Genomic DNA, 121,896 nt, shown 5'->3' with positions numbered 1-121,896 from the left:
GAGGACTTATACAAACGGGTCGGTCACCCCATAATAGTTGAAAGCGGTGTCAGCTTTTGAAGGAGGATTTACTTGCGTTCGTTTGGGAAACCGGTGGAGCGCGACCGTTGGCATTTTAACGACCGCGATTTCTCTACGAGAATTCCCGAACCAGAGAGAAGCTGAAGTTCGGTCAAGGGGTCAAACCTTTTATGTCAAACATAGGAAGAGGTCGCCAGTCGTTCTGTCTGTGACAGCGGCGCTGTTCAAAGTTACTGGGCGAAGTTTCAGTTCGTAACACGTCTGAACCGGGCGACTCGGCGGATGGGATGCGTCAATGGGTAAGCGACCAGACTCCGCGTGTTTACAGAGGGAAGGAATTGTGGCGGCGCGGAGCACGAACAGACGTGCACGGTGGTGACAATACTTTAAGAGGCGCCGCCCCAGAGCCGATTCCCGGCGTTAGGTCTGCTTTTAGTTGGTTGGTTTTGATTTCTGGTATATTTCTATTTTAGGGAATATCTTTGAGTTTCTGTATGAGAATGAGACATGTGGGTCACCTCACTATTTCGAACCCACCTAGATTTGTTTGTCACAGTGGCCAATCAGGGGCCTAGTGTGGGCCATCCTCGTTCAAGTTGTGAAGTCCCTTTTGTGGGCGAGTTTTTGTTGGGAAAGCCGAGGACTTTGATAGTTTGCAGGATTGAGACAGATTGGAAGAGGAGAGAGACACAGGAGGTGGAGAGCGGCGAGCCCCGTTCGACGCGGGCCTTGCCCGAACTCTTGTTTGTGATTACGAGCCTCGAAAGGTTTGAATACATAGTGTGAATAAAGTGTACATATTTTGCATTTTGAGTTGACTTAGAGTAGACCATCAGTGGCTATGTGCCGTCAGCCAACGAGCCAGCGAGTCGTCGTCTCATCAGATCGTCGCTTCAATCATCGACTTCGGTGACCAATCCACTTTGAATTCAACTGCGTCCATCAGAAAGCGGCTGCGCCGCGGCGGGGAATCGAACCCGCGACACTTGACATCTGGCAAGTCTTGATCGAAAAGCTTGAATTTCGTCTGCATAATCGGGAACGCCGAATAATTCGAAAAAATCAGATGCCCCTGTTAAATCTCCACTGGCTATGCGCCAGTCATTATCATGATCGTCGTGAAAGTACCGTGCGAGAAAAGTGATGATCCCCGTAACGGGCAGCCATGGCTTCAGTCTCGCTTCGGTCGTTCCTCCGTTAACATTTTGGTGCCGTTAAGCCCGGAAGAATAAACACGTGTGGCGAAGGAGGCCACCGACGTCCCCATCGGCTTGAGGTTCGTAGAACGCCGTGATTTGACTGCCGTTGACAGTTGTTGACCCGCCCTCATGCGGAGGTCACCGAATCTGGCCCTGACAGTCCACATATGACCGACCGGAACCTTCAACGGGACGCAGATACGCACCGTCCCGTCCAGGTTACCACGCTTGGGATCAACTGTACGTCCCCCGAGTTCCAAGCAGGTCATGACCTGGACTCCCTGCGTTTGTGAAGGGAGGTTCTGCGCGCGGTTGTTACGAGGCTGCTAAAGGCAGTGACCGAGTTACGGCAAGCTCCCTCACAGTCTGCGTCGAACTTGCAGTTGGCTATCAATGAGCTCGAACAGCAGGACGCCGAACTCAACAAGCTGAACGATATGGTAGGTGAGCTGCTGGAAGGAGACGAGTTCGAACACGATTTCTACGACATTTTGCACTACCAGGAAAGGATATGCGGGGCCCTCAGTCGACGGCGATCGACTTTGAACGATCTGCGGGCAGCTGGCATTATGTTTACCGGAAAGGAAACTTCACCCCGTCTACACAACCCCTCCCACGTCAGCTTGCACACGTCGACGTCGCCAGTCATCCTGCTGATACTTCAGGTTTCCCCTTCGAATGGTGAACCACGAGGACGCAAGGGGTTCCGGTGCCGTGTCAAGACGACGGACAACAGCCACGTTCCAGTTATTGACGACGTGGGAGCCAGCACCAAGGTAGCGTTGAGCGTTCCAGCGGAAAACAACTGTGAAAAACGTGAGGCTACGCCAGCCCTACACAAGGAGAACTCAGCTACTTCCTCCCAAGTAGACGACGGAACGCGCGAAGTGAAGGACGCGACCGAAAGAATCAAGCTGCCACCATGTGAATTTGAGTTCGAGTAGATCTTTGTTCCCGACTTCATAAAGGGTGAAACGTCGCCGGACCTTCGTGAAATCCGGATAGCACACATTGCAGACGTAGTCCGTGAAGTAGCACACAAACGCAAGTTTGTGTCCTTCCGTGTGCCTATAGCCAGAAAGGCTGAACCGTCTTTGCAGACTATTTTTCGTCATTCCGCGGAGACAGGCGGGCCTGGTGGGGAAACAGGAGAACCATATTCTGAGCTGACACCTACGAATAAAATGCGCTCGTCAGGAACGGGACTTACAGAAAAGAAAAGTCAAGGGAGGAGCAAAACTGATCTAAGAACACCGCTCCACACCAAGACATTCCAGGTTGCCCGTCATTATATTGAGGGCAATCTCAGCAATACTGAAGGACAGGAGGTCTTTCGGGAAGCAGGGCACAGAGTTGGTTATCGCCCACGGCACCGTGTAGGCGCTTGGCTGTCCTCAAAGCGGCAAGACGGCGCAAGCACCGCTGGAGACGAAAAGGGACAGCGTTTGCCGGCAGCTGTACAAGGAAGGAGCTTGTGGACCGAAAATTAGGATTGTGGACCTGTTGTTTACTCACCATGAACTATCTCGCTGGACTGGGAGGATGGTAAAATCCGAGCCGGGTGTTCGCCGTGCCGCAGTGCACAGTTTCAGAGTTGTGAAGCTCGAAAGAACCAGATTCGCTTGTTCAAACTGCGTCGGAGTACGGAGATGTTCAAGAAGTGTCAAAGCGAGGCATCAGCGCGTAGTGACCAAAGTCCACATGACGCTCAAGCTTTCCAATTAGCTGTGAGAATCTGCGTGTATATCATCCAAAAATACAGGGCTATGTTGTAATTTGGCCGATACGCCGTCGTGGTTCCAGCTCGAGAAGCTGTCCACTGGCCAGCAAGTACGGCGTGCTGTAGCGCACTTCTACAGCGGAAGGCACGAACATTGCACGCGCGTGAGGATGTTAAATCTCCCACTGGCTATGCGGCAGTCATGATCATCATCGTGGATTTACAGTGCGAGTAAAGTGATGATCCCCGTAAAGGGCAGCCATGGCTTCGGTCTCGCTTCGGTCGTTCTTCCGTTAACAACCTCCATTTGTATCGAAGCGAACAACGAACAGAGAGATATTCGATCGAATACTCGACCACACTGAACATTCGCCTATTCCCAGTATTTTCGGATACTCCTGGAGGTTATATTTTAAACTGGCGTCGTCCAAACATCCATTTGTGTGACTCAAGAGCACGTGAGTCCTTTCTGACATCCACATTGCTGTTTGCGGACGAGTACGTTGAGCATGGCTAGTGGACCTTTTTCATGACTACACTCTGAGGAGAGAGATAGAGAGAGAGAGAGAGAGAGAGAGAGAGAGAGAGAGAGAAGGCTCTTTAACAAAAGAAACAGATAGGTTTGCCGGCATTTACTGTCGCCTACATGCTTCTCTGCTGTTGGTTGCGGATGCGTGAAGTAAACGTTCAATTAACAGCTAGGCAGGAAAGACAATAAAAACAACTGTCGTGGACTTGGCGTGATAACGCACTTACATGAATTTGATTTTTAGTCTGAGCTCGGGCTACAACATTTACAATTTTTAAATTGCGCCAATGTCATACAATTAAGAGAGCAAACTCCGTGGACCTCGGCGCTGCTTCGAAGGACCAATCTATGGTACTAAAATAATTCTGAGAGTCCCTGTTCTAGACATTCAATGTTTTCAATATAAGTGAGATCTCGGTTCCATGTAGGCCGCTCATTCTAATGAAATGTGTTGAAATGTTTCGACACAAGCACAATTACCACAGTGCGGAGTTGGCGCCGCTCCAATGCGAAATAGGTACCTATTTCTTTATGCACCGTTCAGCCGTAGACAATGGTATAAGATATTCCTGGTTACGAGGGAGCTCTCTCGGGAGTCTCGACTTTAATACTGGGTTAATATTATGCAAAAAGCAGGGGGTATTTTGCAAGTTACTTCTTATACGGTTTTTGTCGGTCACCGCCAAGCGGTGACCCATGGCAGAAGCTTCTGTTTTCGTGAAATACACCTTGCGCTGTTTCCGGTGCACAAGGCCTTTACGGGCCGCTTCATCAGCTTTTTGGTTCCCTTTGATGCCGCTGTGTCCAGGTATCCACTAAAATTTAATGTTGTGCCCAGCAGAGCAGGCAAGGTGGTGAAGGTAGGAGATATCACAGGCTAAAATTTGGGTTCGGGGGGGAATATACGTCTCCTAGATAGAATCCATGGTTGAGCCCGGCTTCCTTCAATATGACCCATTCGCCGATATTTCTTAAGTTAATTCTTCCGCCGAGTTCGAAATTCCTGCCCGATAACATGGTTCCTGATTGATCTGAAAGCTCCAGAATATCACAAAGGTTTCACTTCAAGCGCTTTTCATCATTGCTGCTAAAATGTGTTGCCAATAAAAAGCAATCCTTCGTGGTTTTATTCAAAGGTTATTTTATTAACTCCCAATTGCAGTTAAAAACAAGTTGAAGATTATTTCGGCGCCTAAATTTTTTTCCCCAGATGCTACCCCAACCACGGCCCCCACAAACCGCCGTTATTTTCTGGAAAACCTTTGGGATCAAACGTGCGATCAATTGGCCGCACCGCGGTCTCGTTGTACGTCTTCAGTCTTCCCAGCATGAAAGAAAGAAGCTGAAAGAAGAAACGGCCAACAATTACGGAGCGCTAAAATAGTTACGCTGAGTAGCAAAAACAGTTCAGTCGGTGCCTTTGTGTCCTGTCTAACCTTTTGGTCTCTCGTAGTTCACGCCTATTTTTATTATTACCAGTTACATGGTTCGCAGTATATAAAAAATACTGGGACCTGTTTGACACCAATTATGTACGCGCCTTTTTTGCACAAATTCAGCAAAAGTGCCATGCCCACTTTGCCGATAGAGTTTCCTTCGTGTCTATCCCGTCGCACGGAATGCATTTGCAGTTGTTATATAAAAAAAGGCAAGTAAGTGCTTGATAATATGAAAATTGCCCTGTATCTGTGCATTTTTGTTTTGGGTTTTATGATATATAGCCCTTCTAAGTCCCGACGGCACGGGCTTAACGATTAAGATGGGTTTGGAGGAGCAATTTTTAAGACCAACCTCGCTCATGTCCATGTGAAAGCAGTGTTGCTTCTGAAGTAAAAGGCTGTCACCGGTGTCGGTTTACCCCCAGAGGATCTCTACATTCCCCGTGGCTTGCTGCCAGTTTGTTTTTGTGAAGAAGGTTTTACGAAAGCTTCGTATTTGACGACAAGAAAACTGCAGCGCCACAAACACATTTACGCGGAACGAAATACTGAGTGCTTTCTTGTACAAAAAGGTATGCGGTTTGGTTATCAAAAGCCCACGTTTTACGGGCAGGTACATGAACCCCACTTTTGTTAAAGCAGTAAATGCTTGGGAAGCAAATTTTACTCATTACTAAACAAAGAGGCTTCGCGAGAATAAAAATTAACAATTAATTTTAACCTGTAGACGGTATCGTTAAACGTCGCTTAAATAGTTGACTTATACCCACCCACTACTTTACAATGTATTACTTACATCTGGTCTTTTATGGGCGAGGTTTGTCAGCTCGCAAGGGTCTCTAGCTATGTCGAATAAATAGTGTTCTTCCCCAGTGACGAAGTTCGTTTCTTGGCTACGCCCGCAGTTTACTGCTGCGTTTCCGCTCCAGAAACCCCTGCGACAACGAAACGCTGACTTTTTGCGGTAGAAACGTCTCAGCACGGACGCCGCTCGCGATTGCTGTAGTAGATGGTGAAGATCTTCGTGTGGTCGACTGCCGCCAGGAATCTCGTGTCGGCCGTCCAACCCCTCTCCGAAGATTCCCGTGACCAGCTTGTATTCGGCGTAGCGCAAACCAGCTGTCCCGCGTTCGCTGTCGATGTTGAGCAGTATTTCGGACCGAGGTGAGCGAGTGCCGCGAGAAAGTGCGCGCCACAGGTCTAGGCCATCCAGTTCACCGAGATGTTGTGGGTGGCCTCCTGCATGGCACAGAACGAGAAAACCGACCCATGTTTCCCGGCAAGTAGCCTAGTTTTTGAATAACTATGTTACTAGTATAGTGAAATGTGGCGGTAAGTACACAAATGGTTCAATAAGCACCAAGACTAACCAACCTGTCGCCTCCACTTCAGCGCAAATATTCCATAAATTCACAGGCAATAAGCTATAACGCACGACCTACGTATATGTAGAGACGTCGTGAGAGAAACTGTAGGAACAGGCGGGAACTATGTTCACAACAGCGGACACAATTAGGTAACCCGAAATATTCCGGAGCGCTGCTGCTTGCGTCGCCATCTAGGAAATATTTCCCGACGCTTTATCCGGCACTAAAAGAGAAAATTGGTCATAACTATTGGTAGTAATCGAAATTAAGGCAAGTTGATCCGGCCATGCCTTCTGTAACAAAGTTTTGCTGCTTGCCCCTACCGTAAATTAGTTTTGTTTAGGGGTGCGAAGAAGCCACTAGCCGAGTCACGCGTATGTGCTGCTCAATTGGGCCTGTAGAGTGGCTATATCCTGAAACAGCGGTCCCGCACTGCACTCAAGGGCCACACACTATATGGTTCTTGGATAAAACCAGCGCGAACTCAGACAAAGACGAAGAAAGTGCAACACAAGGGCAGCCACTGTATGGTGACACTATATGGTGACTGCCAAACACGCTACAAGACCTCGCACTATGAAATAAAACGTGGTTTAGCGCTAAAACGTTTTAATATATCGTACATTCTCCGAACAAACCGAGGACATCAAGACAATCTCTGAATCTTGAAAGAAATGGACCAGCACGGTTGAGCAAATTATTGGCACGTCATTATCTTAGAATGTCAATCCGATAAACCTAAGCCGGTAGGTACAAAACGTGCCCTTATTTAAAGCATTTCTCAAAAAAGGCTCATCCTCTGTACCACCATTTTTGTACAGTTAAAACACACCCCTTTTCCCCTCATCCTGCAACTACACATTGCCAAAATAGTACCAGCAACTTCTTTCTTCTCCGGAGTTTGACAAATCCAGCTATACGATCGCCTGCGCCAGTTCCTATCGGCGTCACACTGTAATGACTGAGAATTGTCATTTTCCGCCGCACAAAGCACCCATATTCTTCGCTAGTCGATACCACTTAAGTGAGCATCCCCATTGCGTTCCTTCAAAGCTGAAGCTTTCAATCAACGGCACCCATTCAAGAGACATGTTTGCAGCGCTAAACTTCGTAAAAATGTCGCTCCTACTCTCGACAACTGCGCATGCGGGCGGGCAGTGTACACACCTGCGGCTGAGTAGAGCGTCGGTAACCAGTCGGTGATGTGCATTAGCTGCTGTGAAACAGTTCCGCTTCTCTGCAGCCGGGGACTCCAGATGAAAGCTGGTGCTCGAACACCGCCTTCCCAAACGGTTCCCTTGATGCCACGCAGGGGCCAGTTGGAGCCGAAGTTGGCGTGGTAGCCTTCAGGGGCGGCTCCATTGTCGGTACTGAAAATGATGATACTCTCCTCTAACATGGACGCCTCTTCCAATGCTTCCAGCAGCGATCCTATGGACTCGTCCAGGGAATCAACCATGCCTGCACATCAAGCGATAAAACAGTTGCTCGGTCGACGAAATTCGCGTGAAACTAGATATAATTAGTGGATCTTTCTCAGTTTTCAAACGGGCCTAGATGATTTAGGAGTTCGGTTTGATAACGTTGTAGCGATTTCTTCGACACTAGGTTAAAGCACATGTATTTCCGCGTCCGTGTTTGGTTTTATGATTGGGTGCACGATCCGCAAAGGTGTCACACACGTGCCTTGTATTCAGAAACGTGATACGCCAATATTCCAACTGATACTCGGTTTGCGTTTGTACTGAGCTGTTTAAAATAGGAAATAAATGGTTGAACTGGAGTTCCAAGGGCTACGAAAAGTACGAGTCATTGGACTCTGTGAAGGTTAATTGTGGACGAGTTGGTTTAACAGGACTTGGTTTACAGCGCAGAAAAATTCACACAAGGACGAAAACGGAATATGCGGAGCGCTGTCTTGCAAAGGAATATTTAAAAACACGTGAACTTTTTCTACATGAAGATATCTTAACAAGAAAGAAAAACACATCAACAACGCTAATAAAATTCACCACACTCACTCCGTCCGTCTTTGAAGTTGTGTGTCAAAAGACACCGATCAGACGCAGAATTTTGAGCAGAAGAACTTCGAAAACAATAACACAGGAATTCTCTAACGTTTGGAACTTTACTGCAATATAGCTCAGTAAGTCGGCCAAATAAATCTGGGGGAAAGAGTGCAGAGAGTGCAGAGTGCAGAGAAACTGGTAACACAAGACCTCAAGCTGCTTTCTCTATCCATAGTCCTTGCGTAGCTGCCAATGTACTGATAGTGGACGGCAATTTGGTAACATTTTCAACTTTACTGTCAGCTATAGTACCTAAATAAAGTTGTAATCTCATGTAATGAAGGCTGGGAAATTTTCTATGGAACAACGGTTACAGCCCATTTCTCTAACCATTACCTTTTTGTAGATGCTCGTGCATTGACAGCACACGGGAATTCTCTAACTTTTTCGACTCCACCCTAAAATAACCAGTTTCACATGTAAACAAAACTCGTAGTAATTTCAGCGTCGTCCATAGTGGACGATTCATTGCTATTGTTTTTCCGTCCGTCTTTTTCCGTCCGTCGCAACAAAAAACCCCAATGCCGTAAGAAAAAATTACGGTTAGGGAAATCTCGGTAATCGAACTCTGGAACATAACGCCTTTGAAAAGGGTAACCCAGCCACTGAGCCACTCCAAAACCTAAACATGATAATACTTTTCTATGAAAGCGTTGAACGTTTTCACCACAAGGGGACGAAGGATTTCGCATAGTATTAACTCTAAGGAGGAATGTCGAAAGACGGCAGCTGCAGCCAGATGTTTCCTGTGGCAGTAAGTGCTACCGATGCACGGTCTTTTCCCGTTTCGACGGCAAATTTATGCGCATGACAATCACTATGTATCAAGAACCTTTTTTACGTACTTTGGCATCAACGCACTTGCCGCATGCTGAGACAAGCTTTTCATTGGAATTCCTCTGGTACTTTCCGATAGAAACCCTGCATGAGCGGTCATGATTTTTGCTTCGTAACTACATCTTCGCTTCATGTCAAGTCTACGAATGTTAATCTAGTACATGCATGCTCTAAAAACCAATAAAATTTTAGACATTTTGTGCCGAGCGCTTGAGTACTTTCGTTCGTCTACTCGGCAGCTACCAACCTCGCAGACGATCGTTTATTTCTCTTTGTGATGGAGACGGCGGAGATACAACACCTCACGGAGCACTGCGACAGCGTTATCGTTTCTTCGTTACCGACCGGTAACGAAGAAACCGGTAGCGAAGAAACCGGTAGCTAAGAAACGAAAGTTGCATATCACTTGGTTCATGACACTGAGCCCGTGCTACCGCCGTCAAAGTTAGACTCACAGCTCGTCACACAGCCACCACCTAATCCAATGCCTAAGTCGCCGAGCGCTCAGCATCGAAAACGCAGCATACACTTCATCATAACTTCGAAACCATATCATACATCAAAACCGCGTCCTCGAAACCTCATCATACACTTGTACACTGCATGCTTCGCACGTACCCAGGTTTCGCGTTAGTGGAGATCGCCCAGATTTTTTAAGCAAATATTAACGAACCTCGTCTATCGGATTCGCCGTCGCGGATGATTTCACCTTCTTTTGACCGCAGTTGCATTGCACCTGACTGGCCGGGCTGAGGGCCACCGTCTGTCGAGTCGCCAGACGTGAGTACCTGCCGCCATTGCAGGATGGGCAAATGAAGTCTACATGGGCGCTTCGCCGCCCGGCCACGCATGCGAGTGTTACGTGCTTGGCCATGGATGAGAGCGGTCCCGGGCCGCCATCTCTTCTGTGAGCCTTGCGTGGGAGCTCGAGGGCCTGAGACATCGGCGGAAACTGGCGTCTGACCACCCCTCGGATATCGCCTGGCGAGCTGCTTCACTGGAGGAACGCCAAGCGCGCGAAGCTAGCGTCCGAGACTGAGGGAGAGACAGCCGTTGGGCTCGGAAAACACCGTAAGCGGGACCACAACCGTAGGCAAACGCAGGCTTTGAACGAATAATACAATATTTACAGCCAATTCAAAGGTTAAACAAGTACAACCAAGACTTACCCACGATAAGTCGAGCTTTCGCTTTGCAAATCCATGGTTAGCTCGGTCAGCTAAGCTGCAGCCATTTTTAAAGCAATGGTTTCTAGCTCTATCAGCCAACGGTTGTTTCTTGGCGTGCGGAACAAAAATCTCTTAACGCGTCGCAGGCGGCCGCGGGGGGGGGGGGGGGGCAGGGTGAGGGCGGAAGTTTTCACTCACGGAGCACACTAGAGATCGCACCGCGTATTTACCCAGCATTCCTGGCATGGGCGTGCCTGCTCGACGGCTCCGGCGGCGGCGGCGGCGGCAATACCATTTTGTCGTCTGCTTAAGCGGCGGTTGTTTTGGGCCTGTTTTGGTGCATCTTCGCGTCCATTGCGCGGTGCCTTCGCACGGCTTGATTAACTTGTTCGACAGAACCTTCGGGGTCACCCACACCCGACGGAAGTAAGTGGTCGTAAGGCAAAGATACGTTGAGGATTAGCTTGCAGGGCGGGAGAACCAAATGTACAAACTCCATAGTGACATCTGGGCGCTAGAGAAACGCTTCCTTTTTCGCACAGCTTGCCACGAATGGGACTCCGTTTTCTAAATTGGTGACTACGAATTCCGTTGTGTTTTAAGAGGTATTACAAAAGGCGAAAGAAGCAACTCGTTCTGATGAATAGCGATTATAAAAGTTCCGTCAGCTTTCTCGCATTTCTCAAACCGAATAAAGTAACTAGTTTAAATCGTTATAAGAGGGAATAACTAAGCTCACATGCCGAATTGTTTCGGAGCCTGCGCTTGTGTCGCGCGGTGGTGTAGCCCCAAGCTAGCACATCAGGATGGCTAGGTTCCACTGTCCCACCCTTCGAAAGACGCGCCTCTCCGTTTTCTCTCTCCAGACTTACGACCGCGCTACCGCGGTGGCGTCCGCCGCTCTAGCCCATCCGTTGCCGGCGCTGCTGCTGTGTTCGGGACGTCGCCCCCAGCGAATTTCAGAATTTCAGGTAATGACTGCTAAAATTTCTTGTTGCACTCTTTTTAGAGCCACATGTGTGAATTCAAGTGACGTCGCAAGGGCAATTGTTGTGGGTGTCGTTTCAAGCTTTGCTTTCTAACCACCTTCGCAGACTGGATTGAAGCCATTTTTTTAATGCCCCACGCATCTCCCGCTACGGCTGTTTTGGCCACACGTCGTAACGTGGAACCCAAGCTGCACCGGGATCACCCGAATGTAATTGAATTCGAGAGCGGCTTGTTCCTGGTTGCAGTGGCAACCAATGTTGGAGAGTTCCAAAATAGTGGCGTTCTGGCCTGCGACAGACAACTCAGCGTCGCCGCAAAGCACTTTTACCTCCGTTGCCTCTTGTCGCGTGACTAAAGCACTGGAAAGGTTACAAATTCTGGGAGGCTGGCAGGACTAGAACGAAAGAGCTTGGTTGGCCGCTCGGGAATGATGTGTTTGACATCGAAAAAATAAAGGAGGCGATGTCCAAGCAATTTGTGACCCTGGGGTAAAGTCTATTTGTCGTAAAGCCTATTGTCCCAGTGATCTCCTCCCGCAAGAATTATGAAAATTCGTTCAATATCACCGAAATATACCTTGCGATGAGAAATCGTGCATAATTGTTCCCTCTGAACTCGACCGCGGACAACACGACGGCAGCTGTAAGCTTTCTGCCGGTTAAGGGGGCAGCTCGTGGCGTTCTAATGGCGGGCTTCGATATATCATGGGCCCGAACCTTGTCTCATTTTCTCCGCAATGTGGAGTTGTATTTTGGGTCTGGTGTAACAAAAACGTAGGCATCGCTGCCTGCTCGCAAGCGCGTGCTCGAGCTGGTAGGGCGTTTTTGAAGCAATAAACGTTTGTTGTCGAGTGGTGTGGTTTAAAGGCAAGTATTCAATTCGTCAGTCAAACTCCGCGCGAACTCAAAAGAATCGCCAAAACTGTTGGAACGTTTTCAGGCATAGAAAAGGTTGGTGCAGAGCGCCGACGGAAGTGGATCGTCGCAAGAACTGCGAGGAGCCATGAAGCCACTAGGGCAGCCACCGCGCGCATGACGTCATTTGCGCGGTGCCAGTGGTGAATAATGAGGGAAATTGAACGGAGCGTCGATGGATTTTCCGCGGTTTTTATAGCGATTTGCGTTTGTAATCTACACGTCGCGTACGTTTATTGTCACTGCTCTTTCCTTCGAGTCTGGAACCACTGCGAAAGCTATAGATATCGCCAGTACGGAGCGGCAGTTCGTTGTTTGCTCGTCGCACCAGATACGCCTTCCATTTCTGCTTTGTGTTTTTTTTTAGAGTTGCTATCGAAAAGCGTTCATTTCTACAACTGAAGGAAACAGACCGGGAAACAGAAAACAATCTTTTGAGCGAGTTAACAAGTTATCTGATGGGTATAGAGCAGTAATTTTTGCCTGAGTTACTTTGCGACCTCCTAATTAAAATACTGGGTGTGTTGGGTTCCTAGGTTCTGTAAGTATTTGAGATTTCAAAAAAAAAAAAAACGACGAAAGACGGATTGCAGGGTCCCTTTAAGCTTGCGGCATGTGTCGCGGGAGAAGACACTGCATGGCCTCCGCGATCACGATTTCACTGCCGAGCCCGGGAATGAATTGTGGCTGTTGTCATTTTTCATTCCCGAGCCGCTACCCTCATCTTCGCGTCGCAGCTGCGATGATTTGTAGTACGCGTTCGTTTTTATTGTGGCATTATTTGGTTTCTCGCCTCCACTTTCCGCAAAGAGCAGTCTCGCCGTTTATTTATATTCTTCTTATGGGAGCAGCATTGCCTACAGTAGACGGAAGACAAGGCTCGACCTACAAGTTTGGGTCGCTGTTTACGATAGTTTTTGTTTGTTTTGCTACGAACCTATATATGAAGCCGCTAATCTCCACAAGCCTAATAACGGCGAGGATTTCGTGGCAAAGATGACAGTGGGCAGTGTTTGAAGTCTTGCTATATACCACCTTAAAGGGACACTGAAGTGAATTTATCAAGCTCCCGTTTTTGCTTGCACTGCGTAGACTGGCTCAAATTAGCACACTTTTCATCGTTTATCCGGTTGACAAATCGGTAATTATTTTACAAAGCGCGAAAGAAGAAAAACTACCATGCGCGGTTTGCGGCGGCCGCACCAACTAAGGCTGTGACCTTAGGAGGAGGGGCGCCGTGATTGGACGATGCCCAAGGTTAGCAATCAAACAAGTTTCGGTTTCGGTTTCGGTTCTGTAAAACATAACCAATGGCGTTGTTGGATGGGAATTCTCAATATCTCAGTAATCATCGTACCGCGCTTCTGCCATGTTGTCGGCTGTAAAATGCACAAGATAAGCCTCCCAGGACGGCTTGTAGTCGTAGCATTCACTAGCCGAGACCTACGCAGTGCATGAACGCCCTCCGCGTACCCGCAGACGCCCAAATGTCATGCGCTTTTCCCCCATATTTGGAGCTTGCCTCCCTCATGCCTGTATTGTAAAAAGCGTGTTCGCACCAGGCCAAGGTTCTGTTCATTCTGGCCTGTGCCCACTGCCTGCAAGCAGTCGGTGCTTATGGCAACAGCACGCCAACGAGAACTCGCTAGCGCGCCAGTGCCAGCCTGCGCGCGTTTTGTGAACTAGTTCGAGTAGCCATGAACGTTGCGGCCCAAAAAAAGGTGAACTCAATATAGAAAACATCGGCGCAAAACAAAAAAGTTGAGTTACAAAAAAAAGCACGTACCCGCGGGGATTCGAACTCGCGACTCGCAAAACATTTCCGGTGACATACCTAGCACACCAGACCACTGAGCCACGAAGCGGGATCCGAAGGCCTTGCTAATATAGGGTATATATTGTACAACCGGTTTACACTTTCATTTAGTTTTGGCATTTCAAGCAGCTTAGGTGACTATTTGTTGTACTGCGCTCATGCAGTAAGCGTCGTCCGAGTTTCCACAGTAGCTCACGTCTAGCAATTGCATTTCGTAGACGAAAAAGCGTTCGCAGATGCGTAGTCGTGCTCCTGACCGCTGTGCTCGTTCGCCCAGCGCAAAAAAGTGCTTCCCGCGCCCTAGTTTTACGCTGTACGGTAAAAATATCAGTTGATTTTATTTCCTTAGTACCTATATTGACTTCGCTGACTCTTTTCCCGCCTTCAAGAGGCCTTTATTTTCCTACTGGCGTACCAGTCAGCGAAGCGTCGCATGTGCGCTTGTGCAACGCGCGCTTGTGTGAAGCGACCTTGACTTGGAGCTAGATACAGGGTACAAACTAACCAAGTAACGAACGGCACATTCTTCCATTCACAAACGTGTCCTGGCTTCGTTTCAACTGAGGGAACGAATTGTGACGACCCATCGGCGGCCGGCGGACGAAACGCTGGGCCGACTGACTCTGTCTGAAGGCCGGCGAGCCGTGCAGTAACGCAGACAATTGCCAGCTCATCCCCTCCTGACGTCACACGAAACGCCACGAAAAATGGGCGATCGTAAAGAGAGGAGGACAGCATTTTCGAATTAGTTTTTATACTAAATAAAATCGCGTAAACGCGCCTAGAGTGGTCGAAACATGGCCTGGGGACTCCGGACTACAATTTGCGCTAGTAATCCCGCAATGTTTACATGTCACTTCAGTGTCCCTTTAATAGTTGCACATATATATTGTCATGGGACACATATTGGTGGGCAATGTGCCATACTGCCTGGGCTCGGACAATAGACAATGAAGAGAAAAAAGTGGCTGTGTCGTCGGCCGCGCTATCTTATGACCACCATGTACATTCTGTAAATAGGTCCATCGCATCTATTTGTAAACTGACACATCCCACCAATGATGGATCACCTCATCCCTTCTGCCGCCACGTTATAATATTGTGACTGAATGGACATTCCCTGTGGGAAAGGTTTGATTTGAGTGTGAGGGGCGAGAGCATGCCCTCCCACCAAATTATCAAGCGGAGATAGAGTACTGCGTTCCACTTACAATTTTCTTAATTAGAAGGCGCATCGCGATATATCTTTTCGGTTCCTGGGGCCAAACCACCCAAATGAATGGCTGGTCCAGAAGCCCGCCTAATCCCTGCTGATAATATGTGAGCCTGGCAATCACCAGTACAGCTTTTTTGTGCTGCGGCATTTACGATGAAGATAGGGAGGGCGTAACTCTCGCTTAAATGTGAGTTTGCTTTCCCCATAACCGTCGTCTGGGTAGCCACGTAACGGTAATCGGAAGTTCGAAGTCCCTACCTGAGAGCAAACTTTTTTTAATAAAATAATAAATAGATGCAATCGGTAGGTGGGATCGTCTGTACGGTATTTTGATAATACACGATCCGTCTCGTGCTTCATTTCGAGGACGTCACTTACGGCGCAGAGCCGGTAGTGGCTTATAATAGAGTTAAACATTGGTAATTGCAGCAAAGACTAAAGGTATTTGTTTTTGCCGCCTCTACTACAGATCCTGGTAGGTGCGTTTAAGAGGTTTTCATAGAGATCTGAGCACGCACTTCAATCTGCAGTTGTCCATCGGTAATGAATGAATGACCATATTGCAGAGAGGAGGCTACAGAGCACTGTGGGTAGGGAATGGAAAGGAAGATTTGGAAAGACGTCACTAATTAGTAGTTGCGCATAGTAACGTTCAAGTTTCCTAATCAATGTAGCTGTCTCTCGAGGTGCCATTCGAGCAACACACACACACTGGCCTTCCCGTGAGGGACGAAGTGTTCGGCATAGTTATTGATGGCACATTACGGCTGGTGTGGCAACATGAAGCGCATTGGTGTTCGTTTTTGACTGGTCTACTTTAAAAGGTAGTCGGTCAGCCATTAATCCATTTTATGGAGACCATTTTTAGGGCAAATTCCGTGATTTTCTCTAACATTTCGGGGTTGTCCCTAACATATTCGGTATGCTATAACGACAACGTTGTAACCTTGCGCGGGCGAGCAACTGCGCAAGGCCGTCTGAGACGGCTGCAAATGGCCAAGTAAGGTGGAACAAGTTGGCTGTCTTGTTGCTGCCACCATGGGAGCCCCTGAGTAAGGATGGACGCCTTAGGTTTATACACTTCGAAATCACATGGGGGTATTGGCCGAGTTGGCGTAAACTTTGTTGGCGAATACGTCACTTCTTTTATGAAAGATCTTCAGTGGGGCGAGAAAACCAGGGGGTGAGGCCTCCGCTAGCCGGTGCCTTATAAGGGCTCTAGCTTGACAAACTTTCTGTTGCAAATGTTGTTCAGGTGTGCTCGGTCGGTCAGATTGTACTGAAGCGGTGCCGAGAACCGTGGGAGGATTTAGTAGGCACTCCCGGGCCGAGCTGTGTGCTGTTCGGTTGCCATCCGCTTCAGACGTGTGCGCAAGTGTCCAGACAATTCGTATCGTGATTTCTTCAGGAGACAGGTCCCGCATTAGGTAGAGGATGCTGATCGCCGTGGAGTTAGGCGTGAAGGTCTTATTCAGTTCCCGGAACGCAACGTGCGAGTCAGTGAGGATGCTGAACTTCTTTGTGTGGATAGTTGAACATAGGGTCTGGGTGCTTTGAACTGCGCCGAGAATTCCGAAGGGTTCCACTTCATCTGAGAGGCCGTAGGTGTTCGTAACGTTGCGAAAACCACCGAGCTGTGGAACCTCGGTGCAAGTCCAAGCAACAGCGGCTCTTGTGTCATAGATAGCGGCATGGATGAATACATCACCTTCATCGTATGCGTTATCGTTGGCCGCGGTGCGTACGTACTGTTCCCTAGCTGCTGGTTTACGTCGGGGAATGGGTCGTCACCGGAAAGGGTCGATTGCAGGTCTCTCCTAAGGTGGGATCGAATCAGGAAAGATTGCAGGGTCAAAATGTCTGTTCAAGGTGTCCCATTTCAAAATAGAACGTCCCTGCGGCATGTATTCGAGGTGCTTCTGGAATCACAGCTTGACTTCTTCGACTGGAGTGGTGATCGGAGGAAGTGTCACTCCTTGTTCCAGCACGTCCGTCCTAGTGCGGCGTGGTAGGCCGGTTATGGTACGAATCACGTGTCTGTTTAACATGGTTAGTTCACTGAGATGCCGGGAACAGAATTCATATACGGGAAATCCATAAGGCAGTCGGCGGTGCGCAACGAGTGCGCAAGCCTGAGACAGGCGTCTTGGCTTGAGCCGCCGTATATATTCGGTAGACGGGTAATGAGGTGCAAGGTGGGCGTGCCAGGTTGTCCGAGTATGACGGATCCATGTAGTGGGGCTATTGCTGCTGCTAATCTGGATGCCAAGCAATTTGATTGTATCATTTCTTAATTCAAGGATTGTATTTGCGATGTCGAGGTGGAGGATTTTTCAGGGTTGGTCGAACGCTTGCCATCGACGCTGAGAAATTCGGTCTTGTTCGGCAATAATTGCAGCTGGAGTCGGGAGAGGGTGCGCTCCGAGCTAAAATGGCCGGATTGAAGTGTAAACGTCCGAGAATTGAATCTTGCGGAACTCCTCGGTTCACCTCTGAGGCGTCTGAGTGGAGAAGGCTACGGCTAATTCTAGCAGGATACCTTCTTGCCTGACGTTATCGAACACCTTGTGCATATCGAGCGCCCGGACGTTGTCGGGTAGGCTCTTTTGGCGATGTCCGGTTTATGACTCGACGAAGAAGCCAGGGGTATGGCTAAATTGTGGCGAAATCCCGTAAGGGTCGGGTAAGACCATCTAGTGTGTTCCAGGTGGTGTTGAAGCCTGTTGCGTATGAGACGTTCTATCAACTTGCAAAGAACAGGAGTTAAGGCTATGAGTCAGAGATTCTCGGGTTTGGGAGAATCCTTCCCAAGTTTTGGTATGGGGTTAATGATTGTCGTTTTCAAGTGGCCGGGAACTTGCCCAGTATCCCAGGATCGATTGCAAGTGGCCGGGAACTTGCCCAGTATCCCAGGATCGATTGCAAGTGGCCGGGAACTTGCCCAGTATCCCAGGATCGATTGATAAATGTTAAGAGGGCCGCTTGACCCGATGAGGGTATATTTTGACGGTCCTTTAAATGAATTTGGTTGTGGCCCGGGGTAGATTTGGCTTTTCCTTGGGCAATGGCTATATGCAGCTCGCTCTCGGTGAATGGAGCGTCGAGCTCCGCGAGCGGTGCGCGTATATCGATTTCAGGGAGAGGTTAGAGGGTCGAGACCTCAGCCCTGACGTGTGGGAAGAGAGTCATCACAACGGTATTGTTACGGTGCAGCCTTCCTTGTCGAAATGGTGAAGCAACTGCAATGAGGAGAAATCTTATTGCACGGTATTGGGCCAATCGTGGAGGACGAGAAACACGACGATCAGTGTGGCACCGGGCAGGAGATAAAACCGTCATCTACTCTGTCTCCGATTTTCCCCATTTGTAATTAGCGTAAATAGAGCTAATTCTACTAGCGTATACCACGTTTCATCGGGGTGAATGTGCTTCAACGATCCCGTGAAACGACGGAGCTTCGGAGCGGACGCCAGCTCTCTCAGGACACCATGCCTATCGATTCTGGGCAGCCCCCTCAACCGGCCATGCCACCATCGATTGTGTTGACCCACCGCCGGGATCCTGTATTTCTCTACGGCACCGGCGACGTGGAGATGGACGACTGGCTCACCATGTATGAGCATGTACCTAGCCCTAACTGGCATCCCACGATCATGCTGACAAACGTCGTGTTATATTTCAAGGGGACGGCCCTCACGTGGTATGATACCTATGAACATAAGCTCACTAGCTGGGATATCTGCAAAGAGAGGCTGAAGACGGTGTTTGGGAAGGTCCTCGGACGTCAGCTTGCTGCCAAGCAAGAGCCCGAAAATGTGGTGTGCATTGTACGCCGGGAGCTGGAAGCAATGTCTCCACCAACCTTCATTTCTTCAGCAGACCACGCAAAACCCTTAATATCCCTTATTCAGAGCGTAGTACCGTAGGAGCTTGATAATCGCGGCATCGGCACGTTGTGCTCCATACATCGCCCTTGTACACACGATCTACCGCCCGCCAGTGCTCTCGGTACTCCGTACATGCCTCCGCGATATATCAACCCTGATGAATAGCGTACACCTGACGAGAAACCAATTTGCTTCGGCTGTCACCGCGTTGGTCATGTTTCTCGATACTGTCCAAGCCGCTGGCCACCGCGATCCCGTTCCGGCTTTTATAACTACCAACGCCCAATGACGACCCAACCTCTTGTTCCTTGCCGAGCCCAGGACGTCACCCCCCCCCCCCGCTTGTCGAACAACCTATTGATGGCCACAGTAGCTCACAATCCCCTCGCCGTCGCCTATCACCATTGCCCCATCCCCATCGTTTCTCTTCTTCCTCCTACCCTGGACCCCCCATTCCGAAAACTAGACGATGCGGCGCTTAGAGGTGACGCTGCATTGACAAATCCTCTTTTGACTGTTTCGCCCCGTCCTAACCTTCTACAGATAGCCGTCGATGGTGTATGCGTTGAGGCGTTAGTGGACACTGGTGCTCAAGATTCTGTAATTAGTTCTGACCTTTGCCGACGGCCCAAAAAAGTTCGCACTGCTTCCCCTTCCTCTGTAGTGCGAGTGGCCGAGGGGGCCACGCCACCTATTCTTGGCACGTGCACCACTCGTATCACCGCCGCAAATCACCAAATCCCTGTATTATTTCATGTCATATCGCACCCTATGGTACCCTCTAACCTCAAGAAAAAACCTCAGACGTTTAGACTAAGCCAGAAACACACAACGCAGCCGCTGTGTTGTGTGTTTCTTGCTTATTCTCGTCGTGTGGGCTGTTTTCTTGAAGTTCCTAAAACAATTCTTTTTTGGTTCTTCTATTGCTCCAGAGTTTCATTCGTGACCAAGGGTTTGATACACGTCTTCCAATCTTTCTCCAGAAGGCGGTACAGAACGCCGTCCCAGAAGCAGGCTGTCAGGACAGCGGGACCACATCCGAAAAACCGGGACATGTCGCGCCTATTCGGGCCAGATTAACGAAGAGGACCTTGTGTTCCTTGCGTCACACTCGCAGCCAGCGAGACGGCGTGTGGCCACGGCTGAACCGGCTCTTTTCTCGATCCACCCGATCATCTACGATGGTCGGTGAGCTAAATTTGTAGTTTCCACGTGTCACTCACAAGAAATGGGTAAAGCAGAAAATCATAAAGTATTTTCGACCCTCAGAAACGGTCCTTGCACACAACGCCTGCCTCGGTTAACCTGTGATTTAGCTGTATTGCCGACCACGTCTCAGAGACGTTCGGTTACGTGCATCGCTTACAGAAGGACGCGAGGCGAACGCGGCGTGTATTCATTCCGAACGCACCGTCCCCCTTTGCCGGGCGAGACGAGTCACGTTGCCCGAAACGACCCAGCGCCGCATGCATGGGTGGGTGCGGGGGTGGTCGGCTGCGACCGTAGCGGCGGTGGCGACCACTGTCGGTAGCCGCAGTCCAAAAGCACGCCTGGTGAATCACGCGATGCGCTTCGAGGGGTGTGTCGCCGGGGGTGTGTCTCCGGTCAAAAGGTAACCTTGCGCATCCTCCATGAAATCGCTGGACGAAAGCAGTAAAGATCTGCTTTGAAAGAAAGAGGGGGGAACTTTCGCTCTTGCTTTCGTAGAGTTGCAGGCGCGATAATGTTAGCGCGTTGCCGGTTTTTGTCGTGTCAGCCAAAGTTTTCCGCTCTCTCCTTAGCCGAATAACCTTCATTGGTTGCGCTGCTCCAGTTCTTTTTCAAAGTTTTCTGTTCAATTTCTCTTCAAAGTTGTCTTTCGGTACGTTTATTTAGAAAAAAATAACAATTTTTTTTTGACAAAAAGGAATGTCGCGCGTGACCAGTTTATATGCTGTATTTGGTGATGTGATGAGGAGGTTTCCTTGACTATTGTTTTATGTAGACTGATAACATTATGCCGAGTACCCGCCGTTAGTCGAAAAAGAAACTTTGCCTCGGTATTATTCAATTAAATATATTGCTTGCTAAACTTTTTCTATTTATGTCACAGTTACTACCTTTTGCGTAGTATATATGAGTTATCATTATATTGCTTTTTTGTGCTTTGTCATTGTTTTATACAGCCAAGAATTGCGTTGATATAGTCTGCAGATGTTGCTGTTTGATTTGTTTTGTGTTTATAATTTTATTCACCGGTTGTTGAATGTGCTTTGCTAGGGCTGCTTCGGCTGTGCTACACCAGGAACGGGCCTCGTCAGGTGGGTCGATCGGGCTCGATCAATTGGGCTCTAACGCCTTTTGACCCGTTTACCTCGGCAGAAGATCGGAAATTGTACGATTTTGTGAGATGTACTTGTAATCTGCATCAATAAACAAATCAAATGAAAACCAGCTGACAGCGGGACCCGCAGCGCCCCTACTCGGCCGCGCACCTTCCACGGCCACAGTCGTCATGCCTAACAAAATTTTGACGAAGGGTCTACATGCTCACTCTCAGTGATATCGCCTATCCTTTAATTTTACGCCTACAAAGCTTTAGTCATACTAGCAAATCAATATCAATTTAATATCCTATACTTTCATCATACGAAATCCCTCACCTGCGTACGTAGTTCTGTTCACATTCCCAATGTACGGAAACTTTTCGGTATTTTCCGTTGGTGCCGCAACAGGAATTTCTCCGTATGAGCAGTGCGTGGCTTGATGAGCCAGAAGCAGGAACATGGGCTGCAAACCATCGAGCAGAGGTGTTTAGTTTACCGCATGATTACCACACTTAATTTAATTTTCCAAATGCGTTCGGCATTTATGAACATCTTGAACACATTGTGCATATTGGGCTGTGATCTATAGAATATTTGACAGGGCCCAAAACCCTAATAAAACACCAACGTGTGATTATATAGCCGACAAAACTTAATAAGCATATATGAATAAATAATTTTCATGTATAGTGGAACTCCGATAATACGATTTTCAAGGAACCCCGAGAAAGCGTCGTATCATTGGGGTGCGGGTAAATGCCGGTCGAGTAGACGGTCTGACGCGACAGGTGGGCTAAGAACGTGTTTAAATTACTACATTTAGCGCGTTCTCGTGTGATTCGCGAACATTTACCTGAGATTCCAGTTAAAAAATAAAACACCTATGTTGTGCCCTCCTAACCTCTACGGCATCCAAACTAGCCCGCCAGCCAAGCGCAGCGCGCTATGCGACGCCCGTGCCACCCCGCGCTTGTACCGTACGCTACCGGTATGGCGGCGGTTGGCGGACTGGGCCGGTGTAGATTCGTTCCGGTAGGGTGGATTAGTTCCGCGGGCCGGCCTTCACCATGCCCGCGCATTCGCTTCGCTGAGGGGCAACCTCCTCACGCTCCCTGCGCGCGCCTGCACAGTCGGGTCCCGGTAACCCGCCACCGTAGCCTGAGCCTCCAGTAGCCGCTATGCTAAAACTGTATTTATAGCCCGCCAGCCCCACGCCTTGCGCGCACTAGACAAGGCCGACGTGGTGAAGCAAATGGAGAAGGGGAAAGAGAGTTTGAAACTGCCAAAGCTAAGCGAAACGAACCACAGTGCAAAGCGGAGATGAAGAAAAAAAAACGAAATTCCCGTGCAGGGTGGACACAGCCTTTGAACGGTCCCGTGCCGTCGCTATTGGGTTGAAGGGCTCAACACAAGGTGCTTTCGTTTCACACAGGACCCAGCAACGCGAAATATACAAAATGATTGAAACTTCGCGAGCACACCGTCTTGCGGGGAAAATTATAGCGTGGTCTTACTACAGTGACTTGCTGCGGTAGCCAGTGAGGGACCCAAAGTGTCGGTGCCAACGTGTCTCCAGCCTTGCGGCGGACGCCCGTGAATGTAGACACCCTCGCAAAGAAAGAAGCAGAGTGACATGCCCTTGGGAAGACACTGATAAACAGAGAGCGTCGTGAAAGGAAACAACTTGGATCGAGGGGGGCAGGAAAGCGGGTGTTCAGTCGATTTCAACGATTACATTGCCGGGGGGTTGTGTCGTAGTCTTTTCGCATTCGTCGGCAGCTCGACGGGAGCTTCAGATTCACGGTTCGTCAGCCACTTATAGCCTGAAGTATGACTTCTCGTGGTTGGCAAGTTGATGTACTGCTACCGCGTGGGGCCGTCGAAGGTTAACTGCCGCTCACGAGTACAAGTCCTGCTGGCTTACGTCTGTGCAGCAAGTGGTCTGGCGCGCTTGCGGACCTTTGCACATCAACCAGCGTCAAAGAGGGGTTAAGAGTAAAGGTCGGGACGAGGCGGCGAAGCGGTGTAAAATATGGGAAATACCCTGGTTTACTCACGCCAGGGTACATCGTATCAAGCGCATCGCGTGCACCGGAGCGTCATATCACCTGGGTTTTTAGTGGATTGTTTCTATGGGGAGTTTGCCGGGACCGCGGTGATCTGTCGTAAGTAGCCGGTCGTCGTAAGTCCGCCGGACGTACAAGCGGGGTGCCACTCTATGACAAATTAGTAAAACACTCAAATGGAGAACAGCTATTGGAGGCGAGGCCACCACGAAGAGGCTGGGGCTCCGATTGTTTTGTCGTCACTCATAGGATCCCTGTTCCTACATTGCGGCGTGTTTCGGTTGCAGCGCGTGACGTTTCTGCTAATTAGTGGCGTTTGAAATAACTGCCTCTGTGAAGCGTATTTCGACCACCTAAGCGTTTGTAACGTTAACTTTTTCTTATTTTTTTATTTTTTCAAGTTTCATGGCCAATTATATTCATTTTCGCTATTAGATTACAGGTGGAACTTCTGCGAAATCTGCATTATCGTGGAAATGCCATGCGTTATACATTCTACCATTTTCTGTAATTTTATTTCGAATTTTTCAAAAATTCATCCGACCAATTATATCCATTTACGCTAATATAACGATTACATTTGGAACGTTCTCGAAATTTGCATTATTGTGGAAATGCAGGGCTTGACATAGTTCACCGTTTTGTGGAATTACTTTATATTTTTCTAGTTATTTAGTTCTTCCAAATTTCATTTGTCCAATTGTCTCCACTCACGCTATTATAACGATTACCGGTGGAACTGTCGCGAAATCTACAAATGGTGTTCAACGTTACGCCGTTTCACGTATGTTTGTTATATCTTTTTAATTTTTTTGTTTTTCGAAAATCCGTCCGACCAATTATCTCTATTTACGCTAATAAAACTATTACATGTCAAAGTTTTGCGAAATCGCATTATTCTAGGAATGATATGCGTAACACGGTTCGCCAAATTCCTTAATTACTTGATTTCTTCTTAGCACCTTGTAAGATCTCGAATTTTAACACGTTTGTAGATCAGACTATTCCAACATACACACACAATTGTGCTGGAAAACCACATTTTCCTGGTTTAGCGGCTGTTGTTATCCATAATTCATGTCAGGCCGTGCAGCACAGGTGGGATAAGGCCAGTACAATTCATCGCGAAGTTGTCATTGTTAGAGTGGCTCCACCTGGGGGAAAGCCAATGCTTCTGGTGTCCGTATACTGTCCCCCTTGTAAAGGTTCTGTCCCTTCGAATGCTTATGATTGGATTCCATATCTTAGTTCACTAAATCTTACAGGACCTATCCTAATGGGAGAAGAATTCATCGTCCCGAATGCTCTTTGGTGTTACTCTTGTACTCATGCGCATGGCACGCTCTTCCAGCAGGCACTTGAATTTAGCCCCTTACACCTACGGAATGAACCTGCCGTGTATGACCGCATAGGCCTTCACCCTAAACAAAGTGACACTACTCCGGACTTAACTCTCACCACTCTTAGCACCATCCGAACGTGGAACACGCTTAACTGCACCTGCGGTAGTGATCACTATCTCATCCTTCTCTACATCAAGAGTAAGAAACTTTGTACCCGTCACACTGTGAATCACGTAAATTGGAGTTCATTGAGAGAACATTTTTCTGCTGATTCCTGCTATGACATTGCTTATTTTGTTAGATCCATTACATCAGCTCGCAACAATGCGATCGAGTCCATCACGTGTACGGTGGATGTCGGGCAAACTGACGCGCACATGTTTCGTCTTTTCAAAAAAGCAGAGTGGCTTACCTATCGTTATCGCACGGGTTGTAAGCAACATTATCATTTATTGCAGCTTAAACACGATTATAACATCATTAGACAATATCAGGTCAACCTTCAATGGGAGCATTGGCACGATCTCTGTCAGCAACTCGTCCATGAATCAAGTCACTTTCGTCTATGGCGCGTTTTCCGTAGCCTGAATGGCCGTGCCAAGAAAAAGCTGCCCATCATTGATGACATGTGCCTAACGCAAGATTACTCTCAAGTAGAAGATAATCTCATTCACGCCTTCTTCCCTCATGCTGTAAAGGATCCATCGGTTCTCCCGGACCTTCCCATTATTGACGTTATTGATCCCCTTCCAGAGCTAGATTCTCTCGTCACTATGGGAGAGCTTCAGACAGCCATTTCACAAGGCCGCTCAAAATTAGCACCAGGCCATGATCATGTGAAATGGCAGTATCTACGAAATCTTCCCCCGCACGCCCAGGACGTTATACTTAATCTTGTGAACGATCATGGGACCTCAGGGACAGGCCCTGACCATCTTCAAATTACCATCATTCACCCAATACCTAAACTTGGTAAGGACTCAAATACCCCCCAGAACTTGCGCCCAGTAGCATTAACTCCGGTCCTATGTAAACCTATCTAGAGAATGATAAACAATAGACTAATGCACCACCTTGAGTGCTCAGGATGGTTCCACCCCGCTTTCACAGGCTTCCGACCCCATCTGAGCACTCATGACTACCTTTGGCTACTACGTCGCGTCATTACGAGAACTGCTCGCAAGGATTTGCCAGATTATGTGATTGCACTGGACATTCACAAAGCTTTCGATAATGTTAGTCAATCGGGCATATTGCAGGAATTGGCTAGCGCGTTCCCCACTCGAAACATTCAAAATTGGGTACAAAAGTTCCTTCAGCATCGACCCATTCTAATAAATTCCTCCATACACCAGCCGACCACTTCCTATTTAGATCGCGGTGTTCCACAAGGCTCCATCTTAGCTCCAATGTTGTTTAACCTAGCCATGAATCGGGTGGCACGTACACTTGAACAAGACACTGCTGCTCGGTTTGCCTTTTATGCGGACGACGTAGTGGTCTGGACAGAAGCTAAAGACTATCCTTCTAAAGATCCAATGCAAACGGAACCGCAGGCTGCCATATTGAGCCTTGAACGCTCCCTTTCCCAGTTTCAACTACGGCTATCACCCACTAAACCAGAGCTACTCAGCATTGACGGCAAAAATCGCACAAATTCAGATCAGATCAATTCCATCCAGATCTGGGATACTCAGCTGGATTCTCATAACGGCACCATTCGTCTCCTCGGCTTTCCCATTAGCAGCTGCAATAGCCCCCCGTAAATGGAACCTTAATCTGAAAGCCACTTGGCGCAACACCTTGCACGCAATCCACCGCCTATCCAACAAACTTTGTGGTGCCCGTCAGCAGGCTTGTACACTGCTTGGCCGTGCAATAGCACACGGGCGCCTCACTTACGGCTTTCCGGTATATGATCTTCGCTCAGCTCACGTAAAGGATCTTCATATATTACATCGGCACCTTCTATGTACAATTAGTGGTCTTACTGAATTCACCCCCGTAGACATTCTTCACAAAATTGTACCCCTTCACAACCTTGATACCCGCATCGAAGAGACCAAGCTACGTCTTAAGGAACATCTTGAGCAGTCCCCCCAAGGCAAGGCTATCGGTTCATGGGACTACATGAACCGTAATTTCGACCCCACTTGTTACCCATTGTCCCTTCCGCCCTAAGAGCGCCCTGCGATTGGCATCCCTCGGCCTCGCCCTATACTTCGGCGGCAGGTGAGAGCACGCGAGTTGTACGTTCGCACTATCCAGAACGACAATATGGAGAACAAAGTCGGCATCTTCACGGACGCCGCCGTGCGCGGCAATGAGGCTGCGATTGCATGGACACCTTCGGACGCCGCCTTGCTAAATGGTTCCCGGAATATCTACAATACATATGGCCTAGCTGAAGAAGGTGAACTTATGGGTGTCCTGGGGGTGTACATTCCATCCGCGACCATTGTGATTCACTCTCATCCCGGAAATTGCGCATCATTACGGATTCTCACGTAGCCCTTAAAGAATTGAACCGAACATTTTCACCTTATTATGCGGCAACGAATATACTACATGCCATCCGAGACCTTCAACTGGAAGGCATCGCCATCCGCATCGTCTGGTCCCCGGGACACACGCCTGGGGCACATGGCAACCACGCGGCTCACACCACCGCCCGGGAGAGACTTGACACACCTCCAGTGGTTTCCAGTGCCCAATTGCAACACCTACCACGACCAGACTAGCAACGTTACCCGCGGAAATTCAAGGCAGAGAGTCGCAAGAGGCTTCAAGATACCACCCCGGTGGGTGTACTGGGCCCGCTCACGACGGTCACACGCTCGGGGGAGGTGGTAGCTAATAAGGTTTACGCTAACACGGCCCTAACCCGTCATGTATTACATAAATGGGCCCACGGAGCCAGCTCGCACATCCAACGCTGCCCGTATTGTGACGAGATGTGCATCCCTAACCTGTACCATTTGTTATGGCACTTTGCGCACTTCAAGACCGGTCGTGAGCCACTATTGGACCTCGGTTCCACACCAGGAGATGAAGAAGCACACCTGCAACGCGTTCGAGAGGACCCCTCAGTGCTTGAGAAAGTTATTGAATACGCACTAACCAGTGGTCTCTACAAGCTGGTGTAATAACCTGGACCGACACCTATTAAATCGTCGCACCTATCTCTTCACGGTTTTTGCGAACTATATTCACGCACTTGAAAATTCTATCTACCATTTCAGGAGATTGAACCTCGAACAGTGTTCTTTTTTCCATTATTTCCTTCTTTCCTTCATGTCGCTCACTTTCCACAACAGGGCATTCATCACCCTCTGATAAAAAAGGCATTCCTCCTCCTTAGTTATTTTTTCAAAATTTCGTGCCTTCCAATTATCTCCATGAACGCTATTTATTGATTACAGGTGGAACTTCTACGTAAAATGCATTATTCTGGAAATACTACGCCGTATACGGTTTCCCATTTTCCGTTATTTTTAGTATTTTTGTATTTTCCATTTTTTTCAAAATTTCATGCGACCAGTTATGTCCATTTACCTTATTACAACGATTACATTTGGATTTTTCGCGAAATCTGCTTCCTTGAGGAATGAAAGGGCGTTACGCGGTTCGCCATTTTGCGTAATTATCTTATATTTTTCTTATTTTCTTGGTTTTTCAAAATTTCATTCCACCGAATATCTCGATTCACGCTATTATAACGACTACAGGTGGAACTTTCGCGTAATCTGCATAAACGTGGAAATGCAGGGCGTTACACGTTTTGCCATGTTCTGTAATACTTTTATATTTTTCTTCTTTTTTAGTTTTCCTAAATTTCGTCCGACCAGTTATCTCCATTTACGCCCTCTAGCGATTACCGGTGGAACTTCCGTGATAGCTACATTTTTGTGGAAATGCTTGCGTTACACGGTCCTGGCTGAGGGGGGGGGGTACTCGGCAAAGAATGCTACGCATTAAAAGAGCACTGGAGGGGCAATAGACACTGCTTAAGCAAAACTGCAGATACCGCCAGCACGTATAGGCACGTGCGGCGGAGCAATCCGCTCACCCTTCTCGCGTGGTCACTAACAGCCCTGTGTTGTGAATGCGCCTCTGCTGCGCTGACCTGACCAGCGAAACTGTCGCGGCGGCAGTGAGTTAAAGCAGCGCATATATATATGATATAGGATATGTACAAGGGCGTTACATCGATCGCCCAAAGTCGAGTGCACGTCTCAGCTCGGTTACTCTCTCCATCGCAAAAGCACACGTTGTAGCAGGCGACAACAAGAGCCCGGATCCCATGAGGGACGTCTTCCAAACATGGCGCTATGGTATCCGCTCATGGACAATATACGCAAGTACAAAAACGCACGACCCCCGCCTGTAGCGGTGGCTCAGAGACCAAGGCTTTGTGCTACTGATCCCAAGGTGTGGGTTCGATCCCGACCATGATCGTTGCTTCTCCGATGGAGGCGAAAAGCGATAACGCCCGTCTTTCGAGGTTTCGGCGCACGTCATAGATCCCCAAGAGTCCGCCACTACGGCGCGCATCATAGCCGAGGTGACGGTTCGGCGCGTTCGATTAATATTAAAAAAAGCACCACACTAACTCCTACTCACAACTTTCGTGCTTGTTGGAAGCGTGTGGAACAGTAGAAACAATAAAAAGGGCGCTAAGCAGACGAAGATGAAGTAGAAACACACACCACATACTTCGTCTACGTCTCCTTTGCGCCCCTTTTATTATTTCCAATAAGCATAAACCAACTAGCTCAACAAGTTTTGTTAAGACAGCAGAAACGTTTTCTGAGAAGACAAATCTTCATTGTAGCCCTTAAGAGAGAAACTACCACACTCATTTTTTTTTGGGTGCTTGCCCGTACATCGAAAAGTACATCATGGTTCAAGAGCTTGCCAAGTAAATTACGCTCCACAAGACAATCTGCACCTCAATGCTAATTTGGGGGCGCCTTTTTCTTGGGCGGGAATCCTACACAGTAAGAAGGAACACTCATTCGATTTTTTCTGTAGGACAGGTAGCTTCCACACCCGTTCATTATGCTCCCGGATATGCCAAACCGTTTTAGTTAGCTGTGGAGGCCGTCGCGTCAAACTGTGTCATACTTTTTTTGAAGATTAGATGACACCGTCATGCAATGTTCTTTATGGATAAAGAGATCTTTGAAAAAGACTTGTAAAACCAAACTTAAGACTTATTAAACCATCATGCCCTGATACTAAATTTTCGTTTGTTAATTTCGTTTGCCTAATTTCGTTTATCAATTTATGTCCTGAAGCCGGCCTCGGAGCCCTGAAAAAGACAATCGTGCTCAAAATCTATACAAGTTTTTGTTTATCTTCTGCTGAAGAGGCAGACACTGGTAGCTTGATGTATTCTTCCCCTTCCCCTTCCCTCTCTGGATGAACTGGAAAAGCGCCCGAACACACCGTGTTTACTGAATAAGTGGAACACTGTTTTAAGGGTGTCTGCGCCTAAGTATTGTATTAACGGCTAATAAATATCTGCACCCGGAGTTAAACTCTTCCAGATGAGAAAAGCAGCCTTCACCTCATGTGAAAACTGATGGTGGTATGTGGAGACTGGCTTATTATGCCGTAGGACATCTTTTCACAATATTGTTTGTTGTATGAAAGTGTTCGTGCTGGGTAAAGAAGTGGATATGTGTTCGAAGTGTTCGAACTACAGGTAGCGTCGGTGTAGTTTCTGCTTTCAGTTTACGCATTCGCATCCGTATCTTGTGCGAGCCCCTGCCTGAATTAATTTGTGTTAAAAAACACAGGAAAGCTTTCTTTTTATCTCACGGCGAACGCCCTTCTGCACAGCTTTCGCCTGGTTGAAAAATATCACGTTATGTGATCTGAGGTGTCGATACATGATTACCCCAGGATACTAGCGCTCGCAAACAATACTGCTTCCACAAAGGCCTCCTGGGGTGTGCGTGACAGCAAGGGCCTACGAATTGACCTTGTAGCGGTGTCTAGGATATGTGGAGTAGCGTGTTGTGTTGCCTTCTCCATCGGCAAGTGCCTAATAAATGTGTATTGACATTTGGATGTTTGTGCAAATGTACTCCAGTTCGATGTTGCTTCATTGAACCTGTTATGGGAGGAATAACTTATGATACCTTTATATATTGTCACGATGCCAAAGACGACGACGCAGTGGTCTTGAAAGAAAACAAGTTTATTGGAGCGACCTTGTGCTCCCCTAACAACTCAAAGAATACACAGGCGGCGAAGCAGCAGTCAGCAAAGTAACGTATACGCAAGCGAGCGTCGGCGATCGAATACCCCGGCGTCTGCTCTGCAGGCTTTTCATCTTTCGGCGCGCGTGGTTCTAGAACCGTCGATTCACATCTAGAACATTGTACATCCAAGAAGATTGTTCTGGGCTGTTCACGTTAGATCGCAATTCTCTCCCTACCAGAACAGATAGCACATGCGGCACAAAAAGAAAGAATGGAACACGCGCTTCCCTTGGCACAGAGATAATACAGACCGGCGCAGCCGGGCGGTAAAAGCAAAAACACAAATAAACCCAATGCATGGTTCGCGGCATATTACCCCCCCCCCCTCTAAAAAAGAGTGCATCGACCCGATACTAACATAAGCGACAGTCGGAACAAATAAAAATAAAAGTTCGTCATCGTCCGTATAAAGGTTTTAAGCGAACCCCGTGGACGACTTCGGGCCGCGTGTGTCGTCGTGATGTGCTGGAGTCACCATCGGGCATCACTGCATAGGTAAGTTGGCCAACACGTCGTAGAATCTTGTAGGGTCGGAAATACCGTCGCAGAAGTTCCTGACTCAGTCAGCGTCGCCGGATGGGAGTCCAAACCCACACACGATCCCCTGGGTGGTACTCGGCGGCTCGGCGTCGGAGGTTGTAGAGGCCGGCATCCACCAGCTGCTGGTCCGTTATATGAACTCGAGCGAGCTGGCGGGTCTCCTCCGCACGCCGAAGGTATCCTTGGACGTCGGTGTTCAGGTCGTCGTCTTCTACGTGCGGCAGCATGGCGTCAAGCATTGTAGTCGGCCGTCTTCCGCAGACAAGCTCGAACGGTTTCATCTGCGTGGTTTCTTGGATAGCCGTGTTGTACGCAAACGTGACATACGGGAGCACTTCGTCCCAGGGCTTATGTTCAACGTTGACGTACATGGACAGCATATCCGAAATAGTCTTGTTCAAACGTTCCATTAGTGCGTTCGTTTGGGGCTGGTACGCTGTTGTTCTTCGGTGATACGTGTTGCTGTAGCGTAAGATTCCTTGCATGAGCTCCGCAGTAAATCCCGTTCCGCGGTCCATGATGAGGACTTCAGGGGTCCACGTCGCAGCACAACTTGTCTAATGAAAAACTTGGCGATATCTTGTGCAGTCCCCCTGGGAAGAACGGTGGTCTCCGCATAGCGCGTCATGTAGTCTGCTGCTACGACAATCCACTTGTTCTGGGATCGTGACGTAGGGAACGGGCCCAGAAGGTCCATTCCAATCTGTTGGAAGGGCCTTGATGGGATGGCGATCAGCTGCAGAAGTCGGGCGGGTCTCGTCGGTGGCGTCTTTCGTCGCTGGCAATCACGGCAACTCCGCACGTAGAGGGTGACGTCGGATGCAAGGCCGGGCCAGAAGTACTTCGTCTTGATTTTTCTAATAGTGCCAGCTGTGCCGAGATGTCCGGAAGACGGGTCGTCGTGGCATGCTTCCAAAATTTCGTCACGAAGGTCTTTAGGAATGACAAGAAGATAATTCGTTCTGGTTCTGGGTCTGAAATTCTTCACGAGGACAGAGTTTTTCAGGCTGAATTCTGGTAAGTTTCGTTTGAAGCTCCTAGGAACGGCGACGTTGCGTCCTTCGAGGTAGTCGATCATTACGCGTAACCTGGGGTCGGCACGCTCCTGGGCGGCTAGGTCGCGTTCCGTCACGACTCCGAAGAATGCGCTGTCTTCGTCGGAATGTTGTTGTTGTGGGTCGACGGGGGCGCGAGACAGGCAGTCGCCGTCGGAGTGTTTCCTCCCGCATTTATAGACTTCTGTAACGTCAAATTCTTGCAGGGGCAAGCTCCACCTTCCAAGACGGCCAGAGGGGTCCTTCAAATTGGCGAGCCAACACAGCGCATGGTGGTCTGTCACAACCTTAAAGGGTCTTCCATACAAGTACGGGCGGAATTTCGAAATGGCCCATATGATCGCGAGGCATTCTTCCTCCGAAGCAGAGAAATTTCTTCCTTGGACAGACCACGGCTGGCATAGGCGATTTCTTTTTCGCAGCCGCTTTGCTTTTGGACGAGGACGGCACCCAAGCCTATATCACTGGTTCATTTCCGTTTCGTGTGCATTTCCGTTTCGTACGTGTGCATTTCGTTTCGGCGTTTTTGTCGAAATGCGCGAGCACAGGTGGGCTTTGCAGGCATTTTTGCAGCTCGCAGAAGGCTGTTTCTTGGGCATTTTCCCAGCCGAAAGGGGTGCTATCTTTCGTCAAGCGTGTGAGTGGCTCTGCAATGCGTGCGAAGTTTGCGACGAAGCGCCGGTAGTATGCGCACAGTCCGAGAAATCTGCGCACGCCCTTCTTATCTTTTGGCCTCGGGAAGTTCGCTATGGCTGAAGTTTTAAGTGCGCACTTTATAAGCGACCCCAAACCTTCCACCGCCGGCGGCGGCGGCGGCGGCGTCCGCAGTCCTCCTCTCTATATATAATAAAAAACAGCATCCGGCGCCAGGTTTCGATCCGAGGACTGTGCGGCCGCAGCGCGACGCTCTACCGACTAGGCCACGGACGCGACGCTGATATCAGTGTTAGTAACGCGCCTTATATCTTTAACGCAGTCCTCCTCTCTATATAAAAAAAACAGCATCCGGCGCCAGGTTTCGATCCGAGGACTTTGCGGCCGCAGCGCGACGCTCTACCGACTAAGCCACGGACGCGACGCTGATATCAGTGTTAGTAACGCGCCTTATATCTTTAACGCATTCAAACTACGTCGTCAGCGGCGTGCGTTGGCGACTCAGCGGCGTTATAGCGGCTTGATAACTGCGTGGTGTACACGTGATACTACAAACCCGATGGAAGAGATGGAAGAAAAGGCGGCGAGGCGGTGGGCTGCGGGGGCCGAGCGCAAGCGCCGCAAGCGGGCCGACAACCGTGCATTCGCACTTTCACATTCTCCCCCTCGGGGAAATGCGGGGGAATTTTTCGTCCGGTCAGGTAGGACTCCTGCGGCGTTGACGACGTGGCCCAAGAACTTGATTTCCTCGTACGCGAAGCGGCACTTTTCAGGCTTCAGCGTTAACCCCGACGTACGGATGGCCTCGAGTACAGACTGCAACCTTACAAGGCGTTCTTCGAAAGTCCGGGAGAATACCACAACGTCGTCGAGGTATACGAGGCATGTGTGCCACTTCAGGCCAGCTAGCACAGTGTCCATGACTCTCTGGAACAATGCTGGTGCCGTGCATAGCCCAAACGGCATCACCTTGAACTCCTATAGGCCGTCCGGGGTTACGAATGCAGTCTTCTCTCGATCTCTCTCGTCTACTTGAATTTTCCAGTAGCCCGTCTACAGATCCATCGATGAGAAGTAGTTCGCATGGCAGAGGTTGTCGAGGGCGTCGTCGATTCATGGCAGGGGGTACACGTCCTTTTACGTGTACTTGTTCAATCGCCGGTAGTCAACGCAGAACCTCAGTGTGTCGTCTTTTTTCTTAACGAGTACGACCGGCGCAGCCCACGGACTTTTCGATAGCAGTATAATGTCGTCGTCAAGAATGCGGTCGACTTGAGTCCGGATGGCTTCGCGCTCGTGTAAAGAGACGCGGTACGGTGACTGTCGGGTAGGTCGGGCTCCATCCTCGGTTATTATCCGGTGCTCCGTTCGAGGTGTCTGACGTAACTTTCGAGTTCGACGAAAAACACTCGCTGTAGCTACGCAGCAAAGCCAATAACTTGTTCCTTTCTTCTTGCGGTAGCGCCCGATTCACGTCGAAGGGATGCGGAAGCTTGAAGGTATCGTCGGGTGCGCGTTCAAAGTCGGCGACTGCGATCACGTCACTTGCTTGTTGCGTTTCTTTCAGGAACGCGATTGAAGCGCCCTTGTTTAAATGCGGGTACTCCTCTGTGAAATTGGTGACCAAAACGTGGGATTTACGCTGCTTAAGCCCCGCAATGCCTCTTGCGACAGACACACCGCGGTCGAGAAGCAACCTTTGGTCACTATCCACGATAGCGTCGACGTTGGGAGATGCACCTTCACAGTACACGCTGACCGTCAAGCTTGCGCGGGGTGGCTTAGTGACGTGATCATCGGCGATGCTTACAGCTGCACGGTGTGCGGGGTTCGATTCTGGCGTCGTGGAGTCATCGGAGGAAAAAGTTATCGACTTCGTCTGCAGATCGAGTATTGCGCCGGTGTCCGTCAAAAAGTCCATTCCGAGAATCACGTCATGGGAGCAGTTAGGCAAAATGACGAACGCCGCTGGGTACGTCGTGCCGTCTATGGTAAAGCGCGCTGTGCACCTTGTACTTGGCGTCACGAGGTGGCCTCCTGCTGTGCGTATATGCGGACCGTCCCATCTTGTCGTAACTTTCTTCAGCTAGGGGGGGTAATGCCGCAAACCTTGCATTGGGTTTAATTGTGTTTTAAATGCGGAGCATTTCTTAGGCTCGCGATGTCACTCGTCGATGTTGTCGGCGCCATCCACACGCTCACTGCGCATGCGCGTCGCGTCGAGGCGCAGGTGCGCGTCTCTCCCCCGTACCCTCCTCGCTCTCAACAACAGGTGCGGCGGTGCGGGAGGAGCGCGTGTACCCCGTGGGCTCCGTCGCTCTAACAACAGCTGCGGCGGTGCGGGGGAGCGCGTCTGTGCGCGCATGGGTCGTAGCTACCCGTGCGCTGCGTCGCGCTCAAGAGTAACGGCGGCAGGGCGTGTAAACGTGATAACGGCGTGGTGGGTGCGTGGAAAGTTCGCGCGCTTGTGTACGGAAGTGTACGCATGCGCGTCTCTCCCCCGTACTCCTCTCCCTCAAACGCGGGCGGTGTGTATATAAGCGGCGGAGCGCACGTTCGGAATTCAGTCAAGGGCGTCTTTGCTTGGCTTTCGCTTGACTTGACGCTTTGCTTGTCGGCACCAAGCAATAAAGACAGACTTTAACTTTACACTCCTTGCCTTCGCTTCTCCTTCATTCAATAAATAAGAATAATAAAGACGAAATAACAATTAAGCATTCCCAAACCATACCGAATTACGCAACATTCACGCGATACCCCCACCACTCTGCGACGCATTTACTCGAGTTCCCCCCGTGGGAAGATGCGGGCGGGTTTTTTGCTTTTACCGCCTGGCTGCGCCGGTCTGTGTTATCTCCGTGCCAAGGGAAGCGCGTGTTCCATTCTTTCTTCCTGTGCCGCATGTGTTATCTGTTCTGATATGGAGAGCATTCCGATGTAACGTGAACAGCCCAGAACAATCGTCTTTGATCTACACTTTTCTAGATGTGAATCGACGGTTCTAGAACCACGCGCACAGAAAGATAAAAAGCCTGCAGAGCAGACGCCGGGGTATTCGATCGCCGACGCTCGCTTGCGTATACTTCACTTTGCTGACTGCTTCTTCGCCGCCTGTGTATTCTTTGACTTGTTAGGGGAGCAGAAGTTTGCTCCAATAAACTTGTTTTCGTTCAAGACCACTGTGTCGTCGTCTTTGGCATCGTGATATCTACAACAGCAAAGACACAAATAAACCCAATGCATAGTTCGCGGCAATAGGTTAATGTGACTTTATAATAGTCGCTACCATACGGTTTGTTTCCTCAGTCAATTATACAGATTGAACGACCTGCCCAGCCAATACCTCTGTCGTGGTGCGAGTCTTGAATATCAAGGTTGTACACAACCTTCTTCTTTGGGAGAGACCGGTCATCCGGCTGGAACATCGAAGTACTGCTCCTTATGCTTTCACTGGGACTTTTCTGCGTGTACATATTATCAAATAGCAAGCTAACATTTCAACGTGTAGACGCTGTTTGATACGCTTGCAGTTTCGCTATGCCTATCACTCTGATATCATTTCCCAGTTTGCCATGGCAAAACTAACGGCACCATTTAGAAAAAAGGGAAATATGGAGGAAAGATAAACAAGAGATTGTACCAAATTTCGGCTATTGCAAACTCAAGTTTTTCGCTTATTGAGACATAGAGATGTCGTTTTTTCTATGTAAGAGCAAGTTATAGTTGAACCTTCTCCCTCATATAAAGCATCTCGTTGTACCTGCAAATTTCATGGGTGAATTACGAATAATACTAAGGCCGCCGCTTCTATGACGTTGAAGTAATAAACACTGTCATAAAATACATTCCAAACAAGCCCTTTACACATAAAGAATGTCTCCTGGTTGCCCACTGTGCAATGAAACTGCCACGGCAGTATGAGAATTCTGTCGCCAAACCCGAAGATAGGCGTTTCAAAAATAACGAATGTGGTAACGCTGACGGCAACAGTGCGGCGTTATAGCGCAACAGGTATCGTGTGGTACATTACTTCCACAGTATATTCCTTGCAAAAAGCCCCTGAAAGCATTACATCAACACAGTCATTACTCACAGCGGTGAAGTAATGGCGATAATAAGTTGACTGACCAATGAAGCCTCTTTTTCTAAAAATTCTGTACGACGTCTACTAGATTGCTTTGTTATGTGAAAATGTCTGTCGGTATAGGGGCAAGCGAAAAACTTCTCAATCATGTTCGCGATACGTGGAGCCGCTGTAGTTCATATGAAGGTGTTCAGTTGACTGATATGCTGAGTGAAATTCAGAGAAATAGATGAAGGAGGAGAGACAGACTTGCTTACCATCGATTTGTTTCTGTTGCGAAGAACATATTTAGCTCGTTGTTCCAATACCTTCGTAATGTATTGGCCACTTTCGTTTAACACGGGCTTCACGCCGTCCCAAAAGTCGATGCCTTCGTGGCCGTCCTAGAGACCACAAAAATTGCACTTATTTAGTGAGCTGACAAAGTGGTTATTTTAGGGAACACCAAGTAAGAAACCGACAGAGTCCGCAGGTAATACTTCTTTCCCTGCTTAAAATAAGCACCTGTAAGGCTAGTGATTCGCTGTTGGCTTACTCACTTTTATGTTTGTATTAAGCTTACTGAGCTCATTCTGTACGATCTAAAACAACTCGCTTTTGAAGCCTGTGCGAAAACACCAGAAATGTTACATGTAATACCTGGCCAGGGTCCCTCTTAGCACAAATGTTTGTAATTACTTAGTATGGACGACTGTCATCTACAGGCATGGTCACACAGACGTATTGAAGCAATAAATAGCATGAACGCCAGTTTCAACTTCCTTTAATTACAAATATATTGCAGTGCGCTAAGGAGCTTTTTAGGGTGTGCCGCAATAGCAATCTATTTCCACGATAGTAAGAAATTTCAAGAAAATACCCCAACTTTTCTGCAAATTTCCCAGTTATAGAGCAGCTGGAAACTAGTAATTGGATTTTTAGCAGTCACAGGAGCCGTAATATGACGGAACTAGATAAAGCGAATTCCCGATGAATTACGACATTCTCTTAGCGCATATCAGGAAGCTCTGACCGTACTTGAACTGAGCTGTGAATTTATACTTGATAATTAAATTCAGCCGTAGCCAAAAGCAATAGCAGCTTTTGTGAATAGAATAATATCGATCTCGTAAGGCTGCAGTCATTTTTCTAGGAAGCTTAAGGAGGCCACAGTCATTTTCCTACCAACCTCTTGGAGGCCACCAAACCACAGTGAACCTTTCTGTCCGAGACATCGGAGTTCGGTCTTGATGAAGTCGTGCATTTTTAGTTAAATGACTTCCCTTGGGAGCCGTTCATGCTACGACAGTTCTAAAAAAAGCTGAAAGGCTCATCCTTACAGGGCTAATTTCGAGCAATATTCTTTGGTGGTTTCGTTCGATACTAGGCCAACTTTTCTCTATGTGCTGGGTGCCAACAGTAACACGAATCACGCTCACTTCCTTTTTGTTTCCACCAAGTTACCTCGCCAACCTTGGAAGAGTACATTTTTTAGCACTTGTAAATCACCTTATTATTCGAAATTACCAGCGATAGTTGCATCGAAGCCCACTGTAATGCAATGGTTGTCCGAAAAGTTTTAAATTCAAAAGGGACGAATTATCATGTTTGAGTATGGTCGTTCTGGAATTTAAACAGCGTTGTATTGTCGAAGACGTCCTCGTACCGAGCTCAGTCACCGTCGTCATGCAGTGGAAGAGTAATGGGCGAGTGGCGAGAAGATGAGCTGATTTGTTCTTTGCGATAAAAACTGAGAGCAAAACTGAAGTGCTATAGTGCATGGCGGGAGATGAACATCGTGGAGCCGACGGGTGCAGCGCCGCTCTTCAGCTACAAATGTCGGCAGATACGAACCACCAAGAGGGTGGAATTTATACACAGAAGCGGCAATGGTTACGCGGCTTCCGTGGCTTTGCAAACAGCCCGAACAAAGTAAAGAGACACAAGAACATCCTTTTTTCGTCCCGTGATAGCCGGCGCACGTTGAGGCTGGGAGAGGAGGGAAAGCAAAGAACTCCGTAGGCAGCATCGCCTCGTAGAGTCACGTCTCAACACGTCCCCGGTAGAACGAGTTTGTTTCGGATTTTGCATCTTCAAAGGTCCGAGCGGATTTTGTAAAGGTCCGAGCGGCGGACACGCTCCTGCAAGTCGTAACTTATTTTAGGCGGGTGGGTTTTGCCGCCAAGCCGGCGACGCTTTCCCGACTACACCACACTTGTAGCATGCGCGCAAAGGGTAGCGGTGCGCCGAATCGTTACAGCTTCTCCGCCGCGAGGTCGTGATACTGAGGGATAAGGGTTAGCAACCGTTGTCGGGAGGGATGCTCTTGAAATCAAGTGCTCGGCAGACGCTTGACTTCCGGCTTGGGCCGAACGACACTGCCCGTCTCAGATGACTGCTACAGAAAGCTACAGCATCACCAGGTCAGCCAATGAAAGAATTGTTCCCCAGGAATGTCACTGGAATTAGTAAGGCAAGCGACAGAACATCGAAGCAGCAACTGCATCGGCGGCAAGCGTGAAGACAATTTCACACTGAAGCTATAACGGGCTTTCGGTTGAATCAAAAATACACAAATAACAAACCGCTTTTAGCCAAGCGCACAAACTTGCAGCTTGCGATATTTTCCAAAAGTAAATAACACTTCTTTTATTAGAACGCGCTCCAGTTACATAATATCTTTCTTTGGATGGGAATTCGTGGGGTAATTTGCAAATGTAACCTTATAAAACTTAGCATTACCACACTATAATGTTTATTTTGAGGGATAAATTGCCGAAGACCAATCCTTTGCCTCATGTCGAGGTTTTTTGGGGAGGCCAAGAAGGTAACAACGAAAGAGGGCGTTTACAAGTTAGTTTCTAAACTGTAATGTTATTTCCAGTTCAGTCGCATTCACAATGTCAGTATCCCCTTTACCGGCTACGCTGTCGAGCATCAGAACTGCAAAGAGGCCAAGTCCCTGTGTAGCACCATTTCGCACAATTCTAACTAGAGTGGCCTCTTTGGTGGAAGCACTACACCCCAATGTCCTCAAGAAGACGAAATGCAACTTGTTCTTAGTTGGCATAACTATCCTTTTGCAGCTCATTAAACGACATTACTACGCCTAAATCAGTAGTTCTAATCGAAAATTCTAATCAATGTAGAAAAGAGGTAATTTTGTGTTACGCAACGTCCTCAGGGACGCTGCTAGAAGCTTGTCGAAGCGGCTGTACCTTGTGACATACCGGTCGAACTGATCAGTCAGTGTTGGGGTTGGTAACACAACACTGTTCGGCGAATACTTGTGCGATGTCCTCTTGAAACGTATCGTCAGAGGAAGCTATCAAATGTGATTTTATAGATGTATGCCATGTTGCTAATACTTACGAAGGTCAGTACGTTGGAGAAGTAATCGACAGGACCGCTGTACTGCCCATAGAAGCTGTCGAAGCCACGGTACGTAGGTGTGTAGTTCAAACTGGAATATCCAAGGTGCCACTAAAAAATAAGCGCACCAAATGTATATGTTATTTACCGCTTCAATACCTTTGCAAGCGCCCTCAATGAAGTAGACCCAGTTCCTTCATTTCTCTCTTTTACAATAGTGTTAACAATATTTATTATTTCAAGACTGAAATTGTCCATTACTACTTGTGTTGAACAACATCAGCAAGTTAAGGAACTGATATGTCTTTCGAACGAAACAATAAAAACTGTCCAAATTCAGGTAACAAAAGGATGAAATGAACGCATGGGACACGTACTCAGTTACGGTCAATGGCAAACAAAAAGTGGCAGCATCTCCACTCCATGGATGGTGGTCAGGGTGCGGAGTACGGGGACTCTGAATGAGATCCAAGTTACGGCACGAGTGGCATTCGATTTGCGCCCCGAACGTGATTCGATTTGAGCCGTGAGTTGCACTTGATTATTCCCTAAAAAAACTGCAACTCACAGCTCAAATCAAATTTCGCTTGATTTTCGCTTGATGGTGGTGTGCGCACGGATGGACACGTACGGACATTGGGAGGTCCTAATGTACTCCGCACCGTTACAGGCGAGCGAGTAAGCCATTTGACTCTCGGGTTCGGACTTATGGTCGTAGCCCAATGGGTAATACGACTGACACTAACTCTGTCTGGCCTACGAGGTGTAGGCTCGAATGCTGCCTGTGCTTGTGTGTTTTTTTGCGATTGTTATTGCTATGCGCAAGGACGCGGATGGACATTGCGCGGTAGTAAGGTACTCCGCGCCTAATATGAACTAATTGATCTGCCAACCATCCTTTGAACAGATGGTTTGTGCAAATATCACTTTACTTACGAAAGAACTTGGGTGACCATATAATGGTCTAAAACGTTTTAATTACGCTGAAGCTATGTGTGAAATGTGATGGGCGTGGCAATGTACCGGCAAAGTAACACCTACTAGTTATGGTGAATTTTGACGTAATGTGTGACGCCATCTCTTTTTTGCTTTGTGTATTCCATTTTGTTTCCTATGTACCATTTTGGTAGATTGTAGATTGCGTAAAGAATAAAAAGATTACATGAAGCAAAAATAATTCCAGAGAATCATATCTGCGACCACTATTGTGGCTTACGACGCTTCGCTAACTTCATTCCCAGGAGTTGCAAGCTCCACTTGCGGGTACGACTGGGGCGCTTGTTAAACACTTTCCGAACATTACGGGAACAAGAACATTTCTCGAAGTTAATATCGGCAGCAACGAATGAAAGGCATCTTAAACGTTCATTTTCAATCGCAAAACAAAGGCACAAACCCCTTTAGAGGCAGGTCAAGTCACTGACATCGGAATGACCGCATACTAGCGATTGATTAGGTGACGCAGTGGCTGCTGAGCAGCAATTTGTGGGGGTTGGGGCATGCTTACCGCACAATTGGGATTTGAAATTACTGTGCTACGGATCTGAGATTGCTGCACTTCAATAGGTACAGAACATTGTACGGCATAACATGGTTTGGCACTAAAGTGGATATACCTATAATTAGGGCAGCGCATAGTTCGCTCCGGTAGCCGAGGGACAGTAGCGAAAGTATTCTCTTTAAAGGAACGAAAACACAGGAATGTCGGCCTCAAGATTTTGACTCTTGTCGGATACTCTGAGCGTGCGAAACAGGCGAGGGAAACTGGTTTAGGAGGGTGGCAAGTACAATCATTAAAACAATCAGCTGAGAGTACATTACATACAACATATTACTGCCTAAATCATCTGCAGTTCATGTTCAGTAGTCTACCATAACTGACTCCGCACTTTCGCTGCCACGCCGCTTCTTCGTAGAAATGTGAGCACTGCCTCCAAGGCCTGGTTGAGACGCTGGGATCTGCCAAGGGTCAGCAGGACGCCCTCGAGAAAGCCCCGGTTACCCTTTGGTGGTTTACTTTTTTCTCTTATTATCGACGTTTCATGTTTTCCGGCTGTGAATGAATAGTCCTCTGTTACGCGTGACGTTGCGATGAAATATGTACCTGACCATTATTGATGACTTCAATTTTCTTGAAGTGCATGCTTCTGCGGTACGATGTAGTTGACACGTGCACTCTTTCTTTCTTTTTTAACGCTTTTTTACTTGCACATTCTTGTAGGCTGCACGTACTTGTATATAGAGAAGTATGTGTTTCTGTCACAAACGGCCGGCCAGGCCCTCAATTTTTACATTCTTGCGGCCGACATGATGGCTTCCCCGGCAGGGCACCGCCATTTTTGGTCGCGCTTCGGCACCTGAGCCACCCCGTCCACTTTTGCCGCGTTTTTTTGTTCTCCTGCCTTTCGTTGTCACTGCTCCGAAGTGGGCACGTGGCGAAGTCGCGGCAGTTCAGCTCGGTCGTGGTTCTCCCGATTTCTTCGGAGGCGAGGTCAGCGCGCCAGGGGGAACCAGTATAGTCCAGCTCGGGCGTCTCCGATTCCGGGAAGGTGATGTCACAATTCGCGAGCAGCCGCGCACTCACAGATGCGGCGTCGTGGCGGTGGCCCCGGGAAAGAAGGAACAATGGGGACGGCGGAGATATGTGTGGGACAGTCTGGCGATCGGGCGAAGTTTATTTAAGGGGTTTCGAGCGGTAGCTTGGGGCAGTGGACTGGAGATTTTTCAACGTGCAAGACGCTGGGAAGGGTCCGCGGGTGATGCGGCTTTAGCGGAAGTTCATCGGTAGGCCCGTGGCGGAACGACCACTGCCTCATCTACGGGATCGAGTTCGCCTCGTCGTCGCAAGTCTCAAGGCCGACCAGACTCCGCACCCCGGATCCCCGAAAAACGTAAGCGGCTGCCCGGCGAAGCCTACTCGCCTTTGCCGTGACTTTCCGTCATTGAGCTCGCGGTTACCAATAGCCACGCCTAGGGTTAAGACGTATGCCTCCTCCTAGTGTTTCCTGTGCGCGTAAAGCTTTCGTACCTGCTATGTTTTTTTTCGTTGTTATTGTTGCTTAGGGTTATGATGTAAGCGTACCCAGAGAGTCTGTCTGTTTATTCGACCATTGTGTATTTGGCTTGTTTTTAGTTGTTGCTTGTCTAGTTAACGCCGTGCGTTAGCCGCCCAGCGCGCACGTGCGGACATTGCGCGGCATCCATAACGTAGTGTCTGCGCGCACAATGTCGATGTCCGCGTCAGGTTTTTTCTTTCTTTTTTTGTCAAGTGCTGTCCGTCTCCATGTAATGTCATCTTGTTCATGCAGTAAAATTATTTAGTTTAAGACGTACTCGCGCACCCCTGTACCCTCTCATTCACTGAAGCAACTTCGGCACGCGCACGGGCCGGCCACCCTGCAAATATAAATAGCTGTTGTCTCGCTCCATTGCTTGCGCGAGCGGGTAAGGGGAGTTCATGACAATAGGTGGCGTCCGCGACAGGACTGGTCGTCGACGTGTCGATCTTACTGGAGCCCGTCAGGTTCATTCGTAGCTGACGTACCCGCGGACTCCAAGCTTTGTTTTGGTCCACACGGCGGGGGCTAAGTTGGAAAGGTTGCTCTTCCTGCAACCATTGCTTGACTCGAAAAGAGTGTACTTGCTGGCATGGTGGGATAGCGAAATAGCACGTGAGCGTGGGTGACGTGATGAGGATTACGGGTACGAGGGACGGCAGACTAGCATGGAAGAGAAGTTATCTGATAGGGAGCTAGATTTTTGGATGGAGCAGGAATGGAGCAAACAGATCGGACTAGGTGACACACATGTATTCCAGAAGAAAGGCAGAGATTCGCCCGAAAATGCAAATAGGAGCATGGAAAACGTTCTCCAGAGATTGAGCAGAGAAATCTCAGGGAGAAGAGAGAGGCAGAACTGGAGTCAAAGAAAGGTTGTCATCAAGGCGCAGGCAAGGTTAGACTGTTTGCTCTCCATGGGACAGCTGTTTGACTTGAAGGGAGTGCTCTTGCTGGCATGGTTGGATAGCGAAATAGCACGTGAGCGGGAGTGGCGAGATGAGGATTACGAGTACGAGGAGCGAAAAACTAGCTACGAAGAGAAATTATTCGACAGGGAGCTAGATCTGTGGATCGAACTGGAGTGGAGAAAGGAGCGTGGCCTTCGGGCCAAGGGTGACACGGATATGCTTGAGCCGCAAAGGCAACTTTGCATAGAGGAATACAAAGAGGAGGAGAGGAAACGTTCTGCAGAAATTAAATTAAGACGGCAAAGGGAGAAGCAAGAGGCACAAGTAGCGAATCGAAGGAAGGAGACGGGTTTGGAACAGGAGGCGGAGATATGCAGCGAAGAAGCGTTTGAGCTGGAGCTCTCCAGAGAAAACTGTGAGGAGCAGTCCAGAAGACAAGAGAGTTTGACCGGAGGCCCGAGAGAGGAGACTGTGAGGTGCAGCCAAATAGAGTTCGAGCCGGGGCTCGAGAGAAACAAGACTGAGGCGCAGTTAACGAGCGGTGGAAAGTCTAAGCTAGAAAGCAATATAGAAGACCATAAGGGTCAAAAACGTCGTCGAGGAGGGTCGGCTGTGGCACCGAGCTTTCGTCGCTGTGGCAAGGTGCTGATTATTTTCAGCTGTGCTCTGCAGACCGAAGGTTTTGATTAGCAGTTGGTACATGCGCGTGAGAGAGCGATACTCGCTATGCACGAGGCACGCGGGGGCCAGCGCTCGCGGAGTTCAGACTCCCGCGGGAGAGAGAGAGATAAGGGCCTGTGGCTGTCTGTCATGCCGGCTACGCAGTCGCACGTGGGGTTCAGGAATCATCTGGGCGATTGTCTCTTTGTACCCCCTCGGCGGACTGGTCACGCGAACCGTTTGCCGAGAAGTGTGGTCTGACAGAGCATGCAGAGTCAGCTTGCTGTAGCTTGAGTGTTTGGATAGTCGAACAGATTTTGCATGTTTCCGTATGCTGTAGTATTTTCTTTGTGAGCGTGATGCTGCGTGTTTCCTCAAAGCACGCGAATGGAGTTTCGGCGTGAGGTGTTTTTTTTCGTGTGTACGGGGATGCGTTTTTGGGTGTAGCGTGCGTCCTTTCTTTTTGGGGAGTAGTGTAACGTACAGGGCCTTCCACTGTAGATGAGAACACGGCGCAGCGTGGCCTCGCTCCACGGAGCACCAGCGCACGAGCCGCTGCCGCGCATCGAAACTAAGCGGCGCAGGCGCATAGGGGCTTGGAGGTGGGGCTTGGTGTTGTCTGCTAGTGCGGGAGCGCGCCGTGCTTGTTTGCTGTGAAGCACGCCTAACTGTAGGCATGCTTGTAGCATCTTAGCGCGCCGCAAAGGCTTTTGCACATTTATATTCTCATAAGCAACTGCTAATATGGCGTTTTCGTTCGTCCTTAGCGGCCAAGGGCTACAGTCGTGCGTTTGCATGCTAGAGCAGGTGTGTTGGAGCGTCAGGGATTCCAGTTTTGTTTCACGTGGTTGCGTATTAATTCACCTGACTCTACCGCAGCACGTTCTCTTTTGTCAATTGTACGCGATCTTTTTCAGAATAAGGGCAATTGGTACCTTCTGGGTCAGTTTAGCCTGCCAGCCCTTTCATTACGACACAGACACAGGCTGTGAGAGACAAGAATCTGCGGGTGAAACGTCTTGAAGTTGTACGTCGCCGATTAAGCTGAGGGCATTGATCCTCTGCAGCCTGTGTAAAAATAAGACATTGAAAATTTCGCTCGTCATTTGCTAATTATTAGGGCGACACTTATTCGCTGTAACCAATGTTCGCAGGCTCATACGGCCCAATCAGTAGCCGAAAACATCGCAGGCAGAACATGTTGCAAAGACCCAAAACTGAAACTGATGTATACAACCAAAAAATTAAAGCAGTTCCACTTTAGAGCAGGGATTCTGTGATGAAGAGGACACCGAACGGGCAGCCGCAACGAGAGCGTGCAAAAAATCAAATCTGACCGGGGGATGAGTGCATGCCTGTGACGCGCTGGGCTGGAGAGCGCGGCCCTGTGATCGTGTTCGGGTGAGAACCGGTGTCGCAACAGCTGCTGTGTCCGTGAGCCGTACGCCGCTGATCACGACAACCCGTGGGCTGGCCGTGCCTAGAGCTGGTGACGCGCTGGGCGAGAGAGCGTGGGTCCGGATTCATCTGGAGGTGGAACCGTCCGCTCGCACCCGCTGCTACGCCATCGAGCCGTTACTCCTCGGCAAGGTCGATCGACGATGCCTGCCCGACGTCTCGTGCCTGGATCCGACGTGGCCGACAGCCGGTCATCCAGCCAGCCGCGCCGTGACGTTGGGACTTCAATACCCCAAGGCGCTGCGACAAAACCCCGTATGACGTTTCCTCTTCTTTATTGCGGGCATTTTTCTGTTAGCCTCTTGTTTTTCAAACGCCTATACGATTAGTCTCGCGTCCTTGCTGTCGTGCGCTATCTTCTGCTTCTTTTTGCGTCATTCATAAAGCAACGTTTACTCGCGCACGCACTGGCCACTGACTCGTGACTTTCACGCCAGTCCTGGGCCATTCATTACAGATTCATCAGTGGTTACCATGTGTTATTCTTGTATCTTGTGTTTATGTTGGTTTTGGTAATTTTCGTACGTTTGGTTGGCTTGGTTAGGATTGAATTTTTTTGGATTGGCTACACTGGCCGAGGTTGAACCCTTTCGCGTAGCTCCTGGAGAGCCGTGCTGCGCAAGCGCGAGGATTGGATTGGCTTGGATTGAATTGGGTTGGGTTGCATTTGGATTGAATTTGGATTGGCTCATAAGCAGAAGTAAGCATGATAATCAGGTAATCCTGGACAACGAGGAAAGCTAAGAATAACCAGCTGAACCTTAGCTCACGCTACGTATATCCTGCATAGGCGCTTTGCTTTCGAAGCCTCTGGGTTACGCTATGGCGAAGGGATCGTGCCAGGCTACACCGTAACGCCGCAGCGAAATGCTTGGTTCCAGTAAGACAGCTAGGACGACAAGGTGAGCGCCGAAAGTGGTCTGCACTTAAAAAAAGCTCTACAGGAACCCCAAAAAGGCACAGGAACAACATTCGAGCAGGTTTTCTTGTTGAAAATATAACAAAACTTTGTCAAAGAAAGCAGAATGACGTGACAGAAAATGCATATGCATGATACTAATGGCGTATTCGGGTGGGGGTTTACGAGCGCTCTGGAGTGCTCTGAAAAGCGGCCGTGCCTTCGGTTGGTAGAAGTCGAGCGCTCAAACTACCTTCGGATGGTTCTTTCGGAGCGTCAGCCTCCCACTCGGAGCGCTCCCTACCGCTGTGACTTCGAAGTGAGAGCGGGGCACGATCTGGCCCGGAGGATGGGTCACGTGACACAAAACACCGTGGTTTACCCGGCGGCTTCCCGCGCTGGCTGCACGGTGGCGCTACAGGCGCACTGCTCTAAGATCACCGATGCATTCGGTTGGTACTCTGCCTCTCATGCTCTGATTGCGAGCTGCCTTGGCATCTGGCGACTCCGAGCAAGACGACCGGAGCGGCCAACCGAATACGCCATAAGGGCTTCGAAATTGTGCAGTCGTATTGTGAACGCGTTTGGTTTTACGTCACTGCTGTAGTTGCTGCGGCTGCCGCAGACGGCGTACGGTAATCTTCCTTCTTCCTCGGCGCATGGGTACATGATAACAGGTAAGATTGTTTGATATGTTCTTTGTGATACTGGGAGAGATTCCCTGAAGTGTGCTTTAGAGACGTTACTGGTCTTCCTAGTACCGACTGTTATTAGGCCTAACTTTTTGATTTCGCAATTATCTGCTTAGCTAATGAAAACGTTTACCTTTCCGACGAGGTGCGTTTCGTAGCCCAGGTCCTTCAGGTGTTCAGGAAGAATCTTCAGGTTGAGAGGAAGGCCAGATATTTGCCCAGGTGATAAAGGACGGTGCTGTAATCCTTTGACACCGAAGAACACGCACAAAGTTAGTACGCGGTTTTGATTGATGGAACGCACATAATACACAATGCTGTGCGGATACATAGCCGTGGCGGCTAATCTGTAGTCTAATATCAAAATAAACACAAGAAGAACAGCGTACATATTGTACGAGGCAGCCTACAGACGCATTATAAAAGCATTTTACAGGGAAGATATAACATAAACAACATACTAAGTTTTTACAACGAGGGACACACATAAAAACCCTGCCATCGCCCATAAAAACGTTTTTAAGCAATATGCATAAATTTGAATTGTCTTTATGTATGTAGGAATGTGATCAATAATGTAGAACCTGTTAATACGCATATCTCATTATCCATTGGGAAAGCCTGACAAAATCGCATTGCTTGCGTTCCCAGTCAGACTCGGACAATACTTGCTCACGAATTTTCAAATTCGTTGTCGTCCTAGAATGAGTTGACAAATTAATCCTTTTATATATGCTTCAAAATAGTGTGTTTTAATGAAGCGGAAATTAAATCTCGCCACCATTAAATTGCATTTTAAAAATAAAATGTACCCATGCATTTTTGTTCACACGTCCCACGTTCAAATACATAAACGCGCAAATATTGCAAAACCTTGACATCTGCTGCAGAGACGCTTAGATTTGTTGTGTGTGTGAAACACATCACATTAAGTACCCATAAATACAAATTTGAAGGTCTAAACGCGTGCCGATTTACATTTTCCACGTCAATGGCAGTGTAGAAAAAATACTCAACTCTTCTTAGGCGCACGGGACTTGTGCCGACCAGGGTTCGAAATCCATCGGATCACTCATGTGTTCTGATTGCTGCTATTGTACTCTGATTATACTCTTTGCAGCTATACCTATTTTTCTGGAGCTGACAACAGCTTCAACACCTGTTTTTGGCAAGATTGGGTACGTAAGGTTTTCGCCATTAAGGCCTCTGCAAAGGCGGCAGAACCGCACAAGGCATCGTAGGCTGACTGATAGGTACGAAGCGGTGTTGCGCCAAAGCCGCTGCGTCCACATGAACACTTCAAGCCTGTAGCCGTGCTAGCACATGCCTCCATAACTACTAGCTTTCTAGCAAATGCTGCATATGGAACAAAAGTGTGCACTTTCAATATAACAAGCCCTGTGTGGTACCATTGAGGGTCGTGCCTTTTTCCATCCCTATGAGTAATTGTAAAGTAAAAATCTCACTAGTCTACCCATAACGTAACATAATAAAGCAAACATAACATAATATCATAGCATACCATAACATAATAAAGCAAAACAAGCTCCCGCTTTCCATAAAAACCCTTGATAGTCAGCCCTGTATAGCAAAGAAGTTGTAATAAGTATGAGACGTAATACCATTGCTACATTTTTCTCTATTCGTACTGAGCGTAAGCATGCTCAGTTGTAAAGAGACGTAACTACAATGACCAGAAAAAGCAGAAATGTGACCATTGAACACAATGCTTTAAGCGTGCATCTTCAACTGCATGAAGAAGCAGTGACACATAGCCATTGCACAGACTATGACGGCGGACCAGTAAACCCTTTGCACCACCTTACAGCATGGTTAATCACACGTTTCCTGCTGCCAGGTAACAGCCTTGGTGGACGCTGCGGCGCCAAGTTCCATCCTGTTGCCTCGCTTCGCCCAGTATCGCTCCTACTAGTATGAGCTTTGTAGTGAAATGCGACGATAGCCATGAGCGCCAACACAATACTTTAGTCATTTTGAAGGGTGTTTTTAGTAAAATTGCGTTGTAGATGAGACCAGCTTACAGCTGGTTAGGGGGAGGGGGGCGTATAGAGCCCCTCATTCAAAACACAAACGTGGAAATCAGGAAAATAGTGATGGTACTGTCAGAGAGTAATGAATGAAACGACACCTTCTTGTCCCGCGAGGGGCCCTGAGAGCATATGCGGAATTAAATGCTGTTTAGAAATCCAATGTCTTCCAGGAACGCTAATACACGTTTACTTAGATTGAATGGTTGCTCAACTAAAAACAACGATGGATGAAGTGTTACTGTGTGAGTGTAGAGTTCCGGAAAGTGCTTCCTTCTGAGTCTATGAAAGTACCCACAATGAGCTGAAATATGTGTGACTCAGAGGCGATGTTCGTACCTATCGCATCGCGGTGGTGGTGCTCTGTTTAAACGTTGTGAATGTGCAGCGTGTTTATGGCGCATCCTTATTTGTACATGTAATTTCCATTGTTTTGTTGTGTTTTGCTTTCTTAAAGCGGCCTTTTGGTGTTATATTGCGTGGAGTTTATTTGTCTTTCTGTTTTCTACTGTTGCTACCAGCGTTGTCGGGTTTGTTGAGAATTAATTGTTTCAAGTTGAAATAGGGCAGCCCAGGGACGTACCTAGAGGGGGGGGGGGGGACGGGGGCCCGGGCTCTTCCCCTCGCCCCTCCGAAGTTTTTGGGGACAAACCCCCCTTTCCCGCGCCACCTCTCTTCTCCCCTCGCACTGACTCTAAAGCGGCACCATGTAAATCCTGGGCTTGATATCTCTTTGATACATTTCTTTCGAAATGAGCCAAATCCACCTAAGGAGAATTTGAGGGGAAAAAAACGGAAGTTTCGATTTGGACCTAAATGCAATGCTGTGAAAAATATTAAATGACATGTTTTACATGTCAGCTAGGGGAAATCTAAAACGACAAGCAATTAAGAATTATGCGGAGAATTTGAGCAATAATAGGATAAGTTCGGAGTTGGCTCGTACTCAGTGGAAACGTACAAGTTTGTGCGGCATTCGTATGAAAACTTTAGTGCAACTGACTTTCAAGGATGGAACGATAGAGGTTTAAGCAAAAAAGGCAATGAACGTGCAATAGAGCTGAAGAGCCGGTGAGTCTTTTTGGCAGCACTAGCAGCTCTTTTCGAATGGTTCTGTAGGGTACGTTTTTGGGCATGCCTGAAAACACTCATGAACCTCTTCATTGCATTGTGATAAATTTACAAAACGCTTCCTAGAAGCCTGCTCAGATCATCTTCTTCCCCTTATTGAAGTGGCTCGTACCCACAAAGAGAGGGATTTGCATGGCTTGTAAGCGGCACCTAATTTGTTAGGTATGTAAACTTGAAATATGGGAGTAATAACAATAATAATAACTAGATTTACTACGCAAGGACGAGGGAGACGAGATGAAATGATAGTATCACATCTCTCAGCTTCATTTCGATCACTTCGGTTCACGTCATCGTAGACGTGTGGCGGCAGATCATTCGCCGATCTCTTCAGTGCTCTCTGAACTCATGATAAGCCAGCTCTCGATGAAAATACCCCCAAAACAGCCCGAACAGTCATACCAAAAGCGAAGTCCCAATGGGCGAATGTACGGGTGTGTAGAGAATTGGGTCTGCACATTCCCTGGTCGGCGCATTCCAGATGACTGACGTCATAGCCACGACATATGCACTGGCGCCGGCGCGTGCCCAGCTGTGCGCCTCCTTAGCGCAGTAGCCAAGTCTGACGGTGCGCCGGAGCCGCTTGATAGCCGTTTCGAGTGGGTCCTGGAGAGCCATGCTGCGCATGCGCGAGTAGCAGTGACTGAACTGGACTGGACGGAACTGGACTGGGTTGGAATAAATTTCATTGGATTGAATTGGATTAGATCGGAAATCGTTTTAGCAGCAGTAAGCATGGTAATCAGCTAATCGTAGAAAACCAGGAAACCTAAGTATAACCTCACTCTACGTATATCCTGGCTTAGCCGACCTAAGCCACTGCTAGTTTTTCCTTGCAACATTTTTTCCAGGGGAAAGTTGCCGCGATTTTCTTGCAGAGCAGTTTTATCTGACCTAAGTTTGGTTTCTGGATCAGGTTTATTACGATAAAAAGACGCCTCATTTGGTGGTCAACGTGGGATTAAAAAGAAACTGGCGAGGTTTGTTTGCTCCGTTTACACGGAAGCCAGTACCACTGTACACAGGCTTCGTGCTCTGCTGCCGGCCTGCCACTTGCCATTCGCTTCACCCCCTTTACCCTTTTCATCTGCAATCGGTTCTTGGGACCTCTCGGACAGCAGCAACTTATCTCTTGTTTTGCCAGGGTTGCAGTTTCAGCAGCTCGGGTCGCATATGCTTTGGTGTGGAAGAAAATGTTGGTCTTTGAACATTCAACAAATCCCTCTGTCCTAGCCCGTCATGGTGTCGGCGGATACTGTCGTGCATGCCTAGTGTTTGTGGCTCAGCGGGTTCTTTCCCTGAGCCGAGCACACAGCCTGTTTTTTACTTCTTTTTGTCGAAATGCTGCTTTTGCGTTTGTCGGTAAGAAGTTTGCTTGTCGCAGAGAATCCCGCTGTAGGGTTTCTCTATGGAATGCCTTCCAACGTCCGCCTCGCGCACGTGTGCAGCGTCTGCCGAACAAGCCAATGCGACGGAAAGGCTTGAAGCCGGATGGCGACGAGCGGAGCGGTGCGTGGGGATGCTTGACCCCATTGCCCGGCGCCTCTAACGACTGTTACGCCCGCTTAGTGAAAGCTACCGTGGGAGGGCAGAATCCCTGTTCCACAGTCGGCTCATTCATATGGACGAGAAGGGTCGCTCACGAAGGGAGCGCATGAATGTTACCAAGCATGGCGACGGCAGGGTGACAAAGTGAAGGCGCGCATCGCTGTTGTATGGTGGCAAGAGACACCAGGGGCATTTCTTCGGACTACTAAAGGCAGTGATAGCGGCATTGCTGATCGAAAGCCATTCTGGATAATGGCTGCTATGCACAACGGTGGGTTTACGGACCCCGAGCTGCCTTCCTATGAACAGACCTCGAGAACACCGGCCTTAAGCGGGGAAGGGCACGTAGTCAAGGTGGCCAATGGTCAACATGATGAGAGAGACGGGTGTGAAGGAGTACAGTGGTCAAAATGAACCCGGGCCGGAAACCTCGACGGACACCAGTTTGGCCGAGAGGAATTTCGGCGTCAACATTGGACTGTGAACTGTGTCTTTGCATTATAGTGGTTATAAAGCCCCGAGCACAGAGGATTACAGGGGATGTCAGGGTATCGTCAAGGTGTCGGAAGATAGCAACGAGTTTACTTCAGTAATGGGCCGAAAGAGAGGACGGAGGAGAAGCTCATTCCCGCCTTGCATCCCGAGCGGCTGCTACGGGCAAAGACAGCAGGACAAGCCACGCTGCGAAACCTAGGAAGCTACAAGGCGCATCACTGGAAATAATAAGCTTCTATACAAAACTTCTATAGGTAAGCTCGGACACGCTGACACTTGCCATCGTTTTTTAACAACATATACTGCAGACCAGTGCGTCCCGATACTGCAATTTCTGAGGCCTGAATCGTTGGCGCTTTGAATGGCAGACCGTAAACGTTGAACTCTGAGGCTGTTTTAGGGTAATCACACATAACATTAGGCGTGTGACATCTTCGATTTACCTAGGATTTTGTTTCCTTCCTTCATACCTAGTCGCCACAGGTTTTGTTTGGAAAAAAATATAGAAGATCAAGAGGTTTGCCACGGAGATCTGAATTCTCTAGTGCCTACATGCACTTCTGTTCCTGCCAACTACGTTGCGTATAACTTGTTGGATGATCCGGAAATAGGCCTTAGCATTATTACATGGGATGTATAGTTACTGTGTAGTACGCGTATTTATTCCTGTAAATATTTTAATTATTGCTGTCCTTTTTTTTTTATTTGGTAAACTTCGCGTAGGGATCGTTAACATGCGCCGAAATCTTGAACATACCACTGGTTTCGCTTTTCGCCTCTATGACAAACGCGGATAGATTTAATTTCATTTCTTTTCGCAGTTTCTACGCGCCTTTATGGTAAACGTTGGATGTTCGTCGTGTTTGAACTAGTAATGGCCGGTATCCTCGCCCTCTCCCCTAATATGCATAGAAAAGTTAACTAGGGTTGCCCCCCCCCCCATCCCAGCGAACAAAAATCCTGGGTACGTGCCTGGGGCAGCCTTGGAACATCGACGCCACAGCGGAGTGCTGCCGCAGCGGCGCTAAGGCCAGCGAGTTTGTTGGCAGGAATGCCGCTTTGTCCAGACACCCAAGAAACTACTATGGTCTGTTTTGACGCTTCCGCTGACAATATGAGTTTAACTAGTTTGTTATACATAGCGTTTTACTTGATTTGCCGGAGTGTAATGAGGTTACGAGATGGCTGCGAATCTAAAGGATGGTTGTGTCTGTTCATGTTATGTGTTCTACAGTAATTATTATAGAATGTGTTTCAGCTGCACATATACTTGTGCTTTTCTTTAGTGTACTTTTTCTGGCAAAAGTGGGACCTTGCGTGGCACATACCACAGCAGAGGCAGACTTGGGGGCGTCCGTGTATAAAGCAGTTTCTGGGTGCGTTGCAAAGTGCAGGGAGTGTTTTCTAATGCGTTCTTTCGGTGACTGCCTTTTGATAATTTCGTTTAGTGACACGTCCCAGGTGACAGGGTGAAACTGACACGCCCGAATGAACTCCGCGACATCAGTTTCATAGGGTTCAGGTAAGATTAGTGCCTCTCAAAGGAAAAGGCAGAGGAATAGATGGAAGGCTTAAACCAGCCTTACACAGGATGTGTTCCGAATGGTGTTATAAACAAACAATTTCTTATGGATGACGCCTGTGAACCGGTATTGTACTGTAGTACGTTGGCTGTTTTTTATTAAACAGACAAGCTTCAGACGGCAAGAGAAAATTTTCCACCAAGCCCCCACGGGTGTCTCCCCCTCCAGGGCTGTGCGCATTCAGGTTACGTACCGTTATAAACGGTTCCGAGAGATCACCTATAAGAGACTCAGATTTGGAGCTGGAAAGACGGTCGTCGGGAGGAATGTACACTGAGAAAATTGTTGTTAACGTGATTAAAGTTATTGCCCCGACAGTAACCGGTTCCAGGGCAGTACGCAACTTAAGAGAGTGATAAACGACAGATTTTAGCGTAATTTCCGGTACGCCTTCGAGAGCGGTTGGTGCGACTGTCCCTGTCCCTCCTAAATACTAAGCATAGGAGCAGATATGTGGCTTGCTAAGAGTTCAAGCGTGCCTTTTGTAGGCCCAAAATGGTTGGATGAGTTTTAAGAGGATTTTATTTATATCATCTACGTTTTTAATTATCCCTTGCACTTCCACGGTGTAAATATTTGTGTTAACATAAAAGTTTAGAAAAGATTTCGGCTGGTGTATATGATGAAGAGGGCTGGATGTTGCACCTACTACACTCTTCTCTGACTTGCACAAGCAAAAAGTTGTGATGCTGGCTTCTTAGCCCGCCCTGCCGTGCACCACTTTTTTTGCCCCCTTTGGCGCTGGGCGGATAATGTTATCTTCATGTCATCGTGGGAGTGTTGTGACGATCACGAGATGGAGTTCTTGGGTCCTGTACTTCGGAATACTTTTGAAGTGGAGGCAGGAATCCTGCCACCGTCGATTTTCGTGTATCGGATGCAGAAGCCGTCGGGCGACCCACCACATATCCGTTCATTGCAGCCTGCGGTAGAGCCACTGGAAGAGGAGGACTGAAAGTAAAAACAGTCACTCCTGACGTTCGCGGCTGACACAAAACTTGCGCGTACCGTGTTGGCTCGTTGGGCTACCTTGGCCTACACCTGGGGGACCAAGTTTGCTTCGCAGTACTGGGTCGCCGCAGTGACAAGACACCACTCCGCCCCCGGTGAGATGCGTCCGCATACCTCTGTGCAAATATCAAGTGTTTCTGTTGTGCTTTTTGAAAGTCTGTATGCTGTGTGACCTTCATGTTTACGACCTCTTTCTCTGCTTTCAAATTACCACATTATCGGGAGTAGGCATGATGGGGTTGTTCATAGTTGGCACAGTTCATTACGTTATTAGCGCAGTTCTCAAACGGGTGGTCATGTCCTGCGGGACCACATTTGCACACTCACTCACCCACTTATTTACAAATTTAACCTTCTGAACAACTCTATACGGCATCATTTTAAAAGAGTTGATAAATATATTGTACCAGTGTGGATGGCGTACAACCCTGTCATAAGACTCCCCCTGGAAGGTGAGCAGACGTGCTGCACGTAGAAATTGTTCAGTACGATTCCGTCACAGGCAAGGGCGTCCATGTTTGGCGTTGGTATCTGAGGGGAGCCATACATGCTGATGTCGCCACGACCCTGCATTTAAAAGTATAGTGAAAAGGGGTTCGAGGAATGACAGGGCAGAAAACTTAATTTTATCAAATATGAAATTGCAGCCTGCGCGTTCTAATTAGCTAATAAAATACGCCACGTCAATCGCGCTTTCTTTCTCTTGATGAACGGGTTCAGTCCGAACAAGCAGCGTTACCGGCGGTGGGTACGTGCGACCATGGATGTGGCTTCATTGTATAGATTGCGCCCATGGATGCCGCTAATATTATGGTCGTCTGGCAGTGTTTCACAAAGTACACTTTGCTACCTTTTGGTGTGGCAGCAGCCTAGGTTGCTTCCACTTTTTTTCGTGGCACCGAGCTGTTCGCCGTTAATCTAGAGGTGTGGTAGCAAGAGACAGTTCGAAACACGATGGAAGTTGTCATAACGGTGGCTGCATGAAGGTCTCGGCATTTGTACATAAATTTAATATAAGCACGACAGATTTCATTACACCCAATGTCATAGCCCTTAGGACGTAATCTGGCGTAATTCTTTATAATTTTTTGTTTTCTCTAGAAGCATTGCGACTTAAACTATTTGTGAGCGGCGCTCGCTACGACAGTGATAGTGGATTGATTGTTTGATTTGCCGAAGTGTAAATCAGCTAACTCCGTTAAACCGTCCAGTAATCTTTGAAGAGGGCAAGGAAATATATGGGGAAGCAGTCCTCAAGAAAATATCGAGATAGCAGCTGTGCTTGGAGTCTGTTTAGAGACATATGGTGTCAACCAGGTGTTCAAATAGGCCCCATGGGAGTCACATGCCCTGAACTTATCAGGAGATAGCACCGCTCCCGCGATATGTCAAACACTGTGATATGCCGAGAATTCGGATGTAGCATATTCGTTACGTGGAATAAGGGCTCACTGACCTCCTACCCAGAACATACTTTGTGTTTCTAATCCCCACCTCGTAATGGGCAAATTACGGCGCTGAAATCTTACAAAAGCGAAACATTTTCCCACTCCGGGTGCCTCTTTTTACGTCCTGTCACCCCAGAAATTTAGTACTCTGGAAAGTGTCTTTATATTCCTGGGCGAAGTCTTTAACGCCTGAATACGCAGATTTCTTTTCCCGTCACATGCTACGAGCCCATCAAGCACCTGAACACCATTTACGAGTTCCCACAACAGGCTCGCTATACGTTAAGCTCGAAAATGCAGTTTTCGCTATTGGAGCATTTTGGTACTGGGAGATCAGTCAACATGACTAAGAACATATGCTAACCAAAAGTACCGGATTTTGACAGCGTGATGTGAGGGCGCCGCTCTTGAACTCTGGGATGGTCCAAGTGACCTTACTCGCGAACCTGGATGCGCAGGAAGGCCAGTATCTCGTTCACATGCCTCGCTCTTTCCGACGAGCTAGCTGCTCCGTACGACGAGCATGCCTCCTTAACCCTCTGCCGGTACAAGATCCCGAGGTCGGGTGGTAGGGTGTTCATCAGCACACGATGGAGGACCACCGTGCACTCAATCGCCACTGACCCCAGACCTTTCAGCGCGTTTACACGTAAGGAAATCTGGTCGAAGAGTTCTCGGAGTTTCAGATGCGACGCATGTGCAGCGCCCTGTCTCTGTGCGGTCTCCTCTCCTTCGGGCGCGCTGCACTGCGCTGCGCGCCCGAGTGCGCTGCACTCGGCAGCGCAGCGCAGCTGCCGGAGTGCCGCGCTCCGGCCGGTCTTCCAGTCGACGGTCGTCCGCGCTATGCTTACTCTCTCTCTCTCTCTCTCTCTCTCTCTCTCTCTCACACACAAGGGTTCCCGCGAGAAGAGGTGGGCGTAATTTTTTCGACCTCAGCCGAGCTCAGCACAGGGGCCAAGGTGAGCCCACTGTCATGGTACTCAACGAGCCGGTCGCCCGGGCCAAATCTGGCGTTGAGGATGCCTATGGCCAAATCGTAGTTGGCCTCCGCGAGTCGGATCCCTTCTTTACTGCCTTCACCTTGCCCGTGAAGTAAAACAACAAATACTTGAATTTTTAGAATCGAGATAACGCGGGATTGCTGTGAATAGTGGCATCAAAATGGCCCCAAAATGCTTGCCAGTGCCAGCTCCGCCTGTCACCGGTATATGTCGGGATGTGCAGCTTGGGCAGCGCATCGAAGAGCGTGCTGGTGACAACATGAACTACCGCGGCTTACGCAGGGTGGCCCCCGACGACTTGTTCTGGCTATCTCCCATTGCACAATCGCCAGCGACAGCGTGTGAAGTACCCGCGTGCCTTGTGGCAAACTCGGCACCGCTTCGAATGTCCACCACCTTGGCGCCGTACTCCCATGAGGCCACAAGGTCTGCATCGAAGGTCTCCTCGCTGAGGCCCTCTGTATCTAGTGGTCTAGAGGCTGCCTCTCCCTGTCTCATTTTGACGAGGTTCAGCGGCCCATGAAGAGCAACGGCAGGCGCGGCCGGATCCAGCAGCACGGATTCAATTGTGGCGATTCCCCTCGTTATAGCAGCCCGAACCGCACCACGGTGGCGGCGGGCCTTGTCCTTGGCTGGAGACTCGCCAAAACCAGGCGACCGGTTGCCCTCGGCACGAGAAGCGGCGGCGAACAGCATTCTACGACGAAGCCCGCGACATCGCGCAGCCCCAACAGAATCCCAGGCCTTGCGTCCTCGACGTCTGCGCCACGTCAGGTCAGGTCTGCTGGAGGGTCGTCTCCCAGGTTTCGCAGCACCAGAATGACGCGGATAGCGAGGCAAGAAGGGAGTCCGACAGCTGCTCGCCCGTTTCTTGGGCTGGTCTCGAGCAACGGAAACGAGCGCGAGGCGCGAGCTGGGCCCGTGCCCCCGTTCCCGTGCCAGCGGCCTCTTTATTGCCACCACCATTGTCGTTCCTGAACGAACACCTTTGAGGGTGCCTCTTCGGCATCGAAGCTATGTGGGTTTTAATGCTTACGTTCAGTTATTGCAGGCTACGCTTTCGGGAACGCTACTTCTTCAGTTCTATCGTTTGATGTTTGAACACCCGCACCGAGGACTTTTGGAACCACGAAACGGTTCGTACGACCAGCCTATGTTACGGTACCTCGAACCATTTCACCCCGATGGCTGCTTTTAATTGGGTATACCTGAGCTCCTATACTGTCATCGCACTTTGGTGCCTATGAATACCTAATTGAATTTACACCAGGTGCTAAGAAAGACTAGGCACACTTGTTGACACAACTTACATGGCTTCTCTCGCAACCGCACGCGATTTCGGAGGTGCTGCCGGAAGTGACAGCTTCTAGTGCTCGTATGCCCCATTCCGCCCCAACGCGAATCAGGCAGCGATACTGGCGCGACGAAATCCCCTGGTGGTTAAACCGATTCCCCTTAAATTGCCGCGTTCGGTAGCTTGCTTTGCCTTCGACGAAGTTGTTAGGTTGTTATTTTGGTACTGCTGAAACCCAGTGCTACCAGTTGTAGGCTTTGTTTTGCACGGACACAAATGCAACATGAAACTTTTCTCGAATGGCAGCATACCCGAAAGCAGGCATCCCAAACGGGACACTATAAAAGAACTTTATTATAACACTAGTACAATTCTCAAGCAAAGGAAAATTAAGATGCGCAAATTCCAAGCGAAACTGTATGGTTCGACTACGCGTAAAATTGTATACAACGCTCGCAAAGCGCCAATAGTTTCAATATTTTTGTCTTACTTATGCATTCAATGTTTAAATAGGTGTAAACTTCTAATTTGCGCTAACTGCAATGTTGAAGACTGTATACCCCGGTAGATCAACATACAACAATTGTAAGATTCTGAAACGGAGGCTTTAGAAAACGAGAATGATCGCTGCCGGCAAGACGATCGTATCTGGTGCAGTCATGGACAAATGAAATGCAAACACTAAAACATGAACAAAAATACATAAAATTGAAAAACTACTTCGTGGAGGTCCAAGAATTACAAGCTATCGGCATATTTTGGAAGCTACAACTTTGTTAGTACAATATAGGCCGCACGTTATTTCGCCTACATGGAATGAAATGCCGCTGTTTCTGTGCTCGTGGTCAAATTTTCGTCTTCGGGTTTTGTTTGTCCATGACTCTGTCTGTATTGTAATGAGCTCTAAATGTACGAGTCCCCACAGAGCGCCACCTTCGCATCTGATCTCATCTCCACCCACCACCCGACAGAGTTTAGGCGTATTAGGGACATAATGACTGCTTCTGCGTTACTTACAATATCATCCGCTAAGATGAACACAATGTGTGGCCTCTTCTGAGTATGCGGTACAGCCGTGCTTGACGCCAAGGCAGTGAGAAGCAGAAAAACTTCCATGCGTCTCATTTAAATGATCTGAAACACAAAAAGTTCACCGGTTGGCAGTGGATATTACTTGTTCAAAATACACAAAGTCGAGAGCAACATTTGCAAAATGATCTTACTACGATTGGATTCTCAGTGCCGAATTTCGTTTCGCAATTGCATTCTTGCAAATTGAATTACAGAATTCCACCTGTGCTAATAATAGCTGCCATTGTTGCTTGATACCCATTTCAGTTGGCTTGAGGCATAGTTGCATCCGTTCGCGTCTTTTTGCACTCACGTGGTGCATCTGTACTCCGTACTGATGTGCTCTAATAATTTCGTCAGCTGCCCTGTACCTTTGGTCGTGGACAACGCGTTGCGGGATACTCTACTTTCTTCTCTACGTTCTGCACCAACAGGCCGAATATCCGTGTAACTCAATTCAATGGGGTAGTTTTGTGTCAATTTTATTCACCATACAGGAGCCACAGTGTCTGCTAACATTAATAAGTACTCCCTTTCTTCGCCAACACGAAAGCGCCTCAGTGACCTACCCCGCACTTGCAGAGGTGCTGTCATGTTCAGTCGTTATATGTAAAGTACAGCCATGTCTTGGTTTCATTGCAACACTAAGTTGACTAACACCTGACGTCCCTGAACAACAGCCTTAAAATATTAATCCTGAAATGTAGGTAATCCCGTTCCCAGAAATGTGGCGAAGACGATCACGAGGGCAGCGCTTCGAATTTTTTAAAATGATATTTATCCTTGGGTTTCCTTTTCTAACTGGCAAGACTCTTTGCCAAGGCCATCCCGAAACACTACGGACTGACGCTTGTCAAACCATTCGTATCTGCTGCTTTGCAGCTACTCTGCTGAACGCTGCAGCTACGCAGCAGGTACGAATGGTTTCCCGTTGTCAGCAAACACACCGCGCGAACAACACGAGTGGCTTCCCGTTGTTAGGCAACAAACCGAAGAACAACAGTTTCCTGTTGTTAGCCATCACACCGCGCGTTATATCTAGGGAGGATAACCGCGGCTGTGTGAAATGTTTCCTCCAATGGCAGAACAGAATTCCCACAGAAGAATGGGAAAACGTTTTGCCCTGTCATTTGTATTCTTTTGCGACATGCTTTGCACCATGGTTCTTTGGACTTTTCGAGAAAAGCGCAGACAGGGTAATTAACAATCTAACAACGGCAATAACCGAATATGCAGAGCTGTAGGAGAAACAAAATGAACGGAAGAAATAAAAAATAACCCAGCAAACGAAGGAAATATTTGGAAAAGTAAGAACATTTAAGTGTCGAGTATTGCAAATCAAGCTGAATTATCAGAGCTGTAAATTGATTAGCAAGTGCAAAACGAACGACATTCGTGCGTACAATACCACAGTGATCGAGAAAACGCTGAAAACAGGAGTAAACGAGTAAAATAAACCGGGAAAATATGGCATGTAGACTTCTGAACTATTTAACACCGTCTTTTAGCTTCAGTATGGGAGCGGAGTTAAAGGGACCCTGCAACACTCTTTGAGCAGTGCAAGTAAACCTGCGCGACGTTAGGATTACACTGCCAGGAATACGTGAGCCAAATATTACACGTGCACGCGAAGCGCTGAGCGCGCATATTGCTGTGAAAGACGCGGAAAAACCAACCGCGCTCTCTTCAATTCTCCTCATTATGCACCCAGCAAACCACGTTACGTGGTGCAGATATCCTGGAGACGTCAGCAAACGACATTGGAGATGTCCAGGAGACGTACCATTGGGGAAGAAGTTACATATGTTCAACATTGCTACAACTGCAAAAAACCCATCCAAATCACACGAACGATCAGGTACAATAGACGTCTCATGGTACTTTTATATGCTGCTTACGCCACGTTATCTTAGTGGTACATCTTATGTATATTGTAGTGGTAGGCATGCAAGACGTATATAGATATCTGCTCTACATTGTTTTTCTGTCTTTGGTACAAGTATTAGTTTGTTATATTCATGACTAGTGTACGTTAGTACGATACTGTTCAGATGAACGTGTATGATTGAAATTTACATTCTTTATACATTATTTGGGAGTTTGGCCAGCCCCCTTTCCAAGGTTGCCTACGTGTTGTGGGCATTTATACTTCGAATACATGTCTTGCTAGCTTTTCAGAACTCTTTGCTGCTACCTGACACCTGGTTTCTAGATTACTGTGTTTCCACTTTTGAAGTGCTGCATACTGCATGAAGTCTCATATTTGAAGTGCCAAGCTTACCACACACTCTTGCAGAAGCACACGAAGCACAGCTCTAAACAACAAATGTCGCATCGAAAACAGGTGGCAGTAAGTAACAGCAAACCAGTCCTGATCAGCACAAGCGCCCTTGACACTATGGCAACCACAGTAGCGTCATCGAATTGTACCACGCATCACGGTTGTACAGGCCTTCTGCAAATAAACTATCAGAGAAATAATTTAAAAATTAAACTAATTAAAATGGCAGTCTTTCCAACCTAGCTGTAAGGAAGTGCAGCTGGGTAGTAAGAAAGCTTTCAAAGTACACATAAAACACAAAAGAGTCAAGGTAAAACAGTTTATATTGACCTCCAAATTATGCAATATGGTTTCGCAACACAAGCACATTAATTTTGATTCCTATCTGCCCTGGCCTACAGGGTACGCATTGTATAATTACAGGTATTCATGACAGTAAGTAAGTCACAGACAGGCGAAAGGTTGACAAAAAATAGAAAAAAAGCAAACATGTAAACCCAGGGTACAAGCGCAAAATAGTTATGCAACTTTAAATATCTCACAATAAGTGAAAAGGGTGGAAAGCAACGCATGAAAAGTGTGGAAACAAAGAAATGATTGAATGGTGGTCACAAAAACAAGGCAAATTTACGAAACTAAACACTTCTCGTCTAACGAAAAGTTTGGGGAACAATAAAACAAAAGCACCTTGGAAATACAGAATTGGTGTTGAGGGGTGGTTGTGAGTGCCATACAAATTTAAGCTACTTTGAACAAACCAACATCTAGGGAAATGGTTATGAACAATACAAAAAGTGTGTATACAGAAATGACTGTATGGTGGTTACCAGGGCAGTAGAAATTTATGTGATGAAAATAATTCACACTTTGTGAAATGGCAGAACAATAAAACAATAAAAAAACTTTAGAAACAACTTATTGAATTCTGGTTAGGAAAACAATACAAAGTTACACTATTTCAACATTTCACACAAAGTGGTATTATTTGGGAACAAAAGAAAAAACGGGAAACACGGAAATCTTTGAATAATAGTTACAAGACTGATTTACATGACTACGTGATTCACACCAGGTGATACGCTCAAAGAACAATACCCCAAAATAAAAACGCATGGAAGCACGGAAATGATTCAATGGTCGTTCAATGGTACTTGTCTCCATCATCAGTTATGGTAGGGATTCTTGTTCACTTTGCGTTCTTTGTTGTGGTGCAAGAAACTGCCAAAATAGTTGCAGACCGGAGTGGTTGGAAAGTGAGCAAAAATGTCATGGTCTGAAGATGAAAGAAATTCAATACCTCGTCTAGCAATGCACACTAAGAAGCGGCAGGTCGTCGACAAAGCTGATATATACACAGGATGTGACTGACAATAAAAATCTGGGCAATATACATTGTTTGGTGAAAGAATTTGATGTCTGTAACAACACAAAGATGTCTCGTTACACACAATGCGGGATGCCACTCGCAGGTAGAAAAAAGCGTGCTTCTTTTTTTCCCAAACCAGGAGAACTCCTGCGCCAAGTGAACGTCAACAGTAGCTTGAGCAGACGCCTTCTGCAGACTGTTGCAGTAGCACCTCCCTTGCAATCCAGTTCTTCAATGTAGGCATGGGTACAGGAAAATCTGTCTTGTTAATATAGCTTTTAAGACTGGTATCATACAGAATGGCCGGCTACCATTGTCCCTGAAAAAGACAGTGTATGACAGCTGCATCTTACCGGTACTCACCTACGGGGCAGAAATTTTCAGGCTCACTTAAAGGGTCTAACTTATATTAAGGACGACTTAGCAGGAAAAAGAACGCTACACACAAAACACAAGTTAGCCTGAATGGGAGTTTTTTGGCTGGAATGCGTCTTTTGCACTCCTCACAGCAGGCGGCCTGCTCCAAAGTGTGGTAGTATGATGTTGGAAAAGCTGCCAGTTTACACCGGTGGCCACAAGCCGTCGTAAATAGGCGCATTTACCACGATTGTACGTCTTCACAAAACGCAGTTTCGAGCTGTGAATACGGCGTTTGTCCTAATGGGAGTATTAAAAACTCTCTCGCCTTCTCAATCTCCTTCTCCTCCTCCATCACCTCTTCCTCCTCAACGCCTGCTTACAAAATGGTTGCCAGTTGATGTCGTGTGTCGTGTGAGCTCCAGCGTCCCCGAAAATTTATTGTCGATGCGAACTTGCGGCCGCACGAATGGATGTAAAGTGGTTCCCGACAATAGAAGCTCGTTGCAAACATTGTGGAACCAGCCTGCACTGACGTGCAACACACTGCAACGTCGCCTCCGTGTCACCGAACTTTGAGCCGACGGAATACGCCAGCGAGCCGACGCGAGGCCTAAATGCAGTGATTGCTGAGAGTGGCTCGTTAAAAACAACGCGGTTGTGCCTCTCCGAGGTGGTTGAATGTAAGATTTTCACGTTTTTTATTCTACACAACATTTTGGGAGACTTGTGCCCCTTCTAGTGTCAAATAAACTGTGTGTTTGCCGCGTCACTGCACGGACAATTCTCCGCCACTGGAGGTGAGCGTTGGGCGTGAGAGAAGGCGCCATGCCCGGAACGTCATTGGGGAAGCCGAACGGTGTGAAAGCAATGCGTATTTGCGCGGGACTCGAGCGGAACACTCACTCGTTCGCACTCGCGAGCAGAATGAAAAGTGTCCGCAGTGTGAACGGCTGTTAGGTGTTTTTTTAGGCTTTGTTTGTGGCTCATGGCGAGGGGGTAGTTGGCCACTCAAACGTCGCAGGGCGGCCGTGTATTTTGAGAAGTACGTATGATGCCAGCCGCGCCTGCTACGAGGAGGGTGACTGCCGCGTGCCGCCGGCGAATAATTGCTTTCACTGGAAAGGCAGAAGGTCGGCGCCCCGTGGGAGCTCTCCGTACGCTAGGCGCGTGTAACTACAACCAGCAAACGCCATTCAACTGCTTATTTTATTTTTTTAAGGGGGAAGGGGGAGTGGGGGCGGTGCAGGTGTCACACTGACCGAAAATTTTCCTTAGCTTTGGGTGAGGGGAGAGAGGGGCAGTGCGGGTGGTAAAACCTGAAGCTCGCTCTCAGAACACTACAAGCAAAGGAAAGAGGGAAAGGAAGCATTTTGAGAAGTAGGTCGTAACAATGGTCGCGCCCCTTTTGAACAGCAGAGCACTTGCTTTTGACGAACTAGTGAGCGCAGGTGTCTCGGACGGAAGTGCCATTTGGCGCAGCTTTAAAAAAACATTCAGACATAACGGAAAGTTGGACACAAGAGTGACAAGTTCAGCGTCTTTACAACGCCGTTTCTTTTTCTTTTCTTTTTTTCAGGTCAGATGCCCAATATGCTTCTGAATTGGTTCCGCAGATTTAAAGTGTTTTGCTACCCCTCTAATGCACGTGCTGCTGTGGCTTTCTGGGGAACGTGCCAGAAGGTGCGGCAACTTCAGCGTTTGGGAGGCAGGTGCTAGCAAACAGCGCGCCGACGACATGCTGACCTCATTGTTTGCAAATGGCTTACATTTTTTTGTTGAGTGTTGTAGTAGATAATGTTCTTACCAAGATACCTTGTGTTCTCGATGTAGGTGATTTGTTGATTCAGTGTTTTTATTGTGTTAACGTGTTCACATGTATATCGTATTTATGTAATAAATTGACTCTGCAGAAAACAAACTTTTTACGTTTCGCCATTCAACGTTTGAAGCGTAAAAAGACTAGAAATTACGTAATCCTCAACGAAAAATCAAAATATGGCCTGTGCGCTCATTAAGAACTCTCAAATACAGTAATAAATTTCTCGGCAGCGCTTATATCAAGCGCACAAAAACAAAACAAAAAATAGGTCAACACTGCTCCCAACGCGCCCCCTGAAAACTCCCAGTTGGAGGAAGTGATACACTCCCAATGGTGCCCCTGACAGCTCCCATTGTAGTGGCAGTAAAATGAAACTCCCATATGCTACTGAACAAAATGCGGAAATAATGGGAGTAACACGAAACTCCCATTGGAAGGAGTTTTGAAAACTCATAATTGGTACTGAGTTATGCAACAAGCCATTTATTCCCATTCCGGCTTATTTGTGTTCTGTGTGTAGACCATGGGTGTAACATTAAGGGACAGGAAGAGAGCGGAGTGGATATAATTTAATATCAGCATTGGCACTACTAAGGCAACCTTAAAACTAACTATGACTGCTAATGTGAGGTACCACTATTTATAAGAACTATATTTCAGTGAATGCGAACTCTGAGCACATTTTAGCCCAGCTACAGGTCCCATCTGAACTTGCAAAATATTTTTCTCTGTCTGTCCCAACAACTTGGTTGATTCAAGTGACAATATATACACGGATGAAGTCATGTCCACAAAATGTGGCAAAAGGAAATATGCACAAACCCGGACAGCGTCACTGCTATGGACGTAAACATCCTGCAGCAGAATGGCGAGGTAGGCTAGTTGGTATATATGCATAACTAAACCTTCAAAAAGCATATCTCTGAAAAACTCGTCCTGTTGTCCTGTTCGCTTGTCCTGTTAGGCCTACATTTTTAGTTGTATACGTTGTACAGCAGGAAGAATCAAAGTAGTGCAAGAAATATTTACTGCACAATTTCAGTTAAACATAGCTTTTCCTTAATTTAAACTCTATGTCAAATTTCCAGTGGCCACTGTAGTCGAATTGCCGAGGTTAGAATTCGATTGTAGTCACTTCGCACGCTGTGCCCTCTATTAAATCTACAAACGCCGCTTCAGGTGGAGCGCTCCGTTCGTCCCACTCAAATCCTTCTGGTACACTCTATGCATGCCGAAGGTCGTGACCAGTGGATTGGATTGGCTCATGTGATCTGGCTTTATAGCACCGTCGTTATTTTGTGATCTCAAAACAACATATTAAACAATGAACGTTTCAACGGTTCAAACTGTACCGTTAGTACACGTTTTGCGTATTTTATGTAGTTTTTATCTTAACGGGAGGAATTCATGCCCCACTTAGGGCATTGCGGGTATAATGATGCAGACGGCGCTCATGGATGTGATACAAATAAAAGAACATTGTCGGCCGCGAACATCGAGCCTTAAATAAAATCCGTTCTTTATAAGGAATTTTGCTGACTAAAATAAAATAAAGATGATTTATCTGCCTAAATCTTGCATTGCTAATTCGAGTAGCCCAACATAAGCAAATGGCGCGAAATTCATACAACAGATCCAAAGCGCGCAGGTTGTATGTTTGATATCTCAAGACATTACGCGTGTATAAGTTTAAATTGAAAATATAACGCATAAAGCTAACGTCTTACTTCATAAACAATTACTAAGAACGTTCATTTCCTATCCCAGCAGCTTCTTAAGCATCCCGAACGATCCGGACTGCAGCACACGGTTTTATTTTTCAGGGAAGTGCGCTAGCTTCATTATCGGCTCCTTTTGCTTTTGGAATTTGTGAAAGACACGTGCTTGATGCTAAAGAATGTAGTATTTTTTTACTGACAAAAGAACAAAAGTGGTCTGATTTTGGCGAAACATACATGGACCCTTCTATTTAGGGGACAGTTGGGCGCAGGGAACTCAGAGTAGTAGGTCTTGTGGAGGAGGGATCGACGGGCGAGGGATTTGGTCTGAAGGAGTCGCCATAGGCACTTGCGAGAGTGGGTGAGGGATGTGTGGGCAGTGGGAATACGGCCGCGGGAGAGGCAATAATGCTCCGTGGCTTCTTGATACGAGAGCAGACGATCGCGTGCCGACCGAGCAGTGTCTTAGAGAGACGGAGCGAGCCCAACACGGCTGTTTAGTTCTCGTGCTGCTTTGTGGGCCGCCTCGTTGCCTCCCACCCCAGTGTGGGCCGGGTTCCAGACGATGTCGAGTGGTTCAGTATGGGGATTTTGGAGTATCTTGAGTGCTGTAGCCGAAACTCAACCAAGAATGAAGTTTTAAATGGCCGTCTTCGAATAAATGATTATAATGTGCGGTGGCAGCCTGGTGATGCGGGCCAGGACTATTGCCGCCTCTTCCGCCGTTGCGGGGTAAGATGTCTGTACTGTGAGGAAAGTGACCGGGGGAGAGCTCGCCAGCTCTCCTGTTCCTCCAGCCTTTCGCCATCGGTACAAGCTGGGGAATTTTTTTTTGTTAACATATGTGGCTGAACAGTGTCGCCAGGGATTTTTCAGGTCAGCATTTGTATTTTCATCACGAAGGTAGAACGACCAACTAAAATGGTGGTTTTACTGAATAAAAACTCCTATGAGCATCAAATTTTGTTCAGGCGTATGTTGAGTCTAATTTATTTATTATGTCCGTGACATTTATATTCCCGTAAAAGCAATATTGGTGGATTACAAAACTTGCACAAAACCTCTCGGTACAAATCCATAAAAAACACATAAGAAACCCCTCGGTAACTTCGAAACAGTAGGCCTGCGGAGAGTGAAAATAAAGTATAGCAGATATAGCTAAAATAAATGTAACTGCGATAGACATGTACGAAGTAAAAAACAGACACACTAGCAACATCTGAACAATGTCACCAAAATATGTCTAAATACCATCCACAAATGAAGCAGCAGCAACATCGAGAGTACGTATGTAGCAAGTTGAAAGAACGTCCGACATTAGGGTACGAGCAACGTTATCTCAACAACCAAAAATTTTCACAAAAATATTCCACATTGTTCGGATGTCTAATAAAGATACTGCTGGGACATAGACGTTCGGATCTTTTTAGGACGTCGCAGAGATGTTATTGGTTTGCTGGGCACCCCTGGCATGGCTTAAGCGACGTCACTGAGGCCATGGCTGCACGATCGGCTGTCACTGGTCAACTTTGCGGCACATTTCTCCCATTTTCGCCGTCGTCATCGCTGTGTACAAACTTCTTCTATGTCTGAACCTGTAGGCACAGTTTTGCCGTTTCTTTTGTGTTTTGAGGGCGCGTGGAGTTTGAGGGATGAGCCCAATTTTTACTTTTCAATGGGACCACTCGACTACAAACGTTTATTGCTTCACAAACACCCTTATTGCTTGTGGCACCCATGCCTGCTTTTTTATAGCTTCAGGCAATAAGCCGTTATTGCTTCAGGCACCCATGCCTGCTATTTTGTGGCACCAGACCGGAAATATCTGCCTCCACGTTGCGGAGAAAACGAGAAAACTCCCCGGCTTGTGATATATCGAAGGCCGCCGAGGAGAATACCGCGAGATGCCCTCTCTCCGGCAGAGAGCGCGCAGGTTTCGTCGCGTTGCCCGCAGTCGAGTTGAGACGGAACGATTATGCACGATTTCTCATCGCGCGTAGTTTCGGTGATAGTCAACGAATTTCAAACTTCTTGCAGGAGGAGATCGCTGGGACAATAGACTTTACCCCAAAATACATTCCTAGCAGTCGATGGTAACTGTTTAGGGTCCCTTTATTGCAAAATAAGTGACCTCGTCAAAGTTTTCACGGTACGCTTAATGAGCTGATAACTATACAAGCTCCAGATACGATTCGACGCAGTGCGGCTCAGCGAAAAGAACCACAAGAAGTTAACCGCTCTTAGGCCAGCGTCTGTCCTCTTGCGTCCCTCTGCGGAAAAAGGCGCCACGGAATACTTGCACACACGATGGAGGAGTGAGTCAGCTGTGACTTGTGCTTATAACGTCTCGTGAAAATTTCATTCCGCTAGGAGGAGAACAGTTCAGGCATACAAAAATAGTTATAAAAGGTGTACAACGCTGCGAGCGCACAATTGTAGTGGGGCAAAAGCTCTTCAGAAAGTACATGCGTCAGCCAGTGCTGCGAACTATGTTTTGCTTTTTCCGGCTTTATGAGAGTAAGAACTGCACATTGTTCACAATACCTATATGTCCTGCTTGCTATCTAACTACAAAACACGAGCACACTACAGCAAAGAGCCACAGAGGCTGCCTGGCAACGTTGTAAGAAATTCAGAGACCATCAACACCCAAAAAAACGGCGTACAAAGGCCTACAACCGTCCTGTTGACATACAGAAATGCGGATACTATAATTCTGCAGAGACAGTTTATACGCGCTACGTTCGGTACCTGTAGCCCTCAAATGCAAAAAAAAAACGGAGCGTTGGTGTTTTATGTCTCCAGGTCTTCGTAATTGAATGGCGGTGACCGCCGAGATCTACTAGCAAGGCACCTTTACGGCCGTTGGGAGATATATCCCTTGTGGGGCGGCGTGGGTCTTGAGTGAGGGATTTTAGAGAGCGCGTGTTGAAGGCAAAAAAGATTAAAAAAAAACATTTGTGACATTTCATAACTCCACAAACATGCAAGCTGTTGCCGCTGGGCAGGCCCCTACTTCTTTTTAGATAATATTTTACCAACATTCCGGGAGCTGTTCAGCTCGCGCTTTCACAGCGACCGGTATGCGAAAGGATGGGTAGTATTTGAGAGGTGCAGTCCTACATGGAGTTGTATGTGGAACAGGCAGGCTCATAAAAGCGACCATTTTACGGGTAGTGGCTTGTAGAGGTGTGGTAAAAGACAGGGGTGTTGTTCAAAAGTGAGCAGATAGGTGTAGGGGCTTCGTCACCAACATCGGCAAAGAGCTTTTGCTTCTGTCTTTCGCTGTAGTCGCGTTCCCGGTAAGGCAGGCGATGTCATGGTGTCGTGTTTGAGTTGTAAAAAACTCGTCTTCTCCAGAGTTGGTTTTTCCATGAAACTGAAATTTTTTACACCATTTTTGGTCAAAAGGGATGTAGGAGAAGTGGAAAAAGGGGAGGCCATTACACCCTTTTTCTTGAATCTCAGCACCCTTACTTGTTCCGCTCCACTCCTTTTGTGTGGAAATAAAGGGTGCTGAGCAACTTCGACACCCATGATTTTGGTAGGGCATTGAAAGCGTGCGGAAAAGGTGTTCAGCTGTTGATATTGAGGCCATGAATGCATATGTACTCGCACTGCCAAGTACAAGACAACTCCTTATACCCTCCTCGCCATTTCGTATGAACTGCCCAAAACCAAAAACAATCGACCCTTTGCAATGATCACGCGTTTCATTATACGGTGCACCTCATAGCCCAAGTTTAGCTTTGGCACGTGAAGCGCAATTCTAGCTTAAAATAAAGACTATATATACACACAAAACCTTTTATACTCTCATTGCCTTAAAAAGGTATAAGTTCTAAAAACTTTTTGGGAAGTCCTTACAACGTTTTTCTTTTCTTCCAATACACTAATTTGTAACTTTATATTTGTGTGGCGAAAAAGGTTTTGACCGACTCCAACCCTTTCGTCTTCTGCAGGTTGTTCAAAGGGTGGGAATTAGGTGTGCAGTTGTAAAAAAGAAACAGCAGAGCTGTAGGTCGACCTAGCTCTTTCCGGTTTTGAGTCACGTTTTGCTAGGTTTTGCTAAGTATTTTTAGGTTTTGCGATGTTCCTGCTAGGCTAGGCTAAGTGGTAAGGGGTGGGGCAAGTTTAGCCGGATTTTACACAGGCGGTCTAACGTGTTCCTCCCACTTGCAGTGAATCCAAAGGTCAAACAAGCTAGGACGACCTGCGCTGTTTCTCCAGCCTTGAACCACTAGTGCCAGCTGCGCCAGTTTTTTTGGGTGTTTAGTATTCCAAAAAGACTAGTAGCATTAATGTGGCATTGCGCATACGCTGGCGCCCCTTGTGCTCTCACACGAACGGGCTCGAAAGCCGGCTTCACTGTTATAATACCCTATCTGTGGTCGTGCAGCTTTTGCAGGTGGCACAGTTCTTTTTCTTGATATTTTTTTTGGCTAACCCCACTGATCCAAGCTCAAAGTTAAGCAAAACGGAGAGACGAGCAATTTGGTGAACATTGCTGAGTGAAGCTTAATGGCGAACTGACAGAAGGACGAGAAAGGGAAACGACACCAGCGTTTACTATCAACTGAAATATTTAGTGAAATCGAAAGCACATACATACGATACCAAGACCGAACAATCAGGCACATATATACAATACAAAGACCCAACACTGAGGACAACCGCCGCATTCCTTCTCTTCTGTTACTGGTGGTCTAATAGTGAATTTGCCAATTCGTATTGTTTTTAACATCGTCAGCTACAAAACATCTCCCTGGTTGGCACGCAGCGTACCAGCAAACGCAGGTTAGCCAGTAACCCACACACGAAAAAAAACCTTGAACAAACAACACTATCGCCACCCATCATCAATACGTTCCCACACACGAAGCGGCAAAATATCCTTTTTCGCTTTCGGTGAGCGCCACCAAGAGCACACTCACAGTAGCGTCATCTACGCTGTCGGTCATATGGAAAGTTCCCATAATGTCCCGAGTGTGGACATCTCTGTTACAGTAAAGCAGGCTGTAAACTTTGGGTAACCACCTTGACCACAGCGACAATGCTCTCCTAAGTTTGAGTACGTCCAATTCTTAATCGCGGACATGTGTTCTTTCAACCCGATGTTTAAACAGCTGCCTCCTTAACCCACAGAGGGCCTCCCGCATCAGAGGGGTGTATTATACAGCCACAACCACTGTGCCGCATCCTGCCGGCTTCTTTTGTGCGATACTACGCATTCGTCCTCTCACGCGGCGTCTCCCTTCGGACGAAGATGATTGCCCACCATCTGTCACGTCTTATTGAGTTTAAACGAAGCCGAAACTACTAGTCGAGCCTTTATCTTGGTGTTTTCGTCTTTGAGGGCTCTGTCGCGTTTTACTGGCCCCTTAAATTGAGGAAGACGGTGGTACTCTCGTCAGGGTGGATGCTGGGCACACGATTGAAGATTTCAATCTCGGTTTCCATGATAGGCTTTTTGATTGTGTCACAAATTTAACACAGAATCATTGCTCTAAACACATTTTTGCAGGACACCTTGGGCTTTCAGATTTCCTGCGCAGAGGAAACCGGACGGCCTTCAACATGAGCAATTGACTTTTCTAAAGGCGCGCGTCATCCCTATACCTTTGCGTTTATGGACAAATATTTCGTGTTCTTTGCCTGCTCTGGGTTTAGCTTTTTTTAGGCTCCTCAATTGTTTCATTGCCAAACGCTAGGCTCTCAGGAACGCAGTGTTCTTCGTGCGGATTTTTGGGATTTCATTTATGAGATCACATTCAAGAGATTCTTACAATTCTTCAATTTTTGGTTAAATTCGACTTTCAGTTTGTTCGTTTCGCCTTTTATTAACTTTTAATTTTCAGATTTCTTTCGCCATCGTCCACTAGCTGTACGAAACACCACTTAACGCAATACAAAACGCAGTAAAACCTGGCAAAAGTTACTTCTAGAAGTAAGTACTTGATTCCCGTGCACTAGTACTGACCTGGGGCAGAAAAAACGCAGCAGGCGCTCAACTGGCTCTCCAGGTTTCCTTGGTACTGCCGGGTGATGACCACAATGAATAATGCTAATTTATGTAGCCCGCTGCCTCCCTGCAGTCACTTTGGCCGCCGCTAACTGGGGGAGCGTCTTCTTCGACCACCTGCGTTGTGTGGCTTATACGGGTTGCACGAACTTCGGCGTCCGGTACAGCTGTGAAAAACAGCGATATACGTCATGAAAAAGGAAGCAACCACTAAGTCGACGCTACGGGTGTCTTTGCTATGCATAGAAATTTCACCAGAGCTTGAAATAGGGCTATTTGGTTTTTTAATCGGAACATTGGTGGCGCTAGGCGGGACAAGGACGAGGATCTACAAACAAAAATGAAGCGCGCTTCATTTGTGTGTGTAGTGCGCTTCATTTGTCTGTGCAGATCCTCGTCCTGGTCCCGCCTAGCGCCAGCAATGTTCCGAATAGAAATTACGGCTTGCCTTTCTCCGAATCTAGGGTGGGACGTCTCGTAACAAGTAGAAAACACCCATGCAGTCTCGTTGACGCACTGCATTATTGCGGCGATGCACATGCAGGCTGGGAGGAAACGATGGCGGCCTTGAAAACACCGTGCGTGTGGCTGGTCGCTCCAGAGCATGGGTGGAGAGAAACCGAACATTGACCTTGTCATGCACGTGACCCACGGTGCGTCAACCTGACTGGCTCGCCGAAAGGGGCCCGCCAACGAAGACTGCTGCGGGACCCATTCTCACGTGGCAAGAAAATGTTGCTTCGAAAGGGTATCTTGGAAAGCCACTTTTTCAGTGCACCACATTGCTGGCGCTTATCTTCGAAAGCGAGGCCTTTGCACTACTTCCAATTCAGGTGGAGAGGTTTAGGTTAAGGCCCAGTGGGAAGGAGTGATGCTGGGACGAATTAGTAAGCTCTGTGCTATTTTATCATGATGACCTTGATAATGAATGTTTTTAAATATGAATGTCGTAGTGCCAACTAACGGCAAACAGCCCCACTACACTAATTACTGCATATAAGACGGTGTGGAGTGCAAAGAAAATTATGAAGTGCTAGTACAAGTACAAGGCTTTAAAGTAGAAAGCTGGATGGTGCGTAGGGCAAGGTTAGAGAGTAAAGACAAAACCACTTCAGAGAAAAGGTGATTGATATTTATATCGCCGGGTTGCGAATATGCTTCATAAGAAATGAGCTGTAAACATTGTTGTGTGTTGACATGAACGCGCCTAATGAAAAACACGCGATCGTTGGCCATGAATTAAAATAGTTGAAGGATGTTGTCTCTAAAGTTCTTGGAAATGTTTGTGTCTTGCTGTGTGGAGTCTGTGAGATGTAACTCTAATGTGGACGACGTATACTGATTTACTGCACATGCTGCAAAGGAGTCTTGGAGGTCCCGTAAGCAGGTGTGAGTGTGTGGCGTGTCTGTGACCTATCCGCAATTTAGACAAGGCAACTTAGATAAATCTGTAGTCTAAGTCAGTCCTGCATCTTATCAAGTGTTTTTTATGCGTTCTTGGTTAACTGTGGGTTCACTCCAGCCTTATTGCCATGTCTCACGAAGTTGTCGGATATGTGGGTGGCGTCGGTGTAGGGCGCTGTTATATCTACTCAGTTCCGACGTACAGAAGCTGCGGCCCATTCGTCCCCTACCATGTTTGGAACGCCAAAGTAACCTGCAACAGACCAAAATGGTCACTTCCAGACTTGAAGTATTATACGTAAATGGTATTTTTAGAGGAAGCTTGAAGACGTGGGGTATACAAGGCTTTTGTATGACAGCGCAAGCCCAACTCTAGAGTATTCAGGTACACTGCTGACTACCGAATTTTGTGTTGAACAGTTTTGCTCAAAAGAAGTTAAATTCTTTGTGCATCTGCCGTGACAATACTGCGTTGAAGTTCCTTGTCCGATGTACATTGAAACTACCTCAGTCGGCAGGAAGATACACGGGGGAAGCAGTTTTGGAAGCGCGGTGGAAGTGCGCCTTCTCCCGCCACGGGCGCCAAGGCCTACACAATTTTCACAAATGGTTAACATACCCAAAAAGGGGACGTTAAGTTGCAAATCTTCATCTAGTGTCAGAAAAAAAAAGCCCTGGATATCGATGACCGTTTCAACAGGAGTTGTAAAGATGGTGTATTGTTAATGGTGTTTTTAAGAGGATGGTCGCTCAGAGCCATTATTTGAAATGCATAAAGCAGGTTTTAAAAATCACCTGATATGATAAACCATTTGCCGCACTCTAGGTATGAACTCAAGACAGGGCTAATGCGGAAAACTGCTACAAGAGGTGCAGCAACGGGTCCAGCATTTTCAGTGATGTTTTCGTAGATGATTTATACACGACTCTCTAAGTTGAACTGTGAACCTACCGAAGCACTAAAAACACGTATATGAAGTTTTTAAAGCAAAGCTTCCTACATCTGCCAGCCAGCGGTTCTTTCGTGGCGTCGGGGACAACAAACTCCCTACGCAACAGAGGCGGCGAAAGCGAAGAGGGGAGATTCACTCACAAAGCAAACTGTAGATGGCGCGGCGAATTTACCCAGCGTTGCCAACGCCGAAGTGCCTACTCGCCAGCGGCAGCGTGGGCGATACGGCTTTGTCATCTGGTTTAACAACGGTTGTTTTGGGCCGGTTTTGGCACAGCTTCGCGTCCATTCCGCTCTGCCTTCGCGCAACTTGATTAAATTGTTGAACAGCATCTCCAGGTTGACCCGCACTCAAAGGAATTAAGTGGTCGTACGGCTAACATACGTAAAGGATTGGTTTGCAGGGCGGGAAACCAAAATGTGCAAACCACATACAGTAATCAGGCTGCTGTGGAATCGCTACTTTCCGCGGCTTCCTTGCCACGAATCGGACTCCGTTTTCATAATGAGTGAATACTAATTTGGTTGTGTTTTAAGAGGTGTTACAAAAGGCGAAAGAAGCAACTGGTTTTGATTAATAGCGATTATAAAAGCTCCCTTAGCTTTCTGCAATTCTCAAAGTTACTAAACTGACTAATTTTAAATCGGTATAAATGGGTATCAGTAAGCTCACATGCCGAATTGTTTCGGCGTCTGCGCTTGTGTGGCGCGATGGTGTAGCCCCAAGCTTGCACATCAGGATGGCGAGGTTCCGCTGTCTCACCCTTTGAAAGACGCTGCTCTCTGTATTCTTTGTTCCAACTCACGGACGGGCTACAACGGAGGCATCCGGTGCTCTAGCCCGGCAGTGGCCGACGCTTCTGCTAGGATTAGCCGTTTGCGCATGGCTATGTTGTAGGATTTAGAAGATATTTGAACTTCGCCTACATACACTGAATAGGCAATTCTTGGTGGCACTGCCGTCCAAGTAAGTTCTTCTTCATTATAAACGTTGTGCAGCTTTACACTCCGCAGCTAAGTACACCGTTCTTTTGCACACGTACGGTATAGGGTTCAAAAACAACAGGTGCGCGATCTGTCTTTTTTTGACAGGTAGCTGCCGAGCATAATTATTATGTTCTGTGATAGAGCAACATGTTTTAGGTAGCTGAGGATGCCGTAGCGCACGGCGTTCTCATAAAGGTTTTTTTCAAAATCAAAGAATAGTGCAATGCTCTACTGAGTATCCTTGATTATCAGTCCCGGATCGTCCACGGACTGCCTGAGATGCGATCCTGCGTTCGAGTTGGCCGTGTATTCGTACGGTGTGAACGCAGTCCTCAGACTTCCCGCGCATCATCCAGGACTGGTAAATCAAGGATGCCCATTGTAATGCAATATTACTGCAATGCAAGCGCTGTCGAGCATGTGCGCCGTGGGGAATTGACTCGATTCCCCCATGGGTAGGTGTGTAAGGATGATTAGTGAGGTTTAGCAGTCCTACTACACTGTAGGACTGCTGGCGACTTTTCTCATGCCGGGGGAAGGGAGATGAGGGACGCGAGCTGGATGGCTTCGCGTAGGAGTCAAGCATTGCCACACCCGCTTTTCTTTCTGGCCGCCCGTAATGGCATTTTATGGATCGCGGCTACCGTCGAAGACACTCAGCGATGATGCGCCAAGTTATTGGAACAAAGCGCTGCTGTTGCGGGTTTCGTGCCTCGGAGCTACCGTGTTATGCGTGCAGTACATAAGTCCGGGCGGCTACTTTTCTAAGGGCACCAGCGCGAAAAACCAACTTGGAGCTTGAGCAACTTGCTCCTCGGTCGTGTGTGCGTACTCCTGCGACAACCACGTCTTGGTCTGGCTGGGCAATTCGAAAGGTCTGGCTAGGCAATCGAATCTGTTGCTCGGCGTACAATGGGCTAGAGGGATGTAACTCCGCGCATGATGACCAGCGGCAGACATGACTGTGGCTCCAAACCAGCGAGCCTCCGTGCTTAGTGCACATAAACCTATCCGTCGAGAGTATATAAGAGTTCATGGCTAAGATTGGACACCTAGACGTAGGAAAGTTAGTCGATCGCCAAGGCAGCAAGGTGTTCCCATTCCTTTTGTAAAGACTCTTCTTTTATAGTTGTAAATACCGTTTTTGTTTGTAATCACCCAGTACTGATTGTCATCTCGTCCCCGATTCTTGAAGCGAATGGTTCCTTTGCAATTGCAACGACGCTGCAAATGTACTAACAAGGTTTTACTTTCCCCTGTACATGACAGTGTACTGGGGAAAAGTTCACTACCACGTTGGTTTGTGTCCACGTTCCACTCCGAAGATGCAGAGAACTGCACAGCCAATCACTAGGACAAGCTGTGTGACTACGTTCTGTCTCCTATATTGTGATATGCAGGCTATCTCTTGTTCAATAGACATGCTCCTAAGGGCGTTAGGACTTCTAGGTGGGCGGATCTCTGGCATCACTCCGCGAAGAACACCAGAGTGGAGTGCGTGTACTGAGGTCACCCACTAAAATGAAAGTTTCAGGTAACTGATCCATGAGAGCCTCAAACGCCGGTGCTCCAAAGCCCTTATCAGGTTGGGTGCATATGAAACCCTAACAAAAATTACTTTATTAAATTGCTACAGCCTCACGGACAGTTTACAATTCATTAAATATTAAGCTAACAATTTTTAGTGGTGATGGGCACACCACCAGAGGGTCATGTGCTCCAACCGCTGTCTTCTGAAGTACCAAGAACTGAGTGATTGATTGTGGGGTTTAGCGCGCCGAAGCTACATTTGGGCTATGAGGCCCGCCGTAGTGGAAGGCTCAGGGGTAACTTTGACGACATAGCAGTCTCCTAACGTGTGCCGAAATGTCGACCCACGGCGTTCTCCCTTTTCTCCTTTATGTGAAACACAGCCACAGCGACCTGGATCGAACCCGTGTCCTTGGGCTCAGCAGCACAAGCCGATAGCCACTGAACCACTGCGGCGAGTAAATACCAAGAACTGTTGAGGAAGTTTCTTTATTCGCTGTTTACCTGTGATCTCTGCAAACAAATGACACTGGTTGAATTGGTATACAGTACCTAATATATTTTTGAGAAGTCCTCTGCAGTGCTATGTTTGATTTAGCCCCCGTGCATCTGAATTATTACATTTTAGGAAGAATAGGACAACCCCAGAGTTTAGCCGATAGCCGAAACACGATGGATCATCGCCTCCTGGCGGAGCGACAGATGCAGTCCGTCGGAATGTCTTAACGCCTTCAAATTGCGTGGTGTGTTTTTCAGCGGTTTCAGTTGTTTAAGCTGGAGTAAGCCTATAGGTTTGGCTGTAATGGAGGCACTCACCTCAAAACGAAAAAAAAATTCCGGTTGGCATTTAGGTTTCGAGAGAGAGAGAGAGAGAGAGAAACGTTTATGTGAGCTTTCTAAAGTGGGAGTGGTTCCCTAGTCCGGGAATCCATGAAGTGAGCAGAGAGGCTTCGCTCTGAATTCCAGGAGCTGCTGTACGTCCAAATGGTCGCTGGTCACCAGGTTCTCCCACTTCTCAGGGATGGAAGGATGCATATTTTTTGGTAAAGGGCGAACCCGGATCTTACTTCTCCAGTGGTCAGGGAGGGGCTGAGAGACAGTATATTACGGGCATGTGACAGGGAGACTGTTTAGGAGGGCTAGCCCTGCAGGTGTTTGTGTTAAAAGGACCCGTTGGCTTGATAGGTGGCCTTCTATAAGCTCAGATACCGTATTGTGCAGGCCAAATTGTTGTAGACGGGCAGTTGAAGTGTACATAGGTAGATTTAATAGTTGCTTTAAAGCTTTTCGGATAAATCTTTCAATGGTTTCCGGGTCATATTTGGTGAGGGTAAGATAAGGTGTTACATAGATTACTCGTCAAATCAGGAGAGGTTAAACCAATCGAATGAGATCCTTCTCCTTCATGTCCCGACAGCGGTTCGAAACACGTCGATGCATTTTGGAGACTTGGTGAAATGCCTTGGAGAGCTTCACTAAAGTTTGCTGATTACGTGTGGTGGCCTCGATGATAAGACCTAAAATCCGAAGTGAGGAGCTGGGTCCTATGGTATGTCCGTCGAGGTGGATACAAATCGTTTCTATGTGGGAAGCAGGGGAGGTTTACGAACGACTATAAGTTCAGACTTTTGAGGTGAGCAATGAAGCCCGACTGATGAGGCATATTTGTTAGCGACATCCGTGGCCTGTTGAAGTGGGTCTTGATTTTTTCTATGGGGTCAGTGTCCGTCCATGTTGTGATGTCATCGACGTAAAGCGCGAGATGAACATGCGGGATGGCATCGAGTTGATGGGTTAAGTCCAGGAGGGGCACATTGAAAAGTAGTGGAGAGAGGACGGAACCTTAAGGCGTGCCCCGATCATTTTGTGCAATAGGCTGATAATGAATGTCTCCTACCCGGATAATAGCGTGGCGTGGAGTTAGAAAGTCAGCAATGTGTAAGTGCGTACAGCGGCGGGAGCCTGCTTGATTTAGACGGGATGGTATGGATGAATGCGAGACATTGTCGAATACGCCTTTCAAATCTAAGGCAAGAACGGCTCGCGGGGAGTGACGTGTAGCCGGAGCAAGTACCTCTTCTTTAATTTGAAGGAGAATATCCCGTGTACTCAGATGCTTCCAGGTTTTGGTTGCAAAGTGTACGACGCGACCGCATTACTTAGACTGCGAGGGCGCGTTTTCGAACGGTGTTACTGCATTTTTCAATTTAGCTTTCCAAGCACTGAAGGTCAGTGAAAGGAGCAAGACTGACCGCAGCGTTTTTCTCGCCGTGGCACAAGACCGGCAGAGGTTATCCATGTTTGTGTAGCTTTAGAAGTGGGTGTGAAACGTTTGTTCCAGCTAGGCGTTCAGTTTGGAGCTCAAGGGAGGCAGCCGAAGCTCAGGTCCCCAGATTCCGAGATTTACGAGCTCCTTTCCTGGCCTTCTGAATCAGCTCACGCTGATCTTCATGTGACGAGGTGATCAAAGCTGCCTCCCATGTCTCGAATAAAGTGCATTATGTAATGTTTGAGTTGTTATCCCCTGAAACTACTTTAGTATATGACCAGGTTTTGTGCAAGAGGGTGGATTTTTCTCCACAATAAGCCTATATTTAAGCACATGTCTGATGTTTCCAAACAAACCTCTTTGACAAACTAGATTTTTAAATATTTATGTTGGTTTACCCTCCACAGAGTTTGGCAATTGTTCAGTATTGAGACCCCCTCGTGACACGATGAAAGATCATGGTGCTTGCACAGGAACAGGAGACGCTCTTCATATTCTTTAAAGATAGGAGTGTGGTAGTCGTGGTTGAAAGGAGAACGGCATGTAAGTTCACGTTCTTATTGATACACTGACTCGCTCCCTCCCATACCCTTGTGCCCGGTTGCAATGTGATGTTGTGAAGTTCTGAACTTTCTTCATTGTGAATGGGAAAATCTTTCCAAACCGATTACCTCTTCTGCCTGCAGCCAACAGTCTGATGCTTTCTCAGTCTTTAATGATGTTTATGCTTCTGCTCAATAGTTCTACAAGTAGTAATGCCCACAGGATGGCTATAGTTAACTCTTCTTCCGTTCCCCGTGTATGGGAGGGTAATGCAGTCGTAAAGATTGTTCAGGTAGTCCACAACGGGCATTGTTGCGTTCGTATTTCCGGAAATCCGCGCGTCTTTTTATACTGTGTTTTTGTGGATTTAGAAATTTCCTCGAACAAATTTGACCCCAACTTTGCGCCTATCTTTCTGTTTGTTTTGAAAATTTTTTATGGGGAAACGGTTGAGCAGTGACATCACCATTGGGGATCACCTCGTTGTTAAGTTGGACAACCGGTTCTAGAATCCGATAGGGTCAGAAACACCGTCACAGACGCTTCTCACTGAGTCCACTTCGTCGTATTGGAGTCCAAACCCACACACGATTAACCGGGCGGTACTCTGCGTCGCGGCGTCGGAGTTTGTAGCGTCTGGCATCCACCAGCTGCTGGTCCGTTGTTCAAGCTCGAGCGAGCTGGCGGGTCCCCTACGCACGCTGAAGGTATCCTTGGACGTAGGCGTTGAGGTTGTCGTCTTCTACGTGCAGAAGCATGGCGTGAAGCATCGTAGTAGGCCGTCTTCCTTAGACAAGCTCGGACGGTGTGATCTGCGTAGTTTCCTAGATAGCCGTGTTGTACGCAAACATAACATACGGAAGGACTTCATCCCAAAACTTGTGTTCAACACCCACGTACATAGACAGGATTTCCGCGATCGTCTTGTTTGGTATGCCGTCGTACTTCGGTGATCCGTGTTGCTGTAGCGTAAGATTCCTTGCATGAGCTCCGCAGTGAAGGCCGTTCCGCGGTCCGTAATAAGGACTTCAGGGGCTCCATGTCGCAGCACAACTTGGTTTATGAAGAACTTGGCGACTTCTTGTGCAGTCCCCCTCGGAAGAGCGGCGGTCTCTGCGTAGCGCGTCATGTAGTCTGTCGCTACGACAATCCACTTGTTCTGTGATCATGACGTAGGGAACGGGCCTAAAAGATCCATTCCAATCTGTTGAAATGGCCTCGACGGGACGGCGATCGGTTGCAGAAGTCCGGCGGGTCTTGTAGGCGGTGGTTTTCGTCGCTGGCAGTAACGGCAACTCCGAACGTAGTGGGTGACGTCGGATGTAAGGCGGGGCCAGAAGTATTTCGCCTTGATTTTTGCAATAGTGCGAGCTGTGCCAAGATGTCCGGAAGATGGGTCGTCGTGGCACGCTTCCAAAATTTCGTCACGAAGGTCTGCTGGGACGACAAGTAGATAATGCGTTCTCGTTCCGGGGCTGAAATTCTTCTTTACGAGAAGGGAGTTTTTCAGGCTGAATGCTGGTAAGTTCCGTTTGAAGGCCCTACCCAGGTAGCACGGAAAGTCCGTTTCTTGACCGGCCAACCTATGGCTGTTCTCCGGAATGCTCGGCAAGAGGCAACAAATTGGCTGCCGTTGATAATAAAATGGACGGTACGAGTCCGGCTGCCGTCACCTCGGAACGTTTTCGGCAGCCAATGCTCATATGTTGGTCGCCTTTCACTGGTTTACCGTAACCACGGTTTCTCCCCGGCGCGGGTTGCTTATAAATTCTCTGGTAAGTCACCCGCCGCCGAGGAACAGCGCTTGCTCCCGCAACATTGATCACAAGACGTGCGGCAAGCTTGCGGCTGCCGAGTACTCTTTTTTTCTTTGAAAGCCGGTCATCAAAAGATGAGCAGCAAGTACCCGTCTTCCGAGCGGCCAACCTCTTTTCGCCTGCCGGAGTATAAAAGATGAACGGCTATGATGCCGTAGTTGAGTACTCGTTTTTCCTATGGCAGTTAATGTTCAAAAGTCGACAAGAAAACGTCTGGCTCCCGATCGCATTAATCCATTCGGAACCAAATATATTATTCACGCTCCTGCTCTTCGAAAGGTGAACGGCTGATGTCTGTCACAGGTCTAGCACCGCCCCTGCCCAATCACCAGAATTCCGAAGGTCATGCGTGGGCTAGCGCTTAGCCACGGAACACAGTGTGCTGTGTATACATGTACACTCATGGACGAATGAATGAAAACACGAAAATATTAAACAGAACGCTCTAGAGGAAAGAATATGGATAGTGAATGCAAAATAATGGCTCGCTATTGGTATATTTGGAAAGACACAGTTTCAATCTTTGTTACTGTTATATAGCGGCGTGGAAAGAAATCGCGCTATTTGTGTGTTCCGGTTCATATTTTCGTGATCGCGAAATAAATGTCACTTTTTTGGACTAAAGAAGAAGTGCGCGTAAAACAACTCGTGCTTTGCGAGCCTGCATAGACACTGACCGCATTGGTACAGACGCTGACCTCATTGGTATTGCAATTTTTGATACAAGTTAAAAACGTAAGGTTTGTGACGAACCGCGACGCCGAGGGGGTTAAGGATCAATGCTCCGGGAGCACAACGCATATTACCTAGAGTAAAAAAGACCGCCCTTTTGGCGTTGTCTTGGCATTCTTTTTTCCTTGGGACGTCAAAATTGCTTGATTGATTGTGGGGTTTAACGCGCCGACGCAACGCAGGCGATGAGGCGCGCCGTAGTGGAGGGCTCCGGATTAATTTTGACCACCTGGGGATCTTTAACGTGCGCCGAAATCTCGTACACACGGGCGTTTTTGCTTTTCGCCTCCATCAGAAAAGCGGCCGCCGCGGCCGGGAATCGAACCCGCGACCTCGTGCTCAGCAGCGCAACGCCTTAGCCACTGAGCCACTGCGGCGGGTTGGGACGTCAAAATCACTGTACGCAGAACGTTTGTCAGCAAGTTTCCTTGCTCGTACAAGCGACCTAATACTACTATGCGGAAATATGTATTCTATAGAATCTGTATTTTGGAGCAGTCATCGCGATAGCAGTAATTACATGCAACTGGCCCATGTCGTGCCATCAAGCAACCCTTTTCATTCGCCGTCTGTGTTGATGGAAAGAAGCAAAAATCGTATGTGCTATTGAACGAGCTCCACGCTTTAGCACCTAAGTAGCAGTCAAGAATGCACTAACATGGGCCCGAACAGCGGCGAAAGCTCGTGGCTTCCTGGACTGAGAAAAGGCCAGCAGCTATGTGCAAACAAATGTGCCGCTCGGCGGACGCTAAACCGGCTAAAGATGACAGCAGATCTATGTACCGATTAGAACTCCCACTAAAAAAATTGCCGAAATTCAGGTTAGAGGTAACTTTTCTTTTTTCACGTGTCAAGAAAACAAGGATTTCACCCACCGAAGCCATAATAGCAGTCTAAATATGAAGGCAACGATTCATTAATTAGACCACGTGGGCATCCTAAATTTTAGTTCCCTCATTGTTTCTGTGGAAGGCGAAGTGGTCCCAATCTTATCTTTACAACCCCTCAGACGTAACCAGTAAGAACGGTGCATAATTTGAGCTTATTTTGTTAGAGCCCTGAAAAAAAAATAAGGTACGTAAATTTCTGATTGGTTGATTTATTATTGATTATGTGGCTTAACGCGCCGACGCTATAGATACGCAAGCGACGAGGCGCGCTGTAGTGGAGGGCTCCGGATTAATTTCGGTCACCTGGATCTTCAACGTGCGCCGAAATCTCGAACACACGGGCGTTTTCGTTTTTGGCCTCCATCAGAAGTATAGTTGTATGACGGCGACAGCAATGCATGCACGTTTCAGAAGAGCTAGCTCTTTATATTTGATTTCTAATATTTTTGATTGACAGTATATAACTTCGTTTATACAAAACAAGCTTTAACCAAAGGTAATTGCTTAGAGGAACTCGTTCGTTTGGGGTCTATTACCTAATATGCGCAATTACGGGGTGAGTAAGCTGTCACGCACACACAAAAAGCCACAGCTAGCCGCCGCTGCAGCTACAACTGCCAACCGACCACTACAGAAATGACCCCGTCTGGGCTTCCCGAATGCTGCATGGACCAGTTCCAGTTACTTCAGCATGACCTACGGAAACGTGAGGAAGCCTCAACATCCCTTTCGCCAACGACTACCTGCATGCATAAGACGAGACGAGTATCACCTCTCTGTCACTCTTGTAGTGTACGTTAGGACATTGAACCTGCCCTGTGTGCTGAAACTCAGCGTTAGCATAGGCTCACAGCATACGACTGCGTCTGCGACAAGGGCTGCGAAGGCCTTACCTTTCTCCGTGACCGCGCTTTGAGGAAATTCTGTGAACGTTTGCACTGTGCGCGCGTTTGTGCGTCTTTCAGATTTGCGTTTCTAGAGTACTGATAGTGTATGTGCTTTTTTTTTTTGTGCTGGTGTATGCATTCCTTGTCGTCATTTTCATTCATCAAGCCATCTTGTTTCCAGGCTGACTTCTCCGTATCATAAAGGTATTCCTCCCTCCCAGTTTTCCTCGCAGAAGTTACGAAGAAAACACCCGACAAAAAAAGAAATGCTAGTGAATAGTCCTGTGCGAGTACAGTAAAGACTCACATAAACGCTGTACCTTTTACGAGAAGTTATAGATTTACCAACAAAGTGGTTGAAAAAGCGTAAGGCGAGAGACACCTGCGACAAAGATTTCCCTCGGTAATGATTACGCACCCTGAAGTCTCAGATCACACCTTCAAATGATTGATGCAACATCACGGTCTGCAAACGCGCGAGCCGAATGATTCAGGACTCCCGACTCCCGTGCAAGCCTGCGCTGAAGCAGGCCGAACGCCAAATTTTGTCCGAGCTGAAAATGAAAAGCATTGTAAGGCACACGTGAATTTTCATTTGTCTGGTTATGACCGAGACAAGTCCACGAGACCGCGTACGGCGCAGGGAATCAGAGCCAGAGATAGCGGCAGGTGAAATGGAACATGCCGCCACCCTGATTCAAAGACTTTTACTCGCCATCATCATCCGCGTTCGAGGTTTTTTCAGGGCGCTGCCATGCGCCAAAAGTACAGCCTGATTGGCTTAGATCTTCTGGCCAAAACTGGCAGCCAATCGGAAAAGACCGGGAGCAAGAAGGCAGCGATCGGGAAAGTTTGCATCAGGAGCCTATTAAAACTGAAATACTTGTGAACACAAAAAGCAATAATAATTTTGAATGAATGATTCCTTAAAGATTGACAAATTTTGCAATGTTGTGTGATCACTTTGCATGAAAATACAAAGAGTGAACTCTGCTCTTGTGTTCGGCGCTGCAGTCGCTTCCGATCAGGATTCTATTTAAACTGGAATACTTGTGAGCACTGGAAGCAATGACAATTTTCAATAAATATTTCTTTGAAGATTGAAAAATTTGGCAATGTTGTATGATCACTTTGAATTAAAATATATAGTCGTAACTCTGCTCATGTATTTGGCCGTTTCGGCGCTGCGGTCGTTTCCGATGTAATTTTTCCATGGAGTGCTGGCGGCGAGGTCGACCGTGGTTGCGCATTGTCCGTGTTGTTATTCATGTTTTTTGTGCGATATACCGTCGTAAATTGTGTTCGCCCTTTGTGGATAAAGCCTGCTTGCCACGTTGGAAACACGTGAGGTTAAGGATAAGCTGAAATACAGCGGCAAACGATCGAAGAACGGCGGCGTTTTCCTGTGCCCGGACAAAGAAGTTCGGTAAGTTCTTTTTTGCTGGACCTTTTCTAGCGCGAGTAAGGTTCGGTGCCAGAAACGTGTTATTGGCTTGATTTCTCGTTTCCGCGTCAGTCTCACGCTGTGGTTCGTGCAAGCTAAATGCAATTTGCTGGTGCTGCTCGATATGTCTAGCGTTGCTGACGGACAGGTGGTGGGCGCAGCGGAGGGCCTTAGGAAGCTTCAAATAATTGCCGGCGCTCTTGATAACATCGTGAGGAATCGATGTGTTTTGTTTCGTATGCGATTTTTATCGCATAAGGTCTATTTCTATATGCGGCCGTGCGGTTTCACCGCGCTTATGTTTTATTTCGATAGCTGTGCCACTTTGAACAAAGCAAAATATCATGTGCGACTGCTTAACTTATCGGACGTAAAACTTCCCTTGAGAAAAATGAAAACCGGAAATAGTTTGAAAAGCTTAACTTGGCAATGAAAGTTTTGATATTTTTTTTTATCGTCTTGTTATTGGCTGAAAACCTTTCCTGACCCTTTTTCGCGTTCTCTTGCTTTGGAAACTATTTGTTTTCTTCAAACAGTTTGTAGTTCAGGAGCACCTAGGCGGAGTATATTTCACATTGCTGTAAACGCTATCTACGCTTACATAGCATTGGTTTTAAGCACCTTTCATCAGTTCTGTGGTTAGGTCTTTTGACATAACTGTCTTGATAATAAAACAATCATTGAGTGAGTGTTCTTACATCTCGGAATGTGTAGTGTACTGTGAGCTTTTAACTTTGGCAGGTAACGACGTTTGTGCTTATGTAACTTTTCTTTGCAACCTTTTCATTTAAAAGTGGCTGGAGCTTCAGGACGGGGGCCGTCTGGCAAGATGAAAAGCAATAGCAGGTACGTACTGCATTTATGTGACCGATATAGGAACCCAGAAATAGAAAGTGGACCTAGAAGTATGCGTTTGAGTGATGTGGGGCCTTTACAGCAGGAATTATGGCCAGCTAACTTGTGGGAGTTGTTTATTCTTGCATTACCACAGGAATAATAGTAGTAGGTAGCCCTTTCAGCGGTAGGGTGCTCTGCATGTTTAGGACATTTGAATTATGTTGAATGTAGCTTTTTATACAAGCAGAAAGTGAATTCCTGTTTTATATTTCTTTTGCACACGATGTAGTGCCTGTGCAAACCAGGTTTTCTGGGTGAAGAGTCCTTCAACATCTGCTTGAGGCTGGGCAGCTGTTAAGTCATAATGCTTGTAATGTGAGTAAGCACAAGGTCTTGCAGGTGCAGTCCCAGTGCCGCAAGAAGTAATTGGAATGCTGGAGCTGGGGCCAAACTCGGGTCTGTGTAGCTGCACCAGCGGTAACTGACAGCAGCATATCATATATGCATGCATATCGGCCACAATATCCCCTCTATACCTATGGACCCTTCTGTATTACCGTGTCACTGAGCACTATGCATTGGATGTTGGATGCCGCGCCAGTGGAGTGATGGTGCTCTCAGCAGACACTTCTGACAGCATAGCCTGCATGCTTCCAGTGAATGTGAGCTAGTCAAGCTGAATCTCTTGCAGATACAGGAACGCACTGTTCTTTTCTGTGAATACAGACTCCTGACATTTTTTGGCGCTATCTATGCACTGAATTTACATGGCTTCCTTGTCAGTGGTCAGTTAATCAGCCGGCTGTTTTGCGATGGGTTAAGCAAAATAAAAAAAAAACTGGGGAAATTATGGTGGGTGTGCGTGCAAGGTCCTGAAGTTATTTGTGAACTTGAATTGTAAGTTGATCTGTCGAATGAATTTCTTTCAGTTTTTTTGCATTCAAGCTCACCCACCCATTTCTCTGAAATAAGATCATGTCTATGCTACTGAGCTGCACTGTTGGTGGCACCTGGAGTGAGGCATCTTTATGCTTCATTTCTTTATGTCGACTGCATACTGTGACTGCTCAAAATGCTGTGAGCACAGTGCTTACATTATGCGCACAGGCTCAGTTGTGTGAGTTCAAATTCATTTCAACCAAATAACCTGCCGCGGTGGCTCAGTGGCAAGGCGTTGCGCTGCAGAGCACAAGGTCGCGGGTTCAATTCCCGGCTGCGGCGGCCGCTTTTCTGATGGAGGCGAAAAGCAAAAATGCCCGTGTGTATGAGATTTCAGCGCACGTTAAAGATCCTCAGGTGGTCGAAATTAATCCGGAGCCCTCCACTACGGCGCGCCTCATCGCCTGCGTTGCGTCGGCGCGTTATACCCTACAATCAATCAATCATTTCAACCAAATAGATTTTTGTCGAAGCAAAACGAACCGTTGTGCTTTCTTTGCCATATGTAATTAAAAATTTTTTTTTTCATCTATATAAAATGGCTTTAGTGCCTCTAAATGTGTGCAGACAAAAGTTTACATGCTGGGTTCTGTTTTTAAATGAGGCATAGCCACATGCTACTCAAGATCATGAGTTCGCTTTCTCAAATCATAAGAATTGACGATTTAGATTCTTTCGGGCCAGTAAAGTGACCGCACATATTGATGGGGTGGTAATTCTGGTGAGGCATCAACCGCCTGGTCATTATATTGAACATATATTTGACTAGATAGTGTGCGAAGGATGTGAAAAAAACAAATTGTACCAAAACAATGTAAATTAGGTGCAGTCAAAAGTTTGGTTCTTTGCACTATAGGGTAATGTTAGTACCTAAGCAGCATTTACTGTATTCGCAAGTTTGAGACACTGACAGCATAATGCACCCACAGCTAGGCTCAGTGGCTAAGGTGTGGTGCTGAGCCCATATATGCAGGTTTGATCTTGGCCGCGGTGGCGGCTTTTCTGATGGAGGCGAAAAGCGAAAACACCCTTGTCTCGAGATTCAGCATAAGTTAAAAGTTTCCCAGGTGCTCAAAATTAATCTTGAGCCCTCCACTACTGCACGCCTCATAGCCCATGTGCAGCTTGAGCGTGTTAAACCCTGCAATCAGTCAATCCGACGGCGTAACGTAATCACGTGATTTTTATCAGAGCCTTTTGGTGGGATGAGGGGGCAAATGTTGATAGCCCTGGCAAATAAAATGCATCAATGGTACGGATGGGTAGATGATGATGATTGATTGTGGGTTTAACGCGTTGACGCAACGCCGGCGATTAGGCGCGCCGTAGTGAAGGGCTCCGGATTAATTTTGGCCACCTGGGGATCTTTAACGTGCGCCGAAATCTCGTACACGTGCGCGTTTTTGCTTTTCGCCTCCATCAGAAAAGCGGCCGCAGCAGCCGGGAATCGAACCCGCAACCTCGCGCTCAGCAGCGCAATGCCTTAGCCACTGCGGCAGGTACGGATGGGTAGGTTTACCTAAAGTAGCCCATGCTTGCTTGTGCTCCTGCATGGTCTACTATAGGTAGATATTGGGGCATCAAGGCAGTGCTCCCTAATGATTTGGCTGCAACCCCCCTGTGTACCAAGGGGTACCTGTAACAGTCCATCATTTTTTAATACCTCAAAAGCTTCTCTCATTGATGATCGGGCACAAATAAGATTTCATTTTGTTGTTGGTTATAGTCTTGCTCTTCTGATCAAGATCGGTCTAAAAAAAGCACAGAGAACATAGTGTATGCTAATTTTGAATTTTTCCCTTCCAATAATAATGTCAAAGACAACCACGTACCGTGTTTACTGAATTGTAATGTGACCACGATTGTAGTGTGAGGGGTGACTTCATCGCATCCAGAAAGAAAAATTAAAACCACTAAAGTAACTCACGGGGTAACTTTCTGTCGTGCCAAAAAAAAAAAGAAGAGCCGCCAAAGTACTCACGTGAGGCCAATGGAATTATGGAAAAGCACATTTATTTTTCAAACACCTGGGCTAGGCGCCCACCTTTGACACTTATAACTTCGCAGGAAGCCCATCTGTTGAGCGATATCACTTGTTTTGAGCTGTATCAGCTCAACACTGACCGCCAAAAGGCGGTTACACTGTTTGGTGACAAAATCAGCAACACCCTTTTGTAATTCGACGTGGCAGCTGTAGCAAGGCCCTCGGAAACTTTTTGGGCAGGGGTCTCATGTAAAAAGGCGCTCCCGCAGCAGCTGCCATCCACAGGCGGTCGATGTTGACTCTTCGGGGAGCTGCCGAATTCCCGATTTCTTGAGCCATTAAAATAGCATGGGTCATACTGAGTGCAGCACGTTGCCGTAACAAGGGGAGCTGAAGAGGTGTTGATGAAGCACTTGAGGGCAATGAAAGTTACCTATGCCTCAATACAAAAGTATGGCGCAAAAACAAAGGAAAAACGTTGCGCACGCTGTCAACCACCACAGAAAAAAAGCAAGGAAACGGAAAAAGTCGGTCTTAGCTTGTAGTGGACCCGAACAACTCTGACACATCTTGCTGACATAGATTGCGAAATGGTCAAAACTGTGGCCATTGATGACAATTGGGTGCATCATTGCAATTTTAGGCAACTTCAGTTGCGGTGTTAGATTGTAACGCGCGGGTTGACTTCAGGTTGCAAAAAGAAAACGCGTTATAATCGACTAAATACAGTAACATTCGTATTAGTATTTAACTATTTAAATTCAATTTAAGAAATGTATGATATTTGTTCACCTCCTCTATTGTTTTGATCAGCATACTTGATCATGACAGCATCATGTGACGTTTTCAGACTGCCTAGAGATGGATGAACTCATGTTGCTCATGGCAATTTGCTGAAGCACTGATTGAAATTTTGGAAAACTAGGGAAATTTTGACGCATCAGTTTGGTAGGCGCCCTGACTATAGACCCCAATTTTCCAACCTTCTCAGGGTGGCCATTTGCCCGGGATTGGTGTGGAGCTGTGCAGGCATTTCCCGGGGGACAGCGGGAGCAGCCACGGGCCCAGCCGCATTGGACTGCGTATCGTATGGCTGATTCGGACACATAATCTGATTTGAAAATTGGTAAGTTCATATTCAACAGTTTGCAACCCACAGTATAACAGTGCAGTAGAAAGTGGGTTAAAGGCGAGTGAAAGCTAGTTGCATGCGAGGATTGCGTATGCTTGTACACAGGCTGCAAAGTGGACCATGCTGTGCATGGTTCTCACCGAAATCGCGGTTTGTGGAGCTATATTTCTCTGTGCCACACTTTTTCCAGTCAATTGCTGCACCCGACTCCTATACCCTACGAATTAGCTGTGCGTCTCACCGTCCCCACAGAGCTGAGCTGTAGCACTAGAAAAGGGTTGAATTTTGTTTGTTTCTCGTCTATAAAATGAACACTGCTAACCTGTAGGGAACAAAAATTAGCGATAGATAATGGGATTGGAATCAATAACTGGGCTCTAAAAACAGCGTACGACAGCGCGTATTGTTGCAAAGGTGCTACATTCAAATATGTTCAATTGGGCGTGATAATCTATTGGCGGAAGCACTCAGGGACCCCCAAAATCTTAGTTATGGTTTTTAATGCAAAACGATCTTGTGTTTGTTATTTTTTTATGTACTCAACAACTGTGCAGTGACGCTCGAACAAGCAGCCTTTGCACATTTTCACTCAAGGCATGCCGACCTGCATGCTGGAGGAAAAAAAAAAAGTGAAAAATGTGGGTACAGCTGTTATATTCAAGAGGACTGCCATGACAAAATATACCACTCAGAGGCCATGAATCTGATAAGACAACATGCGACACGGTGCATTTGCAGCCTGTGTACAGCATGGGCAAACCCGCCGTGCAGTTAGTTCTCGCTCACCATGAGTGCGCTCTTTAGTGCACTGTTAAGCTGTAGGGTGCTGACTCATTGAATAAAATTGTACTTGCCAAAACCTTGGTGCTGAGACAAATCGTCTGGAATGCAATTGAGTAAGCACTGTTTGATAGTAATGGCACTATCTAACCTCATCGGTGCTTTATTTTTAGAAAGTTCATAGCATTATCGAAAACCATGAAAGATGCAGCTTCTCGCACAAGTTCACGATGTGTGCTCTGAAATCGAGTCTGCGCTTAAAAACTTCCTTACTTGGGGGCAGCTGGATGAAACATAAATTATAATCATACAAAGAACTAAATATTCCCAATGTAAATTCAACATAAATTCGTCTTTATTGTCTTTTAAGCAGCATTTATTTATGCTTCCTCAGAAACTTCACTGCAGCAACCAAGCACAAGTTCAGAAGTTCTTGTACTGTATAGACAAGGCTTGCTCAGTTTTTTTAGTATCCTGTGCAAGTTTCTAACCTCTGTTGTTGGCTAGAAGCTTACTGTGTTAATAACCGTGGAATAGAACAAGCTGACAATGTTCCTGTCAGTGCTGCGGCACTAGCTCAAGAGGCAGCTGCTTTTTTGCCATTCACTATGCCAATGTGGAAAAAGCCATGTGTGCATTTCTCCTGGCAGGTCCCTGGAGACGGGGGTGCCTGAAGTAATGAATGAGTGCTGAGGTAGATAACGTTAAGCAATTATCACAACACAGACCTCAATCAAGGGCTTCTAAGATGTCGAGGTAGGTATCGGTTTGTAAAGGTCCAGTTAAGATAGTAGGAAATTGTAGTGCATTTTCTTGCATGAAAGGAAAAAAGTATTTTTAGATGTGATGACATTTCTCAGAAGATTTTGCTCTAGGAGCTTGTAGGTATTTTGCTTGCACACGGTGCGTGCATGCTTCCCAGCTTTGGGCTAGTGCATGGGCCGCCGCTATCCTGTAAGCACCGCAGCAAAGACGTGAATATTGTCGACTTTTTTTTTTCCCATTGTGAACACAGTACACTGGTAACCTTTAAATGGAGGTTGCAAACCTTCCTTAGAAAGCTGATATAAAAAAAGAAACATTCGAGGAAGCCGTTTCTGCAGTACAAATAAACCGCTGTTTTGAAAGCAGTAAAGATGATGCCAAGTGAAACACTGCGGCAAATAGTTTGTTCTTTGCAAAACAGTATTTCTGGTAGAAAAGTCTGGTAGAAATGCAGCCTGGCTGTAATTTTAGAGCAGTCGTAGTTATTAAGAAAGAAGCCGTGGCTTTCTACAGTGCTGTAAACCTCTTATAAATAAGTCGTCAGTGAGCTTGGAAAGTTCTGTACGGCTAAACAGTGAGTAGTCAAATGCATTCACACATTTTTTTTTTTGAAGAAAATAGTTTTTCTACCTTTAGTTGCAAGACAACCGCTGGTGGCTTTACTGAGCAACTACTGATGCCCCCTCCTCACCCCCCCCCCCACACACACATACGCACCTTTTTTGGCATCTTTCTTTGTCAGTTGAACCTCGATATAACGAATTTTTTCAAGTTTTCTAACAAAATTTTGCTAAATGCGTGTATTTTTGTCTCGATTTTACGAAGTAATTTTGTGCGGCGCTTTCGATTTAACGAAGTCACGGCAAGAAAGGAAGAACGAAATTCCGGTCGAGGCACGTTTTATTTTGCCTCTCAGGCCCTACATTGAAAAAATTCAGCACTCAAATTGACTCTTGAAGGCTAAAATGAAAGAAAAGCGGTGAAATCTACGGTTAACAACAATTAAAAGCGAAGAACGAAGCTGCACAAACCGCTAGCGGTCATAGACGGTTTAATAGTGCCCCCACTATTTTGACGTCTCCATCGTTGCCTACGCCAGCGCCCTCTATGCTTAGGCTACCGAAGCCTACTTCAAGCTTTTTTTTTTCTACGCGTCATTGCTCACGGTGCTGCTGCGCTAGGTTGTGCTCGCTGATAACCAAATTAATATTTTGTTCGTGCATCGTTAGGTGAGTCTTGTAAGCAGCATGAGCACTCCAAGAGAAAGAAAAGTGTTCCGAACAAGAGCCTGAGGAAGCTCTGTGAAACTGACAGCCACCGAAGTGTGATGGATGCCATCGATGGTCTGCGGAGGCACGCAGGTGCACACGAATGTTTAAGACCTTGTTAGCGCTGTCAGCATACGAGCGTCACGTAAAGCCCGCCCTGGTCAAGAAACGCCAAGCACTGCTTACAGACTTCTTCACTACAGCTTGAACATCGAGTGCTGGTGGCAATAAATTGCTCTCTTTGAACGTGGTCATCTTCGTTTCACCAGCGTTCATTAGACAGCTGCGGTGCGGAGAAATCAGTTTCGTAAGGGCTCAGTGGGCATAAAAGTAACTGCTTAATCGAATTTGGCCGGAAGATTTTTAATGTAAGCGTTCCGCTTTCCGGATCACGTAAGCGCTGCTCCACACAGTGAAGCGGTCCGCGTGTACTCCGCTCAACTCGCAATCGTGGTTTTATCTCGAGTGTTGTGGTTGAATCACGCGCCCATACTGCGGAGCCCTTGTACATGAAAAAAGTCTTTCGAAAGTTTCATAGCAGCCTTCCGCTGTTGGTCCGCCGCGCCTAAGCCTACCACTGAATGGACGAAAAGAGGCGTAACTTCGAACGAGCACCTCGGCGGGGTGAAGTTCACGGGACATGGACGCGGGTTCAATTGACTAACAGCGGCATTTAGTAGTGACCGAAATGAAAAAAGAAAAAGTGGAAACCTAGTCTGCTATCATATTTAATGAGGCGTTGCGGAAAAAGCACCGGTTTTACGATGACACATGAACTACCGTCGGCTATCCGAATTCCATTGCCCAAGTGTTGAAACTCTTAATTCACACAATTTTCGCGGCCAGTTTTAGTACAAATTTCGCTTTAATTGGAGAGGTAACTACATAGCAGTTGTTGCTTGGCGAGGGCCAAAGTGTTAAAACCCCAATAACTGGTTAAATGAACTCTAAAATCGAAACCTCGATTTTACGAAATTCTCGATTTAACGAAATTTGCGGCCCCAAGTACGACTTCGTTATATCGAGGTTTAACTGTAAGTCGTCAGTGAGCTTGGAAAGTTCTGTACGGCTAAACAGTGAGTAGTCAAATGCATTCACACATTTTTTTTTTTTAAGAAAATAGTTTTTCTACCTTTAGTTGCAAGACAACCGCTGGTGGCTTTACTGAGCAACTACTGATGCCCCCTCCTCACCCCCCCCACACACACACATACGCACCTTTTTTGGCATCTTTCTTTGTCAACTACGACTGCACACTGCAATTTCTGTGGCTGCAAAGCTCGTGCGAGCGTACTGAGTTTGTTCCCTGCCATTTCCGTGGCCTCAACAATATTGGGGCAGCAGAGTTTTACAATCTAGGCAACTGACCATTCATAGCCGTAGTGCAAAAAAATTGGGCCTGTTTGTTTTCTTATTGCAGTGCTTTTCTTTTTTTTTTTTTTTTTTTTGAGGTTCAGCACTGCGAGGACACCTATGCGCAGAATTTTGCGGTGTGTGCTTCTTGCAATATCCTCGCTTTATTACACAAGACTAAAGAGGAAATGTGGTACTATGCCGTAATTGAGACAACTGAAATAAAGCCAATGGTATGTAGGCTGTAAAAAGTGCAATAATGTAAGTACGAGGTCCAGGTTTTGTATTTTCATGATAGAAGCATTCCTTTCCCGTCATTCGCACAAACATTTTTACTCAGTGGCTGCTATGAGGCTTTTTGATCTTAGTGATTATTCGAATAAATGCTAATGTACTGCAGCACGGCTGAGATGCACTGCTTTAATTTGATAAAGTTACAGGGGGGGAAATGTAGTATGATGCTTAATAATGACAGAACTGTATCAGTAAGTGTTCTCAAAATACACATTTCATGGGCTTTGTTTTTCCAAATGAGAGATTGAAATGGCCTATTTTAACACACACTTCAGTTGGTTATGTAATGAGTAAAACTCGCCTGATAGTTTCCCACAGTGGACTGGGACACTTATACCCTAGTTACACGGGCACAGTTACCCCGCTAACCATGGTTAACGCAATCTGAGCTTGGCCACCTCAGTTCGGTTATGCTAACCGCAGTTGCCGCTGCCGCAGTGTTCAAAAATCGCACAAGTCAGTTTGCACACAAGTGGCGGCGCATCAGCGTAGGTGAAAAAAATCACCTGGCGTTCGCAGAAGACGAAGGCCTCAAATAGCGGGAGCCCCCGAAGCTGCCCCCAAGAGGAGCTTGTGCTCTTTGCGTCGCTCTCGCAGTCGGCACGACCGCGCGTGAGCAGCAGCTCGTTTCCCGGTCCACCCCATCAACTATGAGAAAAGCCTAAATTTGTAAATTCCGCTGATCGTTTGCCAAAAAAAATAGACAAAGCAGGCAATCATGAAGCGTTTTCAGCGCTCAGAAACGATCCGTGTGCACGTCGGCCGTTCCTGCAAACATGCCGGCGTGTCTGTCCGCACGGCACTGAAAGCGGCTTGAACCAGCCCAGACCACGGCAGCAACAGCTTGTCGCCCCTCTTCGAAATCAATCTGATCGCGGAAAAGAAGTTCCACATGCGACAAAGTGGATATTATAAAGGTTAAAAATTGTGCTATGTATTGTAATTCGCAGTTGTAGAGATAGCGCCGGTCAAATATCGACCGCGATCCCAAGTTCCCAACACCAAACCGACCCGCGAACAAGCCGGTCGCGAGCTGATGGGGAAGCCCCTTTTTCGCCGTGGGCGAGTGCGTCGCGTTTGGGTCTGAAGCAACTGTTTAACGATATTTTATGTCTACACTGCTTCGCCTTTGGTTTTTATCGTGAGGTTAAAAGTTTGTTACTTTATTTTTGTTACGCTCGCAACCAAGTGACCGCTGTCGACACACTTGGAATTTCCCATGTAACAGCCAAAACTGCAGTTTGCGATAACCGCAGTTAAAATTTAGTAACCACTGTTAAACGCAACTGCAGTTACTTCCGCCATGTAACTAGGGTATTAATCTCAATTAAGGGATGGTGTGGGGACAACCAAAATATTCGAATATTAAAACAGTTGTGTTGACTTTTTGCTAGAACTTCTAGGGCTCCATGTCAAAATTAACAATATTTTCTAATGATAAGATGACGGACAAACAGCTGCAATGCAGTTGCATAAGGAGAGCAGCATAAAATGAAAGAAAGCTGTTTTGCAAATGGTAGGATGTTGCACCATTCTTTGGATGGCTCTTCAATTGCATGGCAGCTTTTAAAGTTGAAAGAATTTTCAGCAAATCATGTAAATCATGCCTGGCATTCTCTTGGAACTCCCTGAGGGCTCAGGTGAGCTTCAGTTGCCTGCTTCTACTCAGAGTGAGCACCTAAAGCAAGAATGAACACCATGGCTATATCATTTTGCACTTAAAACACTGATAAGCTCTGCAAGGTTGTTTGATCAGCGATTCCAAAGATTTGGTTTCATCACAATGGTGAGGAATCTAGTTTGCTGACTGCCCATTTTTTTGCTGCTGCCTTCCAGTGTGTCACAGGGCCCTTGCCACATTATAGTGTGGGGAATAATGAAAACTTCAATCCTCCCCTTAAAGGAGTGCTGGCACAAAATTTCAAAGCACAGATGACTACATAAAAAGCTTTCGTTTTAAATAGAGATACCCCTCAGGAAGGTTAACCTGTAAGTGTTCGGAAGAACATATTTCAAGTCAATTTTAATATGTGCAATATGTGCATGCTCGAAAAAGTTAAGGATGGATTTCCTTTCGACATCGAGATTAGTGTGATGCCATGTGTGCCTCTCCTCAAACTGCCTATGTCAGGGCTCCCATGACGTATCCAAGGTGGCCTACTCTGCCTGATCCTTCTGAGAAAACGCAGATCCTTCAGTGATGGTGCCAGTGTTTTCTATTGAACACAATTGTCGAGAGCCATAAGCTACAGCCCAGTCTTTAAAAAAATGTCTGCTGTCGTCTTGGGTGAAAAGGAAGGAAATGCCCAAAGCAGGCGACACAAAAGACGAAGAAATAAGTAGAAACAACAGCACTTGTGTTTTTTCTCATTTCTTTGTCTGATGTATCTCGCCCATTTTGCAGTCTCGTCTTTTTCAACTTAGAATCAACTTGGCCTAGCCTCAACCCTAGCAAGTCTTCATGGGCCCTTCATTGAAATTACGAAGGGTTTAATGGGTTTGTATGCTCGCGTGATGCATACAAAGGAGAGATCTTACTTATTTTCATTCACTTCGAATTGAACAAGCAGTGTCAGGTTAAAAATTTGCAACTTTTGCTGAATAGCAGGGGTCAACAATCTTTTAAGGCGGAGAGCCGGGTTTAATGCAATGGACACGGAGGGGGCCGGAGGGCACATTGGTTGGGAGGGGAGGGGGGCTTTGCAGGCAAATAAATTTTGGGGAGGAAATTGAAAGCAGTGTACAAAACTAGAATAGCAATCCTTATCATGTTTATTTCCAGCACGAATGTCACGAGCTTTCATGCCAGTTGAGGTCAAAACTGCCATGTCGGCCTTCAGGTAGAAAGTGACAGAGGAGAAGGGGTCTACCATTGTGCCGGGGGCCACATAATACTGCCCCATGGGCTGCGGGTTGTTAACCCCTGATTTATAGCATTTTCGTATATCGTCTGAACATGAAGCACTGGACAATCTAAGGTTGTCAGTTCTAGATGCTTTCATTTGTGACAGAGATGGGTGGCATCTAGGAAACTTTCTGGGTGTTGCGAAGGCAGGTTTTCGTGGGAAGATTGACAAGCATGCTCTCATTACGTTGCAACACTTGTGGGAGGGAACCCCTGTGTCAGAGGACCTGTTTACAGACTAATTTCCTGGTGCTAACAAATTCCAAAATTTTTATGGCTGCTGCAAAGATCTTAAGAAAGAATTGTTTTTACAATTTTGTAACAGTTTGTGACCCCGCTCAAGCATTCAAAATGCTTGCCCGGTTTTCTATTCGTTTTGGTTGCTTGTCCATTTTTCATTTTCAAAGTACCGTAAATTATGTGTGGTCTTGTTTTTTTTTCAGTGCCTGGCATGAGCTCCTTGCTACTGATCCTGCCACAAACGCTGTGGATGAGAGTGGGCGAAATATGTGCGTCACTGCTGCTAATCTCACAAGGTTTGTGGGATTTCTGCATCTTAAAATCGAGGATATTGACATGCAGTTTATTAGGCTTTAGATAATACCTGCTGTTAATAGTTACTGGTGGGTTCTTTAGCATAGCTGTGAAGCACAGTGTGATTGCTTTGTGTTTTAGGTTATTTCATCCCTTCTTTCAAGCTTAGAAAGACGTGTTTGGCGAGTTGGTGCATCTTAACGATATTGAACTTGGCGCGAAATATTGACAATCACAGAAAGTAGCTGGTGAGAACAGGCAGTGACTAGCAACTAACTTTTAGGCAGCGTAAGAACACATAATTGCAGGCCACAGTTACGTGGCACCACTTGCATGCAAAAAAAAATTGTGATAAGGAAAGTTCACAGCCTAATAAATACGCTCTTTCATATGAAGACCCGTTGAAATGTCACTGACACAATCGAATCCGTTCTTTCCTATGTGGTAAGCTTCCTGTATCTCACTGCACCTGGACAATTTTCACTTGCTTTTTAAGAGCGTCATGTATGCGCTTGCAGAGCTATGGATGGGGTTATGCCCACTTGTGCAGTTCTCAACTGAGAGGTTATGTTCATGTTCACGCAATCGCACGTTCACACACCTTCCAGTGTGCCCAATGCAGACCTTTCTACATGAAAGAGGTATCTCATCAGCAATGTCCCTACACAGCATCTTGCGTAGGCATTGGTGGGCTTTTTCTCGCACCCTTGCATATCGAAGGGACCCGCAGCACTTTCCCTCGACTACTCGTAATGTATTTTGGGGTAAAGTCTATCGTCCCAGCAATCACCTCCTACAAGAATCATGAAAATATGTTCGCTATGATGGAAGGTACGTGCGATGCAAGATCGCACATAATCATTCCCTCTCAACTCATTGCGCAGGGTGCTCTTTAAACCTTTAATTAAGGCAACGCCCCAATTGCCTATATAAGACATTTTGCAGGAAAGTGGAATCTTTCTATCACTCATGATTAAAATTCAATTGCTAGTCCGTCAAATCTCATTTTGTCTGCTTCCTTTTTGTGTGTGGATTTGTCCCTCGTGAATTTCTCGAGCAGAGCACATTTCTTTCAGGTACTTTTTGGGCACTTTGTGTCGTGCAGAGATAGATGTAAAAAAAATGCCAAGATCCGTGTAGAAATAAAAAAGTTGTTTAATTTTAAATTTAAAAATACAAGCAAATAGAGCACTGCCCTCTTCTCGAAAACTAGAAATCCGCTGCTCACTTTCTCACTGACCCCGATGTCATATGGCGGGACAAATGAGGGCGGCAAAAAATACGTCCTGGGAGTTTTAAGCCCATGGTGCCTGGGAAGCTCCTTTCTGTGCTTCTTGACGCTGTCGTTCGATGGTACCGTTGCTATGCCTCTTTGTCTGAACTCTGTACCATCTTTACCTCTCTTTAATTTAGTGTGAAGCCATGTTCAGCGCTGCCTTGCTATTGAGGTTTCATGTGAACGTCACTTGTGGGTTCAAAGAAAGGTTAAAGAAACAGCTGCATATTCTGGTAAAAAAACACGGGATTAGAACCACTGACTTGCAAAACAGTACTCCAGCTTCTTACCTCTTGACCATATACACAAGCTGTGAGGCTTGCAAAAATTGAGCACAGAGCTATATGGTCAACAAATATTGCCAGGTGTGTCTGTTTCTTGTCATGTTTGAGAAATTCTGGCAGTGAGAATGCTTGTGTCTCACGCACCAAACTTGCAGACAACCCCCATCTTGCTAATACTAGAAGCAATATAGCTAGAGTTTCTATATTTACCTCATGACAAGCATCACGCGATTGCAATCTCTATGACGCTAGCAAAGGTAGCGAAGTACAGAATGTGCCACTAGAATTATATCTGTCTCCAAGAGATAATAGCTTGCCAACAAAAACAGTTTGGTTCAATTTGTCTCAAGGCAGCCAATCACTGCTAGAGAAAAAAAATGTTGCTATTTTTTAGTGAACGGAACAGCATTTCCCAGTGCTAAAACATGTCCCCAGACTTGGAGACGGACTGATAACCTGGGAGCTGCCGTCCACTTTTGCTATGCTCCCTGACCACGCCTCCTCTACCATCGATGCCAATATCTGCCGTGAATAGACATCAGCATACGGCGCGCGAAGGAACGAGTTCGTGTGTATTTCGGCGATGCGCGCTGACGCCAGGCGATGTCAACAGTGGTGCATCGTAACACGCCATGGAAAGGCACACGTGCTCGAAGCGGAGCCATAGGCTCTCTGTTACTGTCTCTATAGATTTTTGTACTCTTTGAGCCCATGGTGAAGCTTTTATGCTTACTTTAAAAAAAACAAGCAGTAAGGCAACATTTAGGCTCGGTAGGTCAAAATAATGGCATATACACTTTCAAGCTGGGCCAACTGTAGGGCCGCCGCTCTTTGTCGTCATATCCGGAGGCCTCAAGTGTGACGTTGCCAGTACTGCATGTGCTTGTATTTTTAGACTAAAAAATAGAACTTTCTCATACCTGCACCGCTTTGATCATTCTTTTTGTGCATGTAGAATTTTTTTCATAGAATGTGGACTTAAAAACATTATGAACAAAATTGAGGCGTGGCTTTGCTATTGCAAACAGCAGTGACCAGTGCAGCTGAGGGGAAGCCTCAGAAAATGGCACACCTTCCTAGTCTACCTCGACGACGCTGTAGTATTTGCCCGGAACTGCGACGAGCAAGTTTAACATGAGCGCGGCCCGACAAAGCGCGTGCCGAGAGGGAAACGAATGTCCCGGGGTTTTTCATCCCTGCGGACTCGCCATCGAAGTAGTCTGCTGCGGGAAACTTGGTGTAGACCCGCGAAAACGATCTGAAGGCAAGAAAAGGCGTAGCTTTGCTGTCGCAAACAGCCTCGCGAAAGTTATGCACGGAACGCTGATGTCATTGCTAACGTCATACCATTGCATTAAGCAAGCTTGTAATACTTTTTTTTTTCACCCGCCGCGGTAGCTTAGTGGCTAAGGCGTTGTGCTGCTGTGCTGAAGGTCATGGGTTCAATCCCAGCCACGGTGGCCGTTTTTCTGACGGAGGCGAAAAACAGACGCCCATGTGCTGAGATTTCGGCACGTGAAAGATCCCCAGGTGGTCGAAATTAATCCGGAGCCCTCCGCTACGGCGCACCTCATAACCTGCGTAGTTTCGGCGTGTTAAACCTCATAATCAATCAATTGAATTTTTTTTTTTTCAGGAAGGGCATTGTGGATATTTTACAGTGTAGTATATTACTTATTTGTCTTTTCAATTTTCTTTCAGTGTCAATACAGCCCAGGTACCCCGACGCAAACAAGGTCTCTGTGGCAGGTGTTATTAAGAAATGGCTATACTCCGCCGGTGACCGGGATGGCGGCCCCACGAAGCGGAAGACACTGGACAGTATGAACTGAGCAAAATAAATTAAGTCAAAAAACCTAATCACCACAGGCTTTGTAAATCATTACATTTGTCCCTGAAAAGGGCAAACAGTGCTCTTTAAAAGGGCACGAATGCTTATGCATGCAGTACAAACTTACAGCATGTCCCGTTTTTAGGAACCCATGTGCGCAATTCGAACTGAATGTGCGCAATTCGAGCTGCTGGGGTTGGACAGCCGGGATGTAAATGGCAGAATGTCTACTATGGTTGAACGGCTAGTATATACCTAAAGTTGAACAGCCAGGCACCAGAATATGTTCAAGAGCCGCTCACCAGGAGAAGCTGACTGGCCGTACTTCGGCAAAAGCTTATGGGCCATTGATTAGACTCATTTCAACGGCCGACCATTGGCATAAGGTCAACAGCTGACCTCCTGCAAAAGTTAAACAGCCGGCCTCGGGCAAAGGTTCATCAGCCAGCCATCAGCAAAAGTTAACGGCTGATCTGCGGCAAAGCTGTACGGCCGGAGACCGTTGTGGACCCCTCTGCAATGAATTGGTAAAAGGAGAGTGGCCATTGGGTGTACAGCAGTTAACTTTAAACACACGGCAGAGGCCCACCTTTGAGTGCGCGCTTTACACTTTGACTGGAGAAAGGCCGGGCAGAAATTACCCGGCTGAAGTTCTTAGGCTGATTATAAGCCGTACAGGCTTGTGCTGCTTGGGTAGGCACGGTGACGTTGCGTCCTTCGAGGTAATGGATCATGACGCGTAACTCGGGGTCGGCACCCTGCGGGGCGGCTAGGCTGCTTTCCGTCACGACTCCTAAGAATGCGGTGTCTTCGTCGGAATGTATTGGCGGCGGGTCGACGGGGGCGCGAGACAGGCAGTCGGCGTCTGCGTGTGTTCTGCCGGATGTATAGACTACTGCAACGTCAAATTCTTGCAGGCGCAATCTCCACCTACCCAGACGGCCCGATGGGCCCTTCAAATTGGTAAGCCAACACAGCGTATGGTGGTCTGTCACAACCTTTAATGGTCTTCCATACACGTATGGGCGAAATTTCGAAATGGCCCATTTAATCGTGGGGCACTGTTTCTCAGAGGCTGAGTAGTTTTTTCCTCCTTAGACATCCACGGCTGGCATAAGCGATTACTTTTTCGCAACCGCTTTGCTTTTGGACGAGGACGGCCCCCAAGCCTATATCACTGGCGTCCGTATGCATATGTTTTGGTGTTTCGTCGAAATGAGCGAGAACAGGCGGCCTTTGGAGGGGTTGTTGCAACTCGACGAATGCTTCCTCCTGGGCGCTTTCCCAGCTGAAAGGGGTGCTATCTTTCGTCAAGCGCGTGAGTGGATCTGCTATGCGTACGAAGTTAGTGACGAAGAACCGGTACAATGCACACAGTTCGAGAAATATTCGCGCGCCCTTTTTGTATATCTGTCTTGGGACGTTCGCTATTGCTGAAGTTGTTGCCGGGTTAGGCAGGGCTCCCGCGGCGTTGACGACATGAACCTAAAAATTGAGGTCGTCGTACGCGAATCGGCACTTTTCAGGCTTCAGGTTAGCCCCGACGTACAAATGGCCTCGACTACAGCCTCGTGCAAGGTGTTCGTCGAAAGTCCGGGCGAATACCAAAACGTCGTCGAGGTATACGAGGCAGATGTGCCACTTCAGGCCAGCAAGCACAGTGTCCATGACTATTTGAAACGTTGCTGGTGCCGTGCACAGCTTAAACGGCATTTCCTTGATCTCCAGGGTTATGAATGCAGTCTTCTCTCGGTCTCTCTTGTCCACTTCAATTCGCCAGTAGCCTGCCTTCAAATCCATTGAAGAGAAGTACTTTGCTTGGCAGAGGTAGTCGAGGGCGTCGTCGATTCAGGGCAGCGGTACACGTCTTTTTTGGTGATCTTGTTCAGTCGCCAGTAGTGAACGCAGAACCTGATGTGCCATCTTTTTTCTTCACGAGTATGACCGGCGCAGCCCATGGGCTCTTTGATGGCTGTATAATGATGGCGAGCTGTACCCCGCGAGCTCGCTCGAGTTCATACAACGAACCAGCAGCTGGTGGATGCCGGAGGCTACAACCTCCGACGCCGCATCGGCGAGTACCGCCCGGGGGGTCGTATGCAAGTTTGTACTCTAATCCGACGACGTGGACTCTGTGAGAAGCTTCTGCTACGGTATTTCGGACGGTATCGGATTCTACAACGTGTAGGCCAACTTAACTACGAGGTGATCCCCGATGGTGATTCCGGAACATCACGGCGATGCACGTGGCCCGAAGTCATCCATGTGGTTTGCCTGAAACCTTACCACGCACGATGACGAATTTTTTTATTGTTTGTCCGGATTTACTTTAATTCTAGCATCGGGTAGATGCCCTCTTGGAGAGGGGTGATTTGTTTTGTGGCTTATACACTACGCGGTAGCTGGAGAAAAATAATAAATGTCCCAAAATACACCTGCAACAACAAAACGAATACCAGAAACAAATCCTCATTAACCTCACGAAATAAGGTGTGCCTCCGGCAAGTTCAAACAAAAACAACAACGCTTAACCAAAAGTGCACTTAAGATTCAAGTCCTCCTACCCTTGACACTTAGAGGCACCCAACCCCATGAAGGTGTGGAAAAGACAACTAAAGAAAGACACAAACTAACGCTATCACTACCAGCGCATGCAAGATAATTCTTTCATTTTAGAGGACACAGAAAGACCACGTAAACACGATTGCAAGAAACATAGCTACTTCTGTAGCAACAACAAAACGCCTAAGGAAGTTCATTGCCTCTTCGTGCACTGGAGGACGAATGTTCTATCAAAACGCACAACAAAGAGTGTTCAGCCCTCGACGGTTCACTTTTTGTGCACTTGCGACGTACAGAAAGTTCTTTTTTGTTTCTCGGATCTAGTACTCGAGTCATCGGTTCGCACACAAACACCACACACAGTGGGTCCCACTTCTACATTCCATGGCCCCCCAAGACCTCATGCCAATGAAATAAAATAACGGGAGCCACTCCTCCTGGTACGTGATGGTAAGCTATCTAACATGCTGTACCAGTAGTTCTACTGCTAAACCATACAGCGTTGAAACCGCCAAACTGTGCACTCGCATATCACCAGCCTGAAGACTGCTGAAGGCAACCAACACAGAAAATAACTAAACAACGAGATGGAGAACAAAGCGTTATAGCAATAAAGGCACATCAGTCTCATACATGAGTGTGCGCCAAACAACACTGACCATTCTTGGTTTAGAACTGCTCCGTTCGTACAGCGCATTGATTTTTCCACGGCGGTACGCGCCGACCGTCGCAAGAAGACAGATCCAGTTCTATGCACCGCCAGTTGATTTTAAACAGACCCTGGTGTAACACGCGGTGTTTTTTGCTCCCGGGAAAAAGGAGCACCCTAGTCTGCGGTAATGCGTTCGACGTTGGCGCACCTGCGGCCCCACACCTGCCGCCGCTTTACGCATTCTCGTGCCCGTCGCAATCCACGTATACGCGCCAGACGCCGTGGGCCACCTGCGCCTTCGTGCTTCTAACACGCGACCGCAACATTTAGGTGCACCACGCCACTGCCCTTGCACGGCACGTGCGCTGCCTCTGCCTCCAATGAGACAATACCGCTTTCCAGATTTTTGTTCGAACACTGCACCCGATCAGCCAAGAGCGGCTCCTCACGGTCGTCGGGTGACTCTATGCCGGCGCATGGGGAGTTGGTACTCTCCACACTTGCCTGTGCCGCCTCGGCAACAGACAGCTGCCCATTGTCGGCCTCCGCAGGAGGAAGTTAAGAAGCTAAGGCAGCGGTCTTCCGAGATACCTTTGATCTCTTCCGTCAAAAAGGGTACGCTAAAGGGTTGCTCAACAACTTGGGTGACTTCAGCCACCTCATCCGCCTTCTCGCGCTACTGACTTTCCGGCGCTCTAAACGCCAATGACGGACAGAACACTGTGAATACTCTAACAGAGTTTCCGGTATCCCCTTTGAGTTGATTCGGTTTACGAAGCTTCTCTTCCTCTTTAGCGATCTCGGCTCTTCCTAGAGCTAGTTTACCGCTAAGCTCCTCATCCGTCCATTCCCACAGGCTATCGGTGCCCCGGTTACCAGAGTGCCTCGCTTTACCTAAAGCGCGCTGTACTTCTCTCACAGCTGACTCTCTCACAGCACTAACCTTCTGGTCGATGCCCCCACACCCCGCTAGCATTGTGGCCAGGGTGAACCTGGAGAATAAAATGCTGCAGAAATTCAGAGAATTATCTACTAATATACTAATGCGTAGCACTCGTATGCCGCTTGTATTGAGTGTGAGTTTTTACAGTCAAATGGTTTTTTTTCAGCCCTGTCCGACCAATTACCTCTATTTCCGATGTTATAGAGGCTACAGGTGAAATATGTGCGAAATCTGCACCAACTTGGTATGGCCATGCGGTTTGCGTTGTGCCATTTTTCGTAATTTGTAATATTTTTATTTCTTAGTTTTCAAAATTTCTTCCAACCGATTATCTCCATTTGCGCCATTATAACGATTACATTTGGAACTTTCGCGAAATCTGCATTGTCTTTGAAATGCAGGGCGTTACACGGTTAGGCATTTTCCATAATTATATTATTTGTTCTTATGTTCTAGTTTTTTCAAAATTTCGTTCATCCAATTATGTCCATTTATGCTACTGTAACGATTATAGGTGAAACTTTCGCGAAATCTGCGTTATTGTAGAAATGTCATGTGCCGTCCTTCTGCATTTTCCGTAATTTTTTATTATTGTTTCTATTTTTAGTCTTTCAGAACATCGTTATAACAATTATCTCTACTTACGCGATTATAGCGATTACAGGTGGAACATTCGCAAAATCTGAATTCATGTAGATATGCAGGCCATTACACATTTCGCCATTTTCCATAATTTTTTGCATTTCAACTATTTTCTTGTTTTTCAAAATTTGGTGTTACCAGTTATATTTATTCACGCTATTATAACTATTACAGGTGGAAATTTTGTGATATCTGCATTTTTGTAGAAATGCAGAGCGGTTGATGGTCTTGGCTGTGGCTCGGCAAACTGAATTTCTCAAGCTCCCCTTTTTGCTTGCGCTGCGTATACCTAAATGAACACACTCTTCATCGTTTATCCCGGCGACAAGGCGGTATTTATTTTAAAAGCCTGAAAGATGAAAAACTACCATGCGTGGTCTACGGCGGCTGCAGTAACTACCCGCAGTCACGTCAGGTAAAGGTGCGACGTGATTGGACGATGTCCAAGATTAGCATTCAAAAACAAGTGTCCGTTTCTGTTCTGGGAAACAACATACTTGACATCCGACGTTATCGTTGGTGGATATTTTCGATATCTCAATTATCGCCATACCGTATTTCTGTCATCTTGTCGGCTGTAAAACGCCTGAGATAAGCCTACAAGGGCCGCTTGAAATGATTGCAATCACTAGACCAGGCCTACGCCCTAGATGAACGCTCTCCGTGTCACCGCAGACGCTCAAATGCCACGCCCTTTTCCCCCATCTTTGGAACTTGTCTCACTGATTCCTGTGTCGGAAAAAGCGTGTTCGCACCAGGCCAACGGTCCGCTAATTCCGTCCTGTGCCCACTCCCCGCATGCAGTCGATGATTTTGGCGACACCAAGCCAACGAGAACTCGTTGGCACGACAGTACGAGTCCGCGCGCGTTCTGTGAACTCGCTTGTGGAGAAATGAACGTTACGGCGCAAAAATTGGGAATTCTGCAATGAACACATCGGCCGAAAACGAAGAAATTATCTTACAAAAAAAGGATGTACTCTGAAGGATTCGATGAAGCCACGTGCAAAATCACACGCCTAGCGATCCAGACGACTCGGCCACGAGCCAGCGCTGACTGCACTGCGGAAATATAAGGTATGTAATGAATCACCAGTTCACACTTTTACTTAGTTTTAGCATTTCCAGCACCTTAGATTTGTTGTATAGTGCTCGTGCAGTAAGTGTCCCCCACATTTCCAGAATATCTCACGCCTAGACGGAAAAGCGTTCGGAGATATGTCGTCGTACTGCTGACGGCTGTGCTTGTTCACACAGCGCGAAAAAGTACTTCCTGCACCCTATTTTTACACTGCACTGTAGAAGTTTGAGTTTATTTTATTTCCTTAGCACCTATATTAATTTCGCTGACTGATTTCCCGCCTTCAATTGGCCTTAGATATTTCTACTGCCTACCAGTCAACGAAGCCTCACAAGTGCGCTTGTGCAGCGCTCGTGTGGAGCGACCTCGACTTTGAGCTTGATACAGTGTACAAATTAACAAACTAAAGAAATACAGATTCTTCCGTTCACAAACATAAGAGAGAGAAAGAGAGAGAGAACAACTTTATTGAGTCCCCTGCAGTTTTGTTAGGCTCCCTCCACATGGGGGTGAGTGCTGTCACCGTGACGCTGCTTGGGAGCCGTCCCGGGCATCCCTTGAGGTCTGCGCACGAACTCCATCCACAGGTCCAGGAAGGCTAGCGCCCCCTTCCCCCGCAGCTTGGCGCAGTCGCTGCTTCTCAAGGGCTGAGAAGACCTGCTGGATGGCCTTGAGTTGTGTGTCGTAGTCGTGGCTCCTCGTCGCAGCCTACAGCTGCAGTGGGATCGTCGTCTGCTCGGTGGCCTCTCGCGGATTTACGCTATAGTCCCAAAGGATGTGACCTGCCGCGGCTCGTTCCTTTGTGCACAGTCTGCACACAACACTATCGTACACACTGGGGCAAATGTGTCTGGCAAGCACCGGGGTGAGCAGGGATCCCGTCTGCAATTGTCTATATAACACTCCCTATGCTCGGGTGAGCCCCGGGTGAGGGAGCGGCATAGTCCGTCTATTCAGTCTGCACCACTTCACAATGTCGTTGAAGCTGGTCATCGTGTATTTGGTGTTGTCGAGCGTACCGTACCCCGGGTCGGCCTCGCGTGCTGTAGCAAGGTTGGTGAGTCCTCGCGCGACTGCGTTGGCCGTCTCGTTGTGGTTCGCGTTCCCCTGTCCCGATATGGTGTTGCCCATGTGGGCCGGGAACCATTGGATCACCACAGCGCTGGTGCGCCCGTAGTCTTCAGACTTGCGTAAGATGTGCGCGGCCTCACGGCACACTCTGCTCTTGGCGTAATTCTGTACCGCTGTTCGAGAGTCGCACAACACCGTCGTGCAGCTGGAGTCGGCGACGGCCAGGGCGATGGCCACCAATTCTGCGTGGTGCGCTTTCCTGGCATGGATGCTCGCCACTGTCTTTGTAACTCCCGTTGAGGCTTCTGCTACCGCCGCCGCGTAAGCGCCGTTACGGTCTTGATATTCCGCCGCGTCCACGTAGACAGCGTCATTGTCTCTAACATGGAGGTCTATTAGGGCTTTGACTGTCGCTAGTCGTCGCTTCTTCTTGCTCTCGGGGTTCATATTCCGCAATATTGGGCAGACACTGAGCGGTCGGCTGATATTGCCCGGTACCGGGACTTCGCTCTGTGTCCTGTCGCCCAGTCCTCGTCTCGGCCAGTCGCTCGAGTTGGGTCGTTAGCTACGGTTCGGCTATTTCGTTCAGGGTGTTGTGCACGCCCAGAGCCATGAACTGGTTGGTATTCATGCTCTATAGGAGCCCAAGCGCTGTCTTGTATGCCTTACGTATGGTGGCGCCGATTTTGGTGCGGTCAGTTGGAAGGCGGCCAAATACGCTATGTGGCTTATTTGACGAGAAGAGTCAGGCTTTTCTTTTTCATACCCCCTCGCCCCTCGTCTGTTAGATACCCTCCTGATGAGGCGCATTGCTGCGGCCGCCTTCTTTGCAAGCTTGGTTACCGTCGCGCCGTTGACGCCACTGCGCTCAATAGGCAGTCCGAGCACTCGTAAGTTGTCCACCTCCGGTATGGCTTGTCCACTTTCCGTACGGATCGTAATTCGGGGGCGTTCATATGTGGCTTACATATGCCTCCTTTTCCTGCCCTCTCTTTTCGGCGGGAGCATGAGCAGTTCTGACTTGGATGGGGAGCAGACGAGTCCGGACCAGCGCAAGTGCTCCTCAATGGCGTTGACTACTTCCTCCAGCGTTGTTTCTATGTGAACGTCGCTTCGCCTGTGACCCATAACGTGACGTCGTCGGCGTATATGGTGAGTTGGACGTCCGCTACTCCCGCAAGTCGGTTGGCCAGGGTGATCATCACGAGGTTGAAGAGTAGCGGGGAGATCAGCGATCCCTGGAGGTTGCCGACGCTGCCGAGCTGCTTCTCTGGAAGTTGCAGGTCACCCGCGGAAATATTGGTGGTCCGCCCCTGAGGAACTCTTTGGTGTAATTGTATGTCCGACGACCCATGTTGAGACGGGAGACTTGGGCTAGGATGGCGGAATGGCGGACTTTGTCGAATGCTCTCTGTAGGTCGAGTCCGAGTATAGCTATGTTGCCCCTGGTTCCCGTTTCGTCATCAATGATTTCGTCCTTCAGTAGCATCATAGCACATTGTGTTCCAATCTTCTTCCGAAACCTGATGATGGACTTCGGGTAGAGTTCAGAGCCTTACAAGTGGCGCTGGCACCTGCTCATGAGGACGTGCTCGAGGACCTTTCGCATGCACGAAGTGAGCGAGATCGGTCGTCGGAGGTTCTCAATGTTTGGTGGTTTGCCAGGCTTCGGGATGAGAATCGTCTTGGCTGTCTTCCAGTGTTTGGGAAGCCGTCCAGTGCGCCAACATTTTTTAAAGAAGTGCGTGAGGGCTTCTATGGCCCTGTCGTTGAAATTCTTAAGTGCCTTGTCAGTCACCCTTTCGGGACCGGCGGCGGATCTGCTGTCGAGGTTCTGCAGAGCCACTCGTACTTGCCATGTTTCAATGTCTCTACTAGTGTCGCGTTGTCGTTGCCGCACTAGCCCGGGTGTGCCTCTGTATTGGGGGTTGGCATGTGCTTGGTGTCCAGTCGTTTCAACACTTCCTCTTCCCCGAGGTCACAGACGGCCCTGTGGAGGGTCTTGGTAACGTTGTTGTGTTGGGAACCCTTAATTCTAGTCTCATCGAGGAGGCGGCCTGGCATGTTCTACGTCTTGCCCTAGCCCTTGTCCTTCGGCTTCGCTGCAGACCTCGTTTCACTGTTGTGTGCAGAGCACTCTTCAATGGGCCTCTGTTTGTTGAGCTCGGCGATCTTCTTGCGAAGACGTCTGTTTGTGGGCTGCTTCTGCCACCGGGCCTTTATGGACTGTTTGGCCTCCAGTAGGTGAGCCAGCCGGTTGTCTATCCTACCTATCCCTTCTTCTGTCTCGAACTCCCTGGTTGTGTCCGCTATCGTTTTCACAACCATGTCCCTTCATTGCTCGAGTGCCCGCTGAAACGCGTCCTGGTCCGTGATGCGGTGTGTTCATTTGCCGGTACTGCCGTGGCCCGAGAGCGGTACGGCTACTTCCACGATGTAGTGGTCACTTCCGAGGTCCTTTCCCGCGTTCCGCCATATAGCGTCGCGTGAGTTCGCGTTGGTCTCGGACAAGGTGAGGTCCCGGGTGGTGTCCCGCGTAACCGATGTGCCAATCTTGGCCAGGAAGATTGGATCCGTGATAAGGTCCAGCCTCACATCCGTGGCGTCTTGCGTCAGCTCTCTCCCCCTTGACTGTCGTTCTGTGGTAGCCCCATTCTTGGTTCGAGGCGTTGAAGTCCCCGCATACCATGAGCGTACTGTTCCCTCCGGTCCTGCCTGCCTTGTGGAGGAGTGCCCGACACTTTTCCTGTCCGTGTGCCGGATGGCTGTAAACGTTCACCATGTATGTGCTTTCTTTCCACTTCTTGCCTGTGATTAATTCCACTGAGCAGTGTTCGATGGCGCTGTGGCCGATCAAGGCAAGGTCGACAAAGGTGATCCCCTAGCGGACGAAGGTGCCGACTCCCCTGCCCTTGCTTTTGGACGTTACCCGTGCAGTCGGCGGGCTGGGGTGCGTGCGGTAGCCCGGGGGTTTCGGTGTCTCTTCGTTGTGTGTTTCTTGAAGCATTATGACGTCTGCCTTCCGAGTGAGCTGTTGTAAGTATTGTTGTAGTACCGCTCTCTTGTTTGGGAAGCCGTTGCAGGTCCAGTGCCAGTCCAAGAGGTCTCTCATTGGCAGTGGGGTAGCTGCATTACGGGTTGCCCTGTCCATGACTGCTGAAATTTGGTGATGATCTGGGCCTCATGCATTGTATCTGTGTTTGTAGTTGCGCCTGTAGTTGTGTTTGCATCTGCAGAATCATGTTGTGGATGCTCTGCTTCATCGTTATCATCTGCTGGACCGTTTGCTCGAGTGCGGTAAGGCGGTCGTAGGTGACTTTGGCGGATGCCTCCAACCGGTCGAGTCGGTCGTCTTATTTGTCCATTCGCACGGCCAGCTTACGGTCCCTGGCTCCCTCAATGGCCCGTCTCTTGGGAGCTGTCTCCTTCATTCTGTGGGCGCGGGGAGGCGTCTCGGGCTCTCATTCATCCTCTGTCATATTCTCTTGTTTCCTCGCTCATGCGGGCTGTGGCAGTTGTTGCGGCAGCTGTTGCGGCAGCTTTTGTTGTGAAAGCTGTTGTTGCGGGAGCTGTTGCTGCATGGCTAGCATCGTCGTAAGCTTCTCGTTGATGTCTCTGATGGTGGCGTCCTGTTCTGCAATTCCCTGTTTCAACTTCTCATTCTCGGCCCTCAGAGGCGTCACCACTCCATTCTCGTCGTGGCGTTCGGTCGGGGCAGTATGCGCCGGTTGTTGCCTCGGATCGGTTATACTCGTTTTGACTGCGTCAGCCCAGGCTCTCGCTACTCTCTCTGGCGACTGCTATTGCTTTGTTGCAACGCCCCGCGGGGACCGTCGACTGACGGCCTGCGCAGCGGTGGGAAGCTGTTGGGGTCCGGTTGTTGTTGTTGCTGTTGTGAGGCCCCCATCTTGCGCTCCCATTTCCGCTTGTTGACCACGTACGGCATCTTGTATTTGTTCTTGCACTCCCTCGTTCCAGTCGGGTGCTGCCCCCCACAGAGTGTGCACTGCGGTTTTGCAGCCTCGTTTATGATCGGCGCTGGGGTTCGCCACACCACAGGCAAGGCATGCTGCAGTGTTGGGGTTCGGGCAGACATCACTTCTATGTCCTACACACCTACATTGCCTACACACCTCAAAATGTCTGCGGTAGAGCCCGCATAGTACAAGTATGGAGCCGTTCTTGCCGGGTACCTTCTGGCCGGCGAAAAGAACTATCACTTTCGTCATGTTGCCAATTCTGTGCGCCTCCACCGCAAGGGGGTTGTACTGGGTCACGATGTTCTCGTTAATCTCCGTGGGGGTGGCCTCAAACGCGATGCCGCGGATGACCCCCTTGACTGTGCCGTCCGGTCCCGTTCGGTAGGCGCTGACTTCGAACGTGTTGCCCCCATCTGAGAGTGATTTGATTTTAGGGCACTTCAGGGCGCGCGCGCCATTGTTCCGGGGTGCTCGCCACAATGATGTCCTGCGCCGCTTTCTTACAGATGGTGTCTGCCTTGGCTTCCTCCATCGTTACTCGAGCCGCCGTCATGACGACCGACATAATTATTGAGACCTCCGTTCACGCTATTTTGAGGCCGCCGCGTGGCCGCATGACAATCTTGATATACTCCTTCGGCATAGTCGATGGCATTCTTGCCGCTTTCTTAACCGAGAAAGCCACACGCTTTGCCAATCTGGCCCTATCCTTTGGTCGAGACTGACGAGTGACGGCAGTGGACAGCGGCTCACCGTAGTCCTTGCCGGTGGTGATCTGCTTGACACGCCTGCCGGAGGCCGTCCAGCCCTCGGCGTCCTTGGGCGTAATTTTTTCTCCTAGAACTTGCATGCACGTACGCCCACGGAAGCTGCCGATTCTCAGCGCTGGCGTCTTGTCGTCCTCCGTTGACATGCCCACGTCCATTGCGATCGCCACCTTGGTCCTACTCCTCGTTGTGTTAGGCCTAGCGACAGGGCCCGGTGCTCCCGAGGGCCGTACTCGCCGTAGGCCTCCGTTAGGATTAACGAAAAGTCCACGTTGCACGAAAGAAATGTGTCAGAAAATAGAGCAATCTACGTACTACTTGCTCACAACTGGTATCGGTCAATGCCTCGTAGCTTCGCGCACACTTTGGTACCAAGTATACCGCGGTAACTGCAAAGTAACGCTGCCCTAATTGGCATAATAGCAGGAGCCGATGAGATACACGTCTGTTCTTCACAAACTTGTCGTGGCTTCGTTTCAACTGAGCGAACGAATTGCGACGACCCGCCAGCGTCCGTAAAACTAAACATTGGTCCGACTGACTCAGTCAGAAGGTCGGCAAGCCGTGCAGTAGCGCAGTCGAGCCAAGTCATTTTTTCTCACGTTACATGAAAATGCCAAATTAAATAGGCGAGGAGGGAGAGCGGAGGACAGGATTTTAGAACTGACTTTTCTACAAAATAAAACCGCTTAAACTCACCCACAGTGGTTGAAACGTGCCCTAGGAACTCCAGAATACAATTTGCGCTAATAATGCCGCAATGCTTACAAATCACTTCAGTGTCCTTTTAATGGCAACGGCCTAAGTTGCTTCTTCTGAAATTTGTCATTCGTTTACTTATCATGAGATCACGAGAAAATTATCACGTGGCTACGAGAGCAACTTCATGCGCATGAAAGCGCTTTAGGGATGAAAGTTTTTATGGAATTTTGTGGGGCGGTAAAAAAACAGGTTTTTCATTTTTTCCAGAAAAATTATGACATATTGAAAGAAGAGGTTTCCGCACAGATCTGTAAAATATTCGACACACTTCCTAAGGGGGAGGCCTGATATGTCGCATCAAACGCGAAAAGTGAACATGGTTGCTGGCAGCTACGCGAATAAAACTGAAATAAGGGCGCTGTAAAACAAAAATCAGTAAATAAAATGTAGGTAGAAACTCTTTTTAGTTCCAATGGGATTTGAACTCTGGTCGTCAATAGCTCCAGCCAAGTGAAGTAACTCCAGCTAAGTGAAGTAACTCTGTACCAGGCCAGGATGGAACAAGAATTATCCGGATACGTGCCGCATGAAAGGTGAAGGTGACAGCACCGTAAACACGATGCAGCAGTGAAGAAGTTTTCGATAACAACTGACTTGCGCCTTCGAATAACTTAAAAGACTTAAGTGCCCCGTAAATTTTTCTGTCTACACTGAAAAGAAAATTATTAAAGCAAAGCTTTCTAGCTCTACCAGCCAATGGTTCTTTCGTGGCGGGCGGGACAACAAACTCCCAACGTGGCGGAGGGGGCGGTTGAAGGAGTTTGGGGTGCCGTGCGCCCTAGAGCAGGCCGTGGTGGAATGAGGACAGTAGGTGGGCATGAGAGGCCGAGAACAAGGCGTGGGGTATCCTTCATGGGTACCCAACGTCGGGTAATGTCCTTTTGCCAAAACGGCAAAGGCGTTAGGAAAACGTGTGCGCCGGGAGGCAAAACAAGATTGTACGTGCTCATTCCTAACTTCAATAACCTGCTACACAGACACATCAAACGTATGGACACAAATACGCAAACACAAAGGATCACAAACAAAAAGCCTGCCTCTGGTCATCGCAACAGGGCACACACGCACAACACTTCCAACACGTGTCCAGTTCAGCACACTATGCAAACACTTTCAGGAAACACAAACTCTTGGCCGAAAACAAGCCTTTAAATGACAATGGCAGATCAGCCACTTACTATAACTCCGAGTTTGCACTTCATGAGCTGAAGGCTGCTCTGAGTACCTGTAAATTCTCACCTCCATGCCCAGACAACATCACATGTACAATGATACAGCACTCACACGCAGACACTCCTGTAACATTCATTCTCCTTTACAGCAACAGGTGGCTTTCTGTGCACATTCCACCGTCTTGGGGGGATGCCATAGTTGTAGCATTATTGAAAGAGTGGAAGGACCCTTCCTCTCCCGCTAGCTATCGCCCCATTGTCCTGACCAGCTGCCTATGGAAGCTTGTCGAGATGATAAACCGGAGGCTCGTGTACTTTTTGGAGTACAACTGTCTTTTCGAGAGCTGCCAGGCCGGCTTCAGGGCGAGAGATCCACAAGGGATCAACTTGTGGCACTAGAGCACCGTGCAGCAGAGTCATACATCAGGGATGGCTTCGTTCAGATGCAGTGTTGTTTAACTCTATTTTTTTACCTGAAAAATGCCTGTGACACTGGTTGGCGTTATGGGATCTTCATTGACCTCAAGTCATTCGGTATTTAGGGTAATATGCTTAACACCCTTGCTAGTGGCTTGCCAGAGAGAACCTTTCGCGTCAGAGTCGGTTGTGCACTGTCAAAGGTTCATGTGCAAGAAAACGGCGTGCCTCAAGGTAGAGTGTTGAGCTGCACTTTATTCATAGTCAAGATGAACTCTCTTAGGTAGACAATGCCACCTACAATTTTTGATTCCATGTATGTTGACGACGTACAGATATCTTTTAAATCATGTATCATGTCAATCTGCGAACGTTAAGTCCAGCGTGGGGTCAACAAACTTGCCAGTTTGGCGGACAAGATTGGTTTTGAGCTTAACCCTGGAAAAAGCTCTTGGGTTGTGTTAAGCAGGAAGCGTGGGGTCCCCCCGGACTCAGACCTTACTCTTAATAACATGCCGCTTCCTGTGAACAAGGAGCACAAGTTTTTAGGTGTCGTGTTCGATCACAAACTCACATTCATTCCTCAAATCAAGCAAATGGAGCATAAGTGTCTCAACACAATCCATATCATTAAGGTCCTCCCACACCAATCGTATGGTGCCGGCAAAGAGCTCCTACTGCGCCTGTATACTGCTTTGGTTGGGTCCCGTTTGGACTATGGCAGTGTAGTGTATGGGTCAGTGACTAAAACAGCATTGGTAATGCTTGATCCAGTGCTACACTTGGGGCTTCGTCTTGCGTCGGGTGCTTTCCGCACTAGCCCGCTCCAAAGTCTGTATGTTGAATGTAACATGTGGATCTTTCAAAAACCAACGGACGTACATGGACTTTTTTATGCTTTTAAAATTCCATAGCTGAACAACTATCTTTTTAATCCCGTCTTTAATGATACATCTACATCTACACTGTTTGTAAATCGCCCTTCGGTTCCTGTGCCCTTTTCGCTCGGAGTGAGAGAGCAAGCTTCGGATCTCAGCGTTGCGTTTTTAGTTGATTACAGATCATCTTCTTCTGCCATTTCATCCCTTGGCAAGTTCGTTCTGTGTCTTGTGACTTCTCTGTTATGCAACTTGATAGAAATCGTTTACCACAAACTACAGTATTGTAGCACGTTCTGGCTGTGTAATATAAAATACCCGTGTGCAGAATTTTACAATCATGCTTCTAAAGCCTCCACTATGGTGTCTTGGGTTGCTCATGGTCCGAACTTTATTGCCTCCAAAATCATTAGTGTACGCACCAGCATTTTCCCAGCAGAAGCATGTGGAAGTTTACTCATTGTACCGCACATTCTTTCAAATAAAATTCCCAATAACATAATCTATACACATTCCTTGAGTGTTGTTCGTGTGCTATCATCCCACAATCCCCCCCCCAAAAACCCCATAGTTATTCTCGTTTTCAACACCATTATGTCTGTATATGCACAAAAGAATGAACTGATCTTGTGCTGGGTCTCAGGACACGCTGGAATAGCTGGCAACGAGTTGGCAGGCGAGAGAGCTGCTGCTGCTGCACTCAGAAACACAGTAGACAACAACGGTACCCTATACTGACCTCAAGCCACACATAAGACAACACGTGCGTCAAACATGGCAAACACACTGTAGTGAACAGACAGGCAACAAACTAGATGTGATAATGCCACGCTTGCTACAATACACAACAGACTCACACAACAAGTACATTGAAGTGACCTTGCCAAGGTTACGGATAGGCGACACACATGTAACACACTCCCACCTGCTCAATGGATCACCAAGACCTATGGGCAGCGGATGTGGAGAGGGCCTATCCGTAATCCACATACTCATCCAATGTGCGGCACTGGACACAACACAACGCGAACACTTCCCACAACTATACACGCAACATATTCCACATCTGCCCTACTTTTAGGAGACGAACTAATGTTTTCAGTGAAACGCGTTTTTGAGTTTCTCACCGACGGCACATTTTTGAATCTCATTTCTTATCATGCACCTTGACAACCTAGCCCTTTACACCGGTCATCTTCATTGGCTTGTGTTTAACATCATGTTTGTTTTTCAAATACTTCTCTTTTATGACATTTCACTCTCGTGAAATAACTTCCCTTTGGCGCTTTTTCCCCTCAATCGGCCTTGCGCTAATAAAATCCACGCATCATCATAGCGGCGCTCGTTCAGTCTGAGAGAGGGCGGCGGGAGATCTCTGCGGGTAGCGTCAGGTTCACCGGTGCACGTCTCAACAGGAAGAATCATTTGTTATCTGTTTTGGAGCCACGGAGGTTGCGTCACTGACAGTGAGGCACCCACGCGCCGTCCGTTCTCAGGTAAGTTGTAACATGTCCGAGCCAGGTTTTTAAGCAACACCGGAGCACTACCAAAAATTTGTATCTTGAAGGAACAGGGTAGCGGTGGGCTTAGTAATGACATTGTCGCCATTGCTGAACAATAAAACACTTCACGCATACCTGAAGCAAAACATCTATACCTAGGAGATATTTGCCATATTTGTTTAATAAAAACACACGGACGCTTGATTTTTTTGATAGCAAATGAAAAATACTACAACGACCTTAGAAAAACCACTGCCGAGGCGCCATATCGTATTAGTCTGGGAATGGACTTCCGTGTGTTTCACAGGGCCACTGCAAGCTGCAGCAACCTGTACCGCCAGAAGTATCTTAGACCCGAGAAGTACGTTGCGGCGCAAAAGCGCCGGGGTGCCCACGGCTGTCATCGCGCATGCCCAGGAAACGTCCGAGCAACATTTCGAGCGGCCAACAAAAAATTGGATGGCGATTACGATACTCCCTAATGTAATATTTGAGTGCAGGAGCAGTACGCTGAGGCAGCACCCACTCGTGCATTCTGTCGACGGCAGCGATGATGAGCCGCTGCGTCGGCGGCGCGAAGTGCGTCTCAGTAAGGGACAGTGAACTTCGTGTTAAAACCGAACGCACATCATAGACACGCGCACACCCTCTCACGTTTTCGCCGATCATCGCGCTGTCGAGTGCCTCGTGCGGGCACAGCATACTGCCCCCTCCCCTCTACCACCGCACACTTTTGGAGAGCGCTGGCTCGCGCCGCCACGGCGAACCAGCCTCCCCTCCCAATTTCGCGACACTCTCCACGTTTGCTTTCTTTCACTCGTCGGTCTTCCCATCGTTTGATTTTTTCTTTCACTTTTTGGTCTTCTCATCGCGAACCCAAACCTCAAGATGGCCAGCAACAATAAGATCAGAATATGGCACTGGAACTCAAACGGTTTCAGATGCCGCAAAGCTGTCCTATAGCAACATATCAGATCGTTGGAGCCAGCGAAAAGGCCAGACATAATAGCGATACAAGAGACTCACTTGGAGGAAACCCCGAAACTCTCGGGTTACCGGGCGCACGACTGCCCGCCCTCGGCTCGCACATGCGGGAAGGGGGAGGCGCAGGGGGT

The 121,896-nt window shown here is 47.7% G+C and overlaps 1 protein-coding gene and 1 long non-coding RNA gene across 4 annotated transcripts; one reads left to right on the top strand and one right to left on the bottom strand.

Moving 5' to 3' along the window:
• Nucleotides 1-4,576: 4,576 nt before the first annotated feature.
• Nucleotides 4,577-74,906, bottom strand: LOC144173637 (arylsulfatase I-like). Of its 3 annotated transcripts, XM_077701976.1 has the most exons (10): nucleotides 74,674-74,906; nucleotides 61,096-61,212; nucleotides 56,743-56,902; nucleotides 48,653-48,765; nucleotides 40,845-40,955; nucleotides 37,751-37,876; nucleotides 21,816-21,942; nucleotides 7,443-7,736; nucleotides 5,705-6,147; nucleotides 4,579-4,811 (listed from the first exon to the last, which is right to left on the bottom strand). In XM_077701976.1, the coding sequence occupies exons 2-10, from the start codon at nucleotides 61,201-61,203 to the stop codon at nucleotides 4,683-4,685; spliced, it is 1,611 nt and encodes a 536-aa protein (XP_077558102.1). In that variant the 5' UTR covers nucleotides 61,204-61,212; nucleotides 74,674-74,906; the 3' UTR covers nucleotides 4,579-4,682. The 3 variants fall into 3 exon arrangements, with proteins under 3 accessions (XP_077558104.1, XP_077558102.1, XP_077558103.1); XM_077701977.1 differs by lacking the exon at nucleotides 37,751-37,876; XM_077701978.1 differs by lacking the exons at nucleotides 37,751-37,876; nucleotides 40,845-40,955 and having other exon boundaries at nucleotides 4,577-4,811.
• A 12,934-nt stretch (nucleotides 74,907-87,840) lies between these two features.
• On the top strand, nucleotides 87,841-104,470 carry LOC144175919 (uncharacterized). The gene is made up of 5 exons (XR_013323714.1): nucleotides 87,841-88,152; nucleotides 88,965-89,016; nucleotides 92,922-93,056; nucleotides 100,871-100,963; nucleotides 104,223-104,470. It is a non-coding gene; the product is annotated as an uncharacterized LOC144175919 (long non-coding RNA).
• Nucleotides 104,471-121,896: the final 17,426 nt, after the last annotated feature.

Source organism: Haemaphysalis longicornis, unplaced genomic scaffold (genome assembly GCF_048455015.1).
Source record: "Haemaphysalis longicornis isolate Haplotype H1 unplaced genomic scaffold, Haemaphysalis longicornis Haplotype H1 scaffold_3, whole genome shotgun sequence".
Classification (NCBI taxonomy): domain Eukaryota; kingdom Metazoa; phylum Arthropoda; class Arachnida; order Ixodida; family Ixodidae; genus Haemaphysalis; species Haemaphysalis longicornis.
This window is presented reverse-complemented; position numbering and strand designations above follow the sequence as displayed.

Coding starts and splice junctions, on each gene's coding strand:
- LOC144173637 (XM_077701976.1), bottom strand. CDS start 61,203: ATGAGACGCATGGAAGTTTTTCTGCTTCTCACTGCCTTGGCGTCAAGC. Junction 40,956..48,652: donor AAACGCACCTCGTCGGAAAG/GTAAACGTTTTC, acceptor CTTATTTTTTAG/TGGCACCTTGGATATTCCAG. Junction 7,737..21,815: donor GAACAGAACTACGTACGCAG/GTGAGGGATTTC, acceptor CTTGATGTGCAG/GCATGGTTGATTCCCTGGAC.